General features: G+C 53.9%; 3 protein-coding genes across 22 annotated transcripts; 1 reads left to right on the plus strand and 2 right to left on the minus strand.

The window, feature by feature from the left end:
• The first annotated feature begins 8,223 nt into the window (after window positions 1-8,223).
• TREH (trehalase) lies at window positions 8,224-27,443 on the plus strand. Its single transcript, XM_064575868.1, is given in 24 exon segments — window positions 8,224-8,232; window positions 8,453-8,506; window positions 8,758-8,892; window positions 20,655-20,818; window positions 21,441-21,546; window positions 21,683-21,734; window positions 21,737-21,821; window positions 21,887-21,989; window positions 22,569-22,669; window positions 22,794-22,886; window positions 22,994-23,013; window positions 23,016-23,106; window positions 23,215-23,284; window positions 23,287-23,345; window positions 23,558-23,607; window positions 23,728-23,922; window positions 24,462-24,623; window positions 24,626-24,675; window positions 24,949-25,060; window positions 25,403-25,485; window positions 25,488-25,514; window positions 25,735-25,788; window positions 26,040-26,283; window positions 27,295-27,443. Coding segments are annotated over 24 exon segments (2,268 nt in total).
• On the minus strand, window positions 26,406-71,274 carry PHLDB1 (pleckstrin homology like domain family B member 1). 20 transcript variants are annotated; one of them, XM_054512248.2, is made up of 26 exons: window positions 71,142-71,274; window positions 65,663-65,743; window positions 64,893-65,016; window positions 63,769-63,939; window positions 56,083-56,208; window positions 53,251-54,599; window positions 50,439-50,720; window positions 49,892-50,032; window positions 49,641-49,778; window positions 46,955-47,083; window positions 46,434-46,589; window positions 43,290-43,400; window positions 43,067-43,156; window positions 42,333-42,476; window positions 40,558-40,731; window positions 39,865-40,005; window positions 38,343-38,483; window positions 38,089-38,191; window positions 37,577-37,621; window positions 36,652-36,946; window positions 36,474-36,564; window positions 35,023-35,169; window positions 33,091-33,207; window positions 32,729-32,831; window positions 28,486-28,571; window positions 26,406-27,617 (listed from the first exon to the last, which is right to left on the minus strand). In XM_054512248.2, the coding sequence occupies exons 2-26, from the start codon at window positions 65,720-65,722 to the stop codon at window positions 27,477-27,479; spliced, it is 4,605 nt and encodes a 1,534-aa protein (XP_054368223.1). In that variant the 5' UTR covers window positions 65,723-65,743; window positions 71,142-71,274; the 3' UTR covers window positions 26,406-27,476. The 20 variants fall into 20 exon arrangements, 19 of the variants coding, with proteins under 19 accessions (XP_054368223.1, XP_054368217.1, XP_054368218.1 ...); XM_054512242.2 differs by lacking the exon at window positions 71,142-71,274 and adding an exon at window positions 68,881-70,062; XM_054512243.2 differs by lacking the exon at window positions 71,142-71,274 and adding an exon at window positions 68,881-70,057 and having other exon boundaries at window positions 53,251-54,596.
• A 4,292-nt stretch (window positions 71,275-75,566) lies between these two features.
• Window positions 75,567-101,806, minus strand: ARCN1 (archain 1). Its single transcript, XM_045894903.3, has 10 exons — window positions 101,647-101,806; window positions 94,112-94,375; window positions 93,370-93,549; window positions 93,034-93,239; window positions 92,015-92,179; window positions 87,136-87,301; window positions 83,520-83,667; window positions 83,086-83,194; window positions 80,031-80,235; window positions 75,567-77,293 (listed from the first exon to the last, which is right to left on the minus strand). The coding sequence occupies exons 1-10, from the start codon at window positions 101,647-101,649 to the stop codon at window positions 77,204-77,206; spliced, it is 1,536 nt and encodes a 511-aa protein (XP_045750859.1). The 5' UTR covers window positions 101,650-101,806; the 3' UTR covers window positions 75,567-77,203.
• Between the last annotated feature and the right edge of the window lie 843 nt (window positions 101,807-102,649).

Consider the following 102,649-nt stretch of genomic DNA (forward strand, 5'->3'; position numbering starts at 1 on the left):
AATCCAAGCTGCGGAGCAGCCCTGTGCGTGAACTAAGGGCACGAAGGCTGCCTGCCGTGGGAGATGGGGAAGGGTTACTCTCGGGCGGGCGTTCTCCAGTCCTGCCGGCCTCACTGTGTGAGGGGCTCGCAGGGAACAAGGCGGGGGGTCTGGAGTTGATTTCCACACCGACAAGGCTGTTCAAAGACCACTCCTTCCCCATGAGGAGTGACGAGAACCTTCCCACACGAGCCTGAGACAGACATGTCGACTGTGATGAAACCCCACGCTTCGGACAAGGGTGTCCCCCGCTGGGCTGAGCCGAAGGCCTCTGTGGAGGGGCTTTCGCTGAGCAGTTGCTCTCACCCCCCTTCACTGCCACGCAGACAGCAGAGCTGAGGGGCTCCCCTGGAGTCTTACTTTGTGGCTGGGAGGCCTGCCTTGACGCTGATCTCGGCTTCTCTGACCCCCGTTATCCTTGGAAGTAAAGCTCGGGGGGTTGCCGGCTGTCCTACCTCAGGCCACAGATCTGTGTCACGCAGGGTTCAGAGCACGAAGGCGGCCAGTGGAGCAGCCTCCCGGTGACTGGCTGATGGACGGCTCTGCCAGTGGAGGCCTGGCCTTAAACGCACCTTCTCTGGAGCCCTGGGGAATGTTTGTGGGCTCTGCGACGTGAGGCCTGCACGGGGGAGTGAGGGGAGGTCATTCTCCCAGCCTGGAGCTGCTGGGAGGGAGGGAGGGAGTTAACTGGGGCAGCTCCACCCATGAGGACCCCCCACCCCTCCCGCCACCTGCGTGCCCAGAACACATCGTCTCTAATTCTTACAACAACCTCTCGAAGAGATACCATCCCCACTTCACAGACGGAGAAACCGAGGCTCGAAGAGTTGACATGAGTCGCCGCGCTCCTGGATGTGCACACCAGATGTGGCAGAAGCAGGCTGGGAGGCGGCCTCAGTCTGCGGACCCAGACGGGCAGGCTGGGGGTGGGGGCTCCCCCCGCCCCCCGCAGCGCCAGGCTCCGTGCCGGGGGTGCAGGTGCCCGAGGCCCCCCCGGCTGGCAGGCGGCGGCCCGCGAGGCCAGGAGTGGGTGGTGTTCGAGGCGGCAGAGTCGTGCACAGATGGGGAGGGCTGTTGTGTTACAGACCCGCTTGTTCCTCACCTGCCCTTTTGTTTTCTTAACTCCTCACCACAATAGAAACTGCTTATCTGCAGGTGGGCCGCTATTCTGAGAGCTCCCGCGGGGCGGCGGCGAGTGACCTCGGGGCCGGAGGCCACGCTACAGTCCCAGCACCGGCCGCCACAGGCCCTTTCCCCTCCTGTAACCCAGTGGGCCACGCCAAGCAGGCTGCCAGACTCTCGCTTAGGCTTCCAAATGATTTTATAATGAACTGACACACAGTACAGGAAAGTGCGGAAAACGCCTCCGCCAGTGCACAGATGGTTGTAAAGCAAACAGCTGGTCATCGGGGCAGGAAATGGAACCTCACCAGCACCCCAGAAGCTGGCCGTGTGACTTCCTAGCCGGCAGTCGCACCCCGTGCCGGACTCCCCGCTCTCGGAGTCTCTGGGAATCATTTGCACGCACGCTGATGAGAAGTCCAGGGGCCTGGAGCTGATTCCGGGAGACAAGGCTGGGAGGAAGGTGGTCGATGGAACTGCTCAGCATCACCTGATATGTATGGATATATGGATCCAAGTAGGTAGGTACGGAGACAGACAGACGGATGGATGGATTGGTCTGCTCCTCACACCTGAATTTAGGCCAGGCAGGCAGGGCCCCACAGTACTCCTGGGCCATTAGAACATGCTTGGACATGTGATGGGAATGAAGGAATGTGCCCTCACCGGAAGACCTCAGCAGAAAGACCTGGTTGAGACTTTATCCAGCCAGAAGTGACAAAAAACTGAAAACCAGTGGCTTAAACAACTAAGGGGTTTGTTTTCCTCATATAACATGACTCGAAGGTGCCGCGGACAACTCGGTCTGTCTCCAACTTTCTGCTCTGCCATCTCAAGCGTGTGGTTTTCAGCCTCAGGTTCATTGCCTCACCATTGCAAGGTGAGGCTTCTGCCGTTCCTAGGACTTCATCTGTGCTCAAGGGCAGGAAGGGGAAGGGCAAAGGGCAAAGCCAGCTAAGTCTTTCCCCTTTCAAGGAGCCTCTTCCAGTGACCTTCACTTGCCTCTCATTTGTCAGAATTGCGTCCTTGCCCACCCTTAATCGCAGGGGAGCCTGGGAAACCAACTTTTAAAAAAGAGCTGGTCACACCACTACCCCAAGAATAGGTACTGAGAAGGGAACTCGTAGTGTTTCTTCCTCAAAGAAATATTTTGGAGTCAGGGCAGTGAGAACCCCCCCCCCCCCCGCACCAGCTGCCTCCCGTTTGGTGGGTCCAGTAAGTAGCCACAGGGCTCCTGTTCAGTGGGGCTGTCTGGGCGCAGAGCTGGATTATGGAGGACTAAGAAAAGGCTAAGCCGTCTCTCGAGGTCTTCCCCCACACAGCCTGCAGCCTCACTGCAAAATCAAAGTCGAATAAATATTTTAAAGTGTTGTTTCCCCACCAATGATGCACCTGTTTGTAAGTGTGTTAAGATGAGCTAAGTGGTAGGACTTAAGTGAGGGCATCCAAGAAGATCAAGGCACAGATACCCCGAGATCAGCCAGGAGCTGCGTCCTCATGGGCAGAGGCCCCATCCAGATCCAGAGAAGAACAATCAGAGCATTATGTTTATCCACCATCCATAATTACTCTATAGCTTTTTTCTAAGTACAACAGTATTTTTACTTTTTCTTTTTTAAATTAATTTATCATTATTATATTATGATGATTTCTAAGAGTTCCTTCTATATAGAGGGTTTCAACCATGTTCAGAGTAGTACCTCAAGGTAAAGGGGCACTGATAGTCCAGAGTCAACAATGCAGGCTGAGGTCTGACTGGAGGGAAGGGCCCCGAATGCTTGGGGGAGAACGGGGGGGCTGCGTAGTGGGGTCAGGCCTCCTCCTCACCACTCCCCGTCAGAATTTGGGACACTGAGACATTTAAAAATTGGGATATTTTGCATCAAAATAGGGGTTTCTACCTTTGGAAAAATCAGGAGATCTAGCAAATAAGGAGCCCGCATTGTCTTAGGTCAACCATCTTCTGCAGTGGAGACCTTCACACAGGAAAGCACGTCCAGCTCACCCTACTCCCGCTCACTCCCCAAGATGGTGCTCTTGTACTGTTGTTCCCTTATCCCTACGTATTTCCGCACATTTGTGTTACTAGAGTTTGAGTTTGCAACCCCTAATGGAGACCAGAGCCTCCAATTTCTACACCAGCAGCCTAGGATGTTAGAGTGAGTTGCCCAGGACATAGCCGAGTCTGCAGTCAGGGTCTCCTGGGACCCAGTTCTGATTGAAAACATCTCTCATGGACATTTACAAACACTGCTAACCCCATCGCTCCCAGGGCCGTGAGCTGGGGTCACCTGGGAGCATCTGAATGTTGCTGACATCGGGCTGTGTTTGTGGAACTCCTGGACGGGCAGGGAGATGCCCAGTAGGCTGGGCGCAGCGGGAGCCCCTGACCCCGGGCCCTGTTCCCACGGGGAGCGGAAGTCCCAGCGGTTGAGGTGAGAACGTGAGGCTGCCCTGGGTGGGCAGAGGCAGCCACAGGCAGCTGCAGTAGGCTGGTGCCGGGCCCAGATGCACTCTCTTCACCCTTTCTGCAAAAATTGCTGCCATGTGCAGAAATATAGAAACGTGCAAAATCTGAAAGCCAGCACAGGAGTCGGCCCCCACCCTCCCGTGTTTGCAGGCGGCCCTCGTGACTCAGCCCCAGCCCAACCATGCACATCTTTCAGGCAACTCGGCGTTAAAGAGAGAGAGAGAGAGAGAGAGAGAGAGAGAGAGGAGAGAGGTGTTTTTGATCCCCAGACGGCTGTGGTTTGAGCAGGAGAGGAGGGGGAGGGGCCTTGAGGCTCTGGGTCTTGCTCTAGACCTTGGCCAGCAGGTGGGTCTCGCCTCGGGGAGGACGGGCGGCGGGGGGGTGGGGGGGTGCGGGGGGGTGCTGCGGTGCAGGCTGGTGGCCAAGCTGCAAAGAAGCAAAGCTCCCACGGTGGTCTTCCTGGTCTGCCGTCCTCCTCTGTGTCCTCATTCTGCCAGCAACCCCTCTCCTCTTGCCCGGACAGAGCCCCAGCCCCCAGCCCCGGCGGTGTCCTGTCTGCTGTCTTTGTCCTCTGGGGCCTCTCCTGTCCCAGGGATGGCCCAGGAGAGTAGGGATGCAGCCACTGCGTCCCCAATACCTCGGGGCAAGTTTCCTCTGCAGCCTTCCTGTGGTTGTTATGCAGCCTAGGGGAGGAGGGAGCGGGGAGACACCTGTGCCCACAGGGTGCCACCCTGCTCCCATGGCTCCCACTGGCACTCCTTTTCTGACAACAAAGGCACCCACCCCCTCATCAGCATCTGAGAGGCAGGGCTAAGTCATGGCCCTCAGACCAGAGTGAATCACGAGAGACTGAGAGGTTGGCAGGCGGCTCCTTACCTGGGTCCCCCATAAGGGACAGCATAGTGATTCAGAACGTAGCACTCGCCCCCCCCTCCCCCGAGCTCACAGAGATGGTCCTGTTCTCCATCCAGAAGTCCAATTCCAAGGCTAGGCTCCCGATGTTGTCCCTGGGGTGGAGCCAGGCACCGCGGCAGCCCAGGCACGGCCCCTCAGTCCCACCCTGGGAGGTCCCAGGAGGGCGGCCTGCGGGGCAGCAGGGGGGCCGGGGGGCCCACCGGAGGAAGGCGGTGTCGGTGTGGGTCACGTAGCGGTCCATCGTGAGAGTCAGGAGGGGGGGCTGGCTCGGCTGCAGGTAATACACGCGCGCCCGTTGGGGACCTGTCTGTAGCTGCCAGGAAGGACGCGGGCTGAGGTGCGAAGGCCAAGGCCAATCCGGCGCCAAGCCCTTGGCACCCCCTTCTCCGCCCCAGCCTTGAGGGGCCCGCCCCCCCTTACATCTGCACCAGGTCCAGGAAGTTGTGCAGCATGCCCTTCACCATCCCGGGCATCTCAGAGAGGAGCAGCCCCTCCATCACCCAGTAGGAGTCCCTGGGGAAACGGACAGCTCACGCACCGGCCTGGGCACCCGGGCCAGTCAGGGTGCCCCCCTCTGCCCGGGTAGCCCGCTGGCCCCGGGCTCCCCGACTCCCACCCTGCAGCCTCGGCCGCTCACCAGCAGTAGAACTCCACCAGGCGCCCGCCAGGCACGCTGAAGGGGTGTGCCGAGTAGATCAGAGAGAACTGCCCCGGCTGGCTGAGGACCTCTGGCCTCACCTGCAGTCGGGACGGAGGGCACAGGGAGCCCACGGGCCCCGCCGTGTGGAGGCCCTGGCGGCCGGTGCAGGAGTTCTGGCTCTGCGGCTGGTCAGCCACGTGGCTTCGGTCAAGGCCGGAGCTGCCGCAAGCCAGGTCTGCTCGGCCCCACAGGCCGGCCTCTGGAGTCCCTGCTAACTCAGCCCGGCCCTGGCAGGGGCTCACCAAGCGGCGGCCAGTATCAGGACCAGGTAGGGGGACCATTTCCTCCACTCCCCTTCCCCCATCTCTGCTGCCACCGCCCAGCCAGGCCCAGAGACCCAGGGTGCCCATTCTCTGGCCCAGGTGCGGAGTGTGAAAATTAATGAAAGGAAACCTCATTTAGAATGGAGCCGGAGATGGGGCGCCTGGGTGGCTCAGTTGGTTGAGTGACTGCCTTCGGCTCAGGTCATGATCCTGGAGTCCCGGGATCGAGTCCCGCATCAGGCTCCCTGCTCGGCAGGGAGTCTGCTTCTCCCTCTGACCCTCCCCCCTCTCATGTGCTCTCTCTCTCTCATTCTCTCTGCCTCAGATAAATATATAAAAGCTTTAAAAAAAAAAAAAAAAGAATGGAGCCGGAGGCCGGCAGGTGAAGCTCTCCGGCCCCACCACTCTTCGTCAGTTGCAGACCCAAGCTTGCAGGTGGAGCTATCTTACTAGCCCAGCAAGAGGGGAAGGTTTCTTCCGCCCCAGCAACAGCCCAGCCAATGAGGGGCAGCCACAGCTCAGCCAATGAAAAGCTACAGTACTCAGACCTCCCAGTTCACTCCAATGGACTTTTTGTTTCTAACAGCCTTCCCAACATCCCCCATTCCTCCAAGAAAGAGCGCAACTCGCCTGCGTTGTGCTGACTTGCTCACGGTTGTCCTGTACCTTTTTCGTGCTGGATTGCAGTTCTCTGCTCTTCCTAAATTAACTCGTTTTTGTTGGCGAAATACCTGGCAGTTTTATTTGTAGGATTATTTTTAACCCTAAACCGTTTCCCCAGTGAGGCAGACGGACATGATCGTGGTGTCGGGAGCGCAACTGTAGGACCACAGTGGGGCTTGCTGTGCGCCTCTGCCAGGTATTTTCTCCGGTCATTGTCTCCTGGTTCTGAACCAGTGAGTGTGGTGTCAGAGGGAGAGGGGTCAGCTGTCAGTTATTTTGAGGGGAGTAGTGGAACAGAGATTGGCTTTGTTCCTGTGGGGCTGGCTGGGTGAGGAAGCGGCCCAAGCTAGGAAGGAGCCTGGAGCACCACTCTGTGCCAGCAGGTGCCAGGGCCCTGAGGCCTGGCTGGGAGGACAGATGCTGTGCAGCCTTGGGCAAACCACTGCCCTCTCTGAGCCTCAGACAAAGGGCGGAAGTGTCTAACAGACTGCTGACCACAGGTCACAATCAGCAGGGGCAGTTATTCCCAAGCAGAGGCTTGGCCCCATTAGCTCAGGGAACACAGAGCCCCGCTGGGGAGTGAACAGTTACCAGTGGTGTAAGACGCAGGTCTGAGTAGCCTGGTGGTGGCTGGACAGGCTAGGTTTGCCTGGGGAGAGGCTACTGAGGGCTTCAGGGAAGAGGCGAAGAATTAGAAATACTTTCCTCTCCTAATCCCCCTGCCCCCACGCCCCTGAATTTCTTTCTAAAGAGCTGCAGTAGGATACAGGGTTGGGGCCTTCTGTCTAAACCTAGTTTCACCCCAGAGTATGCCTCCAAAGCCATGAATTACTGAAATTTGCAGAAATAGGGCTGGGCTTTTTTTTTTTTTTTTTTTAAGATTTTTTATTTATTTATTTGAGAGAGAGAGCACATGAGAGGGGGAAGGGTCAGAGGGAGAAGCAGACTCCCTGCCGAGCAGGGAGCCCGATGCGGGACCCGATCCAGGGACTCCAGGATCATGACCTGAGCCGAAGGCAGTGGCTTAACCAACTGAGCCACCCAGGCGCCCCTGTGCTGGGCTGTTTTTGAAGGCTACCTATGAAATGAGGAGAAAGGTGCCTGATTTGACTATGACCTTGAACATGGAAGGACTTGGGATTTGTACCCATTCAGCCACACCTCTTTTGGGGACAGCTGCTACTCCTGGGTGTCGTGGATAAGGCTCTGGAATATCTGGAGGTGAGGGGGGCAGCAGAGCAGGCTGGTATACTGGGGGCAGGACCACCTGCTCTCTCCCTGAGTCTGAACTAGGGACCTCTGGCAAGTGGAGCCACCCCCTCCTGCCCCACCCCTGGGTCTGAGCCTGCGGGTCCCGCTGGAGCCACCAGGGGGCAACTGTGAGCCAAGAGGACAAAGCCCAGGAAGGGGGACATCTGGCTTGAGGAGGGCCCAGCCTCTTGGCTCCTCATCCAGCCCCCACCCACAGCCCTAGAAATGTCTGGAACCCTCTAGGACAGCCAGATCTTGACCTACGAGTACGGGATCCCGACCTCTCCCCAGAAAACAGGCCAGCAGTGGGGCTTGCCCAATGCCTGGGTCCCCCTGCAGGACCTGGTCATCAAAGGTAGGGAGTAGGGAGGTGGGGATGGGGCATATCCCAGGGCCTTTCCCCATTGCATCTGGAGGGTCGGCCTCCTGGTGCTGGGGAGGTGTGAACAAAGCACATAGGGTCTTTCTCTGGCTCTTCTGGTCTCTTGGCTTCCCACTCAGCAGACCTTTGATAGAGGGAACCAGCCCTCCTTTCTCCCTCCAAAGCCAGGCCCTGGGGAAGGAGCACATTGGCTTTTCATGTGGCTCACGATGGAGGTCTTAGGGCCCAGGCCTCTTTCCCTCCTTGAGGAGAGAAAGGCTCTGGCCATCCCAGGGGACCCAGGAGATTCAGTGTCCTGCCTGGGGTGGGGTCTAGGTCTGGCCAAGTCTCCTTCACCTCGGGCCCAGGAAGTGGCTTTCCAGCTGGCTCAGAATTGGATCCGAACCAGCTTTGAGGTCTCTACTCCCAAAAGTCAGCCATGTTTGAGGTGAGCTGCTCCTGAGCCCAGAGCCTCCTGGGCTCCTCCCCATGGTGAGCTGGGGGGATGCCAGGCTTTGCCAAGCCCAGGGACAGTGGTGATGCCCGGTGGCCGTTCTTGGGCACTGCAGGGGTCAGAGCTGCCGGCCAGAGCAGCTTCTCCCAAAGGGGCTCCCATCTCTTGCTCCCCCTGGGGGGCTGAGGTGGGGAGCCTGTCCTTTTGTTCCCAGTATGACATCAGCAGCGGTGGTCAGCCAGGTGGTGGAGGGGAGTATGAAGTTCAGGTGAGTGGGCCCACATCCTACTGGGAACTCCAGGGCTGGCTGTGTTGTCCCCACAACTGGCCATGACCTCCCCTGTCTGGGCCTCGGTTTCCTCCCATGTATGTGGGTCCCCAGGGAGGAGGCTGACTGGAGCTCCTTTGCACCCCTGGGGCTGGGCAGTTCTCGAGCCTCTGGGTGGGGATCTCACAGCCCCTAAAAGGATTTGGGGCCTTCCCCAGAGATCTTGTCCCACTGACCCTGTCTTTCTCCAGGAGGGCCTTGGCTGGACCAGTGGAGTGGTCCTGATGCTCCTGGACCGCTATGGTGACCGGCTGAGCTCGGGACCCAGACAGCTTTCCTGGAGACCCCTGCCTCACGGCTACCCTTCTGCTCAGCCTCCTGCCACAGTATGGGCCTCCCTGCCCCGTCTGCCTCATTAAACTTCTGCGTGAGTCCCTACCTTCGCCTGCTTCTTCATCTTCCATCCCCTACCCCCAGCCAGTCCTTGGAGTGGGGTCAGGGGAGGGACCTAGAAGTCATGGGTTGGGCCCTTGTCCCTCCTGGAACATCAGTAAGGGGGACGTCCTGTTTTGTGGGGACACAGTCCCATACCCCATGCAACCTGGCTTCCCAAACACATACTCCAAATGCTTTATTGTTCTGTTGAGATGCTTACAAATACTGAAAATCACCCAGACCCAGTGTCCCAGCTACGATGGGCCCCAGGTGCTGGGAAGGAGGGCAGGGAGGTGGGATCAAACACCGCCTCCCAAAAAAGTCCAAATTTGAACATACTAGTCTAGATCATCTTATGCCCCTGGGTACTTTGGAAAACAGTACAGGAATACTGGCACTTATTTTGTGAGCTTTGTGTGTGCAGAGAGGAAGGGAGCCCTGCCAAGACCACTGTCCTCCCAGGGTGAAAGTGTAACAGTTGACAGAATTGAAGGGATTGGGAGTTCTGTGTTAATAGTTGGAGCCTCCAGTGCCACTTTCATGGATAGAACATCTAGACAGAAGATCATAAAGGAAAGAGAAGACCACCATAAAACAATCAGACCTAATATATATAGAATTCCATACCCAGCAACAGGACATACTGTTTGTACATAAAGAATACATATTCTTTTCAAGTGCACATAGAACATTCTCCAGGATAGATCATATGTTAGGCCATAAAACAAGGCTCAGTAAATTTTAAAAGATTGAAATTATAGAAAGTATCTTCTCCAACCGTAATGGAGTGAAGCTAGTAATAAATAACAGAAGGAAAACTGGAAAATGTGGAAATTGACACACTTTTAAGCAACCAAAGAGTCAAAGAAGAAATCACAAAGAAGGGAAATTAGAAAATACTTACAGATGAATGAAAACAAGGAGACAACATACCAAAATTTATGGGATGCAGCAAAGGCAGTTCTCAGAGGGAAATTTACAGGAGCAAGTGTCTACATTACAAAAGATCTTAAATCAATAACCGTCTTTATACCTTGGGAAATTAGAGGAAAGCAAGCTAAACCCAAAGCTAGCAGAAGAGTAAAGAAAGATTGAGCATAAGGAAATAATATGGAGAATAGAAAAGAGAAAAACCAAAAGTTGTTTCTTTGGAAAAAAATCAAGAAAATAGATCTTTATTTTTAAATTTCTCTTTTTAGATTTTATTTACTTATTTGACAGAAAGTACAAGCAGAGGGAGCAGCAGAGGGAAAGGGAGAAGCAGACTCTGCACTGAGCAGGGAGCGCAATCCGGGGCTCGATCCCAGGACCCTGAGATCATGACCTGAGTGGAAGGCAGACGCTTAACTGAACCACCCAGGCACCCCAAGAAAATAGATCTTTAGCTATGGAAAAAAATTGACAAAGGCAAAAGAAGGTACAAATAACTAAAATCAGAAATGAAAATGGTGGGGCGCCTGGGTGGCTCAGTCATTAAGCGTCTGCCTTCCACTCAGGTCACGATCCCGGGGTCCTGGGATCAAGCCCCACATCGGGCTCCCTGCTCAGCGGGAAGCCTGCTTCTGCCTCTCCCACTCCTCCTGCTTGTGTTCCTGTTCTCTCTCTCTCTCTGTCAGATAAATAAAATCTTTGAAAGAAAGAAAGAGAAAGAAAAAGAAAGGAAGAAAGAAAATGGAGACACTACTACGGACCTTACAAAAATAGAGAAAACTGAGAACATTGGATAACCACTACAAAATGCACAAATTCCTAGGAATGCACAAATTATCCAAACTGATGCAAGAAGAAATAGAAAATCTCAACAGATTTATAACGAGATTATAATAAAAAACCACCCAACAATGAAAACTCCACGTGATGGTTAATTTTATATATCAGCTTGGCTAGGCCAAGGTAACACAATTTTAAAAAAAAATTTTTTTTTTTAAGATTTTATTTATTTATTTGACGGAGACAGCGAGAGTCAGAGGAGGAGTGTTCTTTTATAGAGGAAAGAAGGAAGTTGAGAGGGGCAGTTTGGAGTGAAACTCCATTCCAAACAGAGCAAGAATTTGTGGTTGTAGTGACTTTTTATTGGCTGAGCTGTGGTGGTTCTCATTGGCTGGGTTGCTGGGTAAAGAGAAAAACCTTTCCTTCTGCTGGGATATGGAAAATTAGCTTTGAAGAGTGGTACCTCTGTGAGCATGCCTCCTTCAGGACTTCCCAACTATATTTTGAAACGAGATTTTCCTTTATTCATTTCATACCCTCCATATTGTGAGTGGACCTCATCCGATCAGTGGAAGTCCTTAACAGAAAAACACTGACCTCCCTAGAAGACGAGGGAATTCTGCCCAACAGACTGCCTTTAGACCTCTCTGGGGCTCCAGCCTGCTGACCTAGTTTGCAGATTTTGGACTTGCGAACCTCCACAATCACATAAGCAAAAATTTAAAGATAACTCTCAGTCTCTGTCTCCACACACACTAATTCTATTATATCTGTTTCTCTGGAGAATCCTAATACAGTCCAAGACCAACATCTTCATTGGCCAACTCTACCACACGTCTAAAGAAGAGTCAAAGGGGCGCCTGGGTGGCTCAGTTGGTTAAGCATCCTCGGCTCAGTGTCTTGGGATCAAGCCTTCAGTGGGGAGCCTGCTTCTCCCTCTCACTCTGCCTCTCCCCTCCACTTGTTCTCTTTCTCAAATAAATAAAATAAAAAATGATAAAAATAGAGTTAACACCAATCCTTTTCAAACTCTTCCAAAATAGGATGAAACACTTCCTAACACCTCCTATGAAGCCAACAATACCTGATGCTTATGCTATATAAAGATCTCACAAGAAAATTACAGTCCGTTATCTTTTATGTATGTGATGCAAAAATCCTCAACAAAATACTAGCAAACCAAATCCAATGGCATAGTAAAAGAGTTACACACCATGCAAGTGAGATTTATCCTAAGAATGCAAGGATGGCTCAACATAAGAAAATCAGTGTAATGCACTGCATTAATAGAACAAAGGAAAAAAATCCTACATGATTATTGATGCAGAAAAGGTATTTGACTAAACCCAGCACTTCCATGACAAAAACATTCTAAAAACTAGCAATAAAAGGGAAGTTCTTCAGAGCAATTTAGGGAATTTATGAAAAACTCACATGTAGTATCACAATGGTGAAAGACTGGAAGCTTTCTCTTTAAAATTAGGAATGAGACAAGGATGTCTACACCGTACCAGAAGTTCTAGCTGAAGCAACAGGACCAAAAAAAAAAAAAAAAAAAGAAAAGGTCAAATTGGAAAGGAAGAATTTATCTATTCACAGATGACATGATTCTATATGTAGAAAATCCCAAAAGATCCACAGGAAAGCTGGGTCTGATAAATAGATTCAGGAAAGCTGCAGGCAGAAGATTAATACTCAAAAATCAGTTGCATTCCTATATACCTGCCAAGAACAATCTGAAAAGGAAATTTAAGAAGCCATCACATGTGCAAACATCTAATAAATAAAATACCTAGGAATAAACTTATCCAAGGAGATGAAAGACTTCTACACTGAATACTGCAAAAGTCACAGAAGGACACAAATTGTGTGATTCCACTTACATGAAGTATCAAGACTAGGTAAATTCATAGACCTGGAAGGTGGAATAGTGGTTTCCAGGGGCCATGGGGAGAGAGGACTGAGGACTTACTGCTTGATGTTATAGGATGTATCTTTAGGATGGTAAAAGTTTTGATGGGGTGCCTGGGTGCTGCAGTCAGTTAAGCATCCATCTGACTCTTGCTTTCAGCTCAGGTTGTGATCTCAGGGTAGTGAGATTGAGCCCCTCATCAGGCTTCGTTCTCAGTAGAGCCTTCTTAGGATTCTCTCTTCTTCTCCCTCTGCCCCTCCCATTTGTGTACGTGCACTCCCCCCCAAAAAGTCTTTTTTTTTTTTTTAAGATTATTTATTTATTGACAGCAAGAGCAGACACACAAGCAGGGGCAGTGGGAGAGGGAGAAGCAGACTTCCCCCTGAGCAGGGAGCCCGATGCGGGGCTCGATCCCAGGACCCTGGGATCATGACCCAAGCGGAAGGCAGACGCTTAATGACTGAGCTACACAGGCGCCCCTAAAATAAATCTTTTTAAAAAACATTTTGAAAATAAATAGTGATAGTTGGGAAATACTATGAATATAATGTAAATTGAATTCTGTAATTTAAAATGGATGAAATGGCAGATTTTATATGATATCTATTTAACCACAAGAAACATTTTTAAAAAAAGAAGGAAGGATGCTCATGGATCAAAAGAACAAATATTGTTAAAATGTCTATGTAACCAAGAGCAATCTACACATTCAGTGCAATCCCTATCAAAATACCATCAACAGTTTTCACAGAGCTGGAACAAATAATCCTAAAATTTGTATGGAACCAGAAAAGACCCTGAGTAGCCAGAGGAATGTTGAAAAAGAAAAGCAAAGCTGGTGGCATCACAATTCTGGACTTCCAGCTCTATTACAAAGTTGTAATCATCGAGACAGTATGGTATTGGCATAAAACAAACACATAGATCAATGGAATAGAATAGAAACCCCAGAAATGAACCCTCAACTCTATGGTCAATTAATCTTTGACAAAGCAGGAAAGAAAATGCAATGGAAAAAAAGTCTCTTCAACCAGTGGTATTGGGAGGTTTGGAAAGCCACATGCAGAAGAATGAAACTGGACCATTTCCTTACATCCCACACAAAAATAGACTCAAAATGGATGAAAGACCTAAATGTGAGACAGGAATCCATCAGAATCCTAGAGGAGAACACAGGCAGCAACCTCTTTGACCTTGGCCGCAGCAACTTCTTGGTAGACACGTCTCCAAGGCAAGGGAAACAAAAGTAAAAATGAACTAGTGGGACTTCATCAAGATAAAAAGCTTTTACACAGCAAAGGAAACAGTCGACAAAACCAAAAGACAACCGACAGAATGGGAGAAGATACTTGCAAATGTCTTATCAGAAAAAGAGCTAGTATCCAAGATGTATAAAGAGCTTATCAAACTCAACACCCAAAGAACATGAAGAAAGGGACAGAAGACATGAACAGACATTTCTCCAAAGAATACATCCAAATGGCCAACAGACACATGAAAAAATGCTCAACATCACTCATCATCAAGGAAATACAAATCAAAACCACAATGAGATACCACCTCACACCAGTCGGAGTGGCTAAAATTAACTCAGGAAACAACAGATGTTGGCCAGGATGCGGAGAAAGGGGAACCCTCCTACACTGTTGGTGGGAATGCAAGCTGGTGCAACCATTCTGGAAAACAGTATGGAGGTTCCTTAGAAAGTTAAAAACAGAGCTACCCTATGATCCAGCAATTGCACTACTGGGTATTTACCCAAAGGATACAAACATAGTGACTCAGAGAGGCACCTGCACCCCAGTGTTTATAGCAGCAATGTTCACAACAGCTGAATGATGGAAAGAGCCCAGATGTCTATTGACAGATAAATGGATAAAGAAGATACCGTATGCGTGTAAACACACACACACATATATACATACAATGGAATATTAGTCATCAAAAAATGAAATCTTACCATTTGCAATGATGTGGATGGAGCTGGAGGGTATTATGCTAAGCAAAATAAGAGAGACAATTATATGGTTTCGTTCATATGTGGAATTTAAGAAACAAAACAAGATCATATAAAGATTTTATTTATTTGAGAGAGAGCACACGAGCCCGTGGGTTAGGGGGTGCAGAATGAGAGGGAGCAGCAGGCTCCGTGCTGATCAGGGAGCCCGACTCGGGGCTCAATCCCAGGACCCTGATGTCAGTACTGAGCTGAAGTCACATGCTTAACCAACTGAGCCACCCAGGCACCCCAAGATAGAAGATAATCTTAAAACCTGAAACACCCATAATATCTTGGGTGATGTTGGAGAAATGATCTAAGAGGGAGGGCAGTGCCCGGAAGAGTTCCATAATGCAGTGGGAATGGTTTATGCAGGAGCAGACTACAGGGGGGAATGTAGAGTTAACTCCATGAGTTTGAGAGCAGGTAGACTCTCTTCCTTAGAACTGACTTTGGAACTACCTGAGGAGTGCTGGATTCTATTGCCACATGGACGGTGCCCTATAAACAACTCTTGGTGGACCAACAAAGAGCTGCTTTGTTCATGGATGGTTGTTCCAAGGTGAACACACTACACTGGAAGGCTGCCGCTATGACCAGAGATGATAATACCAGGGGCGCCTGGGTGGCTCAGTCGGTTAAGCATCGACCTTGATTTCAGCTCAGGTCATGATCTCAGGGTTGTGAGATCGAGCCCCGCGTCAGGCTCAGCCTGGAGTCTGCTTGTTTCTCTGTTCCTCCCTCTACTCCTCCCTCTGCTTGTGCTCACTCACTCTCTCAAATAAATAAATAAAATCTAAAAAAAAAAAAAAAAAACCCAGAACAAAAAACACCAAATCAGCTCGGTGGGCTGAACTCATACTATTTGCTACCGTGTTTGGGTTTTTATCTACTCTTGGCGGCCACCATCCTGGCCATATGGTCAGGCAGAAGGACAATGGGAGAGTGGTCTATAGAAACATCACCCATGTGTGGCACAGTCCTGTGGAAGTTATTGTGAATTTGAGGAGTTCATTAAAATAGAACACGTTGGTGCCCATCAGAAGAACCCCCTTCCTAGATCGGAAAGTAGAGCCAGCAAGTGGGTATCCCAGTGTGTTCACGTGAGGATGCCACGTGGGGTCGTGAACCGATGGGATGTTGGGAGGTGGGCTGGATCTAGATGCATGGCCCTTGCGCCCCCTGAGGCACAAAATGCCAATAAGCTGTTCTGTCAACAAAAGAGATGGGCTACAGGGCAGGTTCCCTGGGGGAAAGGACACACATGGAGTTGGTTGGTGAGACCCGGGCGGGAGCCCGCACTCTGCGCTAGGTGTCGCTATAAATGCTCAAAATACTGTCATAGGACCAGACCAGAAGATACCGCACCGATTTGGACCACTGAGTTACATTTTTCCAGGGAACTCACTTTCATCCTCCGAGCCATGGTTCGATAGAGAGCTGGAATGGACCATGAAAACATTGGCTGTCTGAAACGGGGAGATCCAGACAAGCAGGGCTGGCCGACGCAGCTTCACCAGCGTGCACTCACACTCACCGTGAGGGGCTCCCGGGAGGGTCCCTCCTGGATAGGTTGCTCCGCTTTTCTGGGAGAATCTAGGCAAGAGGAGGCTGGTATGACCATGGGGTTCTTCCCATGTGGGAGGAGGACAATGGTACGACTGTACTTTTTTCTCTCTCCCCCACATCACTTCACCCTTTTTTCCCTGCCTGATACAGAGGTGCCAGGCCCAAGTCCGCAGCCACACGTGTCAGAAGCAGGGAGGACTCCTAGGTAAGAGAGTGGACCTCTACCCTTACGCTGCTGTGTCTGAATCCTAAGAGCCAGATGCGGTGCGGTGCGCCTTTGCCCCATCTGGCTAAATGGGGTCACTGAGAGCGGCTGTGTTCAAGCCTCACTCAAGCCTAGGGGTAGGAATGGCCCGCTCGAAGTGAGCGCACGTGATAGCACTCTGCGTGAGCGGAGGGGACCGCGGGGAGGCTCTCTAGACTAGCGTTGCTGCTGCAGTCTGGACCAGCAGCCGAACGCAAGGTCCTTTCCAAAGCTAGAAAAGCTTGCATGTAAATGGAGAGAAGGAGAAATAGTAGCTGAAGGTAAAGAGGTGAATACATGGACTAATAATAATGTAGTGGGAGAAATCCACTGTTACATTAACACTTTAAAAGAGGCTCAGAACAAGAAGGGATGCTGCCTCTTAGTTTCAGATGCCTGAAAGGGTGAATGTATGTACTGCCAAGACCTCTCCGGCTTTGGAACCGACCAGAGCAAACAGAAGCCTGCAAACCTGAGTGGCCTCGTCCGGAGACGTTCTGGTCAGATGATGCTCACTAGACTAATCGTGACTGTAGGAGACTCTAGTAATTCTGACGTTCTTTTTCCACTTTATATCTGCCGTAGTGCGAGATGGTAACACACTGGCGTTGTTTAGAGAATAATTTTTTTTAAGATTTTATTTATTTGTCAGAGCATAAGCAGGGGGAGCGGCAGGCAGAGGGAGAGGGAGAAGAAGCAGGCTCCTCACCGAGCAGAGAGCCCGATGCGGAGCTCGATCCCAGGACCTTGGGATCATGACCTGAGCCGAAGGCAGATGCTTAACGACTGAGCCAGCCAGGTGACCCCTGAGGAGGTTTTAACTCCACCTCCGAACATATGCAGGCATGAATATCGGTATTATCACATGGCTTATTTACATAAGGTGGTTGAATCACACCGCTAATACCAGTATTAGACCATATTCTGGTATGGTCATAGTACAATGGAGTTCCATTACAGAACAAACTGGAAGAGTTAGAGAGGTATTCTCCGTAGACTCAAACCTTGCCCTCATACCAAATACTATTATGGACAGGCGTCATTACAGGTAGCCGTGATTTTATTATTTATTACAACAAATTATGATTTGCTATTTCTGGGTTCTGAGACGGTTGGAGGGAAAGCTAGTCACCCTGTCTCAGCTCACAGCCTGGCACAGAGACTGGTCTCCTTTTTGTGCTGTTCATAGCAGGGCCCACCTCCTTCCTGGGGGAGGACACAGGTGGTATTCAGAATAGTTCTGTCCCTGCTAATTGTACGACAGGGTGTGTCTTCTTACCTGTTTCCGGAGCAAGGGCAGTCGTAGTCGGGCTCAAGTACATGTGTCCACAGTACGTGGTTTGCAGGTCTAGAAGATTCCCACAGGCATGGCTCTTGAGCCTCAGTAGCTAGTATGGAAGGCCATTGCCTCATGGCTACTTTGCCTTCTTTCAGCATTAAAATAGTCAAGAGGCTCTGTTGGCTGAGGGTGCAGGCCCCCTTCCGGTGCTGGGCCCTGGCATCAGCCAGCCTTCTCTGTTGCCTTGGCCTGATGCATTTCACTAAAGCCTCATTATCCAGCCTGACTCCCAGCCTTTACTTTCCCCTGGAAAAGAACTCCTAATCTGCTTATTCTAGCTAATATTTTTTCCTCTGAATGCCTCTCCTCATTAAAAGCAAATTCAGTTTGTTCCACAATGGGGGACCTGTCTCCCCCAAAGCCCCCCCTTTTTTTTGAGAGAGAGAGAGCACATGGGAGAAAGGCAGAGGCAGAGGGAGAGAGAATCTTTTTTTTTTTTTTTTTAAAGATTTTATTTATTTATTTGAGACAGAGAATGAGATAGAGCATGAGAGGGTCAGAGGGAGAAGCAGACTCCCTGCCGAGCAGGGAGCCCGATGTGGGACTCAATCCTGGGACTCCAGGATCATGACCTGAGCCGAAGGCAGTCGCTTAACCAACTGAGCCACCCAGGCGCCCGGGAGAGAGAATCTTAAGCAGGCTCCAGGCCCAGTGCAGAGCTCAACACAGGGCTCGATCTCATGACCCTGAGATCATGACTTGAGCTGAAATCAAGAGTCGGACGCTTACCTGTCTGAGCCACCCAGCCACCCCCCAGCCCTCTTATGTCTCATGGTCCAGTGTTCTTTCCATTAGGTACTAAAAGCCCGAATGCCATTGGGAGACATGTTTGGTACCCAGAAATGGGGGTCCCCCATACTAAGCTGAGATAAGTGGTAGTCACGCCTAGGTGCAATTTATTGTGAGGTATGCCATGAGGCCTCCCATAGCCTTCCTCATCTCAGGATGGGGTTATTCCCCATGGGAATTTGGATAGACTATACGATGCCTACTGCTTTCATCCAACAAGAAACCCATTTTTTTCTGTTCTGTTTAATAGCTTTCTATTCACAAAAACGGGTGATCTGTGTTTGTGCGTACAACACACTGCACATGCTGCTATATTTTGTCCATTAAAACTGGGGGACTTTATTTTTTAAGCAGGCTCCACGTCTAGCATGGAGCCCAGCTTGGGGCTTGAACTCATGACTCTGAGACCAAGACTTGAGCTGGGATCAAGAGTCAGATGCTTGGGGCGCTTGGGTGGCTCAGTTGGGTGGTCATGAGATTGAGCCCCACCACATCGGGCTCTGTGCTCAGCATGGAGTCTGCTTGAGATTCTCCCTCTCCCTCTGCCCCCTCCCTGCACTTGTGCTTGCTTGCTTGCTGTCTCTAAAAAAAAAAAAAAAAAAAGATGCTCAACTGGTTGAGCCAGCCAGGTGCCCCAAAATCAGGGGCCTTTCTATAAGTATTTGATTTTCAAGGTTTATAGTTGTATACAGGGCAATTCATCTGCCAAGACTTGTAGACCACCCAGTCCAAAGACCCAGTGGGGAGTAGTTTCAGGAAATTCCTTCCCAGATGACACCCTTCATAGTAGGTGTAATCTTAAAAACTTGAAAGACGCTGGCCCGTCACTCGGGTCACCTTCAGTCGTCAGCAGTTACTCTAGCTCAGCGTCATATCCTGAGACCAGAATGTCTCCCAGAGCGACTCCGGCCCTGTTTGCTGGCTTCCATCAACGTTGTCAGGTTCCAAAGGCAGGCTGGGCAGGGCAGGCGCAGGGCCCCACCGTTCCAGGCATCCCCTGTGATTGTGCTAAGGACCGAGGTAACCTCTCGCTCCCTCCAGGCACTCGTGGCATGCCAGACTGCCCGTTTCCCTTGAATACCTGCCTGTTCATCTCTTTGCCCTCAGCTGCCTTTCTCCTCTCTGTGTGGCACTGATTTTCACTCCACTCTTCCCCCTTTGGAAGGGATGTTGGCTTTAGCCACTGCTCTCATCTAGCTCGCCGGCAGCACAACCAGCCTTGTGAGGGCCGTAGAAGATAGAGTTACACAGCCCCGAATGGGGGGCTGTTCCCGCCACTGAGCAATACAGCCCCATTCACTGTGAGCCCCCACTTAGCCCCATGGGGCGTGGGCACAACCCAACCCATCAGGATTTGAAAAGAGAGCTACGGTCTCTTACTTACGGACCATTCATGCTTCCGACACCACAGTGGCAGGTCGGGTCCTAGTGGGCTCAAGGTCAGTGCAGATGATGTGGGAAAGAATTGTAGAGTCCTGCCATCAGCCTCTCCTCATATCCCCCAGAAAAGCGGACGAATCTATCCCGTGGGGACCCTCCTTTGGCTCCCACTCCATGCTGAGTGTGAGCATATGCTTGTGACGCTGTGTAAGCCTGCCCTTCGTGCTTTTCTCTCTCCCTGTTTCAGACCACAGATGTTGCCTGTTCCGGTTCTGTATCAGGCCAGCACTCGGAGGGTGACACGTTACACGCTGCGTCCATTTGACACGTCTCTTGGCCCGTTGTGGGAACCATGGCTGACCCAACTGGCACAGTATCTTCTGTTCCAATATAGTATTTTAAGCCTATTCGTCTACAGTCAGGAATGCAAAGCTACTTTAACGGGCCCCTTGAATTTCCGGAGTGATTTCCTGAGGCTCATGCCCCATGGCGAGCATCCCCTTTCCTAGTGCAGTTTTTCCCTTCCCCTGAGTCCGTAAACACCCCAACATGGGCGCCTGGGTGGCTCAGCCGGTTAAGTGTGCGACTCTTGATTTCGGCTCAGGTCATGATCTCAGGGTTGTGGGTTTAAGCCCCGTGTTGGACTCCATGCTGGGCATGGAGTCTACTTAAAAGCAACACAGGAGCTTTTCGCATTCAGTGTCTCCATCACTGCAAGGGAAAGAGCATGCAGTTCAGCCCACCGAGCTGACCTGTTCTTACGTTCTTCAGAGATTGCCCTCAGTTGGTCAGAGTGCAGTAGCCATCCAGACGAGATACTGTCTGTCCGCCTTCGCACAGCCGTCGGCGGCCAAGCAGCTTTCTGTTGGTCGTGGGGAGCCGCCACAGGGCTCCTCCCGCGACTCCTCGGGAGCCTCCCGCCACCTGCCCGGGCGGTGCCCGTGTAGCGCTTCCTGTGTAAACCCTTCCCACGTATGAAGGAACTCTCTGGGGCACCGCCTTCTTCATCGGAGACACCACTCAGGACACAGTCGGTACTTCCGGTCACAGGAAGATCTGTCCTCCAGGCAGAAGGAGGTTTCCATAAACGCCCAATAGCGGGCTGGTAACTGTCTCCCGAATGATGCATATCCCACACCGCACGTGCAAATTCCCTGGCCCGAGGTCTCAGCAGTCACCCCCGGGGGTAACTTGCAGGCTTTTGCCTGAAGCCCTCTGGTCGGTTTCGCCCAGGGCCGCTGTACAGAGTCGGTCCCACCCCCTCTGATGTGTCACTGATTCAAGTGGTCCTCTCCTTTCGTCCACTGGGTGTCCACTCTGCCAAATTACCAACCAGTGTGGACTTGGGCCCTTGTTTAAATCCTTTATTGCCGAGGGCGCTCCTCGTTCTCTCAGCGGGGTATGTCTCCAGCACCCACACATCCGCACCACACAAGGGCGCGCACATTCCCCAGGCCCAATGACAGCCCCAGGCCAGGGAACGTGCCCAGACTCGAGCCTTTCTTCTCCCCTAACGGTGGTGACCTGACCTGCCCCCCTCCCCGACACTGTCCGCAGCCAGATTTACTGCCACGGGGAGCTCCTACACCAAATGCAGATGGCCAAGCTCTACCGGGATGACCAGCAGTTTGTGGACATGCCACTGTCCTCGGCTCCAGGTGAGGCACAGGGGGGCCCCACCTCCTAAAGCTTCTGCACCAAAGATGACAGAGGGCGAGACGAGGCAGAGAGGGGCCTCCATCAGGGAGGGGCTCCTGGGGTCCACCTGACCCCTCCTTGCCACCTGGACCCCCGACCAGGTTCTGCAGCGCTTTGGTGAGCTGGCCGCCGCCCACAACCCAAGCACCCCCCGCAGCAGCTGCAGGCTTTCGTGCAAGAGCACTACCAGGCCGTGGGGCAGGAGCTGCAGTCCTGGACTCCTGAGGACTGGAAGGACAGGTAGCTCCTGGACAGGAAACAGGAGTGGGCCCTTCAGACAGGCCTGCCTGCCTGAACCCTGTGAGGTCAGCGTTCTTCCAGTCCCGGTTCCTGCAGAAGATCTCAGACCCCAAGCTGCGAGCCTGGGCAGGGCAGCTCCACCAGCTCTGGAAGAAACTGGGAAAGAAGGTATCCACTCCTGGGTCTCAGCCCAGGGGATGGAGCTGGGAGAGGGGGATGCCAGCTTGGGGCCCCATTGCCCTTAGAGCACAGACTGGGACGCACTTTCTAAGAAGACAGCCCCCCACACGCTGGGTCCTTGAATGGAGCTCTCTAAGAAGAATTTCTGGAAGGGGAGAAGGGAATGCCTACTTCTAAATTCTCACCTTCTCCCTGAAGCCCTCACCATCCTCCCCCATCCCCACCTGCCACCTCCAGGCTGCCCACCTAGGCTCTCTCTTCCGGGAGCTAATCAGGTCAGGACTGGGTGGTGGCAGCAGAGATGAGGGAAGGGGAGTGGAGGAAACAGTCCCCCTACCTGGTCCTGATACTGGCCGCCGCTTGGTGAGCCCCTGCCAGGGCCGGGCTGAGTTAGCAGGGACTCCAGAGGCCGGCCTGTGGGGCCGAGCAGACCTGGCTTGCGGCAGCTCCGGCCTTGACCGAAGCCACGTGGCTGACCAGCCGCAGAGCCAGAACTCCTGCACCGGCCGCCAGGGCCTCCACACGGCGGGGCCCGTGGGCTCCCTGTGCCCTCCGTCCCGACTGCAGGTGAGGCCAGAGGTCCTCAGCCAGCCGGGGCAGTTCTCTCTGATCTACTCGGCACACCCCTTCAGCGTGCCTGGCGGGCGCCTGGTGGAGTTCTACTGCTGGTGAGCGGCCGAGGCTGCAGGGTGGGAGTCGGGGAGCCCGGGGCCAGCGGGCTACCCGGGCAGAGGGGGGCACCCTGACTGGCCCGGGTGCCCAGGCCGGTGCGTGAGCTGTCCGTTTCCCCAGGGACTCCTACTGGGTGATGGAGGGGCTGCTCCTCTCTGAGATGCCCGGGATGGTGAAGGGCATGCTGCACAACTTCCTGGACCTGGTGCAGATGTAAGGGGGGGCGGGCCCCTCAAGGCTGGGGCGGAGAAGGGGGTGCCAAGGGCTTGGCGCCGGATTGGCCTTGGCCTTCGCACCTCAGCCCGCGTCCTTCCTGGCAGCTACAGACAGGTCCCCAACGGGCGCGCGTGTATTACCTGCAGCCGAGCCAGCCCCCCCTCCTGACTCTCACGATGGACCGCTACGTGACCCACACCGACACCGCCTTCCTCCGGTGGGCCCCCCGGCCCCCCTGCTGCCCCGCAGGCCGCCCTCCTGGGACCTCCCAGGGTGGGACTGAGGGGCCGTGCCTGGGCTGCCGCGGTGCCTGGCTCCACCCCAGGGACAACATCGGGAGCCTAGCCTTGGAATTGGACTTCTGGATGGAGAACAGGACCATCTCTGTGAGCTCGGGGGAGGGGGGGGCGAGTGCTACGTTCTGAATCACTATGCTGTCCCTTATGGGGGACCCAGGTAAGGAGCCGCCTGCCAACCTCTCAGTCTCTCGTGATTCACTCTGGTCTGAGGGCCATGACTTAGCCCTGCCTCTCAGATGCTGATACTGAAAGCCCTGGGCAATCCAGGGCCCACGAAGGGCAATCCAAGGGCAGTTGGAGCAACATGGCTTAGCCTCCAGCTTGCACTTAGAGGCTCCTAGTGCCAGGATGCCCATTTTCCTCTTCCAGGCCAGAGTCTTACAGCAAAGATGCTGAGCTGGCAGACACGTTGCCAGAAGGTGAGCAATAACAAGGTCAGGGATCGGGGTGGGGCTGAGAGCCTGGTGTTGGGTGTCGAGCCCTGGCCCTCCCTGCCACCGCCCCCCCCCACCCCGTCCCCTGCTGCTTTGTCCTCACAGGGGACCAGGAGGCTCTGTGGGCTGAGCTCAAGGCTGGGGCTGAGTCTGGGTGGGACTTCTCTTCATGGTGGCTTGTCGGAGGCCCAGACCCTACATCGCTCAGCAGCATCCGCACCAGCAAATTCGTGCCTGTTGACCTCAATGCCTTCCTGTGCCAGGCAGAGGAGCTGATGAGCAACTTCTACTCCAGACTGGGTGAGCCAGCAGGAGGGGCGGCTTGGGTCCTGCTTCAGCCTTGGCCGTGGAGCTGGAAGTAGGACCTTGAATGAAGGGCCTCCAGCCTCCTAGCCCACTCCGTACCTCACCCCTAGGGCAAGAGTACGTATGGAGCCCACACTCCACTCACCCTCCTCCCTTTCTTACTGGGAGGGACTCCTAGGGTCTACGAGAGGACACCTGAGTCCACACATTCAAACTCCCTCCATTCTCTCTCCCCAAACAATTGCCCTCGGACCTGTCGGAGCTAGGGAAATACACACGGCCAGTGCCCTCCTAGGACGGGCCCGGGAGCAGGCCAGTGCAGGTCCTGAGAGCCCTATAGGGCCATGGCTCAGAAACTCCTAGATCCTAGAGGCCGGAAATGTGGGCTCCAGGTCTGCATGTCCCCTTGGTGTCAGGACTTCTAGCCCTTGGGGAGGACAACAGGAGGCGGCCAAGGTTGACCTCTTTCTGGAAGGCATGGGACCCAAGGTCAGGCACCTCGGTTGCTCAGCCTAAAGACAGTGTCACCCCAGGGAACGACATCCAAGCCACAAAGTACAGAAATCTGTCGCAACAGCGCTTGGTTGCCATGAGAGCCATCCTGTGGGATGAAGAGAAAGGGGCCTGGTTTGACTATGACCTTGAGAACGGAAAGAAGAACCTAGAGTTTTACCCATCCAACCTCACTCCTCTCTGGTCTGTTTCTCTGACCCAGACGCTGTGGACAAGGCCCTAAAGTATTTGGAGGTGAGGGGGGCAGCAGAGCAGGCTGGTATACTGGGGGCAGAACCACCTGCTCTCTCCCTGAGTCTGAACTAGGGACCTCTGGCAAGTGGAGCCACCCCCTCCTGCCCCACCCCTGGGTCTGAGCCTGCGGGTCCCGCTGGAGCCACCAGGGGGCAACTGTGAGCCAAGAGGACAAAGCCCAGGAAGGGGGACATCTGGCTTGAGGAGGGCCCAGCCTCTTGGCTCCTCATCCAGCCCCCACCCACAGCCCTAGAAATGTCTGGAACCCTCTAGGACAGCCAGATCTTGACCTACGAGTACGGGATCCCGACCTCTCCCCAGAAAACAGGCCAGCAGTGGGGCTTGCCCAATGCCTGGGTCCCCCTGCAGGACCTGGTCATCAAAGGTAGGGAGTAGGGAGGTGGGGATGGGGCATATCCCAGGGCCTTTCCCCATTGCATCTGGAGGGTCGGCCTCCTGGTGCTGGGGAGGTGTGAACAAAGCACATAGGGTCTTTCTCTGGCTCTTCTGGTCTCTTGGCTTCCCACTCAGCAGACCTTTGATAGAGGGAACCAGCCCTCCTTTCTCCCTCCAAAGCCAGGCCCTGGGGAAGGAGCACATTGGCTTTTCATGTGGCTCACGATGGAGGTCTTAGGGCCCAGGCCTCTTTCCCTCCTTGAGGAGAGAAAGGCTCTGGCCATCCCAGGGGACTCAGGAGATTCAGTGTCCTGCCTGGGGTGGGGTCTAGGTCTGGCCAAGTCTCCTTCACCTCGGGCCCAGGAAGTGGCTTTCCAGCTGGCTCAGAATTGGATCCGAACCAACTTTGAGGTCTCTACTCCCAAAAGTCAGCCATGTTTGAGGTGAGCTGCTCCTGAGCCCAGAGCCTCCTGGGCTCCTCCCCATGGTGAGCTGGGGGGATGCCAGGCTTTGCCAAGCCCAGGGACAGTGGTGACGCCCGGTGGCCGTTCTTGGGCACTGCAGGGGTCAGAGCTGCCGGCCAGAGCAGCTTCTCCCAAAGGGGCTCCCATCTCTTGCTCCCCCTGGGGGGCTGAGGTGGGGAGCCTGTCCTTTTGTTCCCAGTATGACATCAGCAGCGGTGGTCAGCCAGGTGGTGGAGGGGAGTATGAAGTTCAGGTGAGTGGGCCCACATCCTACTGGGAACTCCAGGGCTGGCTGTGTTGTCCCCACAACTGGCCATGACCTCCCCTGTCTGGGCCTCGGTTTCCTCCCATGTATGTGGGTCCCCAGGGAGGAGGCTGACTGGAGCTCCTTTGCACCCCTGGGGCTGGGCAGTTCTCGAGCCTCTGGGTGGGGATCTCACAGCCCCTAAAAGGATTTGGGGCCTTCCCCAGAGATCTTGCCCCACTGACCCTGTCTCTCTCCAGGAGGGCCTTGGCTGGACCAGTGGAGTGGTCCTGATGTTCCTGGACCGCTATGGTGACCGGCTGAGCTCAGGGACCCAGACAGCTTTCCTGGAGGCCCCTGCCTCACGGCTGCCCTTCTGCTCAGCCTCCTGCCACAGTATGGGCCTCCCTGCCCCGTCTGCCTCATTAAACTTCTGCGTGAGTCCCTACCTTCGCCTGCTTCTTCATCTTCCATCCCCCACCCCCAGCCAGTCCTTGGAGTGGGGTCAGGGGAGGGACCTAGAAGTCATGGGTTGGGCCCTTGTCCCTCCTGGAACATCAGTAAGGGGGACGTCCTGTTTTGTGGGGACACAGTCCCATACCCCATGCAACCTGGCTTCCCAAACACATACTCCAAATGCTTTATTGTTCTGTTGAGATGCTTACAAATACTGAAAATCACCCAGCCCGGGGCCCAGTAGCCATGGCCCAGTGGTGGGCAGGGAGGTGGGCTTAGTGTTAAGGCATGAAGGGCCGAGGCCAGACAGCTGGTGGCCTGGTCCTCTGCTCCCCATTTCTGTCACCGTTCCGAGGCTGAAGGGAGGGCAGCCAGACCTCAGGGTCCTCTCACTCTGCTGCCTCCTCTCCTGCTCAGGTCCCCCCCGGGGGCGTCTGAGCAGCCCTCCACCCGTTAGACACTCAGCCTGTACAGAACCCGTCTAGCCACCTCTCCCTGCCGCTTCCCTCCTCCTCCAGTCTCTGGATGTCCGAGCTTCGTCCCTTCTGGCTCTAAGCAAGGCACGAGTGGAAGGGAGAGGGCTGGACTGGGGGCTGGAGGGGGGGTTTGGTCCCTTCCCCCCCAGCTGGAGAGATGTTGGTACGTACCCTCAGATGGGCATGGGCAAAGCCACAGAGCCACGGCCATGGGTATGGGGTTGGGACCTCAAGGCTGACACGTGAGGTCTCTGGCCCTTGAACAAAGTAATAACAAAAATGCGGGAGAGCGGGGTTTGAGAAGTACACCGCCTGAGCTGTTCCCCCACTCCGGAGGTGGCTCTCCTCAGCCCCCAAGGGCCCTGCAACGGGGGGGCTGAGGCAAGAGGGGATCTTTGGCAGATTCTGGTACCATCTTTTGTCCTTTGCGAAGGCAAACACAGGCTGGGGAGCGCAGGTGCCAGGTCAGAGCTTGAGGCTCCCTCTGCCAGTTCCGCAGCCTGGGGCAGGACCCTGAAGGGTTATTGCAAATTCTGAGTTCCCGGGAGCCTCCCCACTTTTTATCTGCTGGCTGGTTCTCTAGGGGGCCTGAGCTCAGACATTCACAGGACCCGCTCCTTAGAACAGTACCAAGGCCTGTACAAGGGCTCTGGGAGCACTCGTGCGCGGCCTGGGGCCCAGGCTGCGGCTCTTCTCCAGGGGCCGAGCCGCGCAGCAGGCGGGCTGGCCTGAGGGTCCAGGAGGCCCACGCCAGGAGTGGTGTGGTCAGTTCATGAACTGAGTGTAGCCCTCAGCTCCGGTGACGATGACGTCCATCCAGATGCGCATGGCCTCTGCGGACGGCGCCACCATGTAGTACAGCCGGTCATGGGTCTTCACACAGAAGGTGAGGGCTGGGTTCGGGCTCTGCGCCGGGAGGGAGGAAGGTCTAAGACAGGGCTCACCGCTGACATTCCGTCTGCCCTTTGCCCTCCCTGGCTCCAGGGTGCCCTGGAGCTCGAGACGGAGTCCCAAACAGGCCCCAAACCTAGTGCCCACCCGTCAAGGGGGCCCCAGGCCGAGATGTTCCCCTCCTCACACCTGGGCCGTACCCTACCATGGGGGGGGGGCTCTGTTTCTGGGCACCCCTGGGCACAAAAGTGAGTATCAACAGAATCAGACGCAGAGGCCTATTCCAGTGAGGACCCAAGCCTCCCCTCGGCACCAGAGGGGCAGATGGGAAAAGCTGCAAGTGGGATGCTGGGCCCAGGACCCCAGAGGAGCAGAGATCAGGGCTGAGGCGGCACCAGAGGCTTGCAGGGAGGCTGCTTTGCATGAGGGCGGAGAGCCCAGCCTTCACACCTGTCCCCTTTATCAATCCCGTCAGCCCAACCCCGTCCCTGAGAAGCCCTTCCTCCCCCTCGCAGCCATCCCTCTGGCGCCACCTACCTCCCCACAGGCCTGCTGTCATCTCAGGAGAGGGGGCAGCGAGCCCCTCAGGCCCACAGGGGCTCCCTGCAGCCCCCGCTGCTCCTCCCTCAGGCCCGGGGAAGGGGGTTGGGTGGGGAGAGTAAGGGGTCAGGGGCCAGGAGGGGCCAGGAGGCATTAATGTGCAGTTCTGGTTACAGGTAGGGAGGGAGGGGTACCTCAGTCACCACAGGGAAGCTGAAAAACCTCTTCTGAGAAGGGGAGAGGGAGAGAGCAAGAGAGAGTTTACAAAGAGGCTGAGGAAGGGGTCCAGGACTCGAGAAGACAGGCTGCTGGGCGCACCCCTTCCCCTGCGGCCCGCCCTCACCTTGGCCGCACTGCGCAGGTGGTCATAGTACACTTCTTCGATGGCCTGGAAGTAGATGACCCCCTTCAGCTTCGTCTCATGCTTGTCTGCAAAGAAAATAGGGCCGGGCTGAGGAGGCCCAGCATCCCTCAGGCGAGGGGCCACCGATGGAGCTTCCCCGTCTGGGAAAACGGGCTCATTCCCAGGACTCCAAAACCGAGCCCACCAGGGAGTCCTGAAGACATGGCCCGTGCTCAGCCTTGCTCAGAATTAGAGAAGGCAGATTAGAACCTCTCCTGAGATACCACTTCGCACCTATGAGAAGGGCAAAAATATGCAAAAAATAAACAACACGCTTTGGGCAAGTTTATGGAGAAACAGGTGGGCTAACAGATGACAGGTGGGGTATACAGTGGTAAACCCTTCGGGAGGATCTGGCCAAGTCTACCAGAATGAGAAAGGTGTTTGCCCTTTGAGCCAATGATTACACTTACGAACACTTACCTTACAAATAACAAACACGTGACTGTTCACCACAACGATATTTGTAGTTTGGAAACCAGTCCATCAAGTAGAGATTGGTTAATAAATTAGAGTTTAGTACAGGATGGGATACTAGACCTCTGTTAAATGATAGAGAAACACCTCATGGGGTAGGGTGGAAAAAATACAGATTCAGAAATACACCTTTCAAATGTATCCAATATATTTCCTATAGAAAGATCTGCTAGAATAACAGTAAAACAAGGAACATATCGTATGCCATTTTTTGTGTAAGAAAAGGAGTAAGAGGGCGCCTGGGTGGCTCAGTTGGTTGAGCGGCTGCCTTCAGCTCAGGTCATGATCCTGGAGTCCCGGGATCGAGTCCCACATCGGGCTCCCTGCTCGGCAGGGAGTCTGCTTCTCCCTCTGACCCTCCCCCCTCTCATGCTCTCTCTCAAATAAATAAATAAATCTTTAGAAAAGGAGTAAGAATCTCTGCATTTGTTTACATTCTAAAGAAACTACAAGGGTACGCAAGAGATTAATAAAAACGGTTACCTGTTTTGAGTAGAGGCATAATTCTCAATGTAAACCCTCTTACGTGTTTTTTTAACTGTAGGAGTGCATTTACCTATTCAAGTCTAATAGTAAAAACCAGAAGGAAGGATGTGGCATCTGGAGGCCAGTGGGGGGACAGGAAGGAGCGGGGCCGACAGCAGAGGTGACCGAGCCGGCGGGAAGGGACAGGTCACTGCCAAGGGAAAGCCTAGGGCCTGGGCCGTCTCAAGGCAAACACTGTTCACAACCGAAAGGTCACACCGTCAACTAAGCTCAGACAGTGACAGCTGACAGGCTGCCCCTTGGGGTGCACCCTCACCCCCGTGTCATTTCAGGCCTGAGTCCCTGAGCCAGGAGCTTCAGCCTCCTCCCGTGCCCCCGCCCCACCCTCTGCCCCTTCGACTCCCCTTCCCTAAGGACAAGTTGGTGAGCTTCCTCAAGCAAACTGAATCCTGCTGCCTCAGCCCGCCAGCCTCTCTGCTGCTCCCTCACTGGGACCCTGCTGCCATCTTGGCTTGGCAAAAGCTGTTTACAGGCCACTGCCCTCTGGTCCGGTCTCACGCGTCCTTCCCCGGCACCAGCCCCAAGTTCTCTCCGGCCAGGCGGAGCTTCTCTCGGGCCCTTAACCGGAAGCTCTGTGTACACTGGAATAGTCTCCGTGCCCTTGGCCAACTCCTAAGTAGTCTTCAAGACCCACTGCGAATGGGACCACTATGGTGCCCGGTCACGCGCTCCTGGGCTCCCACGGCACGGACGTCCCTCTGTAGAGCTGACCCTGCTGAATCTGAGCCCTCCTCTGCCCGTTCACAGGTCTACCTCCTCCAACAGCAACTATGTGCCTAGCACACAGTAGGTGCTCAGTGTTGAATCAGTGAGTCTGAGGCACTGGCGTCACCAGAAATCAGAGATCCTTCTCTTAGGAACCTACCCTCTAGTGGGGAGGAAAGCACACACATACGGGCGTTTATGAGCTACGCGACCTTGGGCATGGCTGGGAACGGCAAGGGCGCATCTACACGTCCGAGGCAGTCATGAGAAGCAGGTGGTTGGCACAGCGTCTGGCACCTGCCAGAGCCTCTGTGATCACAGCGCAGACAGAGCCTCTATAAGGCAAGGGTTCTATATGGCAGAGGGCAGGACCCGTTCCCGGTGAGGCAGGGCCAGATCAGACGCTGTATCTGATCTGGACCCCAGAGAATAGAGGGGTTCCGCCAAGTTAGTGGGAGGAGGGTCCAGGCCAGGGTAGGGAGAATGGCAAGTTCAAGGCAGAAGCAGGCAAGTCACACCCAGGGCCCCGATCAGGCCCCCGGCCCACCTCCGTCGGACACTTGCGCTTGGGACAAGGATGCAGCCCCACCTGCTTCCCTCCAACAGCAGCCCCTTCCCACCTCTTCCTTCGCTGGAAACCGCATCAGCTCCAGCCCCCACTTCCTTACCACCCACCTCTCCTCATCTTGTGCCATCTGGCTCCCGCCCTGGACACAAAGGCCTCTGGGTCCGCATTATTCTTGGCCTCTCTGCAGTGTCCCTCATCACTGGCAACACTCCCTGCCTACAAATGCCGGCTCCTCCGGCTGGCTTCCCTCCCCGTTTCCGCCCCTCTGCAGAACGTGATCTTCATTTCACTAACCCTCAGGAAGCTCGTGAAGGCCCAGCGCCAGCGCAGCACCTGGCCTGTGGCTTCCCGCCTCCTGCCCTCCCCCTTGGCCAGCCCCTCCTCCTCCTTCCCCAGGGTTCAGCCCTTTCTTTCCCTCTTCTCTGCTCCGAAGTCGAGCCGCCTGGGTTCAGTTTTAGCTTGGCAGCTTAGTAGCTGTGAGACCTTGGGCAATTTACTTACCTCTCTGAACCTATGTTCCTCATCTGTAAAATGGGTATAAAACAGTGCTTCCCGCACATGATGATGAAAAGGCAACGCGATGCAGGCAGAGTGCTTAGCGCGGCACCCGGTTCGTGCAGCGCTCAGTGAGTATGACCTGCCATTACTATTATTCCAGCACAATCAACTTTAACCCTGACCTGGCTCCTAAATTTAGGTGCCCCCAGGCACTTCAACCTCAACATGCCTGAAATGAAACTCTTCTCCCCAGGCCTGTTTCTCTCAAATGCCCACAAAGTCCCTTCCAGCCCAGGTGGAAACATGGGGACACACAGGCCTCTGCCTCTCCTGTCTCGCACAGCCAGGGCCCAGGCAATCAGGGAAGGCCTCTTGGAGGGGGTGGCACTTGGTTAGGGACCAGGTTAGACGGGAGGCAGGCACTCCAGGCCTGGGTGTCTCTGCCACCAGACACTTAGGCCCTCTCCTTCCAGGCTCTGAACAGGATTGCTCTCCCCGGCTTTATGGCTAGATGGAGCTGGGTGACTGGCTGAGCAGCCCCACTAGTGACCTGAGGACAGACCCCAGCCGGGGCATTTAACGCCCATGCAAGGTGCAACTGGTCTTCTCTTTACTCTCTGCCACTGTGGCCTGCAATGTTCTAAAAATGCATGCTCTCGAACAAAGGGAACACTGGCGCAGAGGGGAGCAGAGCCCCCACCAACCCACAGGGTACCCGGACTCATAGCGGGTGAGAAAGGAAGCTGCGGTTTTGAGCCACTGGGATCTCAGGACTGGCTGCTCCGCAGAACGCCCTGGCCCCTCCCGACCTGTGTGCCACACAGCATCCTGCGCTCAGCGTGGGGACTGTCCAGAGGAAACTCCAGGGACAGGCGACTACGCTGGAGGCAGCGTGGAGAGCAGAGGGAGCAGGACGCGCCAGGGGGCCTGTCCCCAGGGCCGTCCCGAGCGCTCGCTGGCCCCGCTCAGCTGCTTGTCTTAGAGCCTTTGAGGGGACGTGCCCAAGGCGGAAGCCACCGGCCTCCACACGCCCACGGAGCCTGGGCGTCCCCTACAGCACACCCATCCTGCCTGGCTTTCCCAGTCTGCCCACTATCTGCCTCCCTGACGGCAAGCTCCAAGGGACAGAGCCGTAGCCACCCGGCTCGTCACCAAGGCCTCAAGCAGTGCCCAGAGCTTACTCCATGCTCGGTCATACTGCCGAATACGCGAATGAACAAAAACCGAAGGCGGACCGAGTACAGTCTGTACACCGTCCGGGAGGGGAGGACAAGCCCCAGCTCAAGCCCCCGGCCCCACACCGCTAAGCCTGGCCTCCCTCCGGAAGACCAGCTGTCCTGGGTGACAGCCCAAGGGTCCAGGCTCCGAGACGGTCTGACGGGAACTCACCCACGTAATAGGAAAGGGTGCGCTTGAGCCGGTCGAAGACAAACCAGCGCTTCTTCCATGATTTAATCTTGCCGCCCATCTTGACCAAGTAGCCGCGGCAGACCTGGCAAGAAGCAGGAGTGAGGAAGGACCCGAGGGCGTAGCCCCCAGACCTCTCCTCCCTGAGCGGCACTATAAAAGCCGTCGCCTGGGCCTGGATTTGGGGGGGCTGTGGCCCACACCTCTTCAGGCCAGCACACCAGGTCCTGGGACAGAGACCACCAGTGTTAGGGCAGGAACTGGGGCCACTATTCCGAAGGCCCAGGAGGTGCCCAGACTCCAGGGTCCTCTCCCCAGCGCCCGGGGCCACACAGGCCTCGCACCTTGCTGCTGAGCACCACGTGCAGGCAGGTATCGACGCCGTGGCCCGACGACTCAATGTGGGTCTTCAGGTCGAAGTCCTCCTTCCGGATTGGCAGGTAGCGGGTCAGAGGTCGTGCCTGGGAACAGAGGGCAGCGTCAGCAGAGTCTCCCCTCTTCCCCGCGTCATTCCCCTGTCCAGGCCCCTTGGCTTCAGTCCCGAACCCCCACTGCTGCCACCAGTCCCTCCCTGCCCCGGGGCGGTCACCCTGGTTTCAGAGCGCGTGTGGCAAAAGCAGAGACCTAGCGGGCCCGCACTGATGCAACCCCGGCCTGGGCAAACTGCTGAGTGGCTCCATGCCTCAGTTTCCCCACCTAGGACAGCCATCCCTGTCTTGTCCCTGTCCCTGGTCTCCCTCCTGGGCTGAACGGAATAAAGCAAGAGGCCAGAGGTGGGCATGCTCTGGGAAACAAAGCCCAATAAGCAATCTGGCCTATGACTTCTCATCGGACCATGTTTGATCTCATGGCCCCTCTGGGCCTCCCTTTCCTTATATGGCAAACGAGGGCTTCGAACTACATCATCACTAAGGTCTGCTCCATCTCAAAAATTCTGATACCAACTAGAACTTTTTCTCCTACTCCTCCTCTACATTAGAATGGCCGGAAAAGGAAACATCATCAATTAGAAAACGAAACACACAACTTTCAGGAGGTACCCCGAAGACGGGCTGGCTGTGTCCCCTCCTACAGCAGGCACCAGTGCCCCTACGGCGACACCTGAGCCCCAGGGCGGGGGGCTGTCGGGGAGAGAGACGCAAAGTGGCCACGGACTGGGGCAGGACAGGGGAGCTGGACTCCTGACGCGGATCCCAAGCGCGGAGGTAAAACTCAAGAGTTTCTGATTATTTTTTTATTTGTATTTTTTTGAGAGAGAGCAAGAGAGTGAGCGTGAGCAGACAGCGGCAGAAGGAGAATCCCAAGCAGGCTCCACACTCAGGGCGGAGCCCGACGTGGAGCTCGATCTCAGGACCCTGAGATCACGACCTGAGCTGAAATTGCGAGTCAGACGCTTAACTGACAGAGCCACCCAGGCGCCCCCTGGTTATTTCTTAATTCCCAAACCCAATCCAGGTGGCCTACCCCTTAGAATTCATGTTGCTGCCTCATGGGACATCAGGGAGCGGTGGTCGCTGGTCACTGCTGGGGAAGATCCCACAGGACCCCCACCCTGGGGGTTGGGGGGCTTTATAAGACCCAGCAGGAAGGACTAGCCCGAGTCCCATAGGCTCTCACAGTGGGGAGGGGGGCAGGATCTGCCACGAGAGACATGGGTGGAGCTCCCTATACAACCTCACTTCTCCCTCCACCTTCAACTGTCCTGCTCAAATCTGTGCAAAGAAAAAGCTCAGGAGTCCCGTTCCAGAATGAGTACAGCTCTCTCTCGGAGATGTAAACCAAAGTCCGAGTGACACCATCTGCTGGTGGGCGGCCTGGGGCTGCCGAGTCTGGTGCAGGGGGGGCCAGGACAGCCACGAGACACACACACACACCACACCATACACACGCACGCACACCCCACCCCCCCACCCCCCCCCCCACACACCACACACACACACCACACACATAACACACACCACACACACACCCCACACCCCACACACACACACCCCCCCACACACACCACACCCCCCCAACCCCCCCACACACCCCCCCACACACACACCACACACACCCCACTCACCCCCCACACACAAACACACGCGTGCGCGTGCACCCAGGTCTCTGTTCCTGGGGGCTGAACGAGGCCCAAACAGAATTCTGCTTGTACTGAGCCAACAGCAGTCTTCTCTGGAGCAGACGCTTTACAGCCCCGCAGGGCTAGCCGGCTGTCCCCGCTCCTCCCCAGCCCCACCCTCAAGCCGACCGCCCAGCACCCCCGGGCGCCCACTCACCTGGGAAAACTGCTTCTCCCGCATCTTGACCTCCTTCTCCACCAGCTGCTGCCTCCTGGCGCTCTCGCTCTGCAGCCTCCGCTCTACCTGCTCGCGCCGCCTCCGCTCCTCCTCCAGGGCCTGCCGCCGGAGCTCCATCTCCCGCTCCTGCCCCCAAAGCCAGCGGTCGGCGCCCACGGCTGCCCTCTGCCGCCCCTTCCCCCGCGCCCCTCCTCAGGCTGGGGCCGAGCTGTGGGAGGCACCCACCTCAGAGGGCAGCCTGGCACCAGGGAGCATCACCCCCAGAACCCACCCTCTGCAAGCACCTTGCCGGTCGGGTTAAACACTTTCAAGTGCTCGGATCCGGGCTCTGCCGGATGAGCTCTGTGAGCCTGACAAAATCATTCAAACCCCCTGGGCCTCTGCCATCTCATCTGTAAAATGGGGCCGAGGGCGCCTCCCTTCAGGGATTATAGGGAAATTTACACGAGGTCGTGTACATAAACCGCCCCTCACGTATGCCGGCAGGACAGAAGCACCGAATAAGCGGGGCTCTTACACTTATCTGAATTCCTACCACACACGTCACCTAAGTGACTTTTCCCGATACTGAATTATTTTCAGTACTCCTTCCCTAATCATCACTAAGGCCCTTTGAAGCCAAATAACAAACATGTATAATCTAACTTCAAATTTTATGGGGGAAAAAATGAACTTACAGAAGCCATTCTTAGGAGTCTAAAAGTCCTTAAACCAAATCATCAAACACAAAGCACGTCAGTGACATTTTATGTCCTCATCAACAGTAACGACCTTCACACCGTGAGCTCCTGTTTGCCATTTCTTCCCAGCTCAAAACTGAGCAGAGTCTCCTTTCTCTGTTTGCCAAGAGCTGCTTGTGAATATGCCCTCCTTCGACGGGAGTACGACTGAGAGGCCTTCTTTTCTGGCTGGCCTAGCGGCTGCCTCCCACCCCCCAAACCCCACTCTCACCTCCAGAGACGCAGAGCGCCCGGAGGGTGGAGACAGACCCCCCCACCCCCTCCCCAGGCACGGGCTCCTCAGCCCCCAGCGCCCCCGTATCCCCTCCGCCAACACCCCTGCTCTGGCCTGGACACCTGCCTGCTCTTCTAGTCCTACCCCTTGAGCCCCCATTCCCGCCTTTCCTCGCCATCCCCAAGAGGAAGGACCTGCCGCTGGGGGTGGGGAGACCAGAATCAGAGTCCCCGTGGCGGCCAAAACACCCACAGAGGCAAACGCGCAAAGGCCGGAAGGCGCCGCTGGGGAGATTCACGGTGGACAGCGCTTACTGTGCTGCCTGCCGCCTCTTGTCCTAAGAGCTGCGACACCTGCCACGTGGCCAGGCCTCCTCCACTTGAAGAACGCAATTAAAACCCTTTCTTCCTTGAGGGAAGGTCTGGAGGAGCCTGGGGGCGGAGGGGCTGGGGGCGGCCGGCGCCGGCCTGCCTCACCCTGGACTCCATGAGCCGGCTCTTCTCCGCGTGTGCTTCTTTCAGCATCTTCTCCATCTCCTCGATCTTGCCCACGTCCAGGCCGCTGGCGCTGGGGGAGGGGGAGGGGGAGAGCGGGGGGCATCAGGGGGCCGGGAGGCGGCTGGCAGAGGCAGGGCCAGCCCCCCGGGGCGGGTACCTGGACATGTTGTCGGGCGAGCAGGCCGAGTTGCCGCCCATGGAGATGCTGGTCTCCATGCTGTCCGAGCTCTCCAGGCTCAGCGTGTCGTAGGCGTGTTCGCCGTCCTCCCCGCGCTCCCGGCCGGCCGGCAGGTGGTGCAGGATGGAGTGGTGCATGAGCGGGGGGAAGCCGGAGGGGCCCGGCGGGAAGGGGGCCGCCCCGTGCAGGGCATCCCACTGACACTGCGCCTCGGCGGCAGCCTTCTGCTTCAACTCGGCCAGGCGCCGCCGCTGCTCCTCGATCACCTGCTGCCCTGCGGGACGGACGGGGGCAAAGTCACGGCGGGCCCTCTGGGGGACACTGGCAGCATCACAGAGGGAAGAGGGGAGCAGGGAGAGATCAGCACAGGGCCCACCCCTCGGCCCCCACAGCTTCCCTAAAGCCCCCCCCCTCCCCAGCCCCAGGTCCGGCTGCCCTGCCAGCACTCGGTCGCCTGCACGACCGGCCACGGCCACATCGTCCGGCTTCAGTGCTCCTTCTGCATCCTGAGCCCCACAGGGCACTGCCCCTGCCCCGGCGGTGCCTCCAGCTCACAACCATGGCCTGAAGAGCAGGGCAGGGCTCATGCACCCCCGGCCCCCCGCCTGCTGGGGAGGGGAAGGGGTGGGGGAGGGGGTCCGTGAGCAGGGTGTCCATGCAACCCCAGCAGTGATGCATAAGCAGGAGCAACACCAGCAGGGAGGAAGGGGAGACAAGGCAGAGCACAGCTGAGGCACAGCGAGCCCAGCTCGAGGGGCAAGGCCAGGGGACACCCCATCCCAGCTCAGCCGGTGGCGGGGAGGGGGGGGGGGGCGCAGCAGCGAGGACCTGCGCAGGATCATCATGCAGATGCCCAGGCGGGGCTGGCTGACCAAAGCAATGCCCCCAGTGACCAACGTTCTACCTGCTGGGTTGTCGGCTGGGGGGGGCTCGGCAGGAAGCGACTCGCCTGGTGTGGGGGCCCCGGGCGGAGGGTAGGGTAGAGAGACACAGAGGGGATGAGACGAGGGAGACGCACAGACGTGGGCTTTCAAAACGACCAAAATGCACACAGGCAACAAGGACTCCTGGGTCCCCAGAGCCGGTATCTTAGGGAACCACCTCTGGAGGCCAACAGGTGCACCCCCTGCCTCCAGACAGGGCAATGTCCGTCCCGGCTCAGACCAACAAGCATCTCCCTTCTTTGCTGAGCTCTCTGGGAAGGATCGCACGGCCCCCAACCCTTAGTCTCTTGATAGACATCCAGGAAGCTCTTCTTCAGATATTGAATCTAAACTCTTTCTGTGCTTGCCTAGAACTCCATTAGAGCAAAGACACCCTGCGAAAGGTGTGGCACGGGGCGGGAGAGGGGGTATATATCCATATATCCAGGGCCCCCCGGGGAGAGTGGGGGGGGGCAGGCCCACAGCCACTCACCCTTCTGCTGCAGGGCCAGCTGGCGCTTGGTCTCGATGTCCTGCAGCGTGGCCGCCAGGTTGCGAGGGAGGCTGCCTGTCCCGTTCTGGGTGAGTAGAGCACTCTGCGGGGAGAACGGAGCACTGGGACCTGGGGCTCGGAAGACCCCCCCTCCCAAGGCTGTCCTGGGCGGCTCTGACCCCTCCCCAGCGGCACAGCCTCCACGTCCCTACCCCAGCCATGCCACACACCCAGCCTGCCCACGGTCATCAGACCTTCGGGGAGGGGCTCCGGCCCAGGGTAGCCACGCTGAGCTGGGAGGAAGAGGAAGAAGAGCCAGAGGAAGAGGGGAGGGGGCCACTGCGGGTCCGGGGCAGGGGGCTGGTGGCCTCACCATCCATCTTGGAGCGGTAAACCTGGAGGGAAGAGATCCTGCCTGGTGAGCTCCAGCTCCCCCACCAGCCAGCACCCCCATGTCACCTAGGCTGACTGTGATCCAGGTCCCGCCCCGGCACCAGGCCAACAACAGCATTGAGCTTCTTGGGCCAGCCCAACGGACCGGTGTTACTGGTAGCCTCCAAGCCTTTTCCAGGCAGCTCCTCTCTGGACCAATCCCTGGTCTCAGATCTCAGACTGAGATCTCAGAAAAGGTCTCAGAAAATCGACCCATGTGAGGTGGCATTCACATTGGTTGGGCAGAGCTGTGCGGGAGACCAATGGGAGGCCGGGGTTCCTTCTGGTCCAGCCTGAGCCACTAACAGGCTGTGTGACCTTGGGCCATGTACCTCCCGGCTCTGAGCCCTAGATCTGCAAAAGGAGGGAGCAGAGCTAGACGAAGGAACGGCCAAGCTCCCTCGCAGCCCTCACGTTTGCTGAAGACGGGGTCTGGAGTCAAGAACCCTGACACCTCGCACAGGTTCTGCTACTTCCTAGTCATGGGGCGTTGGGGAAATGACTTATCTTCTCTGGGCCCCAGTGTCTGCTCTGTAAGATCAGAGAGTGAACTGCTGATGATCACATGAATCGAAACACATACAAATAGAGCTACCTTACGTGCTAGAAGAATCGAACTCCTCCCAAAGGGAACATGGAATTAGAGCTGAGACCACAAACGTAGAGGTGCGGTGCCTGCACCCCAGGAGGGAATCTTGGGCGCTGGGGTCCTGGGCACAGCCGCAGGTCAGTGGAGCACGCCCTGACCCCTTTCCCCATGCCACGGTCAGCAGCTGGCTACAGGCTCAGGTCGCCTGTACCCTGCACGGAAACGCTGAGGAGGCCTGGGCACGTCCTCATGGCTGTTACTTCAAAGTCTGTCCCACCAGTACTGCCCCCAAGTGTCACTCCTGGGGAGACCCGGAGAGCAAAATGCCAGCCACACTAATTCCAACTGCAAGAGGCCCAAGAGGGCATCATCATCCCCCCCCCCCCCCCGGGTGACCGAGGGAGAGACTCCGGGCCTGAGCGCTGCCGGGGACAGAGCGGAGCCGTGGTCTGCCCTAGCACAAGGCACCAGACCCACCCCACCCTGGTCCCCGCCTCGGGAAGGCCCTTCCACTGGACCGGCAATCCTCTAAGCCATCGGTGGATCAGAGGCTGGCCCTCCAGCTGCCCAAAGGGCCAGGACGCTGCCTGTGAGGAGACCTCAGGGCCCAGAGGCCCCTTTCTGCCCTGACTCGACTGACTGCCACCCCCGCCCCCCCATCTAAGGTGGCGCTATGTGACCGCTGGACCAGCAGGAGGTACCCAGAGCAGAGAGGAGCAGGGCTGGGGAGGGGCGGGCAGGGGGAGAGGGGTTACCTGCAGCTGCCGGGAAGCTTTGGCGGGCAGAGGCGGGGGAGAGGAGCGCGGGGAGGCCGCCGCGGGGCCGGTCCCCAGCCCGGCCATCAGCTCCTGGTACCACTGCTCTAAGTCTACGGCAGGGAGAAGCAGCTCCTCCATCTGGAGTGGGACGTGGGGCGTGGGGAGCGGGCGTGGGGAGCGGGCGTGGAGAGCAGGCGGGGAGGAGCGGGGCGGGGAGGGAGCGGGGAGGGGTAGGTTGGAGGAAGAGTAAAGGAAGACCTCGATCAGGGGGGAAGCAGGAAGGTGAGGGGGAAGGGAAGGGAAGGGAGGAAGGGAGAAAGGGAGAAAGGACAGCATAGAGAGAAGGAGGAGAAAAACAGTGAGAGAACAGTTGCTGCGAACACGCCGAGGGCAAAGAGGAACAGTCAGGACACAACTCCCAGACCGGAGACTCGCGCTCCGCCAGCCCCGATGGCGGCGGCGGCCGGCGCCCACAGGCACTACGCACTCCGGGGCTGGCCTCAGCCCCGAAGCCGGGAAGCCGGGAAGCCGGGAAGCCGGGAAGCCGGGAAGCCGGGAAGCCGGGAAGCCGGGAAGCCGGGGCGGCGCGCGCACACACGCACGCGCACGCACGCACACGCACGCACGCACGCACGCGCACAGCCACACCAGCCGCGGGCTGGGGGTGGCAGGAACACACAGACCACCAACCTTGGGTGAAGGCGTGAGAGAAGCGGAGGAGGAGGAAGAGGGCAGCACGGGAGGAAGGCAGGTGGTGGGAACCAGGTGCCGGGAGGCAGAGGCCCAGAAAGGCAGGCCGGGCGCAGGGTTTGTGGGCACGGGCGAGGCGCCCCACATCGCCTTTAGCTGCTCAAGCGTCACGTACTTGGGGGAAGGCCAGGATGCGGGAGGGAATACAAGAGGTTAATGGAGCTGCGACCCAAGAGATGGCCCTGCCCGTGGGCAAGGGAAGGGTAATCCTAGGAAGCGAAGAGCAGCAGAGCCTTGCACAGCCCGGAAGGCGAGTCCTCTCAGTAGGACGCCCTGGCGCCACAGCAGAAGGCCTGCCCCTCGCTGAGCCGTCAGGAGCTGCAGCGCCCGAGGCCCCCCCGGGAAGAGAAGAAACCAGTCCCCACCCCCCTTATGCCCGCTGCTCTTCTCCCTCACCGCTGGAGACAGACCCTGTCGTCCCCCAAGCCCCACCCAGGCCTGAGGCACCATCTGGGCACCCACGAGGAGGCCCAGGTGGGCTCCCTCCGTGGCTGGTACCTCACTGTCAGGCAGGGCCTGGGCGAGCACGCTGGGGGAGGTGGCAGAAGCATGAGGGTCCAAGCGGAAGCACAGCTGGAGAACCTCTGCCAGGCTCACATACTCCTAGGGTGCCCGGTGGGAGGGGGAGGGATGTGCAGAGAAGAGGTTAACAGGGTACAACCAGGTACCCAACACCCAAACTCCATGCCTTAGGGCCACCACTCCATTCAATACAAGATCCAGAGCAGGGGTGGGGAGCTCAGCTGCCCACCATGGCCGGAGACAGCTGTTGTGGGCAGGGTGGGGGGAAGGGAGGACCAGAAAAGGGCAGGCAGAACAGTCTGAAGGCTCTTCTTGACCTCTACCTTTTGAAGCTGCCTTGCCATCCAGGCAGACCCTGAAGGCCCACCCCTGGGTTTGCTCTGGGCTGGGGACAGGAGAAGCCGAGGGAAGGCCTTCCAAGAGTCCACTGAGGATCAGGACCCGGCTCCCAGACAACCCTTCTGTCTCCGACACCTTGGGCATCCCCAGTGGGGCACATACACATGCGTCCATGGAGTACCAGCCACCATTCCCGAGCATCTCCTCGCACCCCATCTGCTGGGGCAGGAGCTGGAAGGGGTGGGATGGAGACACCACTAGGGAGTGAGCTAGACGGGCTCTGAGAGAGAGACCTTAGCAGGAAACAGCTCAAAGCCCAAGTAGAAAAATGGGCCCAGTGCCCATGGGTTAGTACTTGGAGAGAGATACTAGCACATTAGCTTGTGGGGTGGGAGGACAGGGCCTGGCATAGTCCCTGAGCATATCCTTAGACCCCGGAGCTTATCTAGGTGTCCCAGGCATGGCAGGCATCCAAAATGCTGCTGAGTGCACAAGAGCCTAAGCCTGCCCTATCCAGAGGGAGCCCCAGCCTGGCCTAGCTCCAGAGGGCAACTGTCCTCCAGGGCTCAGGGAAAAGGAAAATGAGCTGGAGGATCCAGTGGGTTGTGAGAACTGATGAATGGCATGCAGGACATGTGCAAATTAATATGCAAATCGGTGCTCTGGTTTTGCACGGGCTGCGCAGGCCCTCTCCGGAACAGCAGGGTGGCACACACACTCACACTCTCACAAACTCTGGCCAAAGGGTAATGGCCACGCGCCCTTTAGCTGGGCCCGTGGGGGAAGCTGTAGGCAGGAGCTCAGCAAGCAGGCAGGCAGTGGGCACAGCAGGGCAGGCAGTTAGCTGTGATTACCTCTTGTGCTTTGGGGCTGAGCTGAGTGGAAGCAGGTGGGGTTAGGGGGACAGAGGAGGCCCCAGGCTCAGAAGACCCTGGGAAAGGGACCAGAGTTGCAGATCCCAGCCCCATCTCTGAGGACTCGGAGATGAGCAGTTCAGCCTACAGAGAGGGTACATGGTGAGGGGCCTCTCCCCTCACGCAGCCCAGCCACCCCGCCCCAGGCCTCAGTGCAGTGAGGCAGGTAAAGAGCTTGGGAACTGGGGCACATCCTGGTTGGAACTTACACCCCAGGCATGCAAAGACTCGGGAAAGAACGGCTTAAGGGACGTCAGAGCCCACTTCTCAGCCAAGAGCGTAGCTCTAGACTGAAGCCCAAGGAGCTCCAAGGTCAGGACCCCTAGATTCCTGTGCTCCCCCTCAAGGGGAATCTACCCAGCCCTAGCCCTTACCAAACCGCCGAGCGGCCTGTCCTCCCCACTCATGCCTCCTGAATCCCCCAGATGTATTTAATCACCCCAAATGGCAGCATCAGTAAGCTCCTCCGAGCCAGAAAGGTATCTGAAAAGCAGCAGCTGGTGGCCACAGAGGGTCAAATCCCAGACGTCAGGGCCATTCCTACTCAGACCTCTCCAGTTCAGGAAAATGTCCCCATACTCAACCTCAGGGGCGAAGGTGCCCCATGTGGCTCCAGAGCCTCCCGAGAGACCCGCTGGGCCTGAAGCTAGGGCCAAGCCCAGCACGTTCGTTACCTCTTTGAGGGTGGATGTGGTCTTCGGGAAGGACCGGCCTCCTGTGAGTGAGTAGTATCTCCCCTCCAGCACAGTCAGTCTCTCCTTCTCCTACAAGCCCCAAGGGGCCGAGTCAGCACGGGGTGGGGGTGACGGCACGGGGGAGGACCAAGGGAAGCGGGTCCCGCCTGGCCTCCACACACGTCTCCCACCATCGCGCCCCAGCCCACCCCGCCTGGGCTACCTTCTGCAGCAGCTGCAGGGAAGCGTTCTTGTCCCTTGCCAGGCGCTCCGACTCTTGCACTGCCTGGGCCCGGATCTGCCCCGCCTGGCTGTCCAGGATTGCCAGGCGCTCCTGGAGGAGAGGGGGGCCAGTCAGTCAGGCCTGGGAGACAACAGGGCTGAGCCCACGGGAAGACCCGTGGCTTGGGCGGAGGTCATCAACCAGCCCTTCTGCTTGGCTTCCACTCACCCCGGGGGAAACCGGCAACTACGGTCAGTTCCTCCCCTCAGCCCTCCCTCAACCAGCAACTCCTGTGCCCTGCCGTCAGCGAGTCCAGAACCCGGGGTGCAGTGAAGAATTCCCCACCTGCCCTGCCCCCACCGCCACCCCCCCAAGTCTGCTGCCTTCCCGGCCGGGACCTCCTCACCAGCCTCCCGCTCCCACTCTCTCGACTGTCTGGTGGGCTCCACACTGCCACAGATACCTTCTTAAAATGGCCTTGGAGGTTTGTTTTTGTTTGCTTATCTGAATTTTCGAACCCTTCTAAAAATATATACATATTACTTGAATAATTTTTTAAAAATTCACCAGTAAGATTAGATGACTCCTCTCCTCAAAATCTTTGAGTGACTCCCCATTACTCACAGGCCAGAGCAGGGACTCCGAAGCCAGCATTTGAGGGCTCCTGGAACGGGGCCCCCACCGAGTCCCCCCAATCCTGGCCGCGGGGTACAGCAAGCTGAGAAGCTGCATGCTCTCAGGCCTTTCTAACACCGCCCCCTTAGCCCGGGAGAGCGGCCCCGACCTTCCACCACCGAGGGCTCACTTATCCTCCAAGACCTGACGGAGCGCTACCTCCTCTCCCAACACCTTCCTCAATCACCAATTTCTCTGCTCCTCCCTCTGTGCTCAGATGACTCTGTAGCGCCCTCTGCCTCATACTACGGGTACTTATGAACACCACCCCGCCCAGGCTGTCCGATCCAAGGGCAGGGTCAGTGTCTTAGATTCTGCCTCCATATCCCCAGTAGAACTTAGCACAGTGCTTGGCTCAACAACCATGTGCTAAAAGGAAATGAAAAGAGAATAACGTGAGAGAGAAGGATGGGGGATGGGGGAAAAAATGGGCTGGGTTAATCCTAGGAGGGCTTCCTGAAAGAAGTGGCCTTAAACCACCACCTTTAAGAGTAAGACGTGAGCAAGGAGGGAGGGAAGAAGGGAGCTGTCCTAGATCTGGGGTCAGCCCAAGGGGTAATCCCCACAGCAAAATCTGCTGTTTATTGAGAACCTGTTAGTACTCAAGAACTCTGCTAAATGCTTTGCATTTGTTACCTCATTTAATCCTCTTTTGAGGCAGGTACCTTTATGCCCATTTTACAGATAAGAACACTGACATAGGGGCACCTGGGTGGCTCAGTTGGTTAAGCATCTGCCTTCGGCTCAGGTCATGATCTCAGGGTCCTGGGACCAAGCCCCATGTGAGGTTCCCTGCTCAGCGGGGAGTCTGCTTCTCCCTCTCCCTTTGCCCCTCCCCTCATTTGAGTGCGCATGTGCCCACACTCTTTCTCAAATAAATAAATAAATGAATAAAATCTTAAAAAAAAAAAAGAAGAACACTGACATATTTAGGAGCTGATGAGTGCTAGAGCTGGGATTAGAACCAAATCTGTTGGGACTCCAAAACCAGGACTCTGAACCACTCTGGATCACAGTGGAGACGGGAGCACCAGACACCAGGGCAGATGCAGCCTGGCACGGGTGGGACACTGGGAGCTGAGGGAGGAGGGGAGGCTGAGCAGGCTCAGGAGAAAGCAAGGGAAAGAATGTGACCCCCCAGGGTCCCAGTGGCTCAGCTCGGTTCCTAGGAGCCAGGGTGGGCATGGGGAGGAGAGAACAGGAGTCCAATCCTACTGACCCCTCCCAAACTCCCTGGAGCTTATACCCACCAGGACCTCAAAGGGATGGGATGAGCTGATCTAGGGCTCCCGGCTGCATCCTCTCCAAAGGGAAGAGGAAGAGGCTGGAGAAGTGCCAGCCCCTGGCCCCAGGGCAGTACAGCATAAGGAACAGATACTTTGAGGCCAGGCGGGCCTGGGGTCCAATGCTGACTCTGAAGCTTGTAAGCCGAGAGGTGTGGGGCAGATACGTAGCTTCTCTGAGCCCTCATTTCCTTGTCTATAAAATGAGGATAAGAGCACTGGCCTGTGAGAGCATCATAAGGTTGGCATAAGATAACCCAAGAAAGCCTCCTGGCACACACCCACGTGCTTGGGCAATGCTAGCTTGCTTCCTTCCTTCCATCTGTCTCGCATCTGGAAGCGGATGCATTTGTAAGGCAGAGAAACTCAGGGAGAGGGGCAAGGGATCCAGACGCAGGGGGAGGGCCAGCAGCTCCCCACATACCACCACACTCAGGCTAGCCCTCGAGACCCCAGCCACCACTTTTCAACACCCCTCACTGCCCTCACCTCCCACCCACTCACTCCAGCCGTCGCAGGCACGTGAGCTGCTGGACCATCCTCCCCCTTCTCCTCCCCGACTTAACACAAGCTTCCTCCCAAATGTACTCCCCACCCTCACATACACACACACACCCTGTCCTGGGCTGGCTGAGGTCAGGAGCAGAGGATCACTGCATCTGGAGCTCCAGAACCGGTGAGGATACCATACACAATCCCCTTGTTTTCTGGCTCAGCTAAGGCTGAGCCACAGCTGGAGCCTAGGGGATGCCCTTTCTAGGACCACCGGTTGGCTCAATATCCAGACCTCAGCACCTTGTACGTTTCCCAGCACGTCCACCAGACAGACAGATCTACACGAGCAGCAAGCCTCCCCCCAGCCTCCTCCTCCCCCATCTCCACCTTTCATTTCTCTGCCCACCAGGGCCGGCTCCGAACGGGAGCCCTGTCCACTCTCCCCTGGGAGCCCACACTCACTAACAGCCCCTGCCGTCCGCCCAGCGCCCTCAGACTACCCTCAGGGCCCATGCTGTCCTCACACACACCGTCCTGCTTCATTCTCTTGACAGCCTGCTCTTGGTTTGCAGAGAGGGAGACTGAGGTTCAGAAAGGTAAAGTTAGCTTTTAGGGGGTCATCAGCTGGGATCCAACTCATTGGCCTCCAACCTCCCCGCTGGCTCTGAGCAGGGGATGGGGCGGCGCGCACCTTCCTCTTGGTGATGCTGCGAAGCAGCTCGGCCTGGCTCCGGAGCAGCCCCTGGCCGGCCAGCTCCCGCTCCTCCTCCACGCGGCTCTCCCGCTCCAGCTGCTGGAACTCCAAGTCCTCAAACAGCTTTGTCTCCGTCTCCAGGGCCTCGGCCTCCTTGAACGACAGTGACAGAGGGGGTCGGGCGGTGCTCGGGATACCACTCTGGGCCTGGAAGGCCAGGCCACAGAGGGGGGCGGGGGAGTTCTGAGGGCTGGCCCCAGGGAAATCGGGGAAGGGACCTGCCCCCGCCCAACCCCCTTTCCTCTGCTTGGGTTTGCCCCCTGCGCGGAGCATCAGTGCCTGGAGTAGCAGAAAGGAGAAAAGCGCTCCCCCCATCCTTCCCGGTCCCCTCCAAGCCACAGCACCGACCCTGGTGTCCGGCAGGTACTGCAGGGCCCAGGTGGTCCCGTCCCACCGCTCTCCTCTCTTCTGGGTGGGTGGCCCTCGGGGGCCAGGGAAGGGGGGCTGGTGAAACTGACCCTTCTCAGCTGCTCCTGTAACTGTTCCCGCACTGACTCGGGGCAGTTATCGAGCTGCGTCTGGAGCTCGGCGTAGAGCGCCTGGCGGGCCTCCAGGTGCCTCCGTCCCGCGGCCAGCTCCGCCCTCTCCTGGTCGGCGGGAGGGGGGGGGAGGGCGGGCACAGGGGAGAAACAGAACACACACTCCTCAACTCCGGCCCGCGGGCAGCGGCGGCCATGGGGGGGGCGGCCAGGGAGGGAGAGAGCCAGAGCCGGGGAGCGGCAGAGCGGTGGGGGGAAGAAGCCGAGGAAGAACAGAGGAGGATACGCGGGAGGGGAGAGAAGAAGAGAGAGGGGGAAGGCGTGTGGGAGGGGTGAAGCACGGGAGAGGCGCAGGACACTCGCAGGTGCAGGGGGCCGCGTACGACAGCCAGACGGGAGGGTCTCGGGCAGAAATTTTGGTCTCTCGGAGTCCTCTGGACTAGAAACTATTTGGGGAGGTCCTAAGAAAAGCCCTCGGTCTTCTCTCCAAACCCATCAAGGCCGAAGCTGCTTCCCCATCACAGACGCCCAGCCTCTGGCCCCTGCTTCTCCCCCTCTTCCACCGCCTGGAGACCAACATTTCACCCTGGGGCAAAGGGTAGAGCCGGCGAGGGTTAAGTGCAGGGGCCGGGAGTGACTCAAAGCTGCAGATGTTAAAGCTCCGGGCAGTCAGTGCGGCGGCAGGACCCCAGCCCGACTCCCAGGGCCTCCCTCCCTCCTGCCCAGGGTGGAGGGGGGGGGCTGGTGCTGCAGGCCGAACTCCAGCAGGAGAGGGTTGCAATTAGTTCGGCCGTTGCCATGGCAACAGGAGCCCCAGGAGTGGGTACAGAGAGGAGGTGGACAGCTCTGTCTGGGGCGAGATGACACCTCCGAGGGCGGGAAGGGGGACAAGGGGAGGAGCTGGTGAGTCACCCCTCCGAAGGACAGGCAGAGGAGAAACTATGATTACTGATTCCAAAACCAGAGTGGGGCCGTGGGCTGGGGAGGAAAGCCAAGTGAACCTTCCCCACGGCCACCACCCCCACCCCCCACCACCACCTCAAATAACTGGGCTCAGAGAGAAGGCACTGTCCTGACTTCCAAGTGATGCCAGGTCAGTGAAAAAGGAAGTTAGGCAGCTTCCCTCTGAAATGCTGAGCTTACGTGAAGTAAGTCCCTATGCGGAATCCTGCCCCACCCTCCCCCGACCCACCCCCCCATCCAGGGAGAGGAGGACCCAATCAGGCCAGTTCCTGGGGTCCAAGAACCTCCCCCTCATTGGACTCAGCCTTTACAACACCCTATGTTCCTGATGGCTCAGGGGTGGGAGAAGGGGAGAGGCCTACTCATTCCCACCCTCCGGTTAGGGTATCTGAGCTTGGGAAACCCCAGGGGGGAAGCTGGGAAGGGCAGCCACGGTGTGGCAGAGAGAACCCGTCCAAACCCTCCCCAGGCCATGCCACCCCAGCTGCACCTCCAGACCCCTCAGCTCCGAAAGCAACAGAGGGAAGGGAGGCAGATGGCTAGAGGACAGCCGGCTTCTCCCTGCTGTATGGAGGTGGCACCCGGGACCCTTCCAAATGGGGGGCACTCTTCAGGCTGAGAAGCACCCCGGCTAGGCATTTCCCCCAACCTTGACCCCTCCTGCCAATGCACCATTGAGTAAAGTTGAGCTGTGCCCCCTGTCCATTCCTTTCTGATCAAAACCCTGGAGTCCCACACCAAGAAAGGAAGGAGGCAGAATTAGACGGGGAGAGGTCAAGGGCACGGCAGTGCCCCTGGAGTTAGTACGAAAGCAGGCGTGGCTCAGCCCTGCCTGGGTGGCACTGGCAGTTAGGGGCATGCGGAGAGCCCAGGACAGTGATTAGAGGGGGCGTTAGTGCAGGCCTGGTTGGTAAGCGTGGAGTTAATTTGGCACAGAATTTGGGAGTGTGGTTTTGGGGGCCAGAGCCAAAGCTCCAAAAAAAAATGGGGGGATGTCAAAGAATTTTTAAGATTCTCAAAATTGGGACAGGAGGAAGACGCTCTCAAAAAAATTCAGGAAAATTAATTCTTGGAAAAAATACTGTCAAGTCCAGAAAGAGGCGGCCCGGCTCCACACTCCAGAGCTTTTGGCACGTTGTTGGGCATCTCGGGCCTGGCGGGCACGGCCCCTGTGGGACGGAGCGCCCCCTGCAGGCTGGCACGGGATCTGAAAGGGGCGGGGGCGGGAGCTGGGACCACCTGGGATGGGAGGCTGCAGATCCTGAAGGCTCAGGGGAAGCAGAGACGTGAGGGCCATCTCCCAGAGATCACATCCTGAGCACCCGAGGCATGCCGGGCAGGAGACGTTCTCTAGATGGAGGGACCCAATTCCGAACCACTTCCCAGCACCAGTCCCTCAGGCTGTGCTCACTGCCCAAGCAGCAGCTTTGGCACTGCCTAGAAGGGCCACGAAGGACCAGGAATGGCAGGCACCCACAGGGAGCACAGAGACCCAGACAGAGGAGACCCCAGACCAGCCCCTGACAGTGCCCTTCAAGCTGGTACCTTCCACAGAGGACAAGGCCCCCTGCTCCTGGGCAACACAGGGACCGCCAGGTCTGCAGGATGGCTGACGAGGGAAGGGGTAAGAGGCCTAGAGGAGGCACTGCCCCTCCCCCAGGCCACCGGTAGCCAGCCCCAGGCCAGGCCAGCTGTGCGTTACCTTGTCCCTCTCCTTCTGGATGCCGGTCTCCAAGGTCACCAACTTCTCCTGCAGCTGGTCCATTGCCTTCTGCTCCTTCTGCAGCAGCACCCGCTCTGCCTCCCTCTCCCCCTGCAGCAACGCCCGCTCCATTTCAGCCTGGGGGTGACACCGGGGCCACGGGAGAGCCAGTCAAGGCGGACGGACTCAGGCCACTCCAGAGGCCTTGCCTCGGCGGGGGGAAGAGTGCAGCCAGGGCCCCCACGGCTCACCTCCCGGGCCGACTCCTGCAGCTGCTGTTCCAGCTCCTTCACGCGGACCTTGAGCTGCTCCACGCGCCCCAGCACCTGAGCCCGCTCCTCCTCCAGGGCCAGCGCCTCGGCCTGGAGCTTGGCGCCAGGTGCATCTTCATGCTGCAGGGGGAGAGAAGCCATCAGCTGGGGGCGCCTGGAGCCTTCCATGATCAGACTCAGGGAATGGAGCCCCGTTCCTCAGGGCACTTGGAAGGGGTAGCTAGACCGAGAGAGGAGGCCAACTCTCCTCCCCGCAAGGGAAGCAAAACCAGCTCAGCCAAAGGCAATGGACGTTCACCCCTGAGCGCCAGGCCCGGAGGAGGCCCCACGGCAAGGCCCGTCAGAAAGCATACCCGTAGCCTGGGCACCACATCAACACCGCCTCACCTCTACACCTCACGTCCCCAGCCTCTTCCCAAACCTGCCCCTTCGGCGACCTCCCCCTCCCCAGGCCTCAGCCCCCCCCCCACGCCGGCCTCCTCTGCCCCCCAGCCCCTCTCACCAGGCGCCCCCCACCCCGCCCCACCTCCTGCTGGGTGCTCTCGGTGCTGCTGCACTCCTCCTTGAGGTTCTCCTCGTCGGAGCGTTCCACACACTCCCACAGGCGCTGGGGGGCACCCCCAGGCTCCTCAGCGCCCCGCCCAGAGGCCCCTGTGGCCCCTGAAAGGCCCCGTGAGGGCCTCCGGGCTGCCAATGCCAACGCCGCCGCGGCCTCCCCAATGCTGGGCAGCTCCCCGGCCTCGGGCCCCCCGTCGGCCCGGCTGTACTCCGCACACAGGTTCAGGATGGTCTCCAGGCGCTGGCGTTCCTGGGGAGGGGGCACAGAGCAGGCATGAGCGGCGAGGGAGGCCGGGTCCCAGCAGACCTGGAGCCAGGCGCGGCGTGCCACCAGGACGGAGAGCTAGGACACCAGGTGCTCGGGGCTCAGGAGGAAGTCAGGAGAGCCCCAAACCCAAGGCCTGCGGAAACAAAGGGAAGGAGGGTGTCCCAGGAGGAGGCGGGACGAACCAAAGCCACTGTGCCACCTGCCCGCATGGCTAACCCCTCCCATCTCCCGGTTTCCTTTCCCTTTCCGTTCTGTCCCCAAGGGGGCTTCCTTGCAGACACCCAGCCACACAAACTGGTGAGCAGGCTAAAGACCACGACACACTGATAAACACTCGGGTGCTCATGCTGACTCGGACCCACAGAGATCTACAGACACAAGGGTACACGGGACCCCCACCCCCCACCCCCCACCCCGACACACCAGTCCTGACCCGCGAGGACACAACATGTGCGCTGTGCTTACATTAACAGGCAGGTCCTGGCGCGCACGGACGCACGCCGGCACACACACAGATAAACACAGCCTAGCGTGCAGACAGGTGGGCACTGACCCAGACCGGGCTGGAAACCAGACCCACAGGCAGCTAGGGATCCCAGGTTCCCGCAAAGCTGCGCTCGGCCTATGTACACCAGGCCAGACAGACCTGGGACACGGTCCTCCTCATGCTGGCCCCAGCTCCAAGGTGCTCTCAGGCAGCACCCCCGTGTCTTCCCAGCCAGGTGAGCCCAGGCCCAGTTGTGAGCGCTCCAAGTGGCTGCCACTTCATCCACCCTCCTCCCCACAAACAGCCCCAGCCAGATACCTCTCAGGGGCCTATGAAGTGAAGGAGGGATGGTGCAATTGTGCTCCCGACCTGTGGCCCCCTCTCATCCACAGCACCCCAGCCCTGAAGCCCCCCTGTCCCAGACCTCAACCTCAGGTGTCTCTCACTGCACAGTGTGGCCGTGACCCCAGACACGTACCCAGCTTCCTTCCTGCTGCCTGCCCAGTTCCATGTCAAAAACAAAACCAGGAACAGAGCCTCCCGCACCCAGGAGGCTGGGCCAGTGCCCCCGCCCCTGCCCCAGGACCCAGATAAGCAGCCTGCGGGGAGGTGGGAGGGGCAGGGCAGGGAGCCTCTGAGATTTAAAGTGGCAGGAGGGGCAGGTCAGGGCTGGCGGTGAGGTGTGTGCTTGCACCTGGGGGTGGGGAGCCTGGGCCCGTCACTCCGCCTTCACCAGACTCGCTGCTCCCTATCCAGGATGAGCCCCCAGGGTGGTCCAAGCACGCTCCTCGAGGCCAAGGCAACAACAGTGAAAAGAAGATGTAGCGACAGAAAACACTGGGGATCCTGCCTCATCTCTCCCCCAATCTGGGACACAAACACACTGGCCCGCACCCTCAACCTCACCCAAAGCTGTCCCAACCTCTTCGGAAAAGCTCTTCAGACAAACCTCCTCATACCAATCCCACGGTCCCTGGACCCCCCAGCAACCCCGTGCTACTCACAATCCATTCTCCTGTCCGTGTGCTCGAGTGTCTACACACCAGCCAGAGCCCCCAGGAGCTCCCTGCACTATCCGGGGAATCCTGGCCCCTGCCCAACTCAGATGCTGTCCCTAGGACAGCTGCCCAGAGCCACACCCGGCCCCCAAATGCAGCCACACGTGTGCACCCACGCCGATGCACACAATCACAATCGGACGGTCCCGCCCAGGGTCAGGCCAGGGGCTGCCCTGCCCTGCCACCCACCTTCCCAGATGATCCTGCCTGGGCCAGGGTGAGCAGCTCCCACCCATTTGCAAAAGACCAAAAAGAAGAAAGAAAGAAGAAACTTTTCTAAAGAACAAGGGGCTCTTCTAAAAAAGGAGCCTTGGAAAGACAGGAGATTCCAATTCCAGCTCTGCCCGAACTACTGTGTGACCTCGGACACACCCATTCCCCTGTCTGGGCCTCAGCCTCCTCATTAAGACCCGCTTCTCCTTGGGGCGCCTGGGTGGCTCAGTTGGTTAAGCGACTGCCTTCGGCTCAGGTCATGATCCTGGAGTCCCGGGATGAGTCCCGCCATCGGGCTCCCTGCTCAGCGGGGAGTCTGCTTCTCCCTCTGACCCTCCCCCTCTCATGCTCTCTGTCTCCCATTCTCTCTCTCAGATAAATAAATAAAAAAATCTTAAAAAAAAAAAAAAAAAAGACCCGCTTCTCCAACTGAGAGGTGCCAGGCCTCACCAGAAATGTGGTGCGTTTTCCTAGAGCTTTGTTATATTCAGGTAAATAACGCGGAATTTAATTTATACATTAAAACAAATGCCGTGTTATAGAAGAAAAGCAAGATTAACATGAACTTAAAATAAAGCCTTTGAGATTCCAAGCAAAGTTCTTCAGGGAACCAGACCCCTGAGATTCAGGCCACTAAGGTGCCTCCTGGAAGTAGAAAAGCTGGAGAAGCCCAGGCCCTCCCAAGGGCCCCTCCCACTCGGCCCTGGCAGGGACCCCGCCATGGACGGTGGCGGCCTCCCTGGCATCCGCTCACCAGCCTCTCCATCTCCTGCTCCCAGAGCCGTTCTTGGCGTTGCCGCCGGTGGTACTCCAGGAGGTCGTCCTCATTGTCACTGATCTCCGTGATGCTGTTTTTCCGCTCCCGAGTGACAGGCACCCGCAAGTCCCCACTGGACAGCTTCCTCTGGGCGCGGGGGCTCTGGCGGGGCGAAGCCCCAGTCAGAGAGCCCAGACTGTAGGCTGGGCTCAGCCTACCACTGAAGCTGCCCTTGCGGGGTGCCAGGGACTCCCCAAGCGTGGGTGAGGGGCTCCGTGTCCTCCGGCCCCGAGCCCCCAGGGTCAGTGAGAAGTCCTCTGGTGAGGCCCCATGGGCGGCCCAGCGCCGGGGCCGGGGACTCTCTGCCACTTCTCTGGTGAGCTTGGGATCTGGAGCAGTCCTGGTGGGCATGGGGGACAGCGCCCGTCGGGACAGAGCCGGGCTCAGCGGAGGGAGTTCTCGCATGCTGTCCAGGCCCCGCCGGCCCAGGCGGGGACTCTCGGGAGGCTGCAGGGTGCGGGCGGCTGGCCCATCGGAAAATGTTCGGCCCACCAGCTGGCGTGAGGGGCTGGCTGTCAACAGCCGCTCGGTGCCCGGCAGCTCACGGAAAGGGCTGGGCGGGCGGTCCTGGAGTGTGCCAATCTTGTTTCGGGGAGCAGGGACTGGAGGCTGGAATTTGGGGCTGCCAGGAATGCTGGTGGGTTGGCTTCGGGCCCCGGAAGCTGGGTACTCACTCAGGCTGATAGCCACCACGGGCAGCTGTCCAGCCAGCCGGGGGCTCTCGGGGGCTCTGCGGGCCTCCGCCAAGACAGTGGCTGCAGGGCTGTCCGTCAGCAGACCTCGGAGGCCAGGACTCGGAGGCCTCTCGTGACCCCCTTTCCTGCCCAAGCGGGGGCTCTCAGAGGCGCGGGCACCGCTCGGTCGGGACTGTGGGGGCTGCAGGGCCAGATGGTAGCTAGAGGAACGGGCAGGTACCAGCGGGGGCATGGAAGGCGCTGGCTCCTGCCCGCTGGGTGAGTGGCTGGCACAGCTTCCGCTGCTAGCTGGTGAGGAGAGTGGAGAGAAGGCTGGAGACGTGTTCTCATAGCTGGAGCCCACAGACATGGCGCCAGGGCTGGTTGGGGGGGACAGCAAGTAGCGCCCCCCATTAGCCATGGGCGACAGTGGGGAAGTCGCGGCAGGCTTTTTGCCTGCAGCTCCAGGCTCCTCTAGCACCAGTGAATCCATGATTTCCTGCAGGTCCTTCTCAATAGAGCTCACCAGGGAACTGTGGCTGGCACAGGCGGAGGGTCCCCGGGTTGCCGGCTGTGGGCTGTGGTTGCCATTCACCAGGCTTTCTGACCCTGCTGGTGGGAAACGCAAAGACGCCTCAGGCCCTGGCCTTCAACCCTTGGGAGCTAAGGATGCACGAGAGTGAGGGCACTCTCCGGCCTTCTCCTAGCAGAGACTAGGAGAGCCAGGTGATCTGGGTGCTTCTCTGCCACTGACCCGCTGCGCAACCTTAAATCACTTGCCCTCAGTTGCCTTCCTTTCTATGACGGGAGGGGACGGGCGCTGCTTGCTGGCTCTGACGTTTTCCAGCTTATGACAGGGTTGCTAACCGTGCCAGCCACTTCTAGGCCTAGTGGTGCTGGGCTCACCCCAAGAAGAGGCCCCCCCGCCTTGGTTTCCCCAATCTCCTATCCCTCTCATTCAGGAAGGGCAGATGGACATTCTGTAAAGGGGCCGGGGGCACGCTGTGGAGCTGGCCAGAAGTTCGGGGTTGGGGGGGGGGGCCAGTCTAATAGGACATGAGGGCCTCCCAGCACAGCAGCGGAGACCCGGGAAAAAACACAAACCAAACCTCCAGCGCTGGGCAAGAGGGGTGTCCCGCACCATTCTGTGCGGCCGGAGGCAGGGAGGGCCTGGCGCAGCTGGGCAGCCCCCGGAAGCCAGGCCGGCAGCTCGGTGCCTCCAATTGTTAGCCCATTGAGCCAGGGCAGCGAGAGCCTGCCTGGGCCCTGCCCCGGGCCTCGCCAAGCAGCCAGAAGTCCCTAGAACCACCGCCCCGGACAGCTGCGGGAGTGGCGTGACGAGGCGAGGGTGACAGCAGAGTAAAGCCAGCCAAGGTGTGGACTGGGAATCCAGGCTCCTGTGGGGCTCACCTGACGTCCACGTCCACCTGTCCCAGTACCACTGACACCCAGAGGGCATCCCACAGCCCTCTGAATGCGCAGAGTCTCGGGCACGGGGCTCACTGGCGGCCCCGCCGTCTCCACCCTCCCCCACCCCCTAGGCAGCTGGCTTGAGGGGCATGGTGCCAGTTCCCTGCAACAACCACCAGCTCTCCCCTGGGGTTCAACAAGTCCCACACTAACAGCAGCTGTTCTGCCGAGTAACGGGCTGGCATAGTCTGGGGGAGGGGCAGGGCCCGAGGACCTAATCACCAGCAGGTGGAACCCCCCAGCGCCTGCAGGGGTTCGACCTAAGGCTTCCTTCTGCCCCCTAAGGCCACCGTCAAGGATGAGGCTCACTGGTGGTGACACAAGAGGCACCTAGTGGTTAGGGTCCCAGACGCTGAGGTGGCATCTTCCAGTACAGTGGGGCTGCCAGAGCCCTCTGTCCCAGGGGCACATGATTCCCCAATCCCAGCCAAGCAGCACTTCTTGGATCTCTCCCAGTAGCCAGACTGCCTGGCATTCTCCACCAGTGGCCCAATGGCAGGTGGCAGCAAGCCCAGACCGTGGGTAATGTCCTGCCCTGACACCGCAAGCATAACTGGAATGGGCAGGGAGGAGGACCATCCAGGAGGACCACCAACCCAACCCCCAGCCCCAGCTGGGCATCTACCTGAGCCAGGACTGTAGGGGGGCCCTGGGGCCCGGCCCCCGGCCGGAATCATGCTCTTCATCCACTTGGCTTCGGCTGGGTGGTTAAAGCGGAGGAAGGTGGACTGGCCCAGGCACAACATACAGCCTACAGAGAAAGCGAATGCTGAGAAGGGCAGGTAGGGTTGAGGCAGCCCTCACCCCAAAGCACTAGCGGGCTCCGAAGAGCCCTGGTGCCTGCACTCGGGGTCTACACGGACCCCGCCTGACCCCGCCTTAAGACAGGGCAGAGTGGAAAGAGCACTGGTTTGTGAGTCCCAAGATCGGACTCCTAGTCCTAACTCTTGTTACTAGTGGTGAGATCTTCAGGTGAAGTCACCTCCCCTCTGAGTCCAGTTCTCTCAGTAGAGAAATGAGGATAATACCACAAACCTTGCAGAGATAATAAGACAACATATGTGGGCGCCTGGGTGGCTCAGTCGGTTAAGCGACTGCCTTCGGCTCAGGTCATGATCCTGGAGTCCCTGGATCGAGTCCGGCATCGGGCTCCCTGCTCGGCGGGGAGTCTGCTTCTCCCTCTGACCCTCCCCTATCTCATGCTCGCTCTCATTCTCTCTCTCAAATAAATAAATAAAATCTTAAAAAAAAAAAAAAAGACAACATATGTGATGGTGTCCTGTGAACAGGGTTCTTCAGAGAACACAGACACCCACGTCCCCCTCCCCCAACCTGCACCAGTGATCCATCTATCTGCCCCTTGGGTGGAAAAGTCAATCTGAGAGGCAGCAATTTCCAGGATCAAAAAAAGCTCCGAGAGAGGGAACAGGGGAAAACCATGAATCAGTTAGATGCCCCTGGAGGAAGGAGATTTTGCCTCCTGGCTCGGTCTCCTTATCATCCTCCTTATCATTGTGTGGCCTGGGGAGAGCCATCACCCTCTTTCTCTCTGACAAAGCACCCTCTGGCCTGCCATCTTCCTGCTCCTTGGTCTTCTTTGGAATCTAGCCAAGCCTAGGGCCAATGGGCCCTGCCTCAGCCAAGCACATTCCCAGGCAGCAGACACAGGCCCAGTCCTGCCCAGTAAGTGTGACTACACGGAGAGGGGAGGGTGTGTGGGAGCCAGAAATGTAGCCAGGGGCACCAAGAGTGTGCATAGCTGCCGGTGTGCCCACGGGCGCCTGAGCCTGGCTCACAGCACTCCTCATCCTGGCCACACTACAGGATTCCTGCAAAGGATGCTGTGCTGGGAGACGCCAGCGCCCTGGTGCTCTCTACAACCACCCTTCCACTTTGTCCACGCCCCTGCCCCCAGCCTACTGACCCAATCTGGTGCCACTTGGCACCCCCCAAGCTTCATGCCAGTCTGAGCTAAGACCGGCAGGGAAGTCTACATTCCTGGACGCTGAGACAGTTCAGCTCAGGCAAGCCACAAGGGCAAGGGGCATCCAGGCCACGTGGATACTGTGGCAGGCCCCCCACTGAGAAGCTCAGGAGCCCACTGCTGGGACCTTAGGCGTTGCCGTGGCCGGTAGGGAAGGGGCTAGCGGGCTGAGCAGCCCATAGCAGATAACCAGAGTGGGCAAAGCCACCCACTGCTCTGACACACCCAGAGGCCCTCCCAAGCGGGTGGGCACCAACAATTCTAAAGACTGATGGATGGTTAGGAGAGAAGGGAGCCTTCCCCGACAAGCCGCCAATCAGAGGAGCTGATCCCAGAGTAATCATAACCGGAATAAATAATAGCCAACCACACTTCCACCTAATTACAACCACAGCTGTTTCAGAAAGAGCCCTGCTGGCCCCTCCCCCTCCTTTCAGCCCTTTGACAAGCTAATTAATGATGAGTTCGCAGGGTCTAGACAGACCCACTCAATCCTAGATTGATGGGGGTGGGGTGGGGTGGGGTGGGGTGGGGTTTGGTGAGGGAGGATTGGGAGCCTGATCACATAGCCCAGTCTGGGACTGAGGTGGGGAGTCTGAGTGGATTCCAGCCCATCGTGCCAGGCCCACCCAAGGAGGCTGTGGGCACCCAAAGACCCCCAGCCCTGGCTTCTGTAGCTGAGAGTTCCCTGCCCCCCTCTTCTACCCCTCAGCCTCCTCCACAGAGGGGGTGTGGCCTTGCTGCCTCTGGGCTATAAATAGGTGATGCAGCAGAGCTGAATCTGTATTAATAGAGCAGGCAGGAGGGTAACAGGACTCAAGAGCAGCTCAGTCCTGCCCAAATTAACTTTCTATTTGCACTCGGGGGCCCCAGGCATTGCCCCAACTCCGGTCCCTACTGCCCCAAGGGCCTGGTTAGCCTATTTCTGGGAGGTATCCTCCTCTCCCGGTCCACTCCTGCCCCACACCTCCAAAGGTCAGCCCACTCAGGAAACCCAAGAACCTCTTCTCATCCAGGCAAAGTTGTGGCCGGTGCCCCCCCTCCTCAAAGGGGCACAGGGCCTAGCTGTGTGTGTGTGCAGGTGGGTGGAGAAGCTGCACATCTGGAGGTGAAAAAAAGAACAAACAGGGCAAAGGAGAGGGCGGATCCTATCTCTGAGAGACACCGGGCGGCGGGGAACACCGCACACAAACACTCTCTCCTACAAGCTCACACACATACCCGCTCCCAGAAACACACAGGCAGGCAGACCTGCTCCCACACTCACGGACTGACAGTCACTGTTCAGCGGGCCACGCAAATAGAATGGACTGGCCAAAGGGAGGCTGGGGTGCGGGGAAGATGCGAGGAAGGGCCCCCGCCCTTCCATCAGAGACCCCTCTCAGCCCCAGCACGGGCTTCCCCCATCCTCATCAGGCCCCCTCAACCCCTTCCGGAGGCGGGTCCATGGAGGGGACTTCCGAGCGCGGGGGGAAGATGAGGTCTGGCCGGCCGACGAGTGGCCCCGAGCCCAGACCTCCCACTCACAGATGTTCAGGGCACACAGACCATCGAGTCTCCCAGCCCCCCCCCTCCGCTCCCCCAGGGGAGCCGGGCCACCCCGCCGCCCGCCGACCCGCCGTCGCGCCCTCAACCCCCCACCCCAGCCCCTCCCAGCCCCCCGCCCCAGCCCCAGCCCCAGCCCCAGCCCCTCGGCGCCCGCTGCCCGGGAGCTGCGGCCGGCGGCGCGGAGGACTCACCGCCGAGCCCGGACCTCCGCAGCGCCGGCCCCCGCTAGCTCGGGCCCTCCAGGCTCCCCGGCCGCCCCGGGCCTGCGAGGGGGCGCGGGCCGACCTCCCGCCGCGGGCTCCGGGCTCGGCGCAGCTAGCCGCCAGGCAGCCAGCAGCCGCCAGGGCCCGGGGAGGGGCGGGCCGGCCACCGGCGGGGGAAGGGAGCCAGGGAGGGAGGGACAAAGGAGAGGAGGAGGGGAAGAGGAAGTGATGGAGGAGAGGCGAGGGGAGCGGGATGGAGAGGGCGGGGCGGGAGGATGCGGGCGGCCAGCCGACAGACCGGGGACTCCGAGTGCGGGGTGCAGGAGCAAAAGTGAGATGGGGAGGAAAGGTGCGGGGGGAGGTGACGGAAGGAAAGGTAAGAGGTGAGTAGAGGCCAGAGGGTGAAGCGTCCGGAGGCAGGAGTGAGAAGCAGGGTCTCACTGAGAGCCCTCTGTGGCTGGCCTCCCTCAAGGCCCAGGAAGGGACCAGCCTCGAACCCGGCTGGCTGGTCACCTTGGGCCAGTCACACTCCCTGGCCTCAGATCCCTTATCTACAGAATGAGGAGGCTGTCCTCATTGACAGCAAAGGTTGGGCTCTGACATTCCATGGCTCCCAGGGCTCCAGCTAGGTCACTAGGTCCAGCTCCGGCCCTCTCTGCGGGCACTGTGACAGGGTCAGTCCTGGGCTGGGAGTTCAGGCCCAGGCGGTGCTCTGTGCAATGTGAGCAGCACTGAGCCTGGCTCCCCTCTCCATCCTAAACACCACCCTGCTCCCCACACTCCCAGCCTCTCAGCTCAGCTCACCCCACCACCCAGGCTGGAGCAAGGCACTGCCCCTTCCAAGCCAGCCCACCCGCCTGGGGCTCCAGAAGCCAACCCCACCTCCTCCCAACCACCACCACCAGTTGTGTTAGTCTTCCGAAGAGCTCTCGCACCCCAGTGAGGCACCTTCCCATCTGGAAAACACAGTGCCACCTGTCTCTGGAGCCCCCAGGGGCCGGCTGGGCTTCTGGGCCAGGCGAGTACCCACCCCCTAGCCCGGGCCCCAGACAGTTCCTCTTGTTCCAGAGACCCGCCCCCTGGACACCAGAACCTTAAGGGACACACTGTTTTCTCTCAGATGCACTCTGTACGCTCAGAGCTCACATGCCTCACACACGTTCTCTGATACACACCAACACTTGCCCAGTCACACAGACACTGCCTTGCTGTGCACAGCGAGTCATACAAACAGCCCAGCCGAACACACCCTGTCTCTTATACACGCTTATTCTCACCCACATAATACCCCTCTTAGTTACACACTCATTCAGGCACAGACATCCTTTCACTCAGTCCCTGGAGAGACTCTGAAATCAAAAGCCAACCTCCTTAGAGAAAGAAAGGATTTCTCCACCCTTGCTAAACACCTACCCACACTGCCATACTCCACACTCACACGCACACGTGTATCTCACTCCCCTTCTGAAGGAAAATGGAAGAACCATATAGGGTTAAATGCAAAATAGGGGAAGACTTTAAGAAAAAAATCTCCTCAGGAAGAATGATTCATCGGTCTGGAAACTGTGACAGCCAGCTGGACAGACCCAGACAGACACGGAGGATGCCCGCCAGTGAGAAATAGGGCAGGAGGCAGGCGCAAAGAAGGGAGCAGCTAGACGCTTTTGCTTTTTCTCTCCTTCTTTTGATCTTTATCTTATAGCAGAGGACAGTTGGAAGCTTCACTCCCATTTTACAGAAGGGATAACTGATAATTGGGTGGGAGAGGAAGAGGCTCAGTGTCCTGGATCCCAGAGGGAGATAGCTGGATTACCCAGGAAGCCCAGCTCCCCGGCCACATTCCAGGGAACCCCCCTCCTCTGGCCTTCACACAAGCCCCTACCCACCAATGAGGGGCTTAGGGAGGGAAGGAGACGTGGAGACTGGGCTGGCAGCGAATGCTGGGAGTGGATGGGGACCTACTGTCTAGACAGCCTGGGCCCTGAGCTGTGTGGCTTTCTGGGTCCTCCCCTGGTCTGTCCCCTCCCAGAGCTTTCATGTGGTCTGGCGCTGTGGTCCCAGGGTGGGGCAGCCTGGCCGACTGAGATTCCTTCCTATTTCCTTGCTCACATTCCCAGCTCTACATCTTGCTCCGTAGAAAAGAGGACAGCGTGTGATGTGCCAGAACACCGGGGTATGGAGGTGGGATCGGGCTCGTCCTCGGCTCCCTCACGCCACGCTGCCCTGTCCGCAGCTTTAGCGAAAGCTAAAGGCTGGCATCTGCTTTCTGCCTGCTCCCCCCACCGCACCCCCCCGGGCCCAGGCATGGTCCTGCTGGAAGAGCCTGTCACTGCCATCTCTACTCCTCATGACATGTGCCTCCCCAAGTTGCCTCTGGCTGGCACGGTGCCCAGAATGATGCATCTGTGGACGGCCTAGCAGGGCCAGAACGGGCTCCTTGTTTTTTGTAGGGTAGCCCTCTGTTTTTCAAAGAGGAGTGTCCTCCTATAAGGCTGGGGCAGGGGAACAAGACAGGGAACACGATCCTCTTGTACATATGCCCACAGATAGGCACAGGGCCAGTGAGTTCTCAAATCCACCTGGGACTGCACACATGGGCCCTTTGGTACCGTCAGTCCTGAGTTCACCCCTGTCCCCCATGTGAACACGCTGATCCATAAACACAAGGAAAGACACAAACAGTGATACACAAGCCCAGAGTCACAAACACATCCGGAGATCTATAAACACACTCCAGTTACACAGACACACAGAGATAGCACATGCACACACACCCCCTCCCCGAGCCACCCAGTTTCCAGGGAAACGCACTCCCAAGAATGTCCGGAGTGGGGCCCGGCAGGGCTGGGCTTGGTGCCTTGCTCCAGAGATGAGACAAGGAAAGCCTCAGCTCCCGGGAGCCCAGGGGAGGGGGAGTGCTAGGGAGAAGAACACCCGCTCCTTTGTGCCTCTGCATACCCCTCCCAGGGCTGCCAAGCTCCTGAGACAGGCAAGCCCAGACAAGGAGGCTATGGGAGTGGGAGGGAGCCAAAGGGAAGGGGGTTTAGGGTCAGAAGAGAGTGGGAGGGTACATACTTGGCAGGGTGGGCCCTTGGCTGGGGAAGAGTTAGGGGTCACCCGGGCCACAGGAAATGCCTAAGAATTCCATCTTGACCCAGGCCCTCCCTCTTCTCAGGGAGCTAAATGATGCTCTGGAAAGACTGCACACGAGGGCCCTACAGAGCATCCGTACCTCCACCCTGCTCACAGCACACGTGTTCTTGCCCATGGATGCGAGGCATCTGGGGCTGGGGGAGTAAGGGCTGCGCTCTTTCTCTAGCCTTCTTTGAACTCTGCCCCTCCCTCTCCTTGCTGCTCTTCTAGCTCACTTCCACACACCCAAATCTTGGGGACGATGTTCTCTTGGAGGTTGAACAGGACTGTCAAGAACCAGATGGCATCAGAGCCAAAGCCCCAACTTATGGGGGTTCTTCCCCTCCTCTGGAGTCAGACAACTTGAAGCTCCGGAAGAGGCAAGGGCCTGCTTGCTGCGGCTGCCCCTGGCGGACCTGCGTCCCTAAAGCCACATGTCCCCCTCACGCTCCCAAGGGCAGGAAGAAAGGAGTCGGGCAAGGTTGGGTCTCCTGGGTCAGCTGGGAAGGGAGTAGCGTCTAAAGAGAGCCTAAGGGATGTGAACAGAAGGACAGAGGGAAACAAAAGAATGAGTGGGATTTCCACTGCCAAGGAGCTTCCAGCCGGGAAGAGGAGAGAGTCCCCAGAAAACAGGGGCGGGACGTTAGTCCTCCCGCTCAGAGCCAGGCTTGGCCCACAGCTCCCAGCCTCGCATCAACCCCACCTCTACCCCCCACCCCAAGCCTGCTTTGCTCACTCCCCTAATGTGACGATTCACTGTATAAATGGATGCCCAGGGCAGACACACCTGGTCTGTCAAAGTGCCACCCGGGCCGACCCCTAAACTGCCCGGTCACCATAGGAACTAGGGGCCCCAGTTTTCAGAGCCACCTGACACAACGGAATGGCCTGTGACTCTGGGGAACAGGGTGGTAACCATATTCATGACCCCAAAGCTACTGTCAATGGTGTTTTACCCTGAGCGAGCGTGTCCTCAGCTCTCACCTTTGCTCCATCCCCATCGGGGGGTACTGGCCTCCCTCTCCACCTCTGAGTCTTTGCAGACCGACTCCCTCTTGGCATCACGGAGCAACGCCAGGGTTGTCCTCACTGTTGCTCCAACTTCTCTCCCTTAACCATCACTAATGACCACTCCGCCGCTCCCCCCCCCCCCCGCCCTTTGAATGCGGTCATCAGAACCTCTCCCCCCACGTCCCCCCACCGAAGAGGTGAGCGGAGAAGAAAAGCAAGCTGAAGACAAATCTGGATGCTAGAGGAATTTGGGATGTTCTTGAGGCACGTCCGGAGGCACCTGAGCACCCCACTGGCTCTGGCCCGGCAGTTACCATGGCAACCTCCACAGCAGGCTTCCCCAGCCCCTGGCCCAGGCTCTTCTGTTAACAGAGACCGATGCCTCTGGCTGGGGGGGGGGCGGGGGCGGGGAGGGGGAGGTCGCAAGCCTTACCTTGAGTGAGCCGGGTGGGCTGCCGGGCAGGGAGCCCATCGATACTGCAGATGTTGCCACAAGGGTAGAGGGTGAGGGTGCCCCGCACGTTCTCGATGTAGCAGTGCTCTGGAGCCAGGCCCGGACCCTGCAGTGAGATGTCCCTGGCCGCGGAGCCAATCACTGTCTTCCCTGAAGCCGGAAGGCAAACGGAGTCAGAGGCTGGGCGGGGAGGGCAGCAAAGGAAATATAAGCCCACCTCCTCCTTGACAAAGGGTCAGGCCTACTACTGGCCACCCCTTTTGGACCCCTGAGCCTGGTGGGGACAGTCAGGGGTAGGAACTCTGGGAGAAAACTCTGGCTCACAGATGGGGGGACCCAGAGGGCACAGAGCATCCAGGCTCCATGGACAGAGAAGGGGAACTTCTTTTCTGCAGACCTTCCTTTAGTCCCTCCAACTCCTCGCCCCCAAGTCCTTTTCCTCCTTCATCCCGCTCCCCACTCTGTTCCTCCAAATCTGCCATCTCTCATTCTTCTCTCCCCCCCCCTTCTGCACCTGCAACCCTCGCCTTCCTCGCTCCCCTCCCTGCTGCAGCTTGCACAGCTCCCCCTGGCAGAGCCCCCGGGACTGGTATTTGGAGAATGTGGGGAATGTAGAATCACCCAGGCAACAAGTGCAGCCCGGGGAGAAGCCAGGCAGGGCAGAAGCCACCAGGGAAGGGGGCCGGGCCAGGGCCTTATCTTGGGAGGTCTGCCCCTACTCCAGGCCCTCCGGCCCTCCGGCCCTCCAGGCTCCAGAGGTACCTGCTCCCACACCAGGCATCGCCCTGGAACGGGGCCCCTTTCTTCTTGGCCACACTGGTTGCTAAGAGCAATGGACTCTCCTGTTTCAGTGCTCTCCTCGTTTCTAAACTGATCTTTAATTGCAGTCCTGGAGCCAGATTATCTACCAAAGAGGGCCAGGCAGTCCAGGGGGGCCGGGACAAGGGGGTCAAGCTGGTGGAGTGGGGTGGCACAGCCTCGCATCTGGGAGAGGCGAACATGGCGGACAAAGGGCAGAAGGGCCCCAGGACATGCCTGGGATCAGGGGCAGAAATGTCTGGAAGGACAGAGGGGTGGCAGGGGGGCCGCCCCTCCAGACTTACCTTCCTCCAGAGGCAGAAGGGTGATAGCCGTGCTGAGCCGCCCGCTGCCCAGGCTCACCAGATGTGGTTTGTCCGTTTGCACTTTCAGCCCTTTGCCTGTCTCGATCAGGTCCAAGGGCCCTTTCTGCAGGTAGTGGGGGTGAGGGATGAGCATCACGAGAGACTTCAGGCCAGACCCTGAGCACCCAGTCACACTGACCCTCTCTCTGGCACTTGCCCTCTCCAAAGGGCTCTGAGGGTGTCGGAAAGGCTCAGCACAAAATCTTGCACGGAGCATTATTACACTAAACTGTAATGAGATCTGAATCTAGGCCACTAACTCGTCCCACTGGATTTATCTCAAGTCTTGGCTTAACTGCCCCTTTTGTCTATTAAGACAGAAACAAGGAGAAAGTGAGGGGAGCAGGCAGGTGCTGGGGAGGAGAAGGGGTGCTGCAGAGGAGGGCCAATGCAGACTTGTCGCTGTAGACTTGTCCGTGGCCATCCCCTTGGCCATTGCTTGCCTCCGTGAAACTAAATCACAATGGAGGGCAGGGCCACGGATTGAGGAGAGGGACACAGGCCAGGGTCAATCTGTAAGCCACTTCCTGACTTCCGAAGGGTATATTCTGGGTGAACCAATTAACCTGATTCAGATAAAGACTTAGCTGTTAATAGGCTTGGGACCTGGGGAAGGGCTCTCATCCCTGGGCTGGGGCCACAGGTGGGGAGAGGAGCCAAACCCACCCTCTCCAACAGCCCTCTTGCCCCCTGGCCTTGACCCCACTCACCTTTACCATTGCTTGGGTCTTGCATCCAGGGCCTCCCTGATTCCTGTTAAGAGCGTCCATGGTCCTGGGGCTCCAGAGCTCCTGGGGACACGGCAGAAGGCGGGTGTTGGTGGGGAGGCCAGGGGAGGAAAGGGAAAGGAGTAGGCTCTGCGGCCAGGTTCTCAGGGGCGGGGGGCAGTACCAGTCACCCTCATTCCCAGCAGGCTCATGCAGAAGAAAAAGTGCAGGTAGCTCAGGAACTTCGGGGCTGGGGGGGGGGGGCAGGGGGGAGGCAGTGCCTCATCTACGGCCCCACACAGACACCCAGCACACAGTCCTGGCCCTTGCCACCATAAGCCCAAAGATCCCTAGAGGCCCAGCCTCTATTTCTCTGCTTTCTTGCCTCTGACACCCAGGAGCCAGGCTTTGGCGGCAGCCTCAGACATCTGGAGCCAGAGGTAGGGTGGGGGAAATTACCTCAGTGAGGGAAGCCGGTCCAAGGAACTCCCCCAGGGACACTGGTAGCCAGAGACCCCCCCAGGCTGGGCTGAGGAGGAGCTCCCTCCCTGTACCCTTCCCACTCTGCCTCTCCCTTTGTCTCCCCCCCCCCAGGGGTCTCAACAGGGTGTCTGCTTAAAGGAGACACCACAGGAAAAACTCAACCATTCCTGCCTTCTGTATGTCTCAACTCCTACACCTTCTCTTCCCCAGAAAGCAGTCTCACCCCCAGACAATCAGCAAAAAAACCCCTCAGTGGTGACTAATAGCAGGAATACAGTTTCCTAAGGTTCTTCATCTGATCTGGTGTTGTAGGAAGCTTGGGTCTTTAGAACCAAGGGTAAAGTAGATTCCAGAACCAGAACTTGAACTCTTCCCACCCATCCCTTTTTCCCTGGCTCACAGTTTCAGTGCCTGAGAAATGTGAGGGACCTTTGGGTACTCATGTGTGCCTGCATGCCCATGCCTTGATCATCTTGCTAAGGTTCAAAGGTTCCCATTTGTTGCTCAAGTGGGGCTGGCGACAGCCGAGAGAGCTTGGCTCAAGGTAGGAGGGAGACCCAGGAAGGCAGGGTTTCCCTCCACTTCTCTACTAGCCCTCGACCAGGGCGGGTGACTTGGAGAGGAAGTGGGGGCAGAAGCCAGCATTCCAAGGAGTGTCTGACCCTGGCAGTAGAGCCCAAGGGCCTCAGCCATAGAGAATTACTAATTTTACCCTCCCAGCTTCCACCCTTCCGGACCTGGACGGCATCATGTCCGTCACTGTGTCCACCCAAGCTGGCGGAAGAGAAACCGGAATAGGGCCTGGGGCCCACCCCGACTCTGCCTGGGAAGAGGGAAGGCAAAGGCCGTTAACCTACACCAAGCTCCAAGCTGGCCTGGCACCTCCCCAGGAGATCTGGCCATGGGGAAGAATTTCCAGGGTCAGAGCCTGCTGTCCTGTTTCCTTCCACTCAGGGAAATCCCTCAGCATTCTCCGAGGGAAGGGAGGTGAGAGAGTGGGTTGGGAATGGGGAGTTTACCTAAAAGAGGAAGTAAGAAAATAAAACAATAAATAACGGTGAAGGAAAGGCATCACCGTTTAGTGGAAAGAAAGCTTCAGGCTGGGATGCAAGAGCCTTAAATTCTCACCCTGACTTTATTATTTATTAGCTGTGAGATCTTGGACAAGTTACTTAAATTCTCTGAGTGTCAAGTCATTCTCTATAAAAGTGGAATAATGACTTTTTCACAAAAGATTGTCTGGATTAGCGCTTGCCTGTGGCTAAGGGTAAGATGGAGAGTGACTATAAATGGGCACAAGATTTCTTTTTGGGGTGATTGAATTGTTCTAAGATGAAACTTACAGGCACAGCTCTGTAAATATACTCTAAAAGTTATTGAACACGCGTTTCAATTAAGTGAATTTTATGGTATATACGTTATACCTCAATAAAACTATTTTTATTTTTATTTATTTACTTGAGAGAGCAAGCAACAGAGACCACGAGGGGGGGGGGGCGGGCAGAGGGAGAGGGAGAAGCAGACTCCGTGCCAAGCAAGGAGCCCAACTCAGGGCTCCATCCCAGAACCCCAGGATCACAACCCCAGCGGAAGGCAGACACCTAACCCACTAAGCCACCCAGGTGCCCCAATAAAACTGTCGTTTTTTTTTTTTTAAAGATTGGAGATTCAGCTATTATATGAAATGACCCTCTGTGAAGCGCAAAGCACCGTAAACATGCCAGTCATTAGTACGGGTTTCAAGATCTATAACACGTCACTTCGCCTTTATCTGTCAAATTCGTCACTGTCACCCTGTTAGGCAGCTTTGGGCGTGTTCATTTATTTACACCAAAGAATTTCAAGTGGAGATGAAGACTGTAAAGGAATAAAGTTGATGGGGAACAGGAGTGATGAGAGGAGAGAAGAGAAGGAAATAATCATGTGAAAGGAGGGGGGAGATAAGGAGGGAGGTGTGGGGAGAGACCAAGAAGATAAGAAAAGATGGAGAAACAGCAAGGTCGAGGCTGTGGGCCCAGCTCAGAAACCTAACCCAGGTGGAGCGGAAAGCTCCACCCGACCGGCGCGCCCCAGCCGCGCTCGGACAAAGGGGCTGCCCCGCCGCCACCTGGGGGCGCGCTCTCCTCGGACCCCACCCCGGGCCCGGGGCGCCCTCACCCGCCAACCCGCTTCCGCGGACAGGGCTACCCACTACCCGGGCAGTAATTGCCCTCTCCCAGCGCCCCGCCCGGTCCCGCTGCCAAAAAAAGGCCCGTGCGGCGCGAGGCCGGCTCCCGGGAAGGAGGGAGGCGAGGGAGGCGCCGCGGTCAGCCCCGGCTCTCCGTGGCCCTCCCGCTCCTCCTGGGGCGCAGCGCCGCAGAGGCCTGGGAGCCGGGAGCCGCCGTGCAACAGGGAGGGACCCCGCGGCGGGCGAGGCCGGGGCTCCCGCGGGTGACCCCGCTCAGGCCCGGCCCCTCCGGCCTCCTCGCCCAGCGGGGACGCGCGCGCACCCAGGCCACGCGGGATCTGCCCGCGCCCAGCCCTCTCCGCCGAGTGGGTGTCCGGAGTCACCGCTCCGGGGTCTCGGCGCCCAAACTAGGGTGAGGGGAGGCCCGAGGAAGGGCCGAAAAGGTCTGCAACCAACAGGCACTGGAGGAAGTCCAGGCTCCAAATCGGGCCCCCGGCCAAAGGTCCCAGGCGAGTCCCCGAGCGCTAGCCCGGCGCGCCCCGGGGTCCCGCGGGGCCGCTCCAGCGCTCACCTGTGGCCGGGGGGACCAGCCGAGGCCTCGCCCCGGGCGTCGCATGGCCGCGGCCCGAGGCCTGCGGGGCCGAGTTGGGACCCTCTCCGCCCGCCGCCGCCGCCGTCGCTTTCCCGACACGCATCCGCCCTCGAGGAAGGGCAGGAAGGGCCGCCGGCAGGGGAAGGAGTCGGGACGGGAAGGAAACTGAGGCTGGGATCCCGGAGGGCGGGGGCCGGGGAGGGGTGTGGAAAGGCCGGGGCGGAGAGAACTTGAGAAGCGGAGGCGGGGGGTGGGGAGGAATGAGGGGTCAGCGGCAGGATCGGGCGGAGAAGGGGAGACGCAGGGATGGGGGGCGGGATGAAGGACGGAGACTGAGGGATGAGGAGAAATGAGAGCTGGGGAGATGGACAGGAGGGGGAAGAAGATGGGGAAACAGGCCGGGGGACGCAGAGCTGGGTGGAGACGGAGGGACAGCGAGGTGGAGGACCTGGGGGACAAAGAAGGAGATGGGGAGACTCCGGACAGAGAGGTCGTCGAGTAAAGGGGACGACGGCCAGGTGCTGCCCTAGAAGGTACAGAGGGCCGTGGAGGGGGAAACCGAGGGGCGGGGAGCCAGGGGAAGGGAAGAAAAGGGGAGACTGAGGGCAGGCCGGGGCCGCTAGCGATCAAAGACGAGAGGCGGGCGGCGGAGGCTCGAGGGGGCAGAGCCGGGGAGAGGCGGGAGTGTAGAGTGGGGCTCTGGTTCTCCTGGGGGAGCGGTGGGGGTGCTGGAAAGCGCCCCTCTCCGAGGTCGCGGGCGGGCTGGGACTGCCGCCAGGGCGCGGCTCCTCGCTGGCCCTGGGCCTGTGCTGCCCAGGGCCGCCAGGTGGGACAAGGCCGCAGTGTTGGGCCGCCCCGCCCGCCGCGGACGCCGGACAAGCGGCCTTTCTTTGGCGGGGCAGGGAGAAGGAGCCGCTTGTTTGCGCGGCCGGGAAAGGGGCGGCCGCTCCGACACCGCCCGCTCCCCGCGGGGCCGCTGCGGGAAGGGGGGCTGAGGGTGCCCGGGAGGTGCGAGTGTGAGCGCAGGGCTGCGGGTGTGAGCGGCGGGGTGTGCGGGCGGGAACTGCGTGAGCGCAGCGCGCGCGGACTGCGGGCGGAGGTCCAGGCGTGCGGAAGGCTGCCCCGCGTGCGACGGCGGCCGAGCCCCGGGCGGCGCGCGCGGCGGGCGGGCGCGTGGGTGACACGGGGTGGGGCGCGGTGCGCGTCCGCTGCGTGGGATGCCTGACGTGGTGGGGAGCTGGCGTTTGTGTGCGAGCGGCCCGATGAGTCAGCCCGGGAGCCTCCGGGACCGCTGAGCTAACGGGCCCAGAATGCAGCCCCGCCCCGGCTCCCTGGGTCCCCCGCCGGGCCTCGCGGCCACCCGGCCAGTCCCCCGCTCGCCCCAGCCCCGGCGGAAGCGTCCGCGGGCGCCTCGGCAACCCCGCGCCCGGCGGCCCCTCCCAGGCCCCGCCGCCCCCGGCCGCCCGCCCGCACGTCCCCATCCCGGAGGAACCCGGATGGCTGGCTCAGCCCGCAGCCTCGGGGAACTCCGTTAGGGATACGAATCCGGACCGGGCGGGCGTGGCAAGAACCTGGGACTCACCCCCCTAAGGGTGCCCCATCCGGCCTCCCGGACCCCTAAAGATGCGGGGCCTCGGAGGAGGGCTCGGAAGGCCCCAGACGCGCCTCCCATCTCCCGAACACACCAAGAGTCCCTCCCGGATTCCCACTGCCTCGGGGCTGGACTGCGCACACATTCCTCGTCCGTCTAGGCAGCCTGACCGGGGACAGGAGCCGAGACGGCCCAGGGGAGCCCCCTCACCCGGGGCAGGGCTCTCAGTCCTGCCGTCGGCCGCAGAGTGGGAGGAGCGCGGCGCGGGCGGACGAGCCCCCGCGAGTGTCAGCCCGGCCGGCCGTCTGGGTGCCCGCGGGAGAGTCTGGATGGGGCAAGGACCAGCGTCCCTCCCGGAGAGGAGCGCGACGGCCCCCTCTGGCGGCTGCGCGGACAGAGGCTCGGGAGGGCAAAAGCAAGCAGCCTGCGGAAAAGCAGCGGAGCCCGTCCCCACAAAGCCCCTTTCGGCCGTCCCCCCACCCCACTGCACTCACCTGGAGCGCCCCCTCCTCCCGCACGGTTTCTTCTGGGCCCACCCCAGCCCAGAGTTGATCTCAGGGCTCCCGCCAGGCCCTGGGACTTCCCCTTATCCAGTCCCAGCAGCGCAGCCAGCGAGACCCACGGGCCTAGTGGGAGAGAGCGTCCTTACCTCGCGCGGGGAGAGGGGGACACCGGTTCCTTCCCCTGGCTCGGCCGCCGAGGCCTCGGGCTCTGGAGGACACTGTTGCTTTTCCCTGGGAGCCCGCTGAGTGGGAGGAGAGCGAGAAGTCCCGCCCCCCAGTCCCGCCCCCGTCCCCCGTCCCGTCCTGCCAGGCCAGCAGGAGAAGACGCCCTTGTGGAGCTGGAGCCCAAGGTCCCCCCCCCCACCCTTTCCCATAGCAGCACCTCCCCCCCCAGACCCCCCCACCCCCGCCTGCACAGCGCCCGCTTTGTTCCTCTCTGCAGCTGGGCTCTCCACTACCATCAACACACACACCCCTTCCCCTCCTCCCCTCCCCTTCGGACTCCCCTAGACCACCCTCCACCCCTAGGCCTTAAGGCTCTTCTGAAAGAGTGTTTTTGACAATTTCTCACTCTCTCCCCCCGCCCGCCCGCTTTTTTAAAACCTTAGGTGCCTGAGTCCTCCGTGGCTCCCAGTGAACCTCTTGGTCGCAGAGCCCTCCAGCATAGTCTCAGTATCTCCAGAAAATATCCGCTGAGGGGACCCAGGCTTACCCCATCACCCCTCCTCCTCACCCTATTCCAAGCCCTACCATGAAGAGCTGTAAATGGGGTTGTTGACCCTGCACATCAGGCTTCGCAGACTTTTCTAAGGAGAGGTAGAAGACATGTTAAAGTGCCATGGGAAGTGTAAAGCACAGAAACCTGCACTGAATCATCATCTTGCCCCCATCCATGTAGCTCCGCCCTACCACCACCCGCTGACTTACAACTGGGGGGCGCAAGCTATAGACAGACTATTGAGCACACCATCCTATAGCAGTTTGGGTCTCTGGAGGAGTAGGGGGCTAATAAGGAAGAAAAGGAGGGACTAAAAACCCAAGAGGAGTCTAGAAACTGAGCCTAGTTGAAGCCGTTCATCTCAACCCCCACCCCGAAATCCAACACAGCGGACAGTGGATCCTTACCTTGCAAAGCCAGCTCTTGCCCCAGGAGACTGACTGGGGAGGCCCTAGGGAGCTGACCTCAGCTAGGCTGGACCTCTTTAACCTGCCCTAGAGGGATCCCCGAGACTCCTCCTCCTCGCTGAATGAGGGAGCAGAAAGCCCCCAAGGCTTCCAGCTGGGGCACATAGCAGAAAATAATTTGCCCTCCCTGGGATGGACATACCTTGTTCTGATTCGGTGGCTTTAGTTGGTGCCCTCTTTCCCTAACCCTGGAACAGCAGGAGGCTGAACTGCGGCAATCTTTGGTCACTCATTGACAGGGCCAGCATTAGCAGGGGGGCCCCCCACGGCTGGAGGCTGGGGCTGACTGGAGCCAGGCAGTGGACAGGAAGGGGGAGGGGAAGACACTTCGCAGTTACCAGCTGTGGCTAACAGAGGTCAAACAAGCAAGGCTCCAGCAGGCATCGTGGGTACCAGGAAGCCCCAGGATTTGGGGGATGGGAGGAAGCCTCTTACTCTTCCTCTCTTCACACTGTTTGAGGCTCCTGAAGGTATTTTGACTCTGGCCACCTTTCATGAGGCGGATCACAACAGTAATTTCCAGACTATTCTGGTAAAAGAAAAAGAAACAAAACCCCAACTATTGCATCCTACGTGCCAAGACCCAGCATTCGAGGGAAGGGGCTCTGATTGGGGTACCTCAGAGTTTTTTCACATAACTGTTTCACAACTCCCAGAGCTTCTTCACCATCCCGGTCAGGAGGAATTTCAGGGAATGATCCAGCCCGCCACAGGGCAGCTGATGCAGAGGCAGGGGGCCGAAACAGCACCCATCTTCTCTCTGTCCTCCCACCCAAGGACCAGCTGACCCCATGATAAGGGCTCTGTGCAATGTGTCCTCACTCCTGCTGGGTTGAGGCCCTATGTTCCCACAGTTAGAGCACTCTGGGGACTACAGACCTACCGCCCCCACCCTCCACCCCCACCCGCTGCACATCTGGAGCCCATCAAAAAACTCAGTGCTCTCTCACAATTACGCAAGAGGTCGAGCAGCTGGGAGCTCAGGAAAGGGGGAGGAAGAGAGAAGAAAGCAGAAAACAGCTTTCCAAGCATGCTTCAGACTTTCCGAACTGGAAGCAGGGGGGAGAGGGCAAAGGCTGGGTGTGGAAGGAAGAGTGGATTTTTGAAGGCCCTCTGCACTTGGCTATGAATGTCAGGAGTCTATTTCCACATCCCTCCTGCCTTTGCCTAGGCACTCTTCCCACCTCTGTGCTCCCTCCAGCCCCAGAAGGAGGCGATTATTGCTACTACAGCAAGCGAACCCTGTTCAGTCACATCTTCTAAAGCTCTCCTTTCTGGCCTCTGCGGATCCTGAACTCAAGGCATCTTTAGTGTGGGTGTGGTGAAAGCAATGATAACAAGTAACTCCTCCCTGCATCCAACTTGGGGAAAAGTTCAAACCTTTCTTCAGCAGGAGGTCTCTCCTCAGCTTGTCCCAGAAATCGCACAGTCCGTGCTCAGACCCAAAGCTAAGAGACACCAAAGCTGAGTGGTCTCATCTACATCCGTGTAGGCTCAGGACCTTCCTATGAGCTGCAAAGAACCACCACTGATTTGGGCAAGAGAATGGGAAACAAAACCTATCTCCACTTCCCTCATTGCCTTGAAATTGGAATGCCTCTTTTTCAACCAGCCCGTTTGGTTATCAACCTGATCACAGAGAGTACGCTTATGGGAGCTTTCGAGAAATGGGCTAAGCCCTAAGTAACAATTTAGCCCCTGCCCTATGAACAGCAAGGCAAAAAACCTGTCTGTGGGGGGTAGAGGAGTGGGAAGTGACCCAAGCTCCTGAAAACTGCTTTGTTGCTTGACCACTTGTGTTTGAGAGTGGGCAACAGCTTAGTTTGGAAAGGTATAGTCTTCCTAAAGGTCTGGCTCCACGTGAACCTCTAACCCCCGAGGGTAAGATGGGAGACTGATGCTTGTGGAGAGGCTTTCTAACCTTGGGTAAGAGCAATGTACAGCACCCGGTTCCTTGTGGAGCCTCCAGGAGTTTCAAAGCTCTGTAGCTGCAGATAGATTTACCAGAGGGGGCAAGAAGAGATGGAGGCAGAGAATGGTTGCAATGAGATGTGCATAGTAACGGGGAGTTAATTCGGAGTTTTTGCTTTCCTTTGAGAGATTGCTCTGAAGCCTATGAGACAGACCCCTACCTATTCCGCACCCTCACTGAGACTCGCACTAGCACCAGCCGCAGTTAACACTTGCCTACCTGAGGAGAAAAGGCTTTATAAGTAGGTAGCCATTGCTTCTAGTTAGACTTTCATCTTCTTGAGGATGGCAGCTTTTTCTATTTTTCTATCTTCCTCCGATGAGCCCGACCAGATGTGAACTTTTTTAAAAAAGCTACTCTGTATCAAGCCTGGAAATCTCTCAGACGCTACTCAGTGTGAACAACTTCACATTAATCGGAAGGCAAAGCTTCTGGAGTGAGAGATGCATGGGCTGATAGATCCGGGGGGTCTGAAACTACTGTGAGTAGATGAATTACAGATCTTTTTTGGAAAGGAATTCCTGACCATGAGGTGTGTTCCCTACCTCCTCTGTGTGGAATTAATTAATTCAAAGCAGGAACCACAAACCTCCTACATTAACCAGAATGCTCAGTCAGATCAAATTATCTTGTTCGGCTCCCTCACAAGAGGCCAACAAAAGGCCCACTTGGTGCGGTGGAGGGACCAGCGCCAGCCAGGGGCGTGGCCCGGCTCCAGCGCGCTCCCCCCCGGGTTAGGGTTACGGTCTCAGAGCCACGCCACGCTTCAGCAACAGACCAGAGACTTCGTATTTCTCTTAAGGAAGAAAAAAATTCAAACTCTTGGCTTTCACCCTGAAGATAAAAAACTTTATCATTCCCAGACACTCGTTATTCATTACAGAGAATAATTTGTCTTCCAAAGAATTTGTTGACAGTCAATAGTTTTTTAAGTTACATAAAAAGAAAGTAAGGATGAAGACTTTCCTGAGAGAATTATCCAAACTCCCCAAGCATCCATCCATCCCTCACCCCAGGATCACTTACTTCTTACCACTGCTGCTCTAATGGAGAAGAGAATGCTCTGAGACATCACCAATCATTGTTATTCTTTACAGATAAAGCCTCATGGTTCTGACTCTACAACTGCCCCTGACAAGAAATTAAGACCAGAAGTCTGTCTTAAGTAGCATCAAATTAAAAAACCCCACGGACTGGAGTACACGTGTACGTATACATATGTGTGTGCTCAGATGGAGAATACCCACGGAGGCACGATCCCTGTAATGTGGGGGAAGGCGATGAATACTCTCGGATAGAGATTCTTTGCTCTTAAAAAAAACATATCATTAATTTTTAAACTTAGATCCCATTACATCATCTCGAATCAGCAAGGAGACACCAAAGTATGAGAGAGCCAAGAGTCTAATAAACATTCATTTTATAATACTCTTTATTTGATTAAAGAATTTTCCTTCTTTGTGTACACTGGAATGTTATATTCCCTATGTATTTTACAGGGTTACAAAATGTCGCTCATTTTAAATATTACCCCAAAAGTAATTTCAGAAAAAAAAAAAGGTTGTGAAACTAAACAACTTTAAAAAAATCATATGGACAAGCAACTTTCAAACAAAACTGGATTAATAAGATTTCTTGCCTACTTAACTACATGACAGATTTCTTGTCCCAGTCCCCTTCCTCAAAAAAACCTCATGTGGAAACCAAGCCAGAGATAAGGATTCTTCCCTGATGCAGTTAAGGGAAAGGGAAAGGCCAGAAATTTCTTTGGCAAACAATTCCATCCACGGCCATCTGTGTGTGACTGCTTTGCTTCGAGGACAGTACACTCTTTGCAGGGGAGGCCTGATGTCGTCCCAAGTGGGAGTGGTCCTCTCCAGCCCAGCTGGAAGTGCAGCAGGTCACCTTGTCATCTGCCTCTCCGCCCCGCCTGGGGCTGTGGCCTAGCAGCAGCCGCAGCAACCCTACCAAGTGCAATACTGAGTTAGAAAGCCAACGCTGGGCTGGCTGATGTAGCCTTCTCCATTGCACAAGTAAGTGGATGAGAGGGGGCATGAGGACTCAACAAGAAGGGCTCAAGGGACGAAAAGGACGGACTTCGGAGACAGGAAAGACAGGAAAGGACTGAGAACACAGAGAAGAGCCAGGAAGGAGGAGGTGGTGAATTCAAGGACACGTGAGCGGGCTTTTATGTTTTAGCTGAAGTACCCAAAGTGCAGAGAACCAGAAGCTTGGGTAGCACCAGCAGCAGACAGGATTACCTGTGGATGGGAAAGCCCTCGCTGCACGTAACCATTCGCCTCTCAGGCATCTTGCAAGTGGGGGCTGTGCCATCAGAAAGCTGCTTCTCGGTGGTCTTTACTACTGGCACAAGAGGGATTCACAGTACTGTTCTAAACTGGAGGAACACAACTGAAGGAAAACAACGTGCAAGGGAATGGAGGGACAAGTGGACATAGGAAAAAGACAAAGTACATCCTTATCTGTTAACTTCTAGACATCATACCCCTTAAGCAGTTCACCTGTATAGTCCAAAGATCGAGGTTGGATTAGATCAACCAGTTCCCAGGAGTGCCCCTACATATGGATGATCCCAGTGCTTGACTGAAGGTATATAGAGAGAAAAACTGAAGGTAAAGGAAGGGAGTATGAAAGATTAAAATTTGCAAAGAAAACTTTTTAAAAATGAAGTATGAAATGTAACCGTATTTAGGGATTAAAACAAAGGAGCAACAATGAGGCAAAGGCAGAGAAGCTGTTTAACTGGGGAGCATTCTCTGGAGAACGTGCTTTCCTGTGCTGGCCAGTAAAATCTGCCAAAGAAATCAGCAGCCTTTCCCTTTATGTTTGTGTCTTTCTTTGCCAAAGAATGTCTCTGTGACACTTGAACACTGAGGGTGAGTTGAGGGTCCTTGCGCGCAGAGAATCGTGCATTGTACCAGAAAAAAAGGGTCTCCAGTGGCTTGTGGATTTGGAAAAAACTCTTCAGCCACTGTTGGCTTCTTCTTTATTAATTTGAAATATTTCCTTTCCGGTTCCCTCTTCTTGGTACTACAGGATTTCATACTTATCCACCAGGAAAGTGGTCTCTGTGGAAAACCTTACAGGGCTGTTTCCATCTACCTGGGTCACTTTGGTAACCTAGGGAAACAAACAAAGAGTGAGGTAAAGCAGGAGGAGAGCGAGTCTCCAAGGTGCTGGCTAAATTCTCAGGACAGAACAGATCAAATTCCCTTAAAGCAGTATTAAAAATAACTCAAAAACACTAAAAAAGTTCAATTCACAATTGTGCCTTACAGCATCACTCTTCTCCACCAACATGATTAACTTGCTTTCTAGACAGAAAAGACAACTGTTGGCATGAGACGTACAATGGTATCAAGTAAAAGATCTAGAATGAGTGGCCACTACCCAGGTCTGCCCCATAAAACCTATGAAGTTCACATTTTATCAGGCTGATCAATTAATATTTTGACCCAAAATGCAATATTCTTTTTTTTTTTTTTTTTTTTTTAAAGATTTTATTTATTTATTTGACAGAGAGATACACAGCGAGAGAGGGAACACAAGCAGGGGGAGTGGGAGAAGGAGAAGCAGGCTTCCCGCGGAGCAGGGAGCCCAATGTGGGGCTCGATCCCAGGACCCTGGGATCATGACCCGAGCCGAAGGCAGACGCTTAGCGACTGAGCCACCCAGGCGCCCCCCAAAATGCAATATTCTGACTCTTCAACTTAATTTGCCTGATTTGCTCTCCAAGTCTCACTAAGCTGCTCTATCACACTTATTTTCTAGATATGGCTGGGTCCTTCTTTGAGATCTTGTTTTTTCTTTTTAATTATAAATGTCTAGTTTAATGAACTACCTGCAACATTAATGTCTACAATGGCATTCACACAATGCTTGAACCACTGATTGTATTTTCTAATGAGGTTTTCAGAGAGTCCTCCTACTCTTCGAATTGTCCCAAACAGGAAAATGTACCCACTACTATCCCATGTCTTGGTTTCAAGCCATATTGGGAGTACACTCCCAATATTGATGGGCTTATGCCAATAACTGAGAGTGGAGAGAGAAGTGCTTTTTGGAATTATCCAACAGAGGAAGGAAAACTGTAACCTCCCAAGCACTTATAGGAGAGACAGAAACCATGTGGGAAGATAAGACAGTGCCACAAAAACAAGCAAATCAACAAGTCCGAGGGGAAAATTCGTAACATAAATTGGGTCCTTGTAATGCAACTTCAAAAACAAGACGAACAATGAGTTAAAAATAATGATCTAAAGAAACAGTTCACAAATACTCATTACTTTGCTTATCTAAAGGACCAGGTCTGCAAAAGAATTGGCTCATGATTATCTGTATTAATGAAGGGAAGCTGTAACGTAAATAATCCAAATATTGTGGGGTTTTAAAAAAGATTTTATTTATTTATTTATTTGAGAGAGGGAGAGAGAGCAAGAGCGAGCGTGAGCGCACATGAGTGGGGGGAAGAGCAGAGCAAAAGGGATAAGCAGACTTTGTGCTGATCATGGAGCCTGATTTGGGGCTCGATCTCAGGGTCCTGGGATCAAGGCACAGATCAGGCTCCCTGCTCAGTAGGGAGTCTGCTTCTCCCTCTCTCTCTCTGCCCCTCACCCCCACTCATGTTCTTTCTCTCCCTCTCTCAAATAAATAATCTTTAAAATACAAAAATAAATAAAAATAAAAACAAAACTTTCTTTCCATTCTTGGGTTCAAACCAAGTGACATATAAAAGGCATTACAAAACAAAACACAAACAAAAACTTAAAAATTTCAAAAATTAAAAAATAAAAGGCATTATAAAACCACAGGTTGGCTGTTTTGGTAAATGGCTTTTAAAATGTATGAGGGGCGCCTGGGTGGCTCAGTAGTTAAGCGTCTGCCTTCGGCTCAGGTCATGACCCCAGGGTCCTGGGATCGAACCCTGCATCAGGCTCCCTGCTCTGCGGGAGGCCTGCTTCTCCCTCTCCCACTCCCCCTGCTTGTGTTCCCTCTCTCACTGTGACTCTCTCTGTCAAATAATTAAAAAATCTTAAAAAAAATAAAATGTATGATCTTATTAAAAAAAATAGGCAACTAAGAAATAACAAATCTTGCACAATCCACAAATACCTTTGTTTTTTTTTTTAAAGATTTTATTTATTTGACAGAGAGAGACACAGTGAGAGAGGGAACAAAAGCAGGGGGAGTGGGAGAGAGAACCAGGCTTCCCGCTGAGCAGAGAGCCCCATGCAGGGCTCGATCCCAGGACCCTGAGATCATTACCTGAGCCGAAGGCAGACGCTTAACAACTGAGCCACCCAGGTGCCCCACAATCCATAAATACTTTTATATGTATTCAATTTCTTTACCTTGCCCAATCTAGAGAGGAAAACTGAGTTAAAACAGGAGAGGAATTTGACCAAGATCATACAATAGAGTCAATAATGGAATCCTCAGGGAACACCAATTTTTCTAATTTTTTTTTAAAGTAAGCTCTAGGCCCAACATAGGACTTAATAAACACATGACCCTGAGGATCAAGAGTCACATGCTCTACAGACTGAGCCAGTCAGGCGGCACCCCAGCTTTTCTGAGTTTTGATACCATGCTGTTTATCTGGCATCCATCTTACCACTTTCCCCGTATGTGATCTCAATTAAAAGGGGATACCTCAGGCACCTGAGTGGCTCAGTCGTTAAGCGTCTGCCTTCGGCTCACGTCATGATCCCGGGGTCCTGGGATCGAGCCCCGCACTGCGCTCCTGCTCAGCAGAAGCCTGCTTCTCCCTCTCCCACTCCCCCTGCTTGTGTTCCCACTCTTGCTGTGTCTCTGTCAAATAAATAAATAAAATATATATAAAAAGAGGGGGGGATACCTGTATGTTACAGTAGTTTCTTTTGGAGATGAAGGAGACTTGAACAGGGAAGAAGTCATTGGGCTGCCCAGCAATGCTGAACTCGAGGCTGCCGCTCTTATTTTTGGCATCAATCACTGGCAGGCACCACTCCAAAGTACTTCGTCGGCTGTCGTGTCGATACTCGCCATCAATCTCCCCAATCACCGGTGCGCCCACACCAGATCTGTCACGAGAAACACCTGTGTCACCTTAGTGGTCCAGAGCTGAAGAACTCTGCCAAGGAAAACCAGCCCTGAATTTGATTATGCTCCTCAGATTCTGCCCACTTTTTTATGGTCCTAGAAAAAAATGAGGCTCCCCTAATAACTTCAAGGTTCAAACAAAGTCCTAGCACCTTGGCCAAGGGTCTCACTCACTGCCTTCATATATATAGATACATGCGACCACAGATAACTGGCAGAGATATCCATGGGCTGCTCCAGCTTGTGGATTAAATCTGGACCTACCAGGGGACCAAGACTGACAAAAGTGGGATATATTTCCAAGAATTCTGCACCAAGGGTTTGTTGCCTTGTCAAGAAGGAATTTTAACATACTGCAGCTCCCCTTAGAGGTGACAATGGGGCGAAAAGAGTTGATAGTAGTGGTGCAAAACCTTATACATCACTATCTGGTTATTTAGAACGGAGATGAATTTGGGCCTTTGAGAAGATGTCTTCAAAAGATTTTGTTTCAAAACCTGTACTTGACGCCGGTGGGTCTGATTTATAATCCAGTAAGTGGACTTTCATATGATAAGTAAAAACACAATCACCCCTGCCCAGAATGTGAACATGATGGAAGAAAGAGATATTTAGCTGTCCTTAATCTGCCAGAGAACCAGGGCTAGTTAGGATGTACTTGGCACCCCCAAACATGGCTGACAGGCAGTGTCACCCACTCCTACACATTGCAAATTTACCATCTTTTCATTCACCAGTGCCATTCAATGCTTGTATTAGGGGCAGAGTAAATAAGGAAGACAAAGAGAAGAATTTAACGGTGATACAACATGATCAGCTCTTCCCTATCAATTCTATGGTCCCAGTGGTATATATGTTTCTTCTCTCTGCTCTTCTTCCAATTCTGATCTCTCAAATTTGATCAGTTCAAGACAAGAGGGTAAAATGTTGTGTAAGGAAGGGTCTCTTCTGGAGACTACTGCAAAAGTGAACTAAGACACAGGAAACCACCATAACCACAATTACAGGGTGGATGGAGAGGCCTAAAAATTGTGGCATCCTAAAAATAGCCTAGTAAAATAAATCTTGACAAAACAAAACCCACACCTGTCACCAACGCCCAAGTCCTACAATGGTTCAAGGCAGCCATCTATTGTTCTGAAAGAATAACCAAGCTGTGAAGAATTAAGAGGGCTACCCCAATAAAGGAGAGAGTGATAATAAAGCATATATATACATATATTTTAAAAGATTTTATTTATTTGACAGAGAGAGAGAGATAGCAAGAGCAGCAACACAAGCAGGGGGAGTGGGAGAGGGAGAAGCAGGCTTCCCACCAAGCAGGGAGCCCGATGTGGGGCTCGATCCCAGGACTCTGGGATCATGACCTGAGCTGAAGGTAGACGCTTAACGACTGAGCCACCCAGGTGCCCCTAAAGCATATTTTTAAAAATGGAAAATAAGAATGACGAAAAACCAGACCTGGCCATGTAAACGTCTGAATTATCAAAAAAGAAACAAAACTACAAGTTAAATTAATATCATTTTCTCTGCAATAATAACTAAGCAATATAACAGTAAAGATACACTAAGATACATACAATAAGATACACCACTTACTGGGTGTTCATAATTATACCCTGTACTTCATCATGGGGGGGCAGGTACTGAGAGGTAGAGGAGAGGAGCTGGATTCATTGGTGATATAATAATAGAGCACACTCACTGGAAGTGCTAGTGAGACAAACTTAAGGGAAAGAGTATTTCCAGATGATCCTAGAAAGAGGGGCTTTTAAGCACACATTAAAAACTTATTGGAACTAAAAAAAATAATAAAAATAAAAACTTACTGGAACTAACCTTCTGGGGGTGTTGGACATTTTCTTTTTTCTTTAAAGATTTTATTTATTTGAGAGAGAGAGAGAGAGAGCGAGTACATGAGAGGGGGGAGGGTCAGAAGGAGAAGGAGACTCCCTGCCGAGCAGGGAGCCCGATGCAGGACTCGATCCAGGGACTCCAGGATCATGACCTGAGCCGAAGGCAGTCGCTTAACCAACTGAGCCACCCAGGCGCCCTGGACATTTTCATTATGTTAATTGTGGTGACAGTTGCACAGGTATATACGTGTCAAAACTTATCAAACTGTACAACTTAAATATGTGTAGTTTATTGATGTTAGTTATACTCAATAAAACTTTTAGAAAATTTACGAAAACTAATGTAAATATGTTCTCCGGCAAGAATCAGTAGTTCCCTTGAAAACATACTCTCATCTTTAGCTGAAAGTTTCGAGAGCCAAGTGAAAGAGAAAAAATTCAGTCTGACAGATTCAATTTCTGACCTGCAAAACAAAACCAAGACTTTGGACTGAAAAGTGGCTCCTCCTTCTGGAAGTCTTCATTACTACAAGAACAAACACAGGTCCAACATCTGGAAACAGCTCTAGAACTACAACTGGCTTTAAGTTGGTTTTAAAAACAGTAAAATCCACTCCTTTTAGCGTGAACAGCTCAACACACTTTGACAAATGTATGTCATCTTGTAAACACCATCACAGTCAAGTCATAGAACATTTCCACTGTCCTCGAAAGTTCTCTTGTGCCCTGTTGCAGTCAACTGTCTTCCTCTCTACCTCCTGATTTCTGTTCCAAGAGTATTATGTTTTCCCAATGTCATATGAGCATATAGTATTGTGGGCTTTTGTAACTGGTTTCTTTTACAACTGGCCTTTTTAAGAAGCAGGTATCTCAGAGTGGATGGCCAACTAAGCGCTGCCTCCAAAACAAGGTCCAAAAGACTATTTCTATAAGCCCAGTACCAAAAAAAATGATTATGTGGGGGACACCACTTACGGAAGCGGGATGGTGATAATCACATCATTCAGTTCTAAATTATCTTCCTGTAGCTCATATTCTATGTTGACATCACAGCCATTTCCACTCTCTGAGGGCCAGCAATTAACTGAGAAAAAAAGCAAAGCAGGAATATTCAAATATTAGAAAAAGAGTGGAGAAAAGTTAAGATGGCAAATCAAAACGGATAGCTAGCTGCAGGCCTAAGACACCCTAATATAAACTATTATAAATAACAGTTTCAAAATTAAAGCTACTAAAAAACGAAAGCTCGTGATTAAAATACACAAAATGCAGTACTAAGCCCATTTTGAAAGAAAGTCATTTTGTCAAAAAGAATTTTGCTACGGCAATGAAGATAAGCATGTACAAGCCAGGGCTCTTTCTAGTTCTCAGTGCAGACTAGCTTAGTGGGACTGGCCAGAAGCACTTACTTGTCAGTGGAATAAAAGATTCTTCTGTGGTTTGTAGCCTCCACTTTAGCACCCCTACGTCACTGTTGACTGGAAATGACTTCTCTGGATTCTTCAAGCCAATTAGAGATTCTGCAGTGAAAAGTTTTTTATCCACGTTTGGATGGGTCTGAAATGGCAAGTAAAAGAAAACTTATGAGGTTCAGGCATAAGATAGGAAATAAAATCCCTCTGGTCTTACATGGTCCATAATCTAAACATCTAAAATAGAGTACCACGGGGTGCCTGGATGGCTCTGTCGGCAGTAGAGCACGCAACTGTTGATCTCAGGGTCTTGAGTTCAAGGTCCATGTGGGGTATAGAAATTACTTAAAAATAAAATCCTTAAAAAAATAAAATAGAGTACCTAAAAGAATGCCAATTCCTTTTGATGTGAAGAAAGATGTCCCAGGGCGCCTAGGTGGCTCAGGTGGTTAAGCGTCTGCCTTTGGCTCAGGTCATGATCCTGGGGTCCTAGGATCGAGCCCTGCATCCGGCTCCCTGCTCAGCAGAGAGCCTGCTTCTCCCTCTCCCTCTGCCTGCCTCTCTGCCTACTTGTGCTATCTCTCTGTCAAATAAACAAATAAAATCTTTAAAAAAAAAAAAAAAGATGTCCCTTCTTTAAAGACTTTAAGACATTTTAAAAATAGGAACTGGGGACACCAGAGTGGCTCAGTTCGTTGAGTGGCTGACTCTTGGGATTTCGGCTCTGGTCATGATCTTGGGGTCATGGGATCAGGCCCCGCATCTGGCTCTGTGTTCAACAGGGAGTCTGCTTGAGATTTTCTCCCTCCCTCTGTCCCTCACCACCAGCCCCCATGCCCTGCACTTGAGCATGTGCGCGCTCTCTCTCTCCAAAATAAATCAATAAATCTTTTAGGGGCATCTGGGTGGCTCAGTTGGTTAAACGTCTGCCTTCGGCTCAGGTCATGATCCCAGAGTCCTGGGATCAAGCCCCACATCAGGCTCCCTGCTCAGTGGGGAGCCTGCTTCTCCCTCTCCCTCTGCTCCCTGACTCGTGCTCTCTCTCTCACTCTGTATCTCAAATAAATAAAATCTTTAATAAATAAATAAATAAATAAAATCTTTAAAAAGTAACTTCAACTCTAAGGCATTTTGTTTGTAATCGAACAAGTTAATAATTTTGTAATTGAAAAAGCTGAAGACCTTTAACCAAGTCCTTTCTAAAAATACTTGACAGGAAGCAACATCATGGGAGGGCCAAGCAAGCCAAGTAGGAGACTACTGATCAGATGCCTGGGTCATATAGCAGTCCTGGCCTTACAGTCAGAAGGCAGAAGAGAGAAAAGCTCTGTGGAAAGTTTAGTTGCAATTTTGCCCAGAGCACTAAAGTTATTCAAACTCAGCCAGCTAAGATAGACTAATCTTTTATTTTATTTTTTTTAAAGATTTTATTTATTTATTCATGAGAGACAGAGAGAGGCAGAGGGAGAAGCAGGCTCCCAAGGAGCAGGGAACCTGATGTGGGACTCGATCCCAGAACCCTGGGATCATGACCTGAGCCGAAGGCAGATGCTTAACCATCTGAGCCACCCAGGCGCCCGATAGACTAATCTTTTAAAAAGAAGTCATATTAAGAGAGAAAAGGGAGGGGCGCCTGGGCGGCTCAGTCGGTTAAGCGTCTGCCTTCGGCTCAGGTCATAATCCTGGAGTCCTGGGATCAAGCCCAGCGATGGGGTCCCTGCTCAATGGGGAGTCTGCTTCTCCCTCTGCCCCTCACCCCACTCGTTCTCACTCTCACACACAAATAAATAAAATCTTAAAAAAGAGAGAGCGAGAGAGAGAGAAAAGGGAAAAGAAATAACTCCTGGACAATAGCCTACATATACTTTTTAAAAAATTTATATAGCCTACATAGGGGCGCCTGGGTGGCTCAGTCGTTAAGCATCTGCCTTCAGCTCAGGTCATGATCCCAGGGTCCTGGGATAGAGCCCCACATTGGGCTCCCTGCTCAGCGGGAGGCCTGCATCTCCCTCTCCCACTCCCTCTGCTTGTGTTCCCTCTCTCGCTGTATCTCCCTCTGTCAAATAAATAAATAAAATCTTAAAAAAAAAAAAAAAGAGCCAGCAAAGCTGTTGTCAAAACTATAAGCACTACTTCCAAAAGACAACTTTGTGCTGATTATGGGGGAAAAACAGACAAAAAAACATTCTTCCCTGAAAATGCTTTGTTCTTATAACAAGAAATACAAGATCAACCATTTAAATAAAGTGACAAAACAACTGTAATAATACAAAGAAGTTTCATACATATCCAGGTAGGAGGAACATACATATTTATTTTATAAGGATTTTTATTAAATTTTAAAAAATACCACTAGACATTGCCCTTCAGGGGCGCCTGGGTGGCTCAGTTGGTTAAGCTTCTGACATCAGCTCAGGTCATGATCTCAGGGTTCTGGGATTGAGACCCACCGCGGGCTTTGCACTCAGTGGGGTGCCTGCTTCTCTCCGTCTCTGCCCCTCTCCCTGCTCTCGTGCACACTCGCTCTCTCACTAAATAAATCTTTTAAAAAACTTTGCCATTTTTAAAAACTGTATTTCAAACAATATCCTGAATTATTTACTCTTTGCATAACAGAAACAAATAAGCATCTATCTGTATCTTTGTTAATGAGTATGAAGTCATTAATTTGATTTCAAAATGACCTTTCATTCAATTCCACTATTAAAAGTCTATTATACTACAGCTGCTGTCAGTTGCTCTCAACCCCCCTGGTAAGATATTTACTGTCTCAAGGTCTCCACTATATGTAATAAATTAACTTCTTTCCTAGGCATCTAGAATGGCACTAGTTCTATAAATTCATTTTCTTTTTTTTTTTTTAAAGATTTTATTTATTTATTTATTTGACAGAGAGAGAGACACAGCGAGAGAGGTAACACAAGCAGGAGGAGTGGGAGAGGGAGAAGCAGGCTCCCCGCAGAGCAGGGAGCCCGATGCGGGACTCGATCCCAGGACCCCGGGATCATGACCCGAGCCGAAGGCAGTCGCTCAACCAACTGAGCCACCCAGGCGCCCCTCTTTTTTTTTTTTTTTAAGATTTTTATTTATTTATTTGACAGAGAGAGACACAGCAAGAGAAGGAACACAAGCAGAGGGAGTGGGAGAGGGAGAAGCAGGCTTCCCGTTAAGCAGGGAGCCCGATGTGGGGCTCGATCCCAGGACCTAGAATCATGACCTGAGCCGAAGGCAGACACTTAATGACTGAGCCACCCAGGTGCCCCTATAAATTCATTTTCTATGTTCTGTGGTTCATATGAGAAACTCCAGTTGAGAAAGACTGTGCTAGTGCAGACAAATCGAAGTCGGGTTTTTTTTAAAGATTTTAGTTGAGAGTGAGTGAGCGCGAGAGCAAGAGAGAGAGAGGGCATGCGTGAGTGCACAAGCGGGGGGGACGGGCAGGGGGAGAAGGGGAAGCAGACTCCCAGCTGAGCAGGGAACCTGACACGGGGCTCGATCCCAGGACTCTGAGATCATGACCTGAGCTGAAGGCAGGCTCTTAACAGCCTGAGCCACCCAGGCACCCCAGACAAACCAAAGTCTTAATACTTCCTTACCCAAAGCCTCTACACACCTGTAGCTGCACCCCTTTCTTATCTTCATTTTCCACATGAAGACGAATTCGGCCAAATTTATCATCTGAGATCCTAAGCATGATCATGCCATGCAATTCCATATTCTGCAATCCTCCATCCCGTCCACAAGTCAGTGTGATCTTTTCCTCAATCTTCATGTGCACGCTGTAGAGAAAAAGTAATAAATTTGTTCATAAAGGTAGAAACCAGAATTCCCTTTCTCCAGGGTTTAATGGTGATTAGCCATCAGCAACGTATTTTAAGGTGCTGTTGCTGTATGTACAGAATTTAAAGCATTATACCCTTTTATCCCACAGACAAGTTCCCACCTGTGCAAACAATGTAATAGTTATTCACTGAAGAACTGTCTACAATACAAGTTTGGAAATAAATGTCCATCAATGGGGAACTGCTTAAATACATAAAGGTATATCCACAAAAATGAATACTAAGCAGTTGTGAAAAAAGAGGTAACAACTGAAAATGCTTTTCATTTGAAAATAATTTCAAAAATTAAAAAATTAAAATTATACCAGGAATACATTTATACCTTTTTATTTTTTTTATTTTTTCTTTTAAAGATTTCATTTATTTATTTGATAGAGAGAGACACAGCGAGAGAGGGGACACAAGCGAGGGAGTGGGAGAGGGAGAAGCAGGCTTCCCGCAGAGCAGGGAGCCCGATGCAGGGCTCGATCCCAGGACCCTGGGACCACGACTCGAGCCGAAGGCCCAACAACTGAGCCATCCAGGCGCCCCAATACTTTTTTAAGATGCTGTTAACATTTTATCCCACCATTTGTTTTATCATTTGCATACTCTCTAGAACTATTATTGGGTGTTTTTTTTTCCTGATCTGCTTACAGGCAGATTATACACATCATGGCCCTTTACCCCTGAACACTTCAGAGTACGTCTTGTGAAAATAGGGATATAGTCTCTTACTTAACCACAGTACTGTTATTAACTTCGCAAACTGACACTTTCTCTACTCTACCACCTATATGCTAATTCTGTCAGTTGACCTAGTAATGTGTTTTAAAGCAGTACAAGATCCCAGGGTGCCTGGGAGGCTCAGTTGGTCAAGTGTCCGACTCCTGATTTCGGCTTAGGTCATGATCTCAGGGTCCTGGAATCAAGACCTGCACTGGGCTCCGTGCTCAGTGCACAGTCTGCTTGGGATTCTCTCTCTCCCTCCCTCTGCTTCTCCCCTCACTCACGCATGTTCAGTGTCTCTTTCTATGAAATAAATAAATGGATAAAATCTTTAAAAGAAAAAAAAATAAAGTACAAGACCCAGTCTAGGATAAAGTATTACATTTAGCTTCATGTCTTTATAGCTTCAAATAAGGATATTCTCATCTCCAAAGTAAGTGAAAAAAGTAATTGGAAAATGTGTCTAGTATGCTACCACTTGTGTATAAGGAAAAAAGAAAAAGATATATATGTTTTTATTCACCTACATATAGACTATACTTCTCAGAAAGAAGAACTAGAAAACTAGTTAATAGTAGTTGCCTCCAAAACGAGAAACTTGCCTGGTGGGAGAAAGACTTTTTATTTTAATACTTTTGTTCCCTCTTAGATTTAATTAAATTAATTAATTAAGTAGGGAGGGTGAGGAGCAGAGGGAGGACAAGCAGACTCCACGCTGAGCACGAGCCCAACACTGGACTCAATCTCACGACCTAGAGATCACAACCTTAGCTGAAATCAAGAGTTGGACACTTAACAGACTGAGCCACCCAGGGGCCCCTGTAATACTTTTTGAACCTTTTAAATTTTGAACTATATGAATGTATAACCTAATAAGAAAAATAAGTAAAATAAAAAGTGCTACTGTTCTGGTCAATTACTAAGTACAATCTATCCATATTTTTTTACTAAAACTATTTTTAACTGGGTGAACTGCACACACTAAGAAGATTATTCTGGCATCCTACTTTGTTACAACATGTAAGTCTTCCCAGAAACAAAGGCGTATGATACACAAGACCATAAAGGAGTGTATCTTTTTTTTTTTTTTAAAGATTTTATTTATTTATGTGAGACAGAGAGAATGAGAGACAGAGAGCATGAGAGGGAGGAGGATCAGAGGGAGAAGCAGACTCCCTGCCGAGCAGGGAGCCGATGTGGGACTCGATCCTGGGACTCCAGGATCATGACCTGAGCCGAAGGCAGTCGCTTAACCAACTGAGCCACCCAGGCACCCCAGGAGTGTATCTTAAAATAATGCAGGGTCGGGGCACCTGGGTGGCTCAGTCAGTTCAGCCTCCAACTCTTGGTTTCGACGTGGCTCATGATCTCAAGGTCATGAGATCGAGCCCCACACTGGGCTCCACACTGAGCAGGGAGTCTGCTTAGGATTCTCCCTCTCTGCCTCTGCCCCCTCCCCCGCTCACACAGGGTCTCATTTACTTTCACAAGAGTTTGCTCCATGTTCAAGAAATATTTCGGGGGCGCCTGGGTGGCTCAGTTGGTTAAGCGACTGCCTTCGGCTCAGGTCATGATCCTGGAGTCCCTGGATCGAGTCCCGCATCGGGCTCCCTGCTCAGCAGGGAGTTGCTTCTCCCTCTGACCCTCCCCCCCGCTCATGCTGTCTCTCTCTCATTCTCTTTCTCTCAAATAAATAAATAAAATCTTTAAAAAAAAAAAAAAAAAGAAATATTTCGGAGCGCCTGGGTGGCTCAGTCGTTAAGCGTCTGCCTTTGGCTCAGGTCATGATCCCAGGGTGCTGGGATCGAGCCCCACATCGGGCTCCCTGCTCTGCGGGAAGCGTGCTTCTTCCTCTTCCACTCCCCCTGCTTGTAAAGAGTCTCAAGCCCTCTCTAATACATAATGGTTTCCAACATCTTTTTAAAACAGTGTCAAGCCTCTGTCTCACTCAAAGCAACCACTAGGAACAGCACGGGAGCTTCAGTGATTTCAGAGATTTCTCTCAACGTAATTCTGTTCATCTCATACAGAACAGGACATACAAAATACTCTTATGCACACCCGATACAAGTATCCTCTCAGACTCACCTTTCACTTGACCCCAAAACCATCAGCAACAGTAAAGTCTGGGCTTCAAGACAAGAAATCTGAGTCATGCATATGTGAACTTGGTAACTAAAAATGTTATGAACCAGTCCTAATGTAAGAGACAAATCAAAATATTCTATACTCAGGATGCCTGGGTGGCTCAGTCAGTTAAGCATCTGCCTTTGGCTCAGGTCATGATCCCAGGGTCCTAGGATCAAATCCCGCATTGGGCTCCTTCTTCAGCAGGGACCCTGCTTCTTCCTCCGCCTGCCGCTCCCCTTGCTTGTGCTCTCTCTGACAGATAAATAAAATCTTAAAAAAAAAAAATTGGGGGCACCTGGGTGGCTCAGTTGTTAAGCATCTGCCTTCGGCTCAGGTCCTGATCCCAGGGTCCTGGGATTGAGCCCCGCATTGGGCTCCCTGCTTGGCGGGGAGCCTGCTTCTCCCTCTCCCACTCCCCCTGCCTGTGTCCCCTCTCTCGCTGTGTCTCTCTCTGTCAAAATAAATGAATTAAAAAAAAAAAAAAATTCTATACTGGGTTCAAGTACTGAAAACGCAAAAGATAATACGTTAATTTGCTGTGAAAGATACTTATAAATTTTGTATTAAAGACTGGTTCCCCTTAAAGTTTACTTAAAAGAAAACTTGCCAAAATACAGTGCAGAGGCCACCACTGCTCTACCCTCTAATTCAAATCCACTTTAAGAGACCAGGCACACACTAGGCACAAAGACAAGTTACTTTTATTTTTTTTAAAGTTTTTATTATTTTTTTATTTAAATAAAGTTTTATTTATTTAAGTAATCTCTACACCCAACATGGGGCTCGAACTCACAATCCCAAGATCAAGAGTCGCATGCTCCACCAACTGAGCCAGCCAGGCACCCCAAGACAAGTTACTTTTAAATTCAGCCAGCACACTGGGGTGCCTGGGTGGCTCAGTTGGCTAAGTGTCCGACTCTTGATTTCAGCTCAGGTCATGATCTCAAGGTCGTGAGACTGAGCCCCACACGACCCCATGTGGGGCTCTGCACTAAGCGGGGAGTCTGCTTGAGAGTCTCTCCTTCTCCCTCCGCCCTTCCCCACGCTTGTGCACATGCACTCTCTCGCTCATAAAATCTTAAAAAAAAAATTCCCTCTCCCTTTGTATCCCTCCACGCACACGCTCTAAAAACAAAAACAAAAACAAAAACTTAGCCAGCACAGAGTTAATAAAAGGTAAGTTCTAAACTCCATAAAAAATAAATAGCTGGGGCGCCTGGGTGGCTCAGTCGTTAAGCGTCTGTCTTCGGCTCGGGTCGTGATCCCAGGGTCCTGGGATCTAGCCCTGCATCAGGCTCCCTGCTCAGCGGGAAGCCTGCTTCTCCCTTTCCCGCTTCCCCTGCTTGTGTTCTCTCTCTCTCTGTCAAATAAATAAAATCTTAGGGGCGCCTGGGTGGCTGTCATTAAGTGTCTGCCTTTAGCTCAGGTCAGGATCCCAGGAGCCTGGGATCGAGCCCCGCATCGGGTTCCCTGCTCGGCGGGAAGCCTGCTTCTCCCTCTCCCACTCCCCCTGCTTGTGTTCCCTCTCTCGCTGTGTCTCTCTGTCAAATAAATAAAATCTTAAAAAATAAAATAAATAAGTAAATAAAAGAAAATAAAATCTTAAAAAAAAAAGAAAAGGAAAGAAATAGCTGAGAGCCCCCAATCATGGGAAACGGGGGGAAAAAAAAGACCCCATGTTAAAATCTAGGATATACTCTAAGTCTTTTAAATCTGGAAAAATTAAAAGATACACAAAAAATTTGTAATGCACTAAAATAAACATTTCTACACATTATGTGATCTGTTCTTACTGAAAAAGTTACTGGTTACCTCTCCATATTAATGGGTGGAGCATGCACTTTGGTAGCTTCAGAAGTACGCTTGCTCATATTAGAGGACATGATAGTTTCACCTTCAGATTTCAATTTGTCCACAAAATTATCTACTTCCTTCCCTTTGGCTCCAAGTTTCAAAGCCTTGCTGGGACCTGAAGGCCTAAGTGGAAGAATAAGAAATAATAAAATAAGAAAAACATCAGGTCATCATCCCAGAAAACATTAATTAATAACCTCATAGCATTCAAGCTTTCCCTGAAACTGTTCTTTAAGAATATGAAGAACTCAAGGGGAAAAACCCAAGCATCCTAGGGTTTAGGGGAGCACCAGACTATTCCCTGCCCAAACTGACAGCTGAGTCACAATAATATGTAAACTTCAGATGCCTGAGTGGCTCAGTTAAGCGTCTGCCTTCAGCTCAGGGGCCTGGGATCGAGTCCCGCATCGGGCTCCCTGCTCAGTGGGAAGTCTGCTTTTCCCTCTCCCCCTCCCTGCTGCTCATTCTCTCTTTCTCGCTCTCTCCTTCTCTCTAATAAATAAATAAAATTTAAAAAAAAATACATAAGCTTCAAGGACCTAAACACCAAAGGTACATTTATATAAGCATGCGTGATCAGATGAAAACTTTGTAATTTCCAACCTGATAAATATACCTGTGCATAAACAAACTCTTGCATATACTTTTAGGTAGTTCACAGATTCTCCCAGAAATCCATTCACACCAAGATTAAAAAAATCCATGTTCCATAAACAGTTAAATATCCCCTCTTCTCCCAAAATAAAGCAACTCTCGTGGTATCATTTATAAAAGAAACCTCTTTTACATAAAAAATCCCCCACCACATTCAGATTTCTCCTTCATACCTTTATTATGTAGCCAAATTTAATATTACATCTTACTTCATCAAGTCACTCATTATTTTCCACTTGCCCAGAAATCAGCTATCCCTCCAAAATACACACATCCAGCCTTCACCGGCCACTCTAGGGTTGCTGGTGATACACTGAATTTACCTGGCTGGCGCAGGTGCCACTTTTGGTTTATCAGTTTCAATGATAGTCTCTGTGATCATGGCAGCTGTGCTGCCTCCAGATACTGCAGAGCTTCCAAATCCTCCAAATCCTGGTGCTTTTTTGCCCTGTCTCTCTGCATCTCTTCGGGCCTGTTGTAATTCCTTCGCTTTACGCCGCATCTCAGCCTTGGCTTCACGTTCTTGAGTCTACAAAAAGAGACATCAGTGGATGTGGCTTTGAGTACAGTCTATACTAGCAAATGAGAACAGGGAAACAGTAAAGCCTAAAAGAAAGACACACAAACAAAAAGTCCCCAAAAAGACTCTATTTATTTACCTCTCTAACTGCTCTGAACACCTTTTCCTCATGAGAATCCATTTCCGTGAAGGTTCTGATCTGTGCCAGGTTAACATTCTCCCGGTATCCCAGGGCAACAATTTCATCAAAAGCAAAAATTAAATCAAAACAGTGCTCTGATATCTCATTCTCCTCTAGGGCTCGGCAATACTCAGGGATCTAATCGTGGGCAGCAATGGAAAAGAAAGATTTAAAAGTTATCAGCATTTATGTTTCCCAAGTCTTATCCTTTAAAATACACAAATTTCAAATAAAATAAAATACACAAATTTCAGCAAAACCTCTGAATCCCTTTGTTAGCTCCGCTCCTCTTTCTTTTAAGCAAGACTTTGGCATAAAGAGAGAGAGAGAGAGAGAGAGAGTGTGTGTGTGTGTGTGTGTGTTTGGCATAAAGAGTGTGTGTATTATCTATATCAATAAGCCTTACCTAATGAATATTATCTAAAAATATGGGCAAACAAGTGTCAGAACCACAAAAACAGACCGAAGCAACTGCTTAAGAAAACGAAAGGTCAGTTTGCACATTCTCTTTTGGGATACTTAGAGTCTAGGAGGGCACACAGTGTCAGCTGAATGAATAAGGAACTGTAACAATAAACTGCTGGGGTGGGGGCATGCAGCATGCAAACTGATAAGCATCAGCTGCTTTGGGGAAAAAATAGTTTCACAGTGAAAATTTAAAGCAGAAAACTATGACCCACAATTACAAAAAGACTCTTACCACTCTTGAGAAAAGCCTTAGGGTCTCCAGATCTTCTAAGATGTTACTGTTTTTGGTAGTGATCAGCACCATGTACAGTTTCTCCATAGGCTGGTAGACATATCTTACACTCTCTGTTTCAACAAATGTATGTTGTTTTCCAGTGTTCATGAGCTTTGGAAAAGCTGCTAACAAGCCCTCAATCCGAGTTCGGGTCATCTCCACAAACTGTCGAGAAACAATAGCCTTTCCTGCTTTCGTGCAGACGGCTGCTGCCAACAGCACCTGCCAGGAACATACGTCTAAGTAAGTACTAATTATTTCTTCACATCTGTTTTCTTAGCATCCTCAGATCTTCCACAGAATGACACACACAGTTACTTAGTGATACGACTATTAGAATGCTGATTTTCAAACTCTACTTCATTGCTCTTTTAATTCCAGTACATAATTCATAAAATAAAGCTACGCTGGAGCAAAATGGAACTATCAGTCCTATTTTTCAATAACCTACCTTAAGAAAAACTTAGTTAAAAAAAAAAAAAAAGCAAAACTTTTGCCAAGTCTACAAATACATTTGTTAACAGATATCCTATGACTCAGAAATGGGTTGCTTTCTGCTTTGGCAGACCCATAAAAAATAGTTCAAACTTTTTCTAAGAACAGAAATCTCCACAGTGAAAAGAGAGGTCTGACCAGGCAGATTAAAGGTTTATACATAAGCCGCTGACCTTTCCTTTCTTTTTTCCTAGAACACGGAACTAATCTAATCTGTATCTTTTGTTCTTTGATTAATAACCCCATCCCACGCTATCCTACCTCTACATATGTAAACAATCTATAAAATGAAAAACTAAATGACTCAATGTTTCACACAGGTTTGACACTGGTCAATGATCAAGACCAACAGCCTTTTTTCATAGTCTGGCATTCATTAAACAAAACCAAGTACCAGGGGCGCCTGGGTGGCTCAGTCAGTTAAGTGTCTGCAGTTGGCTGAGGTCATGATGCCAGGGTTCTGGGATCCAGCCCCACACTGGGCTCCCTGCTTGACCAGCCTCTCCCTCTCCCTCTGCCACACCCCCTGCCTGTGCGCTCTCTCTCTCTCAAATAAAGAAATAAAATCTTACAAGCACCAAAGGAAGAACAAGAGACCTCAATGCCATTAGCAGGGGAGTAAGAAAATTAAGTACAGTGTTAATCTTCTCTGCAGTGCAGGAGCCCCAGAATTCACAAATACAAATAACATTTTGGAAGCCTCAATGCTACGATACCACCTCTGAAATATCAACATCCCACTGGTCAGGCTTCTCAGCTTTACAGACATCTGTCCTCTACAGGTAAGCAACTTGAAGAAAAAACAAGTTAGTCAATTTAAATATTCTTATAGTCTAAGTACATCAAAACAGTTCTATAATAATTATAGGAGAACACAATGTCCTTATCCATCGAGAATAGGTAATTAGGTATTTGGGAGATAATTACCATCATGTTTATTTCCAAGCAGTTAGGTAAAAACAATTTATATTGGAAAAGCGATCTATATCTTATACAAATAATTTCCCTCTATCAAATGGATTTTTATTTTTTACTACTATCAACTCTACACTGAAATTTAATTACCTCAGCTTAAAGTCACTTTTATGCTGCATAGAATTAAAAAGTTTTTAGCTGTTCCCATAAGCAACCTGAGGTGATCTCTGAAAATGGTTCACTATTCACTTGACCCAGACAACCCTAAAAAATCATGCAAATCAAGAGGTTCAAATCCTTGTGTTCACTTTAAGAACACATGTGAAACCTTCCAGGCCATCAAGGGTATGTATATCTGAGAGCCACCAAGTATCTGAAGGATGTCACTTTACAGAAGCAATGTGTGCCATCCTGTCACTATAATGGTGGAGTTGGTAGGTGTGCCCAATCCAAACAGTGAGGCTGGACACAAGGTTGGTGGCCCAAAGAGTGCTGAATTTTTACTGCAAATGCTTAAAAATGCAGAGAGTAATGCTGAACTTAAGGATTTAGACATAGATTCTCTGGTCACTGAGCACATCCAGTTGATCAAAGCCCCCAAGACGCAGCAAGAATGTAACAGAGCTCATGGTTGGATTTACCCAGACATGAGCTCTCTCTGCCCCACTGAGATGATCCTTACTGAAGAAGAGGACACTGTTCCTAAACCGTAAGAGGAGGTTGCACAGAAGAAAAAGATATCCCTGAAGAAACAAAGACTTATGGCCTAGAAGTAAATTCTGCATAAAATAAATGCAAATAGGGGCACCTGGGTGGCTCAGTCGTTAAGCATCTGCCTTCGGCTCAGGTCATGATCCCAGGGTCCTGGGATCAAGTCCTACATCGGGCTCCCTGCTCCGCGGGAAGCCTGCTTCTCCCTCTCCCACTCCCCCTGCTTGTGTTCCTGCTCTCGCTACGTCTCTCTCTGTCAAAAAAATAAATAAAAAAAACTTTAAAAAAAGAAATTCAATTTCACATTTATTTTTATCATAGGAGGTTCATGTTTCAACCATCTATATATTTCTGGCAAAAAGAAATGTTTTTAAATAAAAATGTCATCACTGTTTCAGCTTACGCCATGACAAGCAGCTAAGTCTCTGTACTGGTCAATGAAGGCTTACATGACACTATGTCCAAAGAAGGTAAGATTTTTGCCCCAAAATTATCCCTGAGAAAATAGCTGTACTGCATGAAAACTTGTTCATAGCAGCATTATTCATAATAATGAAAATAAGCTAAAAAGTGAAAACCCAAAAGTCCACAGACTGATGAATGGATAAACAAAATGTGGTCTACCCATACAATGGAATAGTACCCAGTCATAAAAATAAGTGAAGAACATGGATGAACTTTGAAAATATTGTGCCAAGTGAAAGATACTAGACACAAAAGGCCACATCTTATGTGATTCCATTTATATGAAATATCCAGAATAGGAAAATCCAGAGAAGAAAGTAGATTAGTGGTTGCCAGAGGCTGGGAAAGGGAAATGAGGAGGGACTGCTAATGAGTACGGGGTTTCTCTTTGTGGTTATGAAAATGTTCTAAGCTTAGATAGTGGTGATGGTTGTACAACTCTGTGAATGTACTAAAACATCTACTGAATCATGTAATTTAAAAGGCTAAATTTTATGGTATGTGAATTATATCTCAATTAAAAATAAAAAGGAAGGCGCCTGGGTGGCTCAGTTGGTTAAGCGACTGCCTTCAGCTCAGGTCATGATCCCAGGGTCCTGGGATTGAGTCCCACATCGGGCTCCCTGCTCTGCGGGAAGCCTGCTTCTCCCTCTCCCACTCCCCCTGCTTGTGTTCCCTCTCTCGCTGTGTCTCTCTCTGTCAAATAAATAGGTAATGATCTCAGGGTCTTGGGATCGAGCCCCGTGTCAGGTTCCCTGCTCAGTGGGGAGTCTGCTTCTCCCTCTCCCTCTGCCCCTCCCATTAAAAAAATTATGCTTTGATTAACTGGGGGATTTGAGTATGTAAAGATGAAGAAACAGTGGGGTAAAATATCAAGACCTAAGCAGGAAAACTCTGAGACTCTCTCTGAGTCATTCCATTATACAAATACAAGCAAAATAAGGCTCCCAAAGTAGGACCAAAGTGCCCCACTTTAAGTATGGCAATAAATTCCCAAGACACCACAATCAGAGGGTTCACAAAGCTGACACAGGTTTCTATGCACTATGTTATTCATGTCACCTCTGGAACATACAGTCACCTCTAAACAAGATAAATTTAACCTATTCTAAATTAATATTCATTTTCTTAAATGCCTTAAAATAATAAAGCTTCCCTTCACATCAGTGTTTGCCAATGTTTAAAAATTATTAAAATACAGTATACACTAAAAGGTAAGTTAATTTTTCCAACTATAATTTGATCTGATTTTCTTTGGGGAAGAGTAAGTATATTCTCTATAAAGTTGTTTTATTTATTTTTTACATTTTTAGAAAAGAACATTTGGACCTAACAGGACCCTTCAAGAGCCCCTGATTGTTTTTTATAGATGTAGATACTGAGGGGGCCGAAAAGCTAGATCTCTCCAGGATTATTAAAAAAAAAAAAAAAATCCAGGGCGCCTGGGTGGCTCAGTCGTTAAGTGTCTGCCTTTGGCTCGGGTCATGGTCCCAGGGTCGTGGGATCGAGCCCTGCATCGGGCTCCCTGCTCAGCGGGAAGCCTGCTTCTCCCTCTCCCACTCCCCCTGCTTGTGTTCCCTCTCTCGCTGTGTCTCTCTCTGTAAATAAATAAATAAAATCTTAAAAAAAAAAAAAAATCCCCTAAGTTGAGCTTTGTCAAACAACTTTTCTTTCAATAATACTTACAACCATTTGAGTATATCATCATTTGTGTTTGGATTAAATAACTCTTCTACCCAGATTTAACTACATTAATCAGAAAGTTCTTTGAGTAAAGAAACCTAAAGAATTAGGTTTCTGGGGTGCCTGGGTGGGTCAGTCGTTAAGCGTCTGCCTTCGGCTCGGGTCATGATCCCAGAGTCCTGGGATCGAGCCCCGCATCGGGCTCCCTGCTCGGAGGGAAGCCTGCTTCCCCCTCTCCCATTCCCCCTGCTTGTGTTCCCTCTCTCGCTGTGTCTCTCTCTGTCAAATAAATAAATAAAATCTTTAAAAAATAAAAAAATAAAAATAAATGTATTAAGACAGAGAACTGATTATAATACTAACAAATGTTAAGAAAATAAGAACATGGGGGCACCTGGCTGGCTCAGTCAGTGGAATGTGGGACTCTTGATCTCAGGGTTGTGGGTTTGAGCCCCACGCTGTGCGTAGAGATTGCTTAAAAATACAACCTTTAAAAAATAAAAAGAAAGAAAATAAGAACATTTTCATTAATTTGCAGAAAACTAGAAAAAAGATCAAAAGATGCCCTGTTTTAATTAAAAGATTTTATTTATTTGACAGAGAGAGACACAGCGAGAGAAGGAATACAAGCAGAGGGAGTGGGAGAGGGAGAAGCAGGCTTCCCAGGGAGCAGCGAGCCCGATGAGGGGCTTGATCCCAGGACCCTTGGATCATGACCTGAGCCGAAGGCAGACGCTTAAAAGACTGAGCCACCCAGGCGCCCCTGTTTTGTTTTTTTAAAGATTTATTTGAGAGAGAGAGAGAGAGAGCACATGCAGTGGGGAGGAGCAGAGGGAGAAGGAGAGAGGATCCTGAAGAGACTCCACACTGAGCACAGAGCCTAACTCAGGGCTCAATCTCAGGACACCGAGATCATGACCCAAGCAGAAACCAAGGGTTGGACACTTAACCAACCGCACTACCTCGGCGTCCCCACCTGAAACTGTTAACATTGTGTGTCAACTTTAAAAATGTGAAATAAAGGGAAAAAAAAACCACACACACACACCATTTATATACTGATATGTGCAATTTACTCTGAAATGCATTTAGAAAAAGATGAAGAGAGGGCTGGCTCTCTGGTTAAATGAGTGATAAAACAACTATAGTGAAATGTTATAGAATCTAGCTACTGGTCATATGGGTGTTCACTGTGAAGCTGTTTCAACTTTTCTAGATGTTTGAAAAATTTATAATAAAATGTTGAGGGAAAATCAACTTTCAGAAGTTTTACTTATTTATTTTTTAGGTAGGTTCCAGGCCCAATGTGGGGCTTGAATTCACCACCCTGATATTAAGAGTCGCATGCTCTACCGACCAAGCTAGCCAGACGCCCCAACTTTTAGAAGTTTTCATACAAGGGCACCTAGGTGGCTCAGTCGTTGAGTGTCTGCCTTCGGCTCAGGTCGTGATCCCGGGGTCCTGGGATCGAGTCCCGCATCGGGCTCCCTGCTCCGCGGGAAGCCTGCTTCTCCCTCTCCCACTCCCCCTGCTTGTGTTCCCTCTCTCGCTGTCTTTCTCTCTGTCAAATAAATAAAATAAAATCTTAAAAAAATTTTTTAAATAAAAAAATTATTAAAAAATGCATATTTATATATGACACAACTATATGTATATGCATACATGTCCAAATGACATGCAAAACATATTTTATGCTTATTACTCAACACCTAGGGCTTTATCATCTCTCAGTTACCAATGAATTAAAAATATTAAGTTTCAAGAACTTTTCAACAAACAAGATTTTTGTAAAGATTGTATTTGATTTATATAATACAAGGCTTTAATTTTGCTATTAAAATTATAATATGCTCCAAAATGCACTACAAATACAACCAGGATGTAAACAGGAAAGGAGTTAAAAAATCACTATCCAAATACTGAGCCTCCTAGTGGAAATGAACAAAGGAGTTTTTGGAAAGTTTATGTCCAACAGTAAAGTTTTGTGAGGCAAACAGTCTGGATGCAATTTATTTGCCTGAAGCTGAAAACAAAAATCTTTCAGTGGCTGAAAGACCAAGCATGAATCCCACCCCACCACCATCCAAGTTCTCGTCTGAAAAGGTTGTCAGCAGAACTTATTATGATTGGCAGCAAATTATACTGTCATCTCAAGTATGTAGGAAGATGCTTTAAATCAATTATTAATCTATTAACTAGAGAATAAAAAAAAGTCCTTCAAAAGATTGAAAGGCATAAAAAATGACTAGCTCTTTTGAAACCAAAGAATTTCTCCTACTTCATAAATACCCACAAACTGTAGTGATAAAGCAAGATTTAGTGGAGTCAGCATTGTGTTTTGTCCGTCCCACCCTCACACACATTAATTTTCTCCATCTCTACCACAGATGAGAACACAAGGATTCCGCAAGTGAAGGCAAGTAACAGGTCGCCGGGTATAACCCCTTCTTACTCCTCCTCCTCTTGTGAGACTTCTGATTACAATATGCCACCAACACCTCTGACTTCACCCGAACAAGTTTCAAGTTCCTTGAAAACAAAGTCTGTGCTATTGCTCGCTCACCTTTTCCCAATGCTCCATACACCGCACATACTCATAACTGACAAATGGACACACCCAAATTCTGTAGTAGTGGAAGGTTTCAGGGACACCTGGGTCCTACAAATTAGTGTTAGAAGTTACTCCCTCCTGTTCTATGCCTCCGTTCGAACTTTCCTTTATATCCCCCTTCCGAATAAACAGAAGTCCTCAACACTAATGGATTTGGAGTATCACGGGCCTCCCAAACACCGGGGATGAGAGGAGAGCTGATTCCCTGAGAAAGGGAGCCCCCCAACAGAAGCCCAACCGGCCGAGACCGGCGCCCACGAAACCCGCCGGACGCTAGCGCCGAGGTGCGAGGTCTGCAGCGCGAGGGTCCGAGCCACACCACTACGAGGTTCTCGAGCGGCAAACACCCCGGGCCCAGCAGAGGAGGGTGCCCAGCTGGGTGGGGGGGAAGGGGTGTGGGCGCAACGGGAGAGGGACTGCAGGCAGGTCCCTCGGATCTCCCGGGCGGTCGGGCCCAGGACGAGGAAGGCCACACTGCTCGCCGAGCCCCGAGGGAAGCGCCCGGCTCCGGGCCCTCGGGGCGGGACTCCTCGGCCCCAGCACCAGGCCGTCCGGCAGGCAGAGCGGCCGACCGAAGCCGGACCCTGGGAATTCGGCCCGGCTCGGATCTTACCATGGTGAGGACGCTGGGGGGATTCACCCGCGCTTCCCGTTCCACTGGGGCTGGGGTCAGGGGAAGGGGAGCACCGGTCGCTCTGGACCTGCTGCCCCCCTGTCAGGAGCCGCTACCGCTTTGCCTCTTGGCAAGATGGCGGCCTCGAGCCACGTCTCCAACCGGAAATGGCGCGGGTCAAAGGGCGGAAGGCGGGGCGCCGTGGGGTGGGGAATGTGCTGGTACCCGGCTGCTGGGCAGGTCTTTTTTTTTGCCAAGGAGGTACGGGGGCTCGCTCTACAGCGGTGGAACTTCATGTTTCTGCCCTTTCACTGATGGCCAGCATCTTCGTTCAATTAGGGACATCTCTTACAGTTTATAAAGCTCTCATAGCCACTATATCATTTAATATACAAACTAACTGATGTGCATGAAGGACTAGTATCCAGGATATATAAAGAACTCTTAGAACTCAACAATAAAAAGATAAGGTAATTTTAGGGTGACTGGGTGGCTCAGTCGGTTAAGCGTCTGACTCCGGCTCAGGCCATAATGAGAGCCCAGTGTGGAACTCCCCGCTGAGCAGGATGTCTGCTTGTCTCTCTCCCTCTGCCCTTCCCCTGCTCGTTTTCTCTCTCTCTCTCTCAAATAAATAAGTAAAATCTTTTTTAAAAAAGAAAGTTAATTTGGGTGTCTGGGTGGCTCAGTTGGTTAAGCGACTGCCTTCGGCTCAGGTCATGATCCTGGAGTCCCTGGATCGAGTCCCACATCGGGCTCCCTGCTCGGCAGGGAGTCTGCTTCTCCCTCTGACCCTCCTCCCTCTCATGCTGTCTCTCATTCTCTCTCTCTCAAATAAATAAATAAAATCTTAAAAAAAAAAAAAAGACAAAAAGAAAGTTAATTTGAAAAATGGGCAAAATAGGAGTGCGTGGCTGGCTGGCTGAGTCTGTAGAGCATGTGACTCTTGATCTCATGGTCATGAGTACAAGCCCCATGCTGGGTGTAGACATTACATACATACATA

The sequence above is a fragment of the Mirounga angustirostris genome, unplaced genomic scaffold (genome assembly GCF_029215605.1).
Source record: "Mirounga angustirostris isolate CCGP_5_RB_7025 unplaced genomic scaffold, mMirAng1.0.hap1 SCAF_13, whole genome shotgun sequence".
Taxonomy (NCBI): domain Eukaryota; kingdom Metazoa; phylum Chordata; class Mammalia; order Carnivora; family Phocidae; genus Mirounga; species Mirounga angustirostris.

Coding starts and splice junctions, on each gene's coding strand:
- PHLDB1 (XM_054512242.2), bottom strand. CDS start 68,925: ATGCGACGCCCGGGGCGAGGCCTCGGCTGGTCCCCCCGGCCACAG. Junction 43,401..46,433: donor GCAGCATCACCAAGAGGAAG/GTGCGCGCCGCC, acceptor CCTCTCCTCCAG/GAGCGCCTGGCAATCCTGGA. Junction 40,732..42,332: donor TCAGCCCCAAAGCACAAGAG/GTAATCACAGCT, acceptor CCTTCCCCCAAG/TACGTGACGCTTGAGCAGCT.
- ARCN1 (XM_045894903.3), bottom strand. Junction 92,180..93,033: donor GTGGCACCTGCGCCAGCCAG/GTAAATTCAGTG, acceptor TCTTCCACTTAG/GCCTTCAGGTCCCAGCAAGG. Junction 80,236..83,085: donor ATTATCACCATCCCGCTTCC/GTAAGTGGTGTC, acceptor TTCTCGTGACAG/ATCTGGTGTGGGCGCACCGG.